The sequence below is a fragment of the Dipodomys spectabilis genome, unplaced genomic scaffold (genome assembly GCF_019054845.1).
Source record: "Dipodomys spectabilis isolate Male_0828 unplaced genomic scaffold, ASM1905484v1 ptg000548l, whole genome shotgun sequence".
NCBI classification, from domain to species: Eukaryota; Metazoa; Chordata; class Mammalia; order Rodentia; family Heteromyidae; genus Dipodomys; species Dipodomys spectabilis.
Genome location: NW_024871225.1, coordinates 80426 through 218723, shown reverse-complemented (window position 1 = coordinate 218723; position 138298 = coordinate 80426). Strand labels below are relative to the sequence as shown.

General features: G+C 56.3%; 4 protein-coding genes across 8 annotated transcripts in view; 3 read left to right on the top strand and 1 right to left on the bottom strand.

Moving 5' to 3' along the window:
* Positions 1–16842: 16842 nt before the first annotated feature.
* On the top strand, positions 16843–47260 carry Muc6 (mucin 6, oligomeric mucus/gel-forming). The gene is made up of 38 exons (XM_042670397.1): positions 16843–16900; positions 17677–17799; positions 19772–19834; positions 20422–20662; positions 20746–20872; positions 21185–21275; positions 21362–21471; positions 22006–22213; positions 22322–22444; positions 22802–22922; positions 23045–23183; positions 23270–23374; positions 23461–23533; positions 23684–23821; positions 24039–24200; positions 24283–24377; positions 24524–24656; positions 24787–25036; positions 25113–25165; positions 25267–25376; positions 25769–25920; positions 26123–26264; positions 26874–26984; positions 27290–27475; positions 27943–28182; positions 29861–30017; positions 30684–30824; positions 31499–31561; positions 31857–31889; positions 32277–32462; positions 32925–33146; positions 33538–43059; positions 43143–43392; positions 43542–43737; positions 43951–44011; positions 44753–44855; positions 45113–45258; positions 47049–47260. Exons 1-38 carry the CDS (start codon positions 16843–16845, stop codon positions 47258–47260), a joined length of 14646 nt encoding a protein of 4881 aa, XP_042526331.1.
* On the bottom strand, positions 46803–120866 carry Ap2a2 (adaptor related protein complex 2 subunit alpha 2). 3 transcript variants are annotated; one of them, XM_042670393.1, is made up of 23 exons: positions 120697–120866; positions 95342–95410; positions 90997–91139; positions 84096–84289; positions 80799–80928; positions 78702–78803; positions 76070–76178; positions 70893–71043; positions 70330–70498; positions 67244–67381; positions 65075–65257; positions 64483–64580; positions 64038–64269; positions 63765–63938; positions 60052–60218; positions 57000–57082; positions 51639–51728; positions 50363–50486; positions 49558–49674; positions 49389–49458; positions 49168–49302; positions 48371–48481; positions 46803–48294 (listed from the first exon to the last, which is right to left on the bottom strand). In XM_042670393.1, the coding sequence occupies exons 1-22, from the start codon at positions 120761–120763 to the stop codon at positions 48404–48406; spliced, it is 2823 nt and encodes a 940-aa protein (XP_042526327.1). In that variant the 5' UTR covers positions 120764–120866; the 3' UTR covers positions 46803–48294; positions 48371–48403. The 3 variants fall into 3 exon arrangements, with proteins under 3 accessions (XP_042526327.1, XP_042526326.1, XP_042526328.1); XM_042670392.1 differs by having other exon boundaries at positions 46803–48481; positions 120697–120863; XM_042670394.1 differs by having other exon boundaries at positions 46803–48481; positions 70893–71040; positions 120697–120861.
* LOC122099951 (extensin-like) lies at positions 84410–85653 on the top strand. Of its 2 annotated transcripts, none has more exons than XM_042670395.1 (2): positions 84410–85395; positions 85459–85653. In XM_042670395.1, exons 1-2 carry the CDS (start codon positions 84878–84880, stop codon positions 85610–85612), a joined length of 672 nt encoding a protein of 223 aa, XP_042526329.1. In that variant the 5' UTR covers positions 84410–84877; the 3' UTR covers positions 85613–85653. The 2 variants fall into 2 exon arrangements, with proteins under 2 accessions (XP_042526329.1, XP_042526330.1); XM_042670396.1 differs by having other exon boundaries at positions 84413–85388; positions 85421–85653.
* Positions 120867–133737: 12871 nt separating the features above from the next.
* The window catches only part of Chid1 (chitinase domain containing 1), a 62594-nt gene continuing 58033 nt past the window's right edge, over positions 133738–138298 (top strand). For both annotated transcript variants that reach the window (XM_042670400.1, XM_042670399.1), the window contains exon 1: positions 133738–133805. The gene's annotated coding sequence lies outside the window, so the exon portion shown is untranslated. The remainder of the gene's footprint in view (positions 133806–138298) is intronic.

Below are 138298 nucleotides of genomic sequence, written 5' to 3'. Positions count from 1 at the left end.
GCGGCCGCCACGGCTGCAAAGGAACGTCACCAGGACGGCGGCCCTGCAACAGAAGGGAGGAGAGGGGCCGTGCCTGCCCGGAGGGGGGCCCCGGGCGGTGCCGGCCCCGCGGGCGTGGGGGGGGGGGCCCCGGGCGGTGCCGGCCCCGCGGGCGTGGGGGGGGGGCCCCCGGGCGGTGCCGGCCCCGCGGGCGTGGGGGGGGGGGCCGGGCGGTGCCGGCCCCGCGGGCGTGGGGGGGGGGCGGTCCCGGGCGGTGCCGGCCCCGCGGGCGTGGGGGGGGGGGGTCCCGGGCGGTGCCGGCCCCGCGGGCGTCGGGGGGGGGGGGGGGGGGGTCCCGGGCGGTGCCGGCCCCGCGGGCATCAGGGCCCGTCCACGCGCCTGCCTTGTGTGGGCCCTTCAGTGCGTGCCCACAGCTCACATCCTGGTCGCCTTGCCCACGCCTGGCCTCGGTTGTGGATGCTGCTCCCCTGTAAATAAAGCTGGAAAGAGCCGGGCGCGGTGGCTCCAGCCTGCCATTCCAGCTACTCAGGAGGCTGAGAGCCGAGGATCCGCAGCTTGAAGCCATGCTGGGCAGGAAAGTCCACGAGACTCTCATCTCCAATAAACCACCAGAAAGCCGGAAGTGGCGCTGTGGCTCAAGCGGTAGAGCACCAGCCTTGAGCTGAAGAGCTGAGGGACAGCGCCCAGGCCCAGAGTTCAAGACCCACAACTGACAAGTTACAGTAATAATGATAATAATAATAATAAAGGTGGAAAGGTTCAGGCCTGGCTCAGGGGTCACCCAAGGCCAAGACTTCCACTTCCCACCCCTCTGCCTCATTGAGGGAAGTCAAACGGCACAGTGAAGGGAGAGGACCATGAAAATGGACATGTCTGTCTGGAGGTCTGACCACGGGTGGAGGTTCGGCTCCCTGAGTCCTGGAAGCCCCAGCTCCCGCTGGGGAAGAGCAGGGACTTGACCTAAGTCCCTACCAGGTCTCTAGGCTGCACTGGGTCTTGGCTTAGAGACAGGCCCTGGTGCTCTGGGAGCTCACAGGAGATCTGGGAGCCTGTAGAGAGGCCAACTCTGGACAGCTGGGCAAGGTGGCTCACGTGTGTAGTCTCAGCAAATCAAGAGGTAGAGACTGGGAAGATCGCAGTTTGAGCCCCATATCAACCGTGAAAAGGCTGGGTGCATAGGCACATGCCTGTCACTCCACCTACCCAGGAAACAAATGGGAGGACCATGGTACAGCTGTCCCCAGAAAAAGCACTATTTGGAAAAGAAAGTAAGGAGGGAGGGAGGGAGGGGGGGAGGGAGGGAGGGAGGGGGGAGGGAGGGAGGGAGAGAGGGAAAAGCTGGGAGAAAACAGGTGAAGGGCTGACACTGTTCAAAAGGAAATATGCTCATTGCCTGCCATGTAACTGTAACCTCTCCGCGCTGTAACAATAAACACATCTTTGAAATGAAAGCAAAAAGGCTGGTGGTATGGCTCAAGAGGTAGAGCACCAACCTAGCAAATTCAAGACCCTGAGTTCAAGCCTTGTTATGGCAGTAAGTCCCTGGACAGGAGCCGCTCAGACCTCCTCCTGCCCTGACCGGACGAGAGCTGGGGGCAGGCCATGGGGGCAGGGCCGCCGGCGGGGGCAGCGCACAGCCGGCACACGCCCCCCTGGGCTCACGGGCACCCGCGCCAGGCTCCGGGCCCACCGAGGAGGCCTCGAAACCACAAGGCCATGGCCACACCCGCTAGGCCGCCTAGCACCAAAACCTAGACACTACCAAGTGGCCTGGAGGACACAGAAAGGGGAAGGGTGGACTGAAAGGGTGCAGCCGCGGGGGAAGCAGCGCGGCTCTCCAGAACGGGCACGAGGGACTGCCACATTCTGTGGCCCGACCCATGCACACCTTCATTGCATGCTCCAGCTCATCAAAACCAGAGATGCGAACAGTATCTGCACGCCTGTGTCCACAGCAGCATTATTCACAGCTGCCAAAGGAGTCCGTGGACTGATGGACGGACAGAGGGGCAGGCGGCCACCCAGCCACCGGTAGAATACTGGTCAGCCATGCACAGGCCATTCTGGCACTCACTACAGAACAAAGATGGCCTGTGAGGACCTATGCTGAGTGAAATAATCCACACAAGTAAGTCCCTCCTGAGTTCACCCATGGAGGCTCCGGAATCATCAGACCCACAGAGACAGAAAACAGGGCAGGGAGCCAGGGCTGGGGAGGGACAGGGCAGGCAGAGCTAAGGAGGACAGAGTCCAGTATGGAAAGGTGAGAGATGCAGAAGCAGACCGTGGTGACCACTACAGGACCATGGGAACCCTGACACTGTGCACTTAAAAATGGTAGCCAGGGCCTGGTACTGGTGAATCACACCTGTAAACCTAGCCACTCAGGATCTGAGGACTGTGGTTCAAAGACAGCCCAGGCAGGAAAGTCCATAACTCATCTCCAGTGAGCCACAAAAGCCAAAAGAACTGTGGCTCACATGGTAGAGTGCTAGCAGAATAAAGCTTAGGAACAGCACCCAGGCCCTGAGTTCAAGTCTCAGGACCAGCACCAGAAGCAAAAAAGGTAAACACGATAAAATTTATGTCATGATTCATCTATTTTCCTGATGTCAGGACACGTGAGACAAGGCTTCAGCCTGCGGCCAAGCTGACCCTCCTGTGTCGGCTTCCCAAGTGCTGGGAATGCAGAGAGAGACGATGAATGAATGAATGAATGAATGCAGCCACCGTGGCCAGCCTCCTGCCGTGACCACGGCGGAGCAGCTCTGCTGCAGAGGGCTGTGACGGGGGGCCTGTTCGCTCCCCAAGACGGGGCCCTCCAGAAGGGGCCCTGTGTGCCCAGGATGCCCGCGCCCCATGGCTGGCGAGCGGGGGTTCTCAAACTCCCCTGCCTCCGGCACGGCGACCCACTCAGGAGGACCGGCCCGGAGCGCGCGAGGGAGCTGGTGTTCCCGGGGGCGGCATCCGCACAATAGCGGCGCTCTTCTTCACTCTGAATAAAGTAAAGGAACCTGGGGCAGCATAGACAGCATCTCACAAAGCGAGGAAGTCGGTGAGCGGGGTGCTGTTACATGCCCCTCGAACCCTGCTCTGCCAGGCTGGCCCTGGGCCGCTGGCTTCCCCTCTCCCCAGCCTATGTGCCCCACGCCGCTCACCGGGCGTGTGTGGGGATCCGGCTCCCTGGGCCTCCTGAGAACGCCGCTCACTCATGTATGATCTCCTCACGTGGGCCGGGTGTGAATGCTCTTCACCGTGTGTGATCTCCCATGGGCCTGGTGTGAATGCTCTTCACCGTGTGTGATCTCCCATGGGCCTGGTGTGAATGCTCTTCACCGTGTGTGATCTCCCATGGGCCTGGTGTGAATGCTCTTCACCGTGTGTGATCTCATGTAGGCCAGGTGTGAATGCTCTTCACCGTGTGTGATCTCCCATGGGCCTGGTGTGAATGCTCTTCACTGTGTGTGATCTCATGTAGGCCAGGTGTGAATGCTCTTCACCGTGTGTGATCTCCCATGGGCCAGGTGTGAATGCTCTTCACCGTGTGTGATCTCCCATGGGCCAGGTGTGAATGCTCTTCACCGTGTGTGATCTCCCATGGGCCAGGTGTGAATGCCCTTCACCGTGTGTGATCTCATGTAGGCCAGGTGTGAATGCTCTTCACCGTGTGTGATCTCCCATGGGCCTGGTGTGAATGCTCTTCACCGTGTGTGATCTCCCATGGGCCTGGTGTGAATGCTCTTCACCGTGTGTGATCTCCCATGGGCCAGGTGTGAATGCTCTTCACCGTGTGTGATCTCCCATGGGCCTGGTGTGAATGCTCTTCACCGTGTGTGATCTCCCATGGGCCAGGTGTGAATGCTCTTCACCGTGTGTGAGTGGCTCTGTAGCACCTCACATTGGTGTCCTAGCATGCCTGTCCCTGGAGTCAGCCTGTCGGCCCTCTATACACACCCTGGGGTCGCTAAGGTCACACCAGATTGGCCAGAAGGGTCTCAGGTTGGGTCCTGCAGACATGGACAGCTCTAAGGCCCAGAATTTCATTTCCTTCACTAAAAGCAGCCCAACCTGCCAGGAGCTGTCTCTCTGTCCATCCTGGGAAAGCTGTCTGCCGTGCCCTGGTGCGCGTGAATGGCAGGTACAGCCAGCTGTGCAAGGCAGCCTTGCCCGCAGCAGGAGGTCTTTCCAACGATGGAGGGAAGCACCAGCGGCGTCCAGGATGGCCAGCCAGCTCTCCGCAGACAGCTCTCCACAGACAGCTCTCCACAGCCAGCCATCCAGGGCGCCAGGAGGGCAGGATCTGGCCCTCTTGTGCTCCAGACCAAAGCGAAGCACGTAAGCACCCTGCAGGGCCCGCCGCTGCCGCCCTCTTCCCATGCTTCCCCGAGCGGGGCCGGCCAGGGGCAGGTCCGGCCCCACCGGCTCCCAGATCTGGGCAAGAGGGAAAGAAGGTAGCCAGTGTGGGGCTCACAGCCTCCCCCAAACGGAACTTGGGGACTCGGGACACGGTGGCAGCTCCTGAGAGTGGCCAGGATTCTGTGCCCCTGAGAGATGACGTCCCGCGGAACCGACTCCTGGGTGAGGTCACAGCCAGGAGCGGTGGGCAGGAGCCGGAGGCAGGCCTGTGACCCCGCCCACGGCCCATCAGGGTACGTGGACCAGACACACCGTCGCCGGGCGCCTCGTGAGACACTCAGGAGGCTGACTTCCGAGGACCATGGTTCAAAGCCAGCCTGGGCAGGAAAGTCTGTGAGACTCTTACGTCAAATTAACTACCAAAAAGTCAGACGTAGCGCTGTGGCTCACATGGTGGAGCACTAAGAAAATCACCACACCAACAAAACCCGAGGGAGGGAAAGCAGGCTCCTGACCTCCCCAGACAGGCGGAGGGGGGCCCGGCAGAGGTGGCACCAGGCCGGTCTCAGGTCTGGCGGCTCCTTCACAACCATCCTACATCGTCTGCACCCCAGGCCCTGCCTGTGCCTGCCACCAGGGACAGGGTGGACGGGACCCCAAGTAGGCTCCGGAGAGGGTGGACGGGACCCAGGCAGGCTCCGGAGAGGGTGGACGAGACACCAGGCCAGGCTCCGGAGAGGGTGGACAGGACCCCAGGCCAGGCTCTGGAGAGGGTGGACGGGACCCCAGGCCAGGCTCTGGAGAGGGTGGACGGGACCCAGGCCCACACGGGCCGGCGGCCAGACTCTGGTGGATAATGCCACGGGCTCTGTCAAGGAACAAACAAGGAGCCTGTTCCTGGGACGGGCTGACAGCTGCAGGCCAGGCCGGAGGAGAGTCCTCGGGGATCAGAGTCCTGCCCCCCCACTGCCTCGCCCACAGCGTTTATGGCCAGGTCCTGTTGCGGGCATGGGGCCAGCGCGCCGCCCTTCCTACCACAGCATCTTCCAGGAACGGGCGGGGCGCAGCGCGGGGCTGCAGCACGGGCTTGCCGGGCTGGGCACTGGCTTCCCCGGAGACCTCAGAGCCGGAGTGGCACACGGAAAACAGGGCCACTGCACGTCTGCCTGCGGTCTCAACTGCTCAGCCATCAACACATGAGGGAGGATGGGGGGGCTAGACCCACTGTGTGCCGCGTGTGAGGGAGGATAGGGGGGCTAGACCCACTGTGTGCCGCGTGTGAGGGAGGACGGGGGGGCTAGACCCACTGTGTGCCGCGTGTGAGGGAGGATAGGGGGGCTAGACCCACTGTGTGCCGCGTGTGAGGGAGGACGGGGGGGCTAGACCCACTGTGTGCCGCGTGTGAGGGAGGACGGGGGGGCTAGACCCACTGTGTGCCGCGTGTGAGGGAGGACGGGGGGCCTAGACCCACTGCGTACCGCGTGTGAGGGAGGACGGGGGGGCTAGACCCACTGTGTGCCGCGTGTGAGGGAGGACGGGGGGCTAGACCCACTGTGTGCCGCGTGTGAGGGAGGATGGGGGACTAGACCCACTGTGTGCCGCATGTGAGGGAGGACGGGGGGGCTAGACCCACTGTGTGCCGCATGTGAGGGAGGACGGGGGGGGCTAGACCCACTGTGTGCCACGTGTGAGGGAGGACGGGGGGACTAGACCCACTGTGTGCCGCGTGTGAGGGAGGACGGGGGGGTAGACCCACTGTGTGCCGCGTGTGAGGGAGGACGGGGGGGCTAGACCCACTGAGTGCCACGTGTGAGGGAGGACGGGGGGGCTAGACCCACTGTGTGCCCCGTGTGAGGGAGGACGGGGGGGGCTAGACCCACTGTGTGCCGCGTGTGAGGGAGGACGGGGGGGCTAGACCCACTGTGTGCCACATGTGAGGGAGGACGGGGGGACTAGACCCACTGTGTGCCGCGTGTGAGGGAGGACGGGGGGGTAGACCCACTGTGTGCTGCGTGTGAGGGAGGACGGGGGCTAGACCCACTGTGTGCCACATGTGAGGGAGGACGGGGGGACTAGACCCACTGTGTGCCGCGTGTGAGGGAGGACGGGGGGGTAGACCCACTGTGTGCCGCGTGTGAGGGAGGACGGGGGGGCTAGACCCACTGTGTGCCACGTGTGAGGGAGGACGGGGGGGCTAGACCCACTGTGTGCCCCGTGTGAGGGAGGACGGGGAGACTAGACCCACTGTGTGCCGCATGTGAGGGAGGACGGGGGGGCTAGACCCACTGTGTGCCGCATGTGAGGGAGGACGGGGGGGCTAGACCCACTGTGTGCCGCGTGTGAGGGAGGACGGGCGGGCTAGACCCACTGTGTGCCGCGTGTGAGGGAGGGCGGGGGGGACTAGACCCACTGTGTGCCTCGTGTGAGGGAGGACGGGCGGGCTAGACCCACTGTGTGCCGCGTGTGAGGGAGGACAGGGGGACTAGACCCACTGTGTGCCGCGTGTGAGGGAGGACGGGGGGGGCTAGACCCACTGTGTGCCGCGTGTGAGGGAGGACGGGCAGGGGGGCTAGACCCACTGTGTGCCGCGTGTGAGGGAGGACGGGCAGGGGGGCTAGACCCACTGTGTGCCGCGTGTGAGGGAGGGCGGGGGGGCTAGACCCACTGTGTGCCGCGTGTGAGGGAGGACGGGGGGGGCTAGACCCAGTGTGTGCCGCGTGTGAGGGAGGACGGGCGGGCTAGACCCACTGTGTGCCGCGTGTGAGGGAGGACGGGGGGGCTAGACCCACTGTGTGCCGCGTGTGAGGGAGGACGGGCGGGCTAGACCCACTGTGTGCCCCGTGTGAGGGAGGACGGGGGGGCTAGACCCACTGTGTGCCGCGTGTGAGGGAGGACGGGGGGGCTAGACCCACTGTGTGCCGCGTGTGAGGGAGGACGGGCGGGCTAGACCCACTGTGTGCCCCGTGTGAGGGAGGATGGGGGGGCTAGACCCACTGTGTGCCACATGTGAGGGAGGACGGGGGGGCTAGACCCACTGTGTGCCACATGTGAGGGAGGACGGGGGGACTAGACCCACTGTGTGCCACGTGTGAGGGAAGGCGGGGGGGCTAGACCCACTGTGTGCCCCGTGTGAGGGAGGGCGTGGGGGCTAGACCCACTGTGTGCCGCGTGTGAGGGAGGGCGGGGGGCTAGACCCACTGTGTGCCGCGTGTGAGGGAGGATGGAGACTAGACCCACTGTGTGCCGCATGTGAGGGAGGACGGGGGGGCTAGACCCACTGTGTGCCCCGGGTGAGGGAGGATGGGCAGGGGGGCTAGACCCACTATGTGCCTGTATATGAGTAGGGGAAGCAGGGGTGAGGTGTGGGGGGAGGAAGGAGGTGCGGGACCAGGGGTGAGGTGTGGGGGGAGGAAGGAGGTGCGGGACCAGGGGTGAGGTGTGGGATTAGGGGTGAGGTGTAGGGGGAGGGGGAAGGTGTGGAGGCAGGGGTGAGGCCCCGCTGGCCAGCCGACAACCCCCTTCTGGGCACCCAGGGTCTCCGGGGAGGGAGGCCGCCCTGGGGCCCGCGGGAGCCTGGTGGGCACCAGTGGGGCCCTGGCAGTGGGTTTCCTGGGCAGAGGTTGGGAGCTGTGGGCTCCTCTGGGGGCCCCTCCCAGGAGAGCCGCCTCCCCTCGCCTGCCCGCCCTGTCCCCTGCAGCCCCCCTGCAGCAGCCCAGGGAAAGGAGGGGTGCTCCTGGGGAGGGCGGGTGCCCTCCAGCTCCCCTCCCCCTCAGGTGTGGCCGGAGGACACCGCACGGCCCACACTAGCCTCGCCACCGGCACCAGCCGCAGCCTGGGCTCAGAGCCTGGGGTCTGCAACCTCGGGTCCCACCCCTGCTGCCCAGTGACCAGGGAGCCACCGCCAGGTGCCAGGGAGCTGGCCTAAGACAGGCCAGGAGCACAGGCAGGAGCCACGAGTCACAGAGGACACACGGCGGGGACGGCGTGTCACAGCACACGGGCGGGGACGGCGTGTCACAGAGGACACACGGGCGGGGACGGCGTGTCACACGGCACACGGGCGGGGATGGCGTGTCACACGGCACACGGGCGGGGACGGCGTGTCACGGCACACGGGCGGGGACGGCGTGTCACGGCACACGGGCGGGGACGGCGTGTCACGGCACACGGGCGGGGACGGCGTGTCACGGCACACGGGCGGGGACGGCGTGTCACGGCACACGGGTGGGGATGGCATGTCACACGGCACACGGGCGGGGGACGGCGTGTGACAGCACACGGGCGGGGATGGCGTGTCACAGCACACGGGCGGGGATGGCGTGTCACACGGCACACGGGCGGGGATGGCGTGTCACACGGCACACGGGCGGGGATGGCGTGTCACACGGCACACGGGCGGGGATGGCGTGTCACGGCACACGGGCGGGGATGGCGTGTCACGGCACACGGGCGGGGATGGCGTGTCACGGCACACGGGCGGGGATGGCGTGTCACGGCACACGGGCGGGGATGGCGTGTCACACGGCACACAGGCGGGGATGGCATGTCACACGGCACACGGGCGGGGATGGCATGTCACGGCACATGGGTGGGGATGGCGTGTCACAGAGGGAGCCCTGGTCAGGGTGGCTGGGCACCTTCCACCTGGGAGCTCAGGGGGTCCCAGGAAAACGTCCTGTCCAGTCCTGTCCTGTCCTGTGCTGTCCTGTCCTGTGCTGTCCTGTCCTGTCCAGTCCTGTCCAGCTCCCACAAGGCAGTCAGATGGTAATGGGCTTGGCACCCCCGCCCCCAGTCTCCTCACCCTCCAGCCTGTTTACTCCCAAATTCCCTGCCCCACCCACGCCAGCTCCAGCCAACAGGGAAGCCGCTGGCAGAAGGGCCAGGGAAGGTTCTGGAGGATGACACACAAGATGCCAAGGCCCGCCAGCAGGTGGCATCTGGTCCCCACACCGCCGTCTAGCCCGGTGCAGAACTGTGGTGCGTCTGTCACTTGGGGGGCGCTGTGGGACAGGTGGATCCGTTCAGGAAGCAGCTCTGAGCTGCGTGGCTGGCGGGGTGGGAGGGGTGCTCCGGCGAGCACAGACCCAGAGCGGCAGGCAGGCGGTGAACGCCCCTAATCCCAGCCACGAGGCCACTCTAGGAGGTGCAGGGGCCGGGCTCCCCGTCAAAGGAGCAGCAGAAGAGCACCCGCAGGCCCATGCCGGGCCTGGTTCAAACCCCAGCTCTGGGTGGAGGGCTCGGCACCCGGAGGGAGCGCAGCGCGCCAGGTTAGCGTCCACGGCCATGACGACGCCGAGACCCGCAGAGACGACTCCAAGAAGAAAGATTCCACTGGGCACAGAGTCACAGCACGGGGCCGCGTGTGCCCAGGCCCTCTGTCACCCACGGGTGGCCTGGCCTCCCGGGCACGGCTCCTCGGCGCTGGGGCCAGCGGCCCAGGGCCCCAGGGGACGGGGTGGGCGTGGGGAGGGGCGGCCCTGGGCCCCTCACAGGGCTGCCCGCCTCCACTCCCACCCTCCCGAAAGCCCCTCCAGCCCCAGGGGAAAACAAACACCAGTGACACACCAGTCACCCTAGAACCGGAGAGGGCCCAGGGAACCAGCCCTGCAGGAACACAGAGGGCAGGCAGCCGGGGAGGGGGGGGTTGGTCACAGAGGGGAGGGCAGCCGGGGGGGTCACAGAGGGGAGGGCAGCTCGGGGGGGGTCATAGAGGGGAGGGCAGCCAGGGGGGGTCACAGAGGGGAGGGCAGCCCGGGGGGGGTCACAGAGGGGAGGGCAGCCCGGGAGGGGGGGTCACAGAGGGGAGGGCAGCCCTGGGGGGGTCACAGAGGGGAGGGCAGCCGGGGGGGGTCATAGAGGGGAGGGCAGCCCGGGGGGGGTCACAGAGGGGAGGGCAGCCCGGGGGGGGTCACAGAGGGGAGGGCAGCCCGGGAGGGGGGGTCACAGAGGGGAGGGCAGCCCGGGGGGGTCACAGAGGGGAGGGCAGCCCGGGGGGGGGGTCACAGAGGGGAGGGTAGCCCGGGGGGGTCACAGAGGGGAGGGCAGCCCGGGGGGGGGGAGAGGTTGGTCACAGAGGGGAGGGCAGCCCGGGGGGGGGGGAGAGGTTGGTCACAGAGGGGAGGGCAGCTCGGGGGGGGTCACAGAGGGGAGGGCAGCCCAGGGGGGGGAGAGGTTGGTCACAGAGGGGAGGGCAGCCCGGGGGGGGAGAGGTTGGTCACAGAGGGGAGGGCAGCTCGGGGGGGGGGGTTGGTCACAGAGCGGTGGGCAGCCCGGGGCCGGCCCGAGTCTGTGCCAGGCTTATCTGTTTGCTTTTCACTCAACATCCGTCCGGGGGCCGGCAGCGGGTTGGGGTGTCGCGCTCTCCCGTCACATGCCGCTCCCCTCTGGCCTGGCGCAGGGAGGCCTTGGACTCGGGCCTGGATGCTGGACACAGACAGGCCCAACCCTCAGCCTGGACTATTGGGATTTGGTTGAGGGGGCTGCGGCCCTGAGCACCGGCCAGAGCAGCATTGGGGGTGTACAGATGAGATGTCTGCACTCAGGTTTGGGGTATCCAGATTGCTGGCACCTCCACTCAGAGTCTGGGGTGTGCAGATGAGCCCTGAGGTCTCCACGCACTGTGAATCAGAGGTGCCTGGTCTGGGGGTGACACACAGCGGCCCCCTGGGCCTTTCCTGGGACACCTGCCCCAGCAATCCCTGGGGAGATGGGCACAGTGTCCCTCCTCTGCCCGCTTGGTGGCACTGGGCCTGACCCCTCTCCAGAGCTGCCTGGTAGTGGGTGGCGCCCGGGTCCACCTGCCCAGGATGCTGACCCCCGACCCCATACTTCTAGGCACAAAGCACAGCTCAGGCCGGCTTACCCGTCCCCTCCCCACCGGGCCATTGCCAGCCCCGTGCAGGGCGTGGTGGAGAGGCCCACGGACCCTTGGCCTGGGAGAACCGGGCCAACGCGAGGCCTTCAGGTCCATTCTGGAGGACAGATCGCCCCCCCGGGCAGAGCCCTCACCCCCCCACCCCCCGCACGCAGCCCTCGCCCGCTGCGGCTGAGCGGCCGGAGCCTAAGTAAAGACATCTCAGCCACCGAACGGGCAGGGGCGGCAGGGCGCGTGGGGGCCTAGCAGGCGCCGAGGGAGGGGTGGAGGTGCCGTCCCAGCCGGGCCCGCCTGGCACACGGCACCACCTGACGGCTTGAGGTTGGGTCCACGGGGCTGGTCGAGCGCCATCAGCACCTCGGTGGGGCAGAGGTGGGCAGGATCTGACGCACCAGGGGGCACCGGGCACACACCGGTGGGCCCAGTGGGCAGGGGTCCCGGCGGGGAGGACCCACGGACAGAGGGGTGCAGGCCGGGGGCAAGCTGTCCAGGAGGCGGGGGAGGGCTAGCTCGCTGGGGGGAGGGAGACAGGGTCCCCGCTGGACGGGCAACGATGCCCTGACCCTGCTGGGTAGCAGGGCTCAAGGCTGGACTGGGGACACTGCTCCCCCTCTGCACCTGAGGCCCCTCCACCGCTCCTGGTCCGAGGTCGGCTGGTGTCCACCTTCGCTCCCAGCCCAGTGCTGCCCTGACACTCCCTGGTCTCCAGGGCTTCGGCCAGGTGACCTCAACACCACACCAGGGCAGACAGAGGCATGAGTTCCACTCCAACCACAGAAAGCCTTCAACCGGCCACACCGGCCAGTCACAAAGGGGACACCACCGCAGGGAGCCCCGAGGGTACCGCTCAAACACAGCGGGGTCTGCCTGCACCCGCCAAGCCATCCCACGTGCTCCCCAAAGCCAGGTCCGTGCCTCTATCTGAGGGTGACCGGCGGCCGAGCTCAGGGGCAGCTACCCGGGTGCCAGGCCAGCCAGGCAGAGCCCCGGGGCAGGGACGAGCAGACAAGACAGGGGGTCCTAGATGGAGAAGAGGCGCCAGGTCCCGGGCTCGAGGCTTCCACCTGTGGTGGGAGGCAGATCCCGAGCCTGCTCTGCAGCCTTCGGGGAGCCCCGGCCGGGGCTGGTATGAGGGCACTGTCAGAATGTCCACCTGAGCAGTCTGCCCACTGCTGCCTCCCAGTGAGCCCAAGCCGTCTCTGCCGATTTGGGGCAAGCCTCTCTGGGCCTCAGGACCCCCTCCAAACCCTGTCTCACAGCCCGGCCGGGGCCCCGGGTGAGCGCTGCCGAGGGCCCGGACACAGACGGACACAAAGGGCCAGGTGTGAGCCCGTGTGGAAGTGGACAATCGCCCCTTGTGCACCTGCCGGCGCAGCGCTGCCAGGCCGGCAGCGGGCCGTCTTATCGCTGTGATTGCAGGAACAATGGTCCACTCAGTCTTATCTCAGAGGCAGAGCCCTTCCACAGGGCGCTCAGGCGCTCCAAGGCAAGGGACAAAACCGCCATTCAGCAGTGATTCCCGCCAAGCCGGCATCTGCAGGAAAGGGGCCGGAGCCTCCCCAGGCCCTGACAGCAAAGCTCACCAGAACCATCTGCTCCCACAGGCACACAGCCGAGCCCAGCCCAGATGCACAGCTTCAGGAAACCCAAGCTACGTCTCACTCCAGGGTGTGCACGTGCACACATGCACACACACAGGTTCATATTCACAAATGCAAACACACATGCACACTCGAACTGCAGACAAGCACCAGACATGCACACGCATGTACACATGCATATCCACAGGTGTGTGTACGTGTCCACATACACACCCATGTGTGTACGTGTACACATTCACACATACAGCATGTGCACTGTGGACGTGCATGTGTGCCCATGTATGACATAGATGCACACGCATGCAGACATATAAACAGATGGTCAGACAAGCCCAGTCATCAGGTACCGAGGTCCTGGCCACCTGGGGTCACACACTGCTGCCCAGGGGCTGTCCTCCACAGGCCCCACCCAGGGCCCAGGTCCTTGCTACCCACCTGGGGCCTGCTTAGAGGTGCAGCTGTGGTACGCAGGCCCCGGTGTCCCTGCACTACTGGGCTGTCATGGGGTGAAGGCCTCTCTGATTCTCAGCTTCACACCTGAGCAGGTGCTGCTGAGCCTGTTGACAATGACTGCAAACAGGACACCCAGAAAGAGGAGCCAGAGCAGCGGATAACCACCTGCACAATTACAGAGGGTCACCTCAGAGTTATTCCTCTTATGCTATTCTTGGTGCTGGGGATCAAACCCAGGGCCTGGCACACACTGGGAATGTGCTCCACAGAGCCACGCCGGACCCAGGGTCCTGCAGTGCTGAAGTTCTCTAGGGTGACACAGCACCCCTAGCTCTGCCTCAGCATCTCCAGACCTTCCAAGGACAGGGAGAGTGGCCCTGAGGACCCGGGCCTGCAAGACGGGGGTCACAGAGGCCAGAAGAGAACTGGTGGCTCAGATAGTCTGTGGATGAGAGGCTGGTGTGTGGGATGGGGTCTGGTGTGGGGGATGGGGTCTGGTGTGTGGGATGGGGTCTGGTGTGTGGGATGGGGTCTGGTGTGGGGGATGGGGTCTGGTGTGTGGGATGGTGTGTGGGATGGGGTCTGGTGTGTGGGATGGTATGGGGGATGGGGTCTGGTGTGGGGAATAGGGTCTGGTGTGGGGGATAGGGTCTGGTGTGGGGGATGGGGTCTGGTGTGTGGGATGGTGTGTGGGATGGGGGATGGGGTCTGGTGTGTGGGATGGTGTGTGGGATGGGGGATGGGGTCTGGTGTGTGGGATGGTGTGTGGGATGGGGTCTGGTGTGGGGGATGGGGTCTGGTGTGTGGGATGGGGTCTGGTGTGGGGGATGGGGTCTGGTGTGTGGGATGGTGTGTGGGATGGGGTCTGGTGTGTGGGATGGTATGGGGGATGGGGTCTGGTGTGGGGAATAGGGTCTGGTGTGGGGGATAGGGTCTGGTGTGGGGGATGGGGTCTGGTGTGTGGGATGGGGGCTGGTGTGGGGGATGGGGTCTGGTGTGTGGGATGGTGTGTGGGATGGGGGATGGGGTCTGGTGTGTGGGATGATGTGTGGGATGGGGTCTGGTGTGTGGGATGGGGTCTGGTGTGTGGGATGGGGTCTGGTGTGGGGGATGGGGTCTGGTGTGTGGGATGGTGTGTGGGATGGGGTCTGGTGTGTGGGATGGTATGGGGGATGGGGTCTGGTGTGGGGAATAGGATCTGGTGTGGGGGATGGGGTCTGGTGTGTGGGATGGGGTCTGGTGTGGGGGATGGGGTCTGGTGTGTGGGATGGGGTCTGGTGTGGGGGATGGGGTCTGGTGTGGGGGATAGGGTCTGGTGTGGGGGATGGGGTCTGGTGTGGGGGATGGGGTCTGGTGTGTGGGATGGGGTCTGGTGTGTGGGATGGTGTGTGGGATGGGGTCTGGTGTGGGGGATGGGGTCTGGTGTGTGGGATGGGGTCTGGTGTGGGGGATGGGGTCTGGTGTGGGGGATGGGGGCTGGTGTGGGGGATGGGGTGTGGGATGGGGTCTGGTGTGTGGGATGGTGTGTGGGATGGGGGATGGGGTCTGGTGTGTGGGATGGTGTGTGGGATGGGGTCTGGTGTGGGGGATGGGGTATTGTGTGTGGGATGGGGTCTGGTGTGGGGGATGGGGTCTGGTGTGTGGGATGGGGTCTGGTGTGTGGGATGGTGTGTGGGATGGGGTCTGGTGTGTGGGATGGGGTCTGGTGTATGGGATGGTGTGGGGGATGGGGTCTGGTGTGGGGGATGGGGTCTGGTGTGGGGGATGGGGTCTGGTGTGTGGGATGGTGTGTGGGATGGGGTCTGGTGTGTGGGATGGTATGGGGGATGGGGTCTGGTGTGGGGAATAGGGTCTGGTGTGGGGGATAGGGTCTGGTGTGGGGGATGGGGTCTGGTGTGTGGGATGGGGGCTGGTGTGGGGGATGGGGTCTGGTGTGGGGGATGGGGTCTGGTGTGTGGGATGGGGGCTGGTGTGTGGGATGGGGGCTGGTGTGGGGATTGGGGTCTGGTGTGGGGGATGGGGTCTGGTGTGGGGGATGGGGTCTGGTGTGGGGGATGGTGTGGGGGATAGGGTCTGGTGTGGGGGATGGGGTCTGGTGTGTGGGATGGTGTGGGGGATGGGGTCTGGTGTGTGGGATGGGGTCTGGTGTGGGGGATGGGGGCTGGTGTGTGGGATGGGGGCTGGTGTGTGGGATGGGGTCTGGTGTGTGGGATGGGGTCTGGTGTGGGGGATGGGGTCTGGTGTGGGGATTGGGGTCTGGTGTGGGGGATGGGGTCTGGTGTGGGGGATGGGGTCTGGTGTGGGGGATGGGGTCTGGTGTGGGGGATGGGGTCTGGTCTGTGGGACCAGGGTGCATCTCCATGGTGGTAGCTGGGGGCTAGGAGAGACCAGAAGGCCTTGGGATCTGGGCTCAGGAGGGCTGAGGCTCCTGCCAAGGCTCTGTGGAGGCGGCTGTGCAGGGGTCGGCGGGACCCCGATACTGCAGCTGTGGGGACCATGAGAGCAGCCCGGGGGAGGGAGGGCCTGCGCCCCAGCCCCCGGGACGCCGGCCTGGCCTCCTGTGGCGGGGTCTCCGTGGAGACCCTCACCCCGCGCCCGTACACCCACCGACTGCTCAAAGCCTATCCCACGCCATGTCCCTTGGGGCTGGCCTGCGGTGCCCTTCAGGGGTGGGAGTGCACCCCGGGATCTACCGTGTCCCCACACAGCCCACAGGTACTCCAGAGACTCTCCCGGGCCCCACAACAGAGCTGCTTGGAGCTCAGAGAGCTCCATGCCCGCTCCCGGAGCGGGCTACGGAGGCCCAGCGAGGGGCTCTCGGGAAGCCCGTCCTCCAGCCCCGGGCTGCAGGCCCCGGCAGCACCTCCAGCAGACCTCCTGGGCCAGCCCCAAGCCTGCGGCCAGCAGCGCCGAGACCCCAGCATGCTCGGACCCGCCAGGCCCTCCCCACATGGGCTTCCTGTGGGGAAAGGGAAGGAGCCCTGCAGCTGGGCAGGTGGGAGTCCTAGGGTCCACGGAGGGGCGTGGCTGGCTCAGGAGCTGTCTGCCACCCTGAACTACCCAGCAGAGGTGGGGGGGGAGCCAGGCCCCTCGGCCCTCCCTGGATGAGCCCCACCCCTGGCCATCCAGGCCTGTGCGGCCAGTGTCCACAATAGGGAGAGGGGTGGGGCAGGGCGGGGGGGGGGGTGGCGGGCAGGGGCATAGCAGGGTCTGTCCCGGCCCCCAGGACGCCACACGCAGGACTGCTCGTGGCCCTCCGGGAGCTGCGTCAACCCCCCTGGAACGGTGATAATGGGGCCACGGTCAATGCAGATTTTCCAAAGAAGTCAGTCCTGATAAGGCAGCCTCTGAGATCCTGTTTGGCCTCCGTTCTGCCTGGAGGTAGTGGCGACTGCAGGGCTGGGGCAGGGGCCAGGGCGGGTGAGGCAGGGGCAGGGCCTGCTGCCCTATATAAGGTGCTGGGGGCTGGCCGCTCAAGCCGCCACGGCAGCAGCAGTGAGACTGCCCGGACGCGGGAGGCCAGGGCTGGTGGCCACCCCCGTCCCCCAGCCGCGCACCATGCTCGCGCCTCGGCTGCTCTTGCTGCTGTCCTGCGCAGGACCGCTGCTTGTCACTGGTAAGTGGGCATCTGCCCGGCCACACCAAAGGCTCCGCATCCCGACCCTGCACAGAGCCCCCTCCCCGTCTTCTCGCCTCGCCCGCTCTGCCTGGGGCAGGCTGACCAGAGGCCTCCAAGAGTGGGAGGCAGGAGGGGCCAGGCTGGAGCACTGCGCTGGCCCTCGGCCGCCACCCCGCCCTCGCCCTGTCCACCTCCCAGTGAGCTAGGACAATGCCAGGAGGAAGCGCATTCGCGGGGAGCCGTCAGCCAGGACCCTAGCTGAACAGGCTCAGCAGGACACTAGCTGACGACAGGACAGACCGGCTCCCCTCTTGGGGTCTGATCCTTGGAGGAGAGGCAGAGACACCTCCTGACAGAGGAACAGCTCCCTCCAGCCAGGAGGGGCCAAAGCCCCCTGCTGGGACCAGGCTCCCTGCCCCGACTACACAGAACTCCCCACCACGGCTGCGTTTCCCGCTCTGTACATGTGGGGAAAGTCCACAGTCCCCATCAGCTACGGGAGCCCTGGGTGGGTCGACGGCCGACCGGTCCCTCTCCAGGGCCCACCTGGCCTCTGTACCCGCCCTGCCGTGCTTCCATGCCATGGAGTCGTGGCTCTGAGCACTTCCCATCGCCCTCCGGGGGCCTCAGCCAGGCCTTTCCCCCACACACGGCGGGAAGTCATGGGCCACCCCGTGGGAGTGCTAGATCCAAGCGGGGGAGCGGGCGTGGAGGGCATGCCGGGCCACAGCCCTGGGAGAGCATATTCCCATGACCATTTCTGCACGGCCTAGAGGGGGGCCTGTGGGGCCTGGAAGAGGGCCTGTGGGGCCTGGAGGGGGCCCTGCGGGGCCTGCGGGGCCTGGAGGGGGACCTGCGGGGTCTGCAGGGCCTGCGGGGGGCCAGACGGCTGAGCAGTTAGTTGGAGGAAGTGCCTGAGCCAGCTGGCTCAACCCAGGACAGACAGGGGGACAGAACGGCAGCGCAGGTCACCTGGCGGCTGGTCTGAGGTGGAGAGGACAGTCCCACTGGAGTCCCTGGGGACTGTGGGGACAGACACCTCTCAGGGCCAACAGAGGCTGACCTGAGCCTGTGCTAGTGGGGTAGACCCATCAGATCAGAAAGGCAGAGAAACTGAGTCACAGAAGGCCGTGCCGGGGGAGGCTGGCCAAGGCTCTGCACCTCCCAGAAGTGTGGGCCCGGGAGCACATACTGCCCTCTCCCCTGACATCACTCCCGGAGGGAGGGCCGGGGCTGGGGCCACACGGCCCACTGGGCCCCAAGGATGGAGATGGATGGGGTGAGGGGACAGCAGACACCCGGCCCCAGTGCTACAAAGTCTGGGGTCTACACAGTACAAGCTGGGTGCATGGGTATGGTCCACGCCCAGCCAAGCAGACACAACCTTGGGGTCAAAGGGCATCACAGGATGAAGCACCCCCACACACACACACACACACACACAGGCTCGCTTAATCCAGCCACTCCCATTGCCCAGCCCCAGTCAGCAGGAGCGAGACTGTGGCTGAGCTCCTCTTCACCCAGACGCTGTGCCTGCCCACTGCCGGCCCTCTGCCCCTGTTCTGGGGTCCTCCAGAGACGATCTGGCCCCAGGAGACAGGCCAGGAGCCCTCGGCACTGCGTTAAGGGTTGGCCAACAGGGTGGGAGCAGCCCCCAGAGGAGTCAGGACACCTGTCTGGCCAGCATGTGGACACCTGTGGACCTACAGCAGCCACAGAAAAAGTCCCAACGTGGGGGTACATATCTCCAGCTAAGGAGAGGAGGTGGAGAGGGAGGAAGCCCCCACGGCCAGAAGACGCTTCCCCACACAGCTCCGGCCAGAAGACGCTTCCCCACACAGCTCCGGCAGCCAGGCAGGGCCATCTTCTGCCTGCCCTGCCCCACCCTGCCTGGGCTGCCAAAAGGTCACTGTGACCTTGTTATTTAGGCATCTCTCTAGCAACCATCACCACAGTCCCAATACCCACTGTTGTGGAGGCTGCCAGAGAGAAAGGAGGTGAAGCCTCCAGACAGCCGGGCTCTACTGGCCCAGACCTCTCCCCTTCCCCACCCCGCCCCCAGCCCACCCCATGCCCATCCCCTGCTGAGCTCACACAGAGGTGAGTTCAGCCCAGCTCTGCACACCGGCTCCTGCCCTGGGCACGGACGCCCAGTCCCCTACACACCTGTGTGTCCTGTGCTCAGTTCTCCCTCTGCTGGGTGCATGTCCCGACTTGTGTGAGCAGTAATCCTGACAGACAGACAAGCAGGTGCTTCCCCCAGAGGGTACCATGGCTGGGAGCCTGGCATGCTCTGGCAGAGCACATCTGCTCCATCCCTCGCTGCCGGCCCGCAGGCGGTGGGTCCTCCAGCAGGCCCACCCAGCCCAGGAGAGCACACTCCAGGCCATCACCTCCCCAGAGCGGCCACCATCCCTGCAGGTGCAGTCTCTCCTGCAGACTGCTTTTCCTAGGGGACCTTGTCATGGCCAGGAGTGTGCATACACATGTGTGTGCACATGTGTATGTGTGCGTGTGAATGTGTGTGCACCCGCTTCTCACTCCCCCCCGGGACACACTGTGGGCGCAGCCCTGGTACCACATGCCACAGCTCCCCCCGCCCCCAGCAAGCAGCACTGAGCAATCACTCTGTGCAGACAAGCTGAGCCGGTGAATGAATGGAGAAACAAGTCATAAAATCAGGAAAAGGAGGCAGAGCTGAGGGATGCAGGGCTCAGCCTGCTAACCCGGCTACCTTGCTGCCCAGAGGGGGGTGCTGCAATCTGCAGGCAGCCCAGCACCTCCACGGACTGGGTGGAGCGCCTCGGGCAAGGCGCTCGGGGCCATGGGGTGACAATGGCACACTCACCACCAGCCCTGTCTATGCAGGTCTGCACACTACCTCCTTCACCAGCCCAGGATCCCAGGACCCAACGGACTCTCTACAGACAGGTGAGGGCTCAAGCCCCTGTGGGTGCTTCCAGAGAACCGAGAGCCTGGGCCAGGTGCAGAAGGGAGCGGCTCCCACACCAGGCCATGCTGGGACACACTCGTGCACACCAATGCAATGTGCTTCCAACTACACAAGCGCATGCACTATTACGCTAGATGCAGCGGTCCAGGGTTCCCATGAGAAACCCAGAAACAAGACCACTATCCAGGCAGCAGCCAAGGGCACACGCAGGAGTGTCATTGGGGAAGCTGGGCACTCAGGGACAGTGGCCTCTCATTGCGGCCCTGCCCCGCCCTGCCTAGAGCTGCCACAGGTCCCCTGCTGATAGGAGGCCCATTGGTGTCTTCCTGTCTTAAGAGATGCCACAGCTAGATGCCACCAGCCCTGACACCAAGGGCAGCCTGCAGGGCTGCAAGGCTGGGAGGCAGGCCCCAGGCCAGAGCCCAGTGGGCACAGGGAGCCAGGCCCACGTCCGTCCCTCCCAGCGTGGGCTGCCTGGGCCCCAGCGCATGGGCCAGGCGTCCTAGACCTGCCCTTCTCCATCAGCAGGGACCTAGACCTTGAGACTTCCCCCGTCTCTCCACAGCCCCTGGCAAGGGCCAGTGCTCCACCTGGGGAACCAGCCACTTCTCCACCTTTGATGGCCGTGCGTACGAGTTCTCCGGAACATGCAACTATGTGCTGGCGGCCACCTGCAGGGAGGCCTCGCCCACCTTCAGTGTCCAGCTGCGGCGAGGGGCGCACGGAAGTGTCTCCCGCATCATTGTGGAGCTGGGGGCCACTGCCGTCACAGTGAGCAAGGGCTCCATCTCTGTCAAGGACGTCGGGTAGGGCACGGGGCTGGGCTGGCCAGCTGAGCAGAGAGGCAGCCAGGGGACAGCTGCTGACCGCTGACCTCTCCTACCCATAGCGTGGTCAGCCTGCCCTACACCCGCAATGGACTCCAGATCACACCGCATGGCCACAGCGTGCAGCTGGTGGCCAAGCAGCTGGAGCTGGAGCTGGTGGTCACATGGGGCCCAGACAGCCACCTCATGGTGAGTGCAGCAGGGTCCCTACAGGCCATGGCCAGATAATCAGGGCTGGGGGGTCCCAACACGCCTCCTCCACCAGTACAACCCACTTCCTGCAAAGCAGCCCAGGTCCCCGGCCAACAACCACAGAGGACCTGGGTTTGGTGGGTATCCAGCTTCCCCTTTTGAAAAGTGGGGGGAGACAGCCAGGAGCCGAGCTTCAGGAGGTGTGGCATCGGGAAGAGGGAGACCAGGCCCTGAGCACAGGTGCCATGCCCCCCCCCAGCTTGGGGAGGACTCTCCTGTACCCTTGGGCCTAGCAGTGTGCACCCACAGGTCCTGGTGGAGAGGAAGTACATGGGCCAGATGTGCGGGCTGTGCGGGAACTTCGACGGGAAGGCCAACAACGAGTTTCTGAGTGAGGATGGTAGGTGTGGCAGAACGGTGGGGCTACAGGCACCCAGGCACCTCTGCAGCCAGATCTACCTCCCATCCTCTGCCCCACACTCCCAGGCAAACTCCTGGAACCCCACAAGTATGCCATACTCCAGAAACTGGATGACCCCAATGAGATCTGCTCCCACGAAGCCATCCCAAGAGTCTCCATCCCACAGAACGCACATGTACGTGAGAGAGCAGGGCCAACCCCAGAGGACCCGTGGGGGGGTCTCAGCTGGGGGGCCATGCGGGAACAGGGCCGACCCCGGGGAACTGCGGGGCCTCAGCTGGGGGGCTCATGCGGGAACAGGGCCGACCCCGGGGGACTGCGGGGCCTCAGCTGGGGGCCCACGTGGGAGCAGGGCCGACCCCGGGGGACTGCGGGGCCTCAGCTGGGGCCCACGCGGGAGCAGGGCCAACCCCGGGGGGGCTTCGGGGGTCTCAGCTGGGGGTCCCAGCTGGGGGCCCACGTGGGAGCAGGGCCAACCCCGGGGTACTGCAGGGACTCAGCTGGGGCCTCAGCTGGGGGCCCACGCGGGAGCAGGGCCAACCCCGGGGAACTGCGGGGTCTCAGTCAAGGGCCCACATGGGAGCAGGGCTGACCCCAGGGGACCTACTGGGTCTCAGAGGCCAATGATTTTCCCGTACCCCACCTTGCAAGCCCAGTATGACACAGGACATGGCCTTGCCAATCTGACCCCAAGTGGCTCCCTGCCCAGGCCAGAATCTGTGCCCAGCTGCTGGACCTGGTGTCCCCTGAGTGCAACGTGCCCAAGGAGCCACTGTTGCTGAGCTGCCAGGCAGACATGGCTGAGTGCGACTGGCCAGGCCAGCGGAACTGCAGCTGTGCCACACTGTCCGAGTACTCCCGCCGGTGCCGCATGGCGGGCCAGCCGGTCAACCGCTGGCGGAGTCCTGGCTTCTGCTGTGAGTCCCTGGGAGTGCCAGGCCGGGTGGGGTGGCAGGTATGACAGAAGGACCGGGCCACAGAAGGGTGGAGGGAAGCCATGCTCTCACCTAAGCCCCTGCCTGCAGCCCTGGGCCAGTGCCCAGCCAACCAGATATACCAAGAGTGTGGCACGCCCTGCATCGGGACCTGCTCCAACCCACAGCACAGCTGCTCCAGCACCTGCACCTCCGGCTGCTTCTGCCCCGACGGTACCGACACACCAGCACCCGCTGCCCCAGGGACCCCCAGAAACAAACCTAGAGAGGAGACATGCAAGGCCCTACCCCTGGCTGGGCCCAGACATTCTGCCATCTGAGTCCCAAGGCCCCTCTGCGCTGGGCCTCACCCATGGGTGAGCAGAGCCTATGGGGGGGGCGAGGAGTAGGAGCTTGCAGATCCAGGCAGGCTGTTAAGAGATGGGCCATACTCAAAGCTGCTGTAGGGCTGTTCAAGATGTCCCATTCAGACATCTCCCCAGGCCTGGGGGTGGGGGTGATAGCAGAGCCTTTGCCCTCTGGGCACGGGAAATGTCAGCCCCACCAAGCTCCAGAACCTCGTTGTTGAAGGTATGGTGCTGAATGATCTCACCACAAGCCACACCTGCGTGCCCATCAGCCAGTGCCCCTGCACACTCGGAGGGGCGCTCTACCAACCAGGACAGGCCACCAGGGCTGCCTGCCACACCTGGTGAGTACAGGGGACAGCGGGGCTGCACCCATGGGGGCCGAGCGCCCCTGGCTCAGAACAGCCGGTGGGCACCGCCCCTGCCAGGGCCCCGGCCTCCACGGTTACCCCCATGCCACCCACAGCCAGTGTTCCATGGGGCGCTGGGCATGCACGGAGAAGCCTTGCCCTGGCCACTGCGCCCTGGAAGGCGGCTCCTTCGTCACCACGTTCGACGCCAGGCCCTACCGCTTCCACGGAACCTGCACCTACATTCTTCTCCAGGTGGGAGGCAGTCTCGGGGGTGGGGAGAGGGGGGGCCCCTCCCAGCCCAAGCCGCCCACCCCAAGCCACCCACCCCGTCTCTCCAGAGCCCCTGGCTTCCTGATGAGGGAACTCTCATGGCTGTGTACGACAAGTCGGGCTATTCGCACTCAGAGACCTCCCTGGTGGCCGTCATCTACCTGTCCAGGAAGGTAAGGCTGCCTGCCCTCCACCCCAGGGCCCCAGCCCCCCCTGCCTCTCAGCCCGCCCCTCCTGACTCAGGACACCTTTCCTCCAGGACAAAATCATGATCTCTGAGGATGAAACCATCACAAACCATGGAGACACCAAGTGGTTGCCATACAAGACTCGTAGGTCCTCCACAGGCGAGCAGCAGGCGGGCAGCACCTGGGATCCATCGGACAGAGACGCACCTTAGGGGAGGGGCAGAGCGAGGGGAGGTGCTGGGGGGGACGGAGTGGCACGTGGACAGACAGCCCCTCAGTACTCTGTCCTTGCAGACAACATCACCATCTTCAGACAGACATCCACCCACCTCCAGATGGCCACCAGCTTTGGGCTAGAGCTGGTGATCCAGATGCAGCCGGTCTTCCAGTTGTACATCACCGTCAGTCCCCAATTCAGAGGCCAAACCAGAGGTGAGCCCCTACCCACCGGCCTCTCCCAGGGCCGGCCGGGCCACCTCCATCCACCATGAGCAGGTGGGGAAAGGCCCTTCACCTACCGGACCCCGGAAGAGCTGCTCCTCCAGGCCAGGAACAGCCTCTGACCGGGGCCCAGCGAGGCAGAGGGAGTCTGAGACCGAGGGGGATACGGGAGGACGGGGGGCTCAATCCTACGGCCCGGCTGGCTCAGGTCTCTGCGGCAACTTCAATGGGGACACGACAGACGACTTCACCACCAGCGCGGGCCTGGACGAAGGCACTGCCTCTCTCTTTGTGGACTCCTGGCGAGCAGGGAACTGTCCGACCGCCCTGGAGCGCGAGACGGACCCCTGTTCCATGAGCCAGCTCAACAGTGAGTGCCACGCTGCCCCTCGCCGCGCAGGCCCCGAGTGCAGAGCGGACAGGAGACCCAGAGCTGGCCCTGTCGCCCACAGAGGTGTGTGCGGAGACCCACTGCTCTGTGCTGCTGAGGAAGGGGAGCGTGTTCGAGAAGTGCCACACGGCGGTGAACCCCCAGCCCTTCTATAAGGTGGGGCTCGCAGGCATCGGCCGGGGTGGGGCGGGGGGCGCTCCACACCTGGGTCCCCGGCCGCTGGGACGCCACCAGGGCGGGCGGGAGCCCCCGGCTCCCATGGCCCAAGGACGGCAGGTGTCCACGGCCGGCTTCTCCTGCAGAGGTGCGTGTACCAGGCTTGCAACTACGAGGAAACCTTTCCGCACATCTGCGCCGCCCTGGGGGCCTACGCCCAGGCCTGCTCCTCCCGAGGGGCCCTGCTCTGGGGCTGGAGACACAGCGTGGACAACTGCAGTGAGTGCCAGGCACGGCGGGGAGGGCGGAGGGACGCGGGGCTCGGGCGACAGGGCCAGCCAGGAGGCAGCGCGGCGCCACGCTCCCGCCCTCCGACTGCTTGTCCGAGGCCCACCCTCCTTTCCCACAGCTGTCTCTTGCTCCGGGAACCGCACCTTCAGCTACAACAGCACGGCATGTGACCGTACCTGCCTGTCTCTGTCCGACCGCACGGCAGAGTGCCACGCCAGCTCCGTGTCGGTGGACGGCTGTAACTGCCCCGAAGGCACCTACCTGAACCACAAGGCTGAGTGTGTCCGCAAGGCCCAGTGCCCCTGCCTGCTGGACGGCTCCAAGTTTGTCCTGGCTGACCAGTCTACCATCATCAATGGGGCCACCTGGTGAGGCTGGGCACCGGGCACGCCGGGCAGGGCAGGGGTGCCGCCCGCAGGTGGCTCACAGGCTTCTCCCTCACAGCTACTGCACCAACGGACGGCTGAGCTGTCCACGGCAGCAGGAGATGTTCTTGGGTATGTACCCACGTGGCCTGTCCACGGCCCGCGCGGGCTGGCCGGCGGGCCCCATACCTCAGACTTCTCCAGCTCTCCATTCTCCCTCTCCCTCCCCACAGCATCCTGCATGGCCCCCAAGACCTTCCAGTCCTGCAGCCAGTCCTCAGAGGACAAGTTTGGGGCAGCCTGTGCCCCCACGTGCCAGATGCTGGCCACGGGCAGCACATGTGTAAGGGGCAAGAGGGACTGGCTTTCTGGGCACCACATGGCCTCCAAAAACACACGGGGCTGGCACTGCTCCCTTCCCTCCGCCAGCCTGTCTGTCCCAGCGGCTGGCACCAGGTGGGAGGTCAAAAGGTCCACAGTGGCTCCGGGACTGGGCTGCTGTCCGTGGGGCTCTGAGGGACATGGCTGGCCTCTGGCCTGAGCAGTACCGCCGTCCATGCGGAGGTCCAGCCAGGCATGCGCCCTTCCCTGAGGGGGGTGGCTTTGCTGCCCCGAGGCTGAGAGCAGGCTAGACAGAGGGACCGGGCCTCAGTACTGTGGGTCTCTGAGCCCAGGGTTGGGCAGCCACAGGCCGAGCCACCCCCCAGGAGCCCCTGAGCCTACCTCTCCCCACAGGTGCCAACCAAGTGCGAACCCGGCTGCGTCTGTGCCAAGGGTCTCTATGAGAACCCCCAGGGGCAGTGTGTACCCCCGGAAGAGTGCCCGTGTGAATACGCAGGGACCTCCTATCCCGGGGGAGCCGAGCTCCACACGGACTGCAAGACCTGGTAAGGACTCGCTCCCCCGAGGCCTGGGGCCTGGGGCTGCCTGGGCGGGGCACTTGGAGGTGGGTGGGGTGTCTGGAGGTGGAGAATAGGCCCCCAGGAACTTAGGACAAACCTCACGTATCTCTCTCTCTCTCTCTCTCTCTCTCACACACACACACACACACACACACACACACACACACACGCCCGTACCCTCTCCCAGCACCTGCTCACAGGGGAAGTGGACCTGTCAGCAAAATGCCCACTGCTCGGCCACCTGCGTCCTCTACGGCGAGGGTCACATGATCACTTTTGATGGACAGCGATTCGTGTTTGATGGCAACTGCGAGTACATCCTGACCACAGTAAGTGCCAGTCCAGGAGAGAGGCCAGGATCATGATACCACAACCAGTGCCAGGAGAGAGGCCGGGGGTCATGGCACCAGTCAGTGCCAGGAGAGAGGCCGGGAGTCATGGCACCAGTCAGTGCCAGGAGAGAGGCCGGGGGTCATGGCACCACAGTCAGTGCCAGGAGAGAGGCCGGGGGTCATGGCACCACAGTCAGTGCCAGGAGAGAGGCCGGGGGTCATGGTACCAGCCAGTCCAGGAGAGAGGCCGAGGTCATGGCACCACAGTGTCAGGAGAGAGGGCGGGGGTCATGGCACCACAGTGTCAGGAGAGAGGCCGGGGGTCATGGCACCACAGTGTCAGGAGAGAGGCCGGGGGTCATGGCACCAGCCAGTCCAGGAGAGAGGCCGAGGTCATGGCACCACAGTGTCAGGAGAGAGGCCAAGGGTCATGGCACCACAGTGTCAGGAGAGAGGCCGGAGGTCATGGCACCACAGTGTCAGGAGAGAGGCCGGGGGTCATGGCACCAGCCAGTCCAGGAGAGAGGGCGGAGGTCATGGCACCTCCAGTGCCAGGAGAGAGGCCGGGGGTTACAGTGGGTCTCAAGGCTGCTCAATGCCCCGCAGGATGGCTGTGGTGCCAACAGCTCGCAGCCCACCCTCAAGATCCTGACAGAGAACGTCATCTGTGGGAACTCAGGCGTCACCTGCTCTCGGGCCATCAAGATCTCCGTGGGCGTGAGCAGCGGGCCTCGGGCAGCAGGGCGGAGTCTGGGCCAGCCCCCCTTCACCGTGGCCCTTTCCGCAAGCCCCCCCTTCCTCTGTATGAAGGGGCAGGAGGCGGGGTGCCAGACACCACCCAGCTCCTCCGCAGGAGGCCATGCCCTGTCCACACCCTCAGAACCCCAGTCAGCGCTGCCCCGGCGGCCCCGCATCCCTGCCTTGCCGGGCAGGGCTTCCTTAGGCACTGGGCACGGGGCAGGGGCCGGCCGTAGGGCAGCGCCCGGCCCTGCGGGAGGCTGACTGGGGCCCTGCTCCCACAGGGCCTGTCCATCACCATGGCAGACAGGAATTTCTCGGTCAGCGGACGGGAGCCCGCCGTGCACTTCCAGGTGAAGCCCAGCAACCTGAACCTCATTCTGGACCTGGGGGTGCCTGGGAGGTTCAACCTGACCCTCATCTGGAACAAGCACATGAGCGTCTCCATCAAGATGCATCGCATCTCCCAGGTACCCGCCGCTTCCCCCCACCCCACCCCACCCCACCCCCGCCACCTCCCAGGCACCCCCACCACCACCCGCGCCGCTCCCTCCCCCCACCCCACCCCACCCCCGCCACCTCCCAGGCACCCGCGCCGCTCCCTCCCCCCACTCCACCCCACCCCCGCCACCTCCCAGGCACCTGCGCTGCTTCCCCTCACCCCACCCCCGCCACCTCCCAGGCACCTGCACCGCTCCCTCCCCCCACCCCACCCCCGCCACCTCCCAGGCACCCGCGCCGCTCCCTCCCCCCACCCCACCCCCGCCACCTCCCAGGCACCCGCGCCGCTCCCTCCCCCCACCCACCACCTCCCAGGCACCCGCGCCGCTCCCTCCCCCCACCCGCCACCTCCGAGGTGTGCCCCAGCCATCCCATTCATCTCTGGGGAAGGACACAATGCGCAAAGGTGCACCCCCCACCTGACGTCCCCCCACAGGACCCGCTCTGCGGCTTGTGTGGCAACTACAACGGAAACATGAAGGACGACTTTGAGACGCGCACCCAGTACGTGGCGCCCAGCGAGCTGGAGTTTGTGAACTCGTGGAAGGAGAACCCGCTGTGCGGGGACGCCAGCTTCGTGGTGGACCCTTGCAGCATCAACACCTTCCGCCGCTCCTGGGCAGAACGCAAGTGCAGCATCATCAACAGCCAGAGCTTTGCTGCCTGCCACAGCAAGGTGGGCCCCGGAGCCCAGGCCCAAGCCCGGGGTGCCTGACCCCCCCGGAGCCCAGGCCTAAGCCCGGAGGTGTCTCATCCCCCCTGAGCCCAGGCCCAAGCCCGGGGTGCCTGACCCCCCCTGAGCCCAGGCCCAAGCCCGGAGATGCCTCATCCCCCCTGAGCCCAGGCCCAAGCCCGGGGGTGCCTGATCCCCCCTGAGCCCAGGCCCAAGCCCCGGGGTGCCTCATCCCCCCTGAGCCCAGGCCCAAGCCCCGGGGTGCCTGACCCCCCTGAGCCCAGGCCCAAGCCCCAGGGTGCCTGACCCCCCCTGAGCCCAGGCCCAAGCCCCGGGGTGCCTCATCCCCCCTGAGCCCAGGCCCAAGCCCCGGGGTGCCTGACCCCCCTGAGCCCAGGCCCAAGCCCCGGGGTGCCTGACCCCCCCGGAGCCCAGGCCCAAGCCCGGAGATGCCTCATCCCCCCTGAGCCCAGGCCCAAGCCCTGGGGTGCCTGATCCCCCCTGAGCCCAGGCCCAAGCCCCGGGGTGCCTCATCCCCCCTGAGCCCAGGCCCAAGCCCGGGGTGCCTGACCCCCCCTGAGCCCAGGCCCAAGCCCTGGGGTGCCTGATCCCCCCTGAGCCCAGGCCCAAACCCAGAGGTGCCTCATCCCCCCTGAGCCCAGGCCCAAGCCCGGAGGTGCCTCATCCCCCCTGAGCCCAGGCCCAAGCCCCGGGGTGCCTGACCCCCCCTGAGCCCAGGCCCAAGCCCGGGGGTGCCTGACCCCCCCTGAGCCCAGGCCCAAGCCCCGGGGTGCCTGATCCCCCCTGAGCCCAGGCCCAAACCCAGAGGTGCCTGATCCCCCCTGTGCCCAGGCTCAAGCCCGGAGGTGCCTCATCCCCCCTGAGCCCAGGCCCAAGCCCCGGGGTGCCTGACCCCCCCTGAGCCCAGGCCCAAGCCCGGGGGTGCCAGCCCCCCCCATCCACACACCCAAGCCTGGCAGTGTCAGGCCCTATCCTCCCATGGGAACAGGGTGGAGTCCTCTCCTGTGGAGCCTGGGAGCGGGCAGGGAACAGGGGTGGATGGCAGGCCCCACGGCTAGGCGAGGGGTCCCCACAAGCAGTGGTGTGGGCAGCAGTACCAGGGTTCCACCCCCCGGAAGCTGTAGCAGCTCCCAGACAGCGCGGAGTAGTGGGGGCCGGGGTCTGCAGAACTGCCAGGCAGAGCCCCTGCTTCGGCGTGTACGGTCAGCAAGGAGCCACTCTAAGGTAGGAGACCCATCCTGACCCAGAGGTGAGCCTCCTGGACTCAGGGGCTCCTAGGAGAGCCCTTGACGCTTGGTCTCAGTAAAACTAGGAGAAGCGTGCCCCATGAAGCACAAAGGCCGGAAGCTGGGACTAGCCTGGTGCATTCAGAGGCCATGTGAGCGAGCACCGTGGCGTGGGACAGGGTCAGGGGAGGGGAATGGACACGGCGGGGGTGCAGCAGAGGCCACGGGGCGGGGCTCTGCTGGGCCCATCCTGGCTCCAGGGGGAGGCCTCTGGGAACAGGAGCACTGACCGGGTCCCCCAGGGTGGAGCTGGCTGAGCACCAACATCACCATGTGGCGTTGGCTGAGGGCTGAACGGCTGCTGGGCCAGGCCCCACGCGCAGCCAAGCCCGGCCCGGCTGCACCGCCAGACACCGACAGGCCACCCCCCGCAGGTGTACCACCTGCCCTACTACGAGGCCTGTGTGCGGGACACGTGCGGGTGTGACACGGGGGGCGACTGCGAGTGTCTGTGCGACGCGGTGGCCGCCTACGCCAAGGCCTGCCTGGACAAGGGCATGTGCGTGGACTGGAGGACCCCGAGCTTCTGCCGTGAGTGCCCGCCCCTCCCCCACGCCTGCCCGGCCCAGAGACCTGCCGTGGGAACCGGGAACCCCTCCCTAGGCAGGCGCCAGGCCACCTGCAGGGCTGCGTAGGGCTGCCAGCCTCTGCCCACCTCCCTCAGAGCCTCCTCCAACGGAACCCAGGCCGCCGGGCCTGGCCACAACCTGCAGGGCTGCGTAGGGCTGCCAGCCTCTGCCCATGTCCCTCAGAGCCTCCTCCAACGGAACCTGGGCCGCCGGGCCTGGCCACAACCTGCAGGGCTGCGTAGGGCTGCCAGCCTCTGCCCACCTCCCTCAGAGCCTCCTCCAACGGAACCCAGGCCGCCAGGCCTGGCCACAACCTGCAGGGCTGCGTAGGGCTGCCAGCCTCTGCCCATGTCCCTCAGAGCCTCCTCCAACGGAACCTGGGCCGCCGGGCCTGGCCACAACCTGCAGGGCTGCGTAGGGCTGCCAGCCTCTGCCCACCTCCCTCAGAGCCTCCTCCAACGGAACCCAGGCCGCCAGGCCTGGCCACAACCTGCAGGGCTGCGTAGGGCTGCCAGCCTCTGCCCATGTCCCTCAGAGCCTCCTCCAACGGAACCCGGGCCACCGGACCGCGGGGCCGCCGCGCCTGGGCTCAGGACTGGCTGCCCTGACCACACACCTTCCCTCACAGCCATCTACTGCGACTTCTACAACACGCACAAGCACGTCGGCAATGAGTACCAGTACACACCGACGGCCAACTGCACGTGGCACTACCAGCCCTGCCTGTGCCCCGGCCGTCTGGAGAGCTTCCCGGACACCAACATCGAAGGTACCGGGCCCAGGGATTGACGTCTGGTCACCCACACACACCATCACTCACCCACCCAAATATCCACTGACTCGCCTACACTTCCAATCACCAATGCATTCATCCACTCGCACAGCTCATTTGCACTTCACATTCACTCACCTCCACACCAGGATACACTCACACACACCTTTTCACCAGCACATCCATCCACTAGTCCACACGCTCATTCACAAAGGCACTCACCTGCACACACCAGTGAACGCGTCCTCAGAGCCAGCCGCGGCTCTGGGCTGGGACGTGGCCCCACAAAACAGCCCTGTCCTGCAGGAGCTTCTCTCCTGGCCAGGAGAGATTCTGGAAAACCAAAATAAGGAGGCAAAAATCTGTGGGATGACGCACATGCTCCAATAGAAAGATGGGTGCCCGGCCACCACGGCTGGCTGGACCGGGCAGGACCTGATTCGGGACAGGGAGGGTCAGGTTCACGTGTGGCTGAGCCAGGCCCGGTCTGGGGAGAGCTGGGAGGGCTGGGTCCACAGCCGCCAAGGGCCACAACAAGCACTGCCGGCCACGCAGGAGGCGGCCCCGGGCCCAACACGGAGTTTCAGAGACCGGAGGGAAGAGGGGAATGAGGGGCTGGCAGAAGGGGTGGCCAGGACAGGGGTGCTGAGCCTTGCTCTGCTCTGCCCCAGGCTGCTATAACTGCTCCCAGGACGAGTACTTCAACCACCAGGAGGGGATCTGTGTGCCATGCAGTAAGTCCAGGCTCTGCCTGAGGCCTTGGGGAGACCCCCTGTCCTTGGGCCACACGTGCAGGGTGCCTGTGTGCGGGGACTGGAGTCTGGCCCGTGTGTGCGCGGGGAGTGGTGTCTGCTGTTCAGCCCTCCACTGTGGGTCCTGAGCCACGGCCCTGCCAGTGGGGAAAAGCTGGCTCAGCTTTAGGATGGCTCGTGGACGGGGTGGAGGGCTGGGGAGAGGGGTGGGAAGGTGGAGGGGAGGGCAGGGAAGGGGGGGAAGGCAGCAGTCCCTGACGGCCCCTTTCTCTTGCAGCGCTGCTGCCCACCACACCACCAACCACCACAGGTGATTGCGGCCATTGGATGCCATGGGGTCCCTGGCTTTCTTCCTGGCTCTGGACACGGACACATACGTGTACACACACACACACACACACACACACACACACACCTCAGCCTTGGTTCCAGGAATGGACAGGAAACACACGCTAGTCTGGGGTGAGAGGGGAAGGGCCTGTGGCGCATAGCTCCTGGCTGGTCACCGACCCTGACCACTCTGCCTTGGCTGGACCTGACACTGGGCACAAAGCTGGGCCTCCGCAGGTGAGTCCTCCAGAAGGCCCCTGAGGAGGCCCTGGAAGGACCACAGCCAGGGGCTGCAGGGAGAAAGGGCCTCTTCCCACAGCACCGGGTTGGGCTCTGCTCACCCTGAGGCCACAACTGCTCTCCACAGGCCCACGGCCCACGGAGGTCCTGCCCACCACCCCCGGGGTCAGCTCGGGCCCCCCAGCTCTGCCCACAGGCCCCGTGCAGACCGCAAGCCCGGCCACCACACCCTCGGCTCCACCCTCTTCCCCTTCCTCCCCGGAGGGAGGGACAACTGTGACCACACCCAGGAAATCCACCGTGTCCTCTGGAGGTAAGAGCAGCTCCCCGGTGCCCAGGAGCCTCTGCCTTCCACTAAGGTAGTCCCAATGAGCAGATTCTCAGGCTAGAGCTATGCATCTTCTGAAAACTGCTTACAACTCAAACTGGCCGCTCGCCGTGGCTGTTGCAGGCTGTCTGAACCGGAACTAGTAGGACATGCCAGGCACGCACAGCAGCCCAATCTGCCCCCACACACAGCAGCAAAGCCCTCTGCTGCCCGGGACTGCGTGGGGGGCACGGGTAGCCATGGGAAGGCTGATGACCCACACCAGCCTGCACTCCCCACCCCTGCCACAAGGCCAGCTCAGCCAGATGACTCTTCAGGACCTAAGAGCCAGGCAGGAAAGGCAAAGGCTGCTGCTCCGAGGAGGAGGAACAGAAACTGGCAGGAGATCTTGGGGTCATGGGCCTGGGGAAGCCACGGGGGACGGAGATGCCCTCTCATCCTCCACAGACTCATCACACACCACCATGGCGGTATCTGCTCGGTCAACGTCGCCTGTGACCCCGACTGCCACGGCAAGCTCCACAGTCACGGGGCTCACGGTGACCCAGGCCACCTCCGAGCCCACGGCATCCTCCCCTGGCCCAGCCACCACGTCCACAGCTCAGTACACAGCACGCACCACGGAGAGACCACCAACATCAGCGGGGCCTGCCGTGTCTCCTAGCCACAGTGAGTCACAGCCCACAGGTGCCCGTGGCCCAGACCCCTGGCCCGGCTCCCAGCCCAACAAGCAGGAGAGCAGGAACAAGACCCTGGGGGCCCATGGGGAAGTCGGATGCCAAGCCCACAAGCACATAGGTCATGGGCGGGGGCACCCACTGGGCCATGGCCAGGAAAACAAAGTGACAGGATGCAGACAGAGTCAGGTGAGGCAAGATAGGCTCCCAGGTTACCCTGGTTACAAGACAGCCAATGAAAACATGGAACCAGAGACTATGAAGGCAGGTGGCCCGTAACCCCAGGGAAACAGCCACCAGCCCTCAGGCGGAGGAGCACAGAACCACACGTGCGGGAGGTCTGAAATCACGCGGCGAACGCTAACAGCTACCACGATCCACAGCCACCACGGCTCAGGAGCAAGGACCAAGCACAGGGACAGGGCACACCAGACCACCGCCGTCCGATCAGATCATCCTCACCACCCAGCAGCACCGCACGGAGCCCACAACACCCCACGCCCAGGACACCACCACCCACGCCTGGTCCACCCTTACCTCCCACAACTCTCAGCCCTCATCAGTCCTGGCTGCCTCCACCGAGGCCCCCACCACCGAGGCCCCCCAAGGAACGTCGCCACACGCTACCACCACCTCCCAAACACCGTCCGGCCCCCAAAACCCCTTGCCCTCTCTGCTCCCCAGCTCGTCCTCCGCCTCCACTCCCAGTTCACATGCAGCCACCATCACAACCAGTCCACACCTGGGCCCTTCAGCCTCTACCACCCAAACCACAGCGGTCCTGCCCATTACCACAGTGAAGACCACAGGACCCACGCTCACAGCACAGACCCAGGCCTCCGGCACCACCGCCACCACCGGGTCCCACAGCTCACGCACCCCCAAGACCACCTCGGCCCACCTCCTCTCTGAGCCTTCCACACTGCATCCCGCCACATCCACGGAGAGCCCCACGACCAGAGCAACAGAGAGGCCACCAGCCAACACCAGCTCTGCCTCACCCAGCACACACTCCCCACCCACCATGTCTGTCTCCACCACAGCACACTCCACAGGTCCCCCAACAGCAACTCCCCTGCAGACCACCAGCACCCTCTACACCCCTGCCACACCCCAGACCTCTCTGCTGCCAACATCCTCCTCCTCCTCCACTAAGATACCAACCTCCCACACCACCACAGGCCCAAGCAGCCCTCACCCACTCTCTACCACTTCTATCCCGGGGACCACGGGCACCGTACTGCCAACCTCCACCACCCAGAACACAGCCCCAACACAGACCGCCAGCACCACAGCCTACAGCTCACCCAGCACAGACAGAACCTCATCTTCCCTCACCTCCCACCCTCCCTCCACACCACACAATCCGACTGCATCCACAGACACCACGACCACAACCAACCACGCCAACACAGGAAGTACAACGCCAGTGACACGGACCACCACAGCGCACAGCTCACCCAGCACACACTCCCCACCCACCATGTCTGTCTACAGCACAGCACACTCCACAGGTCCCCCAACAGCAACTCCCCTGCAGACCACCAGCACCCTCTACACCCCATCCACACCCCAGACCTCTCTGCTGCCAACATCCTCCTCCTCCTCCTCCACTAAGATACCAACCTCCCACACCACCACAGGCCCAAGCAGCCCTCACCCACTCTCTACCACTTCTACCTCAGGGACCACGGGCACCATACTGCCAACCTCCACCACCCAGAACACAGCCCCAACACAGACCGCCAGCACCACAGCCCACAGCTCACCCAGCACAGACAGAACCTCATCTTCCCTCACCTACCACCCTCCCTCCACACCACACAATCCGACTGCATCCACAGACACCACGACCACAACCAACACAGGAAGTACAACGCCAATGACACGGACCACCTTGGCCACAGCCAGCACAGCGCACAGCTCACCCAGCACACACTCACCACCCACCATGTCTGTCTACACCACAGTACACTCCACAGGTCCCCCAACAGCAACTCCCCTGCAGACCACCAGCACCCTCTATACCCCATCCATACCCCAGACCTCTCTGGTCCCAACATCCTCCTCCTCCTCCTCCAGAACACCAAACTCCCAAACCACCACATCCTCAAGCAGCCCTCACCCACTCCCTACCACTTCTACCTCAGGGACCACGGGCACCATACTGCCAACCTCCACCACCCAGAACACAGAACCAACACAGACCTCCAGCACCACAGCCTACAGCTCACCCAGCACACACTCACTACCCACCATGTCTGTCTACACCACAGTACACTCCACAGGTCCCCCAACAGCAACTCCCCTGCAGACCACCAGCACCCTCTACACCCCATCCATACCCCTGACCTCTCTGGTCCCAACATCCTCCTCCTCCTCCTCCAGAACACCAAACTCCCACACCACCACAGCCCCAAGCAGCCCTCACCCACTCTCTACCACTTCTACCTCAGGGACCACAGGCACCATACTGCCAACCTCCACCACCCAGAAAACAGCCCCAACACAGACCTACAGCACCACAGTCTACAGCTCACCCAGCACAGATAGAACCTCATCTTCCCTCACCTCCCATCCTCCCTCCACACCACACAATCCGACTGCATCTGCAGACACCACAACCACAACCAACCATGCCACCACAGGAAGTACAACGCCAGTGACACGGACCACCTTGGCCACAGCCAGCACAGCGCACAGCTCACCCAGCACACACTCACCACCCACCATGTCTGTCTACACCACAGCACACTCCACAGGTCCCCCAACAGCAACTCCCCTGCAGACCACCAGCACCCTCTACACCCCTGCCACACCCCAGACGTCTCCGCTCCCAACATCCTATTCCTCTTCCTCCTCCACTAAGATACCAACCTCCCACACCACCACAGGCCCAAGCAGCCCTCACCCACTCTCCACCACTTCTACCCCAGGAACCACGGGCACCATACTGCCAACCTCCACCACCCAGAACACAGCCCCAACACAGACCTCCAGCACCACAGCCTACAGCTCACCCAGCACAGACAGAACCTCATCTTCCCTCACCTCCCACCCTCCCTCCACACCACACAATCCGACTGTATCCACAGACACCACGACCACAACCAACACAGGAAGTACAACGCCAGTGACACGGACCACCTTGGCCACAGCCAGCACAGCGCACAGCTTACCCAGCACACACTCACCACCCACCATGTCTGTCTACACCACAGTACACTCCACAGGTCCCCCAACAGCAACTCCCCTGCAGACCACCAGCACCCTCTACACCCCATCCACACCCCAGACCTCTCTGCTCCCAACATCCTCCTCCTCCTCCTCCAGAACACCAAACTCCCACACCACCACATCCTCAAGCAGCCCTCACCCACTCTCTACCACTTCTATCCCAGGGACCACGGGCACCATACTGCCAACCTCCACCACCCAGAACACAGCCCCAACACAGACCTCCAGCACCACAGTCTACAGCTCACCCAGCACAGATAGAACCTCATCTTCCCTCACCTCCCACCCTCCCTCCACACCACACAATCCGACTGCATCTACAGACACCACGACCACAACCAACCACGCCAACACAGAAAGTACAACGCCAGTGACACGGACCACCACAGCGCACAGCTCACCCAGCACACACTCCCCACCCACCATGTCTGTCTACACCACAGTACACTCCACAGGTCCCCCAACAGCAACTCCCCTGCAGACCACCAGCACCCTCTACACCCCATCCACACCCCAGACCTCTCTGCTCCCAACATCCTCCTCCTCCTCCACTAAGATACCAACCTCCCACACCACCACATCCTCAAGCAGCCCTCACCCACTCCCTACCACTTCTACCTCAGGGACCACGGGCACCATACTGCCAACCTCCACCACCCAGAACACAGCCCCAACACAGACCTCCAGCACCACAGCCTACAGCTCACCCAGCACACACCCACCACCCACCATATCTGTCTCTACCACAGTACACTCCACAGGTCCCCCAACAGCAACTCCCCTGCAGACCACCAGCACCCCCTACACCCCTGCCACACCCCAGACCTCTCTGCTCCCAACATCCTCTTCTTCCTCCACTAAGGTACCAACCTCCCACACCACCACAGCCCCAAGCAGCCCTCACCCACTCTCTACCACTTCTATCCCGGGGACCACGGGCACCGTACTGCCAACCTCCACCACCCAGAACACAGCCCCAACAGAGACCTCCAGCACCACAGCCTACAGCTCACCCAGCACACACTCACCACCCACCATGTCTGTCTCTACCACAGTACACTCCACAGGTCCCCCAACAGCAACTCCCCTGCAGACCACCAGCACCCTCTACACCCCATCCATACCCCTGACCTCTCTGCTCCCAACATCCTATTCCTCCTCCTCCAGAACACCAAACTCCCACACCACCACACCCTCAAGCAGCCCTCACCCACTCTCTACCACTTCTACCCCAGGGACCACTGGCACCGTACTGGCAACCTCCACCACCCAGAACACAGCCCCAACACAGACCGCCAGCACCACAGCCTACAGCTCACCCAGCACAGACAGAACCTCATCTTCCCTCACCTCCCACCCTCCCTCCACACCACACAATCCGACTGCATCTGCAGACACCACTACCACAACCAACCATGCCACCACAGGAAGTACAACGCCAGTGACGCGGACCACCTTGGCCACAGCCAGCACAGCGCACAGCTCACCCAGCACACACTCCCCACCCACCATGTCTGTCTACACCACAGCACACTCCACAGGTCCCCCAACAGCAACTCCCCTGCAGACCACCAGCACCCTCTACACCCCATCCACACCCCAGACCTCTCTGCTCCCAACATCCTCCTCCTCCTCCTCCAGAACACCAAACTCCCACACCACCACATCCTCAAGCAGCCCTCACCCACTCTCTACCACTTCTATCCCAGGGACCACGGGCACCATACTGCCAACCTCCACCACCCAGAACACAGCCCCAACACAGACCTCCAGCACCACAGTCTACAGCTCACCCAGCACAGATAGAACCTCATCTTCCCTCACCTCCCACCCTCCCTCCACACCACACAATCCGACTGCATCTACAGACACCACGACCACAACCAACCACGCCAACACAGAAAGTACAACGCCAGTGACACGGACCACCACAGCGCACAGCTCACCCAGCACACACTCCCCACCCACCATATCTGTCTCTACCACAGTACACTCCACAGGTCCCCCAACAGCAACTCCCCTGCAGACCACCAGCACCCTCTACACCCCATCCACACCCCAGACCTCTCTGCTCCCAACATCCTCCTCCGCCTCCACTAAGATACCAACCTCCCACACCACCACATCCTCAAGCAGCCCTCACCCACTCCCTACCACTTCTACCTCAGGGACCACGGGCACCATACTGCCAACCTCCACCACCCAGAACACAGCCCCAACACAGACCTCCAGCACCACAGCCTATAGCTCACCCAGCACACACCCACCACCCACCATATCTGTCTCTACCACAGTACACTCCACAGGTCCCCCAACAGCAACTCCCCTGCAGACCACCAGCACCCCCTACACCCCTGCCACACCCCAGACCTCTCTGCTCCCAACATCCTCTTCTTCCTCCACTAAGGTACCAACCTCCCACACCACCACAGCCCCAAGCAGCCCTCACCCACTCTCTACCACTTCTATCCCGGGGACCACGGGCACCGTACTGCCAACCTCCACCACCCAGAACACAGCCCCAACAGAGACCTCCAGCACCACAGCCTACAGCTCACCCAGCACACACTCACCACCCACCATGTCTGTCTCTACCACAGTACACTCCACAGGTCCCCCAACAGCAACTCCCCTGCAGACCACCAGCACCCTCTACACCCCATCCATACCCCTGACCTCTCTGCTCCCAACATCCTATTCCTCCTCCTCCAGAACACCAAACTCCCACACCACCACACCCTCAAGCAGCCCTCACCCACTCTCTACCACTTCTACCCCAGGGACCACTGGCACCGTACTGGCAACCTCCACCACCCAGAACACAGCCCCAACACAGACCGCCAGCACCACAGCCTACAGCTCACCCAGCACAGACAGAACCTCATCTTCCCTCACCTCCCACCCTCCCTCCACACCACACAATCCGACTGCATCTGCAGACACCACTACCACAACCAACCATGCCACCACAGGAAGTACAACGCCAGTGACGCGGACCACCTTGGCCACAGCCAGCACAGCGCACAGCTCACCCAGCACACACTCACCACCCACCATGTCTGTCTACACCACAGCACACTCCACAGGTCCCCCAACAGCAACTCCCCTGCAGACCACCAGCACCCTCTACACCCCATCCACACCCCAGACCTCTCTGCTCCCAACATCCTATTCCTCTTCCTCCTCCACTAAGATACCAACCTCCCACACCACCACAGGCCCAAGCAGCCCTCACCCACTCTCCACCACTTCTACCCCAGGAACCACGGGCACCATACTGCCAACCTCCACCACCCAGAACACAGCCCCAACACAGACCTCCAGCACCACAGCCTACAGCTCACCCAGCACAGACAGAACCTCATCTTCCCTCACCTCCCACCCTCCCTCCACACCACACAATCCGACTGTATCCACAGACACCACGACCACAACCAACACAGGAAGTACAACGCCAGTGACACGGACCACCTTGGCCACAGCCAGCAAAGCGCACAGCTTACCCAGCACACACTCACCACCCACCATGTCTGTCTACACCACAGTACACTCCACAGGTCCCCCAACAGCAACTCCCCTGCAGACCACCAGCACCCTCTACACCCCATCCACACCCCAGACCTCTCTGCTCCCAACATCCTCCTCCTCCTCCTCCAGAACACCAAACTCCCACACCACCACATCCTCAAGCAGCCCTCACCCACTCTCTACCACTTCTATCCCAGGGACCACGGGCACCATACTGCCAACCTCCACCACCCAGAACACAGCCCCAACACAGACCTCCAGCACCACAGTCTACAGCTCACCCAGCACAGATAGAACCTCATCTTCCCTCACCTCCCACCCTCCCTCCACACCACACAATCCGACTGCATCTACAGACACCACGACCACAACCAACCACGCCAACACAGGAAGTACAACGCCAGTGACACGGACCACCACAGCGCACAGCTCACCCAGCACACACTCCCCACCCACCATGTCTGTCTACACCACAGCACACTCCACAGGTCCCCCAACAGCAACTCCCCTGCAGACCACCAGCACCCTCTACACCCCATCCATACCCCTGACCTCTCTGCTCCCAACATCCTCCTCCTCCTCCTCCAGAACACCAAACTCCCACACCACCACACCTTCAAGGAGCCCTCACCCACTCTCTACCACTTCTACCCCAGGGACCACTGGCACCATACTGCCAACCTCCACCACCCAGAACACAGCCCCAACACAGACCGCCAGCACCACAGCCTACAGCTCACCCAGCACAGACAGAACCTCATCTTCCCTCACCTCCCACCCTCCCTCCACACCACACAATCCGACTGCATCTGCAGACACCACTACCACAACCAACCATGCCACCACAGGAAGTACAACGCCAGTGACGCGGACCACCTTGGCCACAGCCAGCACAGCGCACAGCTCACCCAGCACACACTCCCCACCCACCATGTCTGTCTACACCACAGTACACTCCACAGGTCCCCGAACAGCAACTCCCCTGCAGACCACCAGCACCCTCTACACCCCATCCATACCCCAGATCTCTCTGCTCCCAACATCCTATTCCTCCTCCTCCTCCACTAAGATACCAACCTCCCACACCACCACAGGCCCAAGCAGCCCTCACCCACTCTCCACCACTTCTACCCCAGGAACCACGGGCACCATACTGCCAACCTCCACCACCCAGAACACAGCCCCAACACAGACCTCCAGCACCACAGCCTACAGCTCACCCAGCACAGACAGAACCTCATCTTCCCTCACCTCCCACCCTCCCTCCACACCACACAATCCGACTGCATCCACAGACACCACGACCACAACCAACACAGGAAGTACAACGCCAGTGACACGGACCACCTCGGCCACAGCCAGCACAGCGCACAGCTCACCCAGCACACACTCCCCACCCACCATGTCTGTCTACACCACAGTACACTCCACAGGTCCCCCAACAGCAACTCCCCTGCAGACCACCAGCACCCTCTACACCCCATCCACACCCCAGACCTCTCTGCTCCCAACATCCTCCTCCTCCTCCACTAAGATACCAACCTCCCACACCACCACATCCTCAAGCAGCCCTCACCCACTCCCTACCACTTCTACCTCAGGGACCACGGGCACCATACTGCCAACCTCCACCACCCAGAACACAGCCCCAACACAGACCTCCAGCACCACAGCCTACAGCTCACCCAGCACAGACAGAACTTCATCTTCCCTCACCTCCCACCCTCCCTCCACACCACACAATCCGACTGCATCCACAGACACCACGACCACAACCAACCACGCCAACACAGAAAGTACAACGCCAGTGACAAGGACCACCTCGGCCACAGCCAGCACAGCGCACAGCTCACCCAGCACACACTCCCCACCCACCATGTCTGTCTACACCACAGTACACTCCACAGGTCCCCCAACAGCAACTCCCCTGCAGACCACCAGCACCCTCTACACCCCATCCACACCCCAGACCTCTCTGCTCCCAACATCCTCCTCCTCCTCCACTAAGATACCAACCTCCCACACCACCACATCCTCAAGCAGCCCTCACCCACTCCCTACCACTTCTACCTCAGGGACCACGGGCACCATACTGCCAACCTCCACCACCCAGAACACAGCCCCAACACAGACCTCCAGCACTACAGCCTACAGCTCACCCAGCACAGACAGAACCTCATCTTCCCTCACCTCCCACCCTCCCTCCACACCACACAATCCGACTGCATCCACAGACACCACGACCACAACCAACCACGCCAACACAGAAAGTACAATGCCAGTGACAAGGACCACCTCGGCCACAGCCAGCACAGCGCACAGCTCACCCAGCACACACTCACCACCCACCATGTCTGTCTACACCACAGCACACTCCACAGGTCCCCCAACAGCAACTCCCCTGCAGACCACCAGCACCCTCTACACCCCATCCACACCCCAGACCTCTTTGCTGCCAACATCCTCCTCCTCTTCCTCGTTCTCCTCCGGGGCTCCAAGCTCCCACAGGACTCTCACCCCCATTGTTTCCCAGGTGGTCTCCAGCACCTCTACGTCAGGGCCCACTGGCACCCTCCTTCCAGCCAGCCCCGTGTCGGGCACAGGGCCGGCACCCACAACTCCACCTCTGACTCCCAGCACGGCGGCTCCCTCCGCGCCCCACAGCTCACTCAGCACAGACAGAACTTCTATGCCCACCCGGGGCCCGCTGTCTTCTCCTGGCAGCCCTGCGCTCAGCCCTCCACCCTCTTCCCTGACTACTCTGCACCCACTCCCGAGCCTGGCCCCCTCTCCTCCTCCCGCGAGCTTTCCTCCTTCCTCCACGGTTTGGCCCAGGACATCGCCCTCTCTTCCCACCCCTGCCATCTCGACCACGCTCCTTGCTTCCTCCACCGCCCCGCCCGCTTCTTCCCCCCCTCCCTCCCTCCCGTCCACTTCTCGGTACACCCCCACCCCCTCCTCCGTGCCCCCTTCCTCTGTTCCCCGGCCCACCACGCTGCCGCCCTCTTCCTCTCCTACAGCAGCCTCTACTGTGCTCAACACCCCGCTCTTGCCTTTGGCCTCTTCTCCTTCCCCCCCTCAGCTGCACCCCTCGCCCACCACGCACGTGCTTCCCGCCTCCACTCCCAGCTTGCTCCCTAGTGCCAGCCCTCTGTCTACACGGAGGACCACACTCCACATTCCCACATTCTCTGCCTCTGCCTCTCAATCCTCCACCGCCCAGGTGACCTCTCTTACCACCCACACCCCCTCCGCGGGCCCCCTGCCGTCCACCTTGTCCACGACGACCTACCCGGGCGCCACAGTCACCATCCTGACGAGCAGGCCTCCTGGGGCCACCCACCTGCCTACCTCTATGTTCCCGGCCGCCTCACGCCCTCCCGCTGGAAGCCCTTCCGCGTCTACCCCGCAGCCTCCAGCCCCTACCAGCCCCTGGGGCTCCTCAGCCGTGACCTCTCCACCCAGGCCATCTGGTGAGTAGTTTGCTCCCTCCCGGGCCTCTGGTGCCCGTCCTCCCCTTCCTGCCCCTCTCTGGACAGCACTCTGGATACACCCCTTCCGACCTCCGCCTTCCCCCACCTCCTGGAACCTTCATGCTGGACAGATTCTTGGCCCTCCCCAGGCCTGTCTGCATCTCACTGGAGCATCTGTCCTTCTCCAAAGCAGCCCTCTCTCCGTGCAAGCAGGCCCTTGCATGGTATTCCCCGCACCCATGCCCCGTCGTCTTGGCCTTCCTTCTGGCTGACACCTACAGCGGCCTCCACCCCACCCCCGACTGTAGAGCCACAGAGGACAGCCCCAGAAGGCACCTCCTCCTGGTGACCTGCAGGAGGCCAGGGGCAGGCAGCCAGGGCTGCCTTCCATCGGGCACTGGTTGCCAGCCAGTGCTCACGTCCTCCTGCCCACACACATCCAGGACTCCCCGCAGATGGAGCCCTGCCCCTCTGCACACCCCTGGAGACACCCCTCCTTCCCATGGTATCCCGTGGGGTGAGCCCTAGGCCTCCCATGGGCAGCACGTGCCACACTAGGCCTCCTACGGGCAGCACGTGTCCACGCTGATGCACGTGTGGCAGCTGGTCACTGAGCCAGGTGCTCGCAGGCTCTCAGGAGGCCCGGGGAGGGCAGGACGTAGGACTCCAGGCCCGCTACAGAACAGCCCGAGTGGAGAAGCTAGGCAGGCTTGGGCCAGGAAGGAGTCAGCACAGGGCAGGAAGACGCATGGGGCAGAATTCCAGGTTTTGCCCAGGATTTTTTTAAGCTTTTTAACCCAGTTCCACATTGGTAGTTTTTCTCCTTTATTTTGTTGGTGGTGTTTGTTCATTTTTTGGAACAGTCTCACAGCATCACCCAGATTGGTCTTGAGCTCATGACTCTCTTGCTTCAGTCTCTCAAGTGCTGGCAGCGCAGACGTACACTGCCAAGCCCAGCTGGCACTGGCAGCTCCTGATGCCACCGGGGTGCCCTGCCCGCCTCCTGCACACCACGGCCTGTCATGAGGCATGCCGGCCCCACTTCCAGAAAACCCGCTTTGCTGTCCCTCCTATGTGCGGGAACTGAAAGGGGAGATGCCTCTCCTTGGACACAGTCTCCTTGGCCTTGGGCACCCGCAGACTCAAGGCACCTAGTTAACCGGAAGCACAGCTCATCCCCGCTCATTTTCAGGCTCTTTAAGTACAAGAATGCCAGGCTTTTGTCCTGGGCAAAGCTGTGGTCTGAGCTCTAGGGGGCTGTGCAGGCCAGACATGCTATAAGGCAAGGGGGGAGTCGGGAAGGGCCCACACCCCGAGCCTGGTCTGCAGGGTCTCACCACAGCGCCCCCCTCTGGTCCAGGGCCCTGTGGCCTGTTGGAGCAGGAGCGGCAGATCACCTACCAGGGGTGCGAGGTGAATGTGACCCTGACTCACTGCGAGGGCCTGTGCTCCTCTTCGGTCAGGTGAGCCACTGGCGGGCGCCCTCCTCCCAGCGGGGCCCAGCCGCCCCAGCCACACGCTCCCGGCGCCCCCGGCACCAGCCTGTCTGACCAGGCTGAGTGGCTGGCTCCGTGCCTGGGCCCATGCCACATACCTGCGTCTGCACGTGGCTGGCCACACCGAGGGCCCGGCCTGCACGCCTGGTGACAGGGTGCCCTGCTCTGGGGTGGCCTGCGGAGGGGACGGCATCCTGACCTGACTGGCCTCTGCTCCTTGCCAGCTTCAACACCGACACGCTGCAGGTGGGCACCCACTGCAGCTGCTGCGACCCGCTCGGCACCTATGAGCAGCAGGTCCTGCTGCCCTGCCCAGACCCCAGCGCACCAGGCCGGCAGCTCACACTCACCCTACAGCTGTTCAGCGGCTGTGCGTGCCGCCCGTGGAACTGCAGACACTGAAAAGGCCTTCCTGTTCTCCTGGGAGTGAAGTCACAGATTAAAATACAACATACTTTTTTTTTTGGTCAATTGTGGGTCTTGAACTCTGGGCCTGGGCGCTGTCCCTGCACTCTTCAGCTCGAGGAGAGCACTCTACCATTTGAGCCACAGTGCCACTTCCAGTTTTCTGGTGGTTTACTGGAAATAAGAGTCCCACAGACTTTCAGATCTCAGCCTCCTGAGTAGCTAGGATGACAGGCATGAGCCACCAGGGCCCAGCTTAAAACACCACTGTGACATCTTCTCTGGGTCTATTTAGCAGACCTTTCCCTGGCCATGGCCCGGCCTCAAAGTACCCTTTGACGTGGCTCACGTAAGCACCAGTAAGGAATGGTGAACTGAAGAGCCTGCTCTGACACGCAGGGAGGTCACTTCCTGTCTGCACCATCCATCTGCATGCCACACTATAGTCCCACCACCCTGACAGGAGCAGACACCAGAGAAGGGGCAGCTCCACCCGGGTCCTCAGGAGATGCAGAACTGCTCGGATGGTGGCCCAAGGGTGTGGGCAATGGGCAGGAGACAAGTGGGACTAAAGATAAGGAAGGCACTAAAGCTGGAGGAGGGGATTCCTAATGAGCCAGGGAGGGGCAGAGGGGGAGGAGGGCAACAGTAGCACGCAGGAGGAGAGGAAGCTGCTTCCGACTCGTCTTCAGAGAGGTCTATCACCTGCCAAAAAGCTGATTCCAACTAAAATGATTCTTGTCAGACAAAGGCTGCTCCTTGGGCATTTGGTTACAAATCAAGACCCTCAGGGATCAAATTCCTACACACATCTGTACAGGTCAGGCCACCGTAGTTCTACCCCAATCATGCACACTTGCTTAAGTGGCATCACCAGAGTTCTGTTCTACTCCCCAACACACCTGCACACCAGGACACCGGAATCCTCCGATCACACCCACACAGAAAGGGACGCCAGTACCCCGTCACAGCTGCACGGCAGACCTGTATGGGTTGGGCCACCAGGAGGCCCAAGGGGCTGAGCAAGACCTGTGTCCCCAGCTGGCTGGAGTGAGGACACCACCCCTCCCCTCGAGGCCCTCCCCTCGGGACGTTTCAAGTCCATGGTGGAGCGAGCCCACAGTGCTCTGGGTCCCCCCCCCCATCTGTACCCACCGCAGAGGGCTCCCCAGGCAGGGGCCATCCTGCCCAGGTCCAGAACGCTGGGTCCACACGAGGTGAGGGAGCCCTGTGCCTGCTCCTCTTCTAGGCCTACAACACAGGCCTTCAAGAGTCAGGACCCCAGAGGAGCCACAGCGCAGCTCTACTGTGCACAGATTAGGCTCAGCCACACCTGAACCCACTGGGCAGGAGACAGCCCTGCTCCAACACTGCTGCGCGTGGAGCGGCAAGTGACAGGACCCAAGGTCCTTGATGCTCAGCTCCCCACAATGCCCACAAGGGACTGAGGGCTATGTACGATGCTCACCCCGCCCCCTCCCCCCCACAAAGACCACACATGGGCATGGGTCACACTCCAGAATTTATTTTTCTCTGAGAAGGAGCACACCGGACTGACAGGGGCTCTTGATGCAGAGCAAAGGCTTGTGCTCCAGCAGCCACCCTTCCTATGTCCCAGACACCACCACCAGGGAGCACTCAAGCCGTAGCCACACAGGCACATGGCCATCCACACGGTGGAAAGAGACTCTGTCCGGCCACTAGAGAAAGGACACGGAAGCTTGCTCCCGCCACAGCCACACCATCCACCCGCAGCACAAGCCTTGGCAGTTGGGCATCAGACTCTGCGGCCAGACCACGGACTCCACGGGACACAAGGACCAGTACACGAGGTTGTCTGTTCTGAAACCAACACAAAGGCTGTGCGCGTGGGGCTGCCAGGGACCCCCGGAGCTGTCACGAGAGGCTGCGGCCTGAGGCTGGCTGAAGGACCTTATGTGCAGCTGACTGGTGCCCCTGTGAACTAGAGGGACCTGACAGCTGGGGCACGTGCTCAGATGGAACCTGCCCCTCCTGACGGTGTCCACATGTGGGGGCGGAGTGCAGGGCTTCCCGTGGCTCCAAAGGCCTCTGCCCTGGACTGGGCTCCTGACTGGGCCTGCAGGGCCCACCTAACCTGCGCAAGACCCGTGCTGGACAGCAGCACACCAGCCAGAGAGCCCCGTACAGCCTCGCACAGCACAGGCCAGCTGCCCTCCTTGTCCCTGGCCTCTTCATTCCCTGACCAACCAGGCCTCCCTCCTCCACCCCGCCTCACGCAAGGGCTGGACAGGTGCAGGTCTGCAGCACCCAGGCCTCAACAGGAAAACCACGAGCCAGGAAAATAAAGCACAGCCTTGCTCCGCCACTCCACGCTTGTGACACCCCCGTCCCAGAACGCACCCAGGACAATGCACCCATTTAAAACAAAAGGAGCCAGGTCTGGTACATCCCCCAGCGCCACTGGGAACTCCTTCCCACCATGCTGCAAATCCACAGTTTCAAACAAGTAGAATGAATGTCTCTAATGTCCCTTCAAGAAAAATGGGGCTGTGAAAAGAATGGCCACAGAGGTGAGCATGGCACGTCGCTTTGCCAACAGTCAATAAAGCAAGTTAAAAATCCTACCCCAGAAACCATCAGGGGTGCTACAGCAACCCGTATGAACACGTTTCCCAGCCTGCTGCGTCAGCCACACACATCAAGCCATTTGTGTCACTCCCAGCATGGCCAGAGCCCAGAGTCATTGCTACAAGCAGAGAGAGCTGTTCCCAGGGTCTGAGATTAGGCCAGCCGCCCTACGGCAGCACTTCAATAAAATTTCAACAAAATTTCCACTTTCATTCAAACTTCTAATTTCCCTTTTAATGTGCCAGGCCGACCCCCAGGGCTGTCTTGATTCCCAGGTCCAGGCTCCCTCCTCTGACGGGGCAGGCCGGCTGCAGCCCTTCTGGAACCGCGTTCTGTGTCCCATCCACACCCACGGAGCCGTCTGGAGGTGCAGGGCTGCAGACGCCTTGTGCTGTGGGGTTCAGACAAGGGGTGTTTATTTGCAGTACGGTAACGAAGACAAATGGTAGAGACGAAGAGAAACGCACAAACACATGAGCCTGATCTTCCATCCTTGAGGATCAGAACTGCTCCGACAGCAATTCACATAATCTCTGAGACACGGTGTCTTTGCTTGTGCGCAGTGTGAGTCGGTACATCTGAAACAGAAAGCGACGGTCAGTGGGCACGGGCGCTGGCAAGCCTCAGCCAGGGCCTTTCAGCCCGGGGTATGCCATACCCAGGGGCTGCGCGAGCTCTCCCCGGCTCCCCCATTCTGGAAGCCGGCTCTCACCGCAGTGGACACAGAGCAGAGGCTGGGGAGAGTGGGTGGGTGCCTGCCAGGCACTCTGACAAGACGTTTGGCAGCTTCTCACAAAGCCAGCTGCGGATCTACCCTGTGAGCCAGCCAGGCTCTCCTGGGACCAGCCATGTGAACTGACTGAACACCAGTACCCAACCAACAAGAACCAGACCCAGAGCAGAACTAAGAGCAGACACAGCGCAGGCACTAGGACACAAAGGTTTCCACTCAGCTTGGTGAGGAGAACGCTGCTCAAGCTGCCACAGAGCAGCAGGGTGGAGCTCAGCAAGAGCTCGAAGCTAAAGCAGGCATTGCCTCGGGAGCTGAGCGCAACACAACCACAAGGGGCATCAGGGCAGCAGCCAGGGTCATTTGTGGGTAGAGGGAGACAGCACACTCACTGACCGGGGGCAGCTATGGGAGAGGAGTAAGCCTCTGTCAGCATGACCCACTGGACTTGGGGTCCCTGTAACCCTCTCTGCACATAAACTGAGCTGGGCCTAACAATCTGGGCACACCCGCCTGCCTCCCTGGAGGCCTGACCTGGGCTTGCAGATTCGGCTCCAGACGCAACAAGCACCCAATCTGGGTAGTTTTGGTGTGTATGATGCCAGCACCCACAAAATTTGCAGGATTGGGGTCAACTTCCTCAAGGAGTGCAGAACCAAATCCAATAATCTGCTCAGAAGAAGAGAAGGGGTCAGGACGCTGGCTGGCACTGGACCACAGGCCCCCTGCCTGGAGGACCTTCCCGCACCCTTTACCTTCGCTTTAGTGATCTCCGTATCCATGGGATGCTTTGCTTTGAAAATGTTTTGCACTTCTTGTTGTGGACTGTGAGAAACAGCACCCAGGGTGAGTACGGGGGCCAAGCGAGAGGCACACGGACTGTCCTATACAGAGGCCCTGCTCCTCCCCACCCTGCCCTCTCACTTGCTCAACTGCTTCCAGCGCTGAAAGAAATCCTGAGAAGCCATTTCTGTGGGCTGGAAAAACTTGTTGAGTGTGATGGGCAGCTTAACGGAGACATTCTGGAATGTGCCGCCATACCTGCAAGCACAGAGAATAACTGGAGACCCAGAAATTCAGTTGGAAAATCGTCGGGGCACCAGGACGGGCCAAGGTACCCCACCGCATGCCATACAGGGCGCCCTCAGCACTGTGTCCCCAGAGCTAAGCCTCCACCCAACGCACCAAGGACAGTCTGTGTCCGGTGACATGCACAGACCAGCAAAGCTGGGGCCGCCACTCATCTGAGTCCGGAGGCCAAGCTCCGCTCTCAGCCCAGCTCCTTGAGCAAACGAAGACCTGGACAGGCCCTACACCACCACCTCCACCCACCCCGCTCTGCTTTTCCCCAGGTGTGCAAGACGAGCCTTCCTCTCCTAGGCCAGTGTCAGGAAAAAGTCAGTCACCACCACCCCTGCAGCCGTCCTTTGGAGCTAGCCCCAGCAGACCCCCGAGGACTAGCTGCCCAGCCCAGAGCGGGGAGTGAATGCCCTCAAGTCGGAAACGCCCTCGCCTGCAAGCCTCCCAGGAGCAGGAAGACCCCACAGGCAAGGTGGTACCGCACCAGGGTCACAGGCCAGCTTCCACCCCCCTCCAGCCACAGGCAACTGGAGCTTGCTGTGTGGGTTCGCCGAGATGCAGCGACACGCTCTCAGTAAAGACACAGAACTGACAGAGCCAGGCAGTGCCCACAGGCTCTGCGCACCGAGGACGTGCGCGCAGCTCTCACCTGAACTGGAGGTTGAGGACCGGCGCCTCCGTGAAGTCAGACAGGCACTCGATGTTGACTGCCTGCTGCACCTGCGCACCCCCGTCCACAGTGGGGTCCACAGGCTTGGTCTGCAGCTTCAGATGTGAGCTGTTAAGGGGTCCAGATCACGCGGGGTGCCCACTGCCCCTGCCTCCCACCAACACTGCTGACCAAGGCTCAGGACCACAGCCAGCCCTGCCAGAACAGAGCCGGCACGGCACCCGGCCAGCTTACACACGGACTGCTGGCCTTGTCTTGGCTCTGTGCCCACTGGCTCTGGCACTTACACATGGATTGCTGTTGCTCTCGGGAGAAACCAGAGCTTGTTTACTATAAGGGCTGGGAGAACCCCTGGGTTCTGCGTGAATCAGAGTCTGCCTTGCTCCGAGTATGGTGCTTGAAAGCAGCCAACACAAGACTCTTAGTGATGTCCCTGCAAACAAGACACAGGAGACCTTTCCTGGATACATCCTATGCCATCAGCCACACACTGCCAGGCTCTGCACCACCCCTGTCCCACAGAGTCCAGTGATTCCCAGAGAAGAGGACACACAGAAAGTGGCTGTGTGTGCAGGAACGTACATAGCCAGTCCTGCATGCGTGTGTGTTTCCACTGTGCCTGTGCTGGGGGGACAAGCTCTCTATCACTGAGCTACGGACATGGCCCCCCTACAGTTTCAATCATCCGCACTGAATGAACAGGGAGCTGCCCCTTACAGAGCCTACTGTTTCACTCTTCTGGGGTCATGAGCCCAAGGGGGAGCATCCCTCTCGGCTGAGCTGCACTGGAGGAAGACATCACTGGGAGGAAGTGCAGCGGACTCCAGCTGTCTCCTTCAACTGAAGCCTTCTCCTGGTATTCCTAAGGACCTCCAAGGGATCAGTCTTCGGTGTAAACAAAGGGTTGCTAGAGTGAACAGAAGCCCAGAAGCCCAGGTTTGTCACCAGATGCTCACGCTGCTCACCTGAGGGGCTTCACACAGGGGGCCAGAGCTCATCACAGAACAACAAAACAAGCTAGAAAGCAAATGACTCCATAGGCTAGATAAAAGCAGACATACATACACAAATGATGTTCAATGTATCATCCAAAGTCAATTCTCAAGCACAAACGTGTACATGATTTTACTGACCACCTAGAAATAACTTTCTATTTTGACCAAGAACAACTCTCTTCAAAGCCTCCTCTAAATCCTATTTGCTGCCTATCTATGTGTCTGTGTCAGTCTGGGCCTGGGGAGAGAGCCAAGGATATTAGCCTGAAGGTCGTCTGCACAGATCAGTGTTGGAGTGAAGTTTAAGAACTGCGTGGAGGTCTTGTTACCATAAAATATGAACATCCGCCCTAGAAAAAAAACAAAAACAAAAGCAGTTTATCTCACCATGTCTCCATAGTATATCCCCTGAAGCCTCCAAGTAAGTTGAGTTCTTATGATGCATACCTGTTTTTAAAACTAAGAACTTCTCATTACCTGACTTAGAAAACAGACCCTTAGTAATAACAATAAATTATTTTCAAATACACATATATATATGAACAATTTTTTTAGCTTTAAAAATAGCAGGCCAGTTGGCATCTACCCTGAGCAACAGGAACCAGGATACAAGGACACATGCACCTCCATGTTCACTAGAGCACTGTTCACAATAGCCAAGATATAGAAACAACCCAGATGCCCCGCTACAGATGAATGGATCCAAAAATTGTGGTACCTATACACAATGGAATATTATGCAGCCATTAGAAAGGACAAAATAATGGCATTCGCAGAGAAACGGATGGCACTAGAACAAATCATGTTGAGTGAGGTAAGTCAAGAGCCAAACGGCACATGGTCTCCCTGATATATGGATGTTAAATCCAAAATGCAAGGAGATACAACAAAGTAAACAGGACTTGAGAAACAAAGGTCATTGCTAAATGACTCCATGCTGCTGACCATACATACGGCTGGGGGCGGGGGGGGGGGGGGGGTGTCTGTGTGTGCATGTGTGCTTGCGTCTGCGCACACACACACACCTCTAGGGAAGCTAGGGGGAGGCACAGAATCAGAAGGAAACAGAGAAAATTACAACAGAGGGGCCCATCAGCTGCACTGGACATGGATGAAAGAACTGAGCAACTCAAGGGCGGCGATGGGAGGGAGGGAAGGAGAGGGAAAGAGGGAGCTGTTGACGCTAAGCAAAAGTGAAGAAATGTGCACACCACCCGATGTGGAAGAAATTATATTATATTGTCAAAGCTCATACAATTCACAAACTGTATAGACCACAATAATGACAATTTGCCTTGTGAAGGTTAAAATGTGTGACTTTAACTGAGCATCACTATCTCACAATACTGTGAAATTTGTGAAATGTATGTAATCACTTAAGCACAATAAAAAATTATTTTTTAAAAAAATAGCATGCCAGCTGGGCACCGGTGGCTCACGCCTGTAATCCTAGCCTCCTCTCAGGAGGATTGTGGTTCAAAGCCATCCCGGGCAAGAAAGTCTGTGAGACTCTTATCTCCAATAAACCACTAGAAAACCAGAAGAGGCCCTGTGGCTCAAGCGGTAGAGCACTGGCCTTGAGCTGAAGAGCTGAGGGACAGAGCCCAGGCCCAGAGTTCAAGCCCCACGACCGACAAACATAAAAATAAAAATAGCATGACAGCTGGAAACAGGAAGTTGTCTCTCCAGCCTCCAGGTGCCTATCTCCAAGCCGCCCATGCTCTCACAGAGCAGGGAGAGGCAGGGAGAGCTACAAATGACAAGCTTGGAGGGCCAGCTGACACTGGCAGATCTGCTTCCAGGGATCTTCTCAGGACCACAGTCACACCTGTCTTCCCTATACCAGCAACAGCGAGACCACCCACATACCTCTCCAAGGGAGGCCTGGCTGAACCACATTCACAGCCAGCCTGGTACTGATGCTGCCCAGGCAGGCCAGTCCCACACGCACGGACCCTTCACTGTGGCCATCAGCCCTCCACAAGGCCATGTTCAATGCCTCACTGTTCTAGCTAACCAGGCAGTGATGCCTTCACCCAGGTCTTAGTGGATACTTTTATCCTTTAAGTTCAGAAAGGAAACTAAGCTGAGCATTGGTGGCTCATGCCTGTAATCCTAGATACTCAGGAGGCTGAGATCTGAGGATCAAAGTTTGAAGCTAGACTGGGCAGAAAAGTCCCCGTGAGACTCTTTTATCTCCAATTAACCACTCAAAAAAGACTGCTGTGGCTCAAAGTAGTAGAGTACTAGCCCTGGGTGAAAGAGCTCAGGGACAGTGCCCAGATTCTGAATTCAAACCCTACAACTCAGAAGGAAAGAAGGGGATGGAAGGAGAGGGAAGAGGGGAGGAGAGAGAGGGAGGGGGCAGGAGGAAGGGAGGGAGGGAGGCAGGCAGGCAGGGAGGGAGGGAGGGAGGCAGGCAGGCAGGCAGGCTGGCTGGCTTGTGGGAATGGCTCAAGGTTTAGTTTTTTTCTCTATAAAAAGGTAAAGCAGGGCTGGGAAGTTGGTTCAGTGGTAGAGCACTTGCCTCGCATGAATGAGGCCCTGGAAGTGGTGCTGTGGCTCAAGTGGTAGGACACTAGCCTTGAGCTGACGAGCTGAGGGACAGCGCCCAGGCCCAGAGTTCAGGCCCCACGACCAGCCAAAAAAAAAAAAAGAAAGAAAGAAAGAAAGATAAAGGCAAAGCAGTCTGATGTCATTGCTTTAGCACAGCTGGGTAAAGCCATGGACAGAGATGAAGCCTCAGCCAGACAGGTGTAGGACGGCTGGAATCTGGCTCTTGGACTTGCAAGTCTCTGGAACCCTCTGGTGCAAGTGACTTTGAGTGCTGACACCAGGTGGGACTGCCAAGTTCATCTGGCCACATGCTGGGAAAGGCGCCTGAAAGCCAACAAGTCCTCCTGAAATACCCGACGGCAGTGGTGATAGCGTGAGGACCTGAGCGCCATGCTAGGGAGACAGGAACGAAAGCAACCGCTCCTCCCTTTATGGATGACGCACACCTTTACGCAGAGAATACTGCACATCAGAAGCCACAAAGACGTCACAAGAAGATTATAGCTGAGAGAGGAGAGAAAAATAATATATAGAGGAAGCTAGGTAACAACTCTCCAGCCTTTCAAAATGAAAGAAAAAGGATGAATACAGCCCTACTAAGTCTTCGAGCATGCCAGTTATGAACCAGTGTGCTACACCACAGGAGCGCGAGAGCCCAGCCTCACACTGGAGGAGGAGGAAAGTGTGGCGATGAATGTGGCTAGAAATGAAAAGGAGGAAGACCACGGCAGCACTAGGCAAGAACTTGCAGGCAGGAGCCAGATGGCGCAAGCTTGTAACTTATCCTTCGAGAGGCTAAGTTAGGAGGACAGAGTTTGAGGCCAGCCTGGATGCACAAGGAGAGACACTGTCTCAAAATAAAAGTGAAAAGGAGGCCAGGCCAGGCAATCTCAGGAGTTACATTTAAAGGACTTGTTTCACTATGTCGTGTTGCATCTCTACAGAAAAGCCATGCAAGATTTTTTTCAATTTCTATATTATATTTATTCTAACAGTTTTATCAAACTGGTATTAGGAAGAAATGGCAAGCATTTACTTTGATATGAAAAGCTTCAAAATATAGGAAAATGACCAAGAAACTATATATAGAAATACACTTAATAACGGTATATAATTATTAATGATCTTGAGGGAAAGAGCATTATCAAAATGAACCATGTATACTAGGTATGGATCTTCAGCTGTTATCTTGGAGCTTTTATCTTTTTTCTAAGAGTACTGGTACTGAAAAACTTAGAACATAAAACATAGCTTATCAACTGTTTATGACATCCAAATCTGTAGCAGAATGCTTTAAATATGTGTTGAGTATTTTAAAGCATTTTATAGTTTATAATATGAAATAATATATAAAACTAGCGTCTTTACTACATGTGGCTATGTTCCAATCCAGAGGCTCATTTTTTTTGTTTTTTTTTTGTTTGTTTCTGTGTTGGTTCCGGGGCTTGAACTCCGGGCTTGGGTGCTGTCCCTGAGCTTTTGTGCTCAAAGCCAGCACTCTACCACCTAAACCATAGCTCCATTTCTAGCTTTTTGGTGGTTCACTGGAGAAAAGAGTCTCACCAATTTTCCTATCCAAGCTGGCTTCAAACCATGAGCCTCAGATCTTCAGGCTCCTAAGTAGCTTAGGATTAAAGATCGGAGCCACCAGCACCCAGTGAGACTCAGGGCTTGTTGCTTTAAACTGAGAAGTTTCATTGTATATTCAAGATCATGGGCTTGTATGTACCTTCATTTATAAAACATCTGTAACACGACTCTGCGTTTTAAAGTATTTGGTAGTGCTTTACTGCTTAAGCAAAGGAATGAGTGCAGTGGGCTCTGGTCTCTTGAGACAACTGCATGTGGTTGATAACCCAAATTAGAACATTCAGTCGTGTTTAAAGGCACAGCGCATGGGCATTAGCACACTGGCATCTTGCAACCATCCCACCACCCACCTCCAGAACGTTCTCATCTTCCCAACTGAAAGTGTCCCCACTAAACACTGATTCTTTAGCCCCTGGCACCATCCTACCCTTCGTGGAGTGCTCTGGGGACCTCGTGAGTGGAATGATGCAGTACTTTGACTTTTGAGTCTGGCTTATCTCCCTTAATGCCATCCCCATAGTAGGTTCTGTCAACATCTCCAACCCCGGTGCACATCTGTCATATCGCTCGAGCTTTCATCCTTTCCCTCCTCATTTGGCTGCTTCGAGTACACACATCTCTCTCTTCAAGACCCTGCTTTCCTTTCTGTGCCTACTCCCACAAGTGAGACTGTGGATCCTATATTCAAGTCTACAGGACCTCACCCTGACTCCACTGCAGGCCTGCCAGCTCACAGCTCCGGTAGCAACGTGCACGATGCCACCTTTCTGCACTTGTCTGTGTGACACGGCCGTCCTCACCTGTGAGGCAGCAGCTTTTTGTAGTTTGGGTTTGTGTTTCCCTAACAACCAGGGAAGAATAGCTTCTGGTATGTTTCCTGATCATTTGCTCATCTCTTTGGGAAAGTGCCTACGCCATTTTATAAAGTAGGTTGTTCATTTTCCAGTGGGTGTATAAAGGAGCATCTTACACATTCTGGATATAAATGCTCTGTCAGTGTATGACTTGTAAACATTTTTCATAATTCTCCCACTCTCTTTTCATTTGTTTCAGGTTTTGGGGTTTTGTTTTTTGGGGGCCGGTTGTGGGGCTTGAACTCTGGGCCTGGGTGCTATCCCTGAGCTTTTCAAGTTCAAGGCAAGAGCTCTACCACTCAAGCCACAGCTCCACTTCTGGTTTTCTGGTGGTTAACTGGAGATAAGAGTCTCACAGATGTCACTGCCTGGACTGGCTTTGAACCATGATCCTCAGATCTCAGCCTCCTGAGTAGCTAGGATTATAGGCGTGAGCCACCAGAGCCTGGCTGTTTGCTTTTAAGACAGGGTTTCACCATATGACAGAAGCTGGCCTAGAACTTGCAATCCTCCTGCTTCAGCTTCCCGAATGCCAGGATTATTACAAGCATGGACAATCATTCCACACCAGTAGTTTCCCATAGTTTGTAGACACTTTTATTAAGAAATTAAAACACATACCTAAGTTCTGCCGAAATTCAGACTTAAGTCCAATTTGAAGCAGCTGGTTTTCAAACAACACACCATTATTTTTACAAACAAACCTAGGAGAAAAGGACAGAATGTATGTCACTCAAATTGCCCATTTGAAATACAAGAATTTGTTTTGCAAAAGAGTTTAAGTACATGAGATCTTAGCTGGAGACAGCTCTAGCAGTAGAGCTCCTGCCCTGGCAAACACAAGGCCCTGAACTCAAACCCCACCGTTGCCAACAACGTAAAAAATAAAGGAGAAAATACCCAAGACCAGAACACCTCTGTGGCTGGAAGACAGGAGAGAACAAAGAAACAGCGAGATCTCACTGAGAGGGACACAGAGACTGAGTGGGCGGCAGCAGGACTCCTCCGGCAGCAGCCCCCAGGAGAGAGAGATGTCACTCATCATGACAGAGGCAAGGTCAAGGTGAGGAGGCTGGCAGCAGAGGGTGCACCTGTGGCCCATGCTGTGCCTGAGAAACAGTCCCCAGTGGCAGACGCCTGGAAGTTTCCACCTGCACCTGCGCCTGCATAGACTCCATGATCAAGTTACTCTTTGCCAGAGACCACAGCAGCAGCAGACTTCCCTGGGTCCGCAACCCTGAGACATGCGGTCAGAATGTTGTGTGGGGCCTCAGCAAGGGCCTCAGGGGCTCGGCTGGTCCCACTCAACCTGCTGTGCCCACAGGACGCAGAGGCAGCAGCCCTCCCCCCCCACCCACACACACAAACACATGACTATAACTCAGCAGGTGTCTACGCAGCTCTGGCCACAGTAAGAAGACTCAAGCCAAGTACTGCCTATTCAACTGCAGCCCAACCTTCACAACACTGCTGAGAGTATATGCAAGCACATGTAGTCTGGAGTTGCTCACAACAGCTGTCCTGCAGCTGGGAGCAGCGGCAACCAATCTGCTGCCTGAGGGAGAGCAGGGGCAGCTCCTCCATGCCCAGCTCAGACGCCATTCAAGGTGCTAGAGCCAACACCATCCATGGGCCCACATACTTGGTTCTAGATGAAGTCACCTTAAACTCAAGAATGCCAAACCGCCACCCACAAGACTGCAGAGAAGCCCCTGGTGCCCTCATCTGTTTGCTGGTTGCTTTCCAAAGGGTCTGCACCTTGACCTTGCAATGTAGGGACAAAGAGAATCCATGTCAGAATGGTACAAAGTCCAGCCTCCTGCAGGCACGCTGTGCCCCACAACCCACTCCTGTTCCATCTTGTGCCACAGGCCAAACAATGACCTTAGGGGTCCCCAGGCAAAGCTACCATAAACACCAGCACAGGCTGCAGTCCCAAAGAACTAGGCCTAGTGCCCCAATAGCCAGGTTAACAGGAGTAGGGCCAGCCAGGGTACCAGACCTACAGAGTGGCCTCTGGAGACCTGGAGGCGGGGGGGGGGGGGGGGGGGGGGTGCGGCGGGCGGCAGCAGCAGAAGCTTCAGGCCACCGACACCACCACCCACTCGCTCTCCTCCACCACCCTGCTCCCAACAGAACAGCAGCTGCTCTGGGTCACCTAGGATACTACAAACGCTACCTTGTGAGCCCAGTTAACCAGCAACTGACAGCACTCAGCCCGCCACAAGCAGATTCTCAAAACCCCGACAGTGAGGTAACACCACAGCAAGGCCAAGACCACTCACTGGAGCCCTCAGTCACCATGCAGCCATGCAGCCCTCAGCCAAGACAGGAGAGTTAGAGGCTTCCCCTCCCCAACCCAGCCAGGAGGTGGCAGCCCCAGCCCCGCCCCGCCCCGCCCCACCCCGCCCCGCCCCGCCCCGCCCAGCCCAGCCCAGCCCAGCCCAGCCCAGCCCCAGCCCCAGCCCCAGCCCCAGCCCCGCCCAGCCCAGCCCAGCCCAGCCCAGCCCAGCCCAGCCGGGAGGTGGCTTCCCCAGCCCAGCCCAGCCCAGGTCAGAACAGGCAGTGGCTTCCCCCTTAGCAGCTATGGACCTGGGTTTTCTGTGGTGCCTTCAAATCCCAAACTCAGCAGTTCTAAAGTGCTAAGAATCTGTTTTCAGCCAGAGAAGCAACTTACACCAAGACCACATTCTAAACCCATCTTCCCTAAAAGGACGTAAGAATCAGTGTGCAAAATGAACACAAGGAAATAAAAATATCTAAAACAACAAGTCCCACCAACATCTGCAAGAGAAAGGACCAAGGACCACTCCCGAAGCTCCCTCATCTACACTCAGGACAGAACCCAGGCCACCACTGTAGAGGTGCAGGAGCTTCACATCACCTGCACACTGACACAGCAGAGCCAAGACAGTACCGAGGGAATCTGCTGCAGCAAAAGGAAAGAGCAGGTGCTGGGAGAGAAGTCTGACAGCTCCCTTTTGAAAATGGGAGACAGCGGGGAGGAAGGAACTGAACAAGGGGCACACACAGGAATCCAGGCACAGACACCTGCAGAGTCAGGAGGACAGAGCCAGAGGCAGGAACCTCTGAGCTTGGCCAGCAGGAACAGGGCAGGAAGTCACCGGCAGAGTCCAATGGAATAGCTCCGCTAAACAACTAATGGACTGCTTAACAAAAGTGGCACGGGTGGGGAGGGCCGGGGAGGTGGGGGGATACCAATGGAGCAGGAAAGGTGCGCAAATGCAGTCACATATTCAATACACATATGTAAAAACTGAACTAAGCCACTTGAGGATAAGGATGGGAAAGGAGAGCTGGGGGAGGGCAACCAAAGTCGTGACACCTATCAACCGCACAACGCTTATATCATCATCATCATCATCACAGCACGTAGCTAGAAGGCAAACAAAGGCACAGTGAAGAGTTCAAAACACCAGACAAGAGGACAGGAGAAAGGCAAAAAAAAAGCGCCAGCATCGTTGATGAAGCACCCTAACAACAAGGAACAAAGGAGACAACATAATTACATCCTCAGGTACAAGCAAGGCAGACCATGTGGTCTACCATCCCACACAGCACCCAACACCAACCACCTCCATCAAACAGTGACCAGACCCAGCTCTGCACAGCTGACCCTGGCCAGTCTTTGGGACCGAGGGAACCTGGCTACCTGGCAAAGTTGTCTTCCGAGCCTGGAGCAAGCGGTGCGACCGCAGAAGCTGAGTCTGAAAACACGTCCACCAGCAGCCCGCCACCACCAGCAGAGGCAGGGGGCACGGCAGGAGCCGGGGGAGCGGCCCCCAGACCCAGCAAGTCTGCCGACGGAGAAGGCGTGGACTGGAAAAGAAGGAAGGAGAGGGTCAGCCGTGCATCTGGAACATGAGCAAACTCAGAACCCACCTGTGTGCAACACCTCTGAGCCCACCCCTCCCCCACATCCACTGGAGGACAGTGAGCAGCAGCCCGTGAGGTGGACAGCCTCTGGTCAGATGCAAACACACCTCAACTCAAGAGTCAAGCTGAGACAATCCCAAGATTCACAATTCAATCTCAACTTCACACCACTAGCAAACAGCCTGTATTTTTCCACAAATATTTGAATAAGAAAAATCTGAAAATATATTCGCCATCAATGAAAATCAAACTCTAGTCCCGGAGAAGTCTGTAAGATAAAATAACCAGCAAAAGAAAAACCAGGCTAGAGGCATGGCTCAAGTGGCAGAGTACCAACCGAGCAGGCAAGCCCAGCAAGCACACACCAGCTCCCAGAAGTCTTCAAATGCCTTTTGTCCTATTAAACCTAAACTTCAGTTACACAAGCCACCGAAGCAAGGCACTGGCAGGAGAAGCCAGCAGACCTCCCGCCTTACTGCCTCCCTGGGTGTGGGGAGACCTCCCCACAGCACACCCCTGTGCGACTGGACACTCAAGCTACACATCTGCCCCCGACAGGAACAATGGCAAGAAGTAAATTAAAAGCTTCTTGTACACAAGCTCAGGCCAGGCCAGCCTCTGAGAGCCGGCTGGCCACCAGGGAAACGGGCAGTTACCAGGTAAGCCTGCAGCCTGGGGACCACAGGCCTCTCCAGAGCTCACCCACCAAGGAGAGACTTGCACAAAGAAAACAACAAAGGGTCTAATATCTACTATCACCCTGTTCTTAACTAAAAGACTTTGGCCAATGTCATTCCAGACAGACAGTCGTGAAGCCCAGACACTTGATGCTACTGGGAGCAGCCCCGCTCCTTCTTCCCCACCCCCCACTGGAGGCGGTCTCCCTCTGGACCCGGTCTGGCCTCTCTGACACCCTAGTTTTCAGGCAGATGGGAGGATGCGTGCCCACCACTACAGACACTGACAGCGCTCAGCATCCACCTGCAGGCCCCTTGCAGTCAGGAAGGACGCGCGCAGCCTACAGGTGGGAAAACTGCTGAACTGACCCTGGGAAGGCATCAAGAACCGGTCTTATCTAGATGCTGTCCCCAGGGGCAGCCCTCATCACATCCTGAGAGCCTGCTGAGCCGCAATGCCGGTGTGTCAGCCTGTCCCTGCTTGTAGAAAGCTGAGCCCCGGACATGGCGGTCATACTGTACTGTTCCTGGCCACTGTGGAAGTGCAAAACCCAGTACGAGCCAGACAGAGAACAAGGACAGCAGTTACAGTGGCTCCCAAGGACCCTGTCTGTGCTTCAAGGAAGGCCAGGAATGCCCAGCACCGTAAGGAAACACATCATGGTTCCCAAAGCACTTCCTAGTAACCTGCCGTCGCTACCAGCCAGCCTCCTGCCTACACAGCATGTTAGACATCAGCTCATTTGCCTACACCTGTGGGCTCAGCTAGACACAGCTGCTGCCCATTCCCTGGCACAGGCTCTAAAAGATGAGCCACAGCCCCACCCCACCCCCACCAGTGGGAAGCCTAAGCTAGCACAGCAGAAACACCCACACGTGCACTCCCTCCAGAAGCCCGTGCCACCTCACCCGTCCACCCCAGCTACAGCCCTCCAGGGCTTGGGGCTGGTGACTTCTTCACTGGAGTGTCAGTCACCTGGAAGAGCAGGAGGCGGGACAGGAAGCCCATATCTTGTGCCTGGTACCAGTCCCGAGGGACAAGTGCACAAATAAAGGGTCCCAGCTCTACAGAGGAAGCGCCAGCAGAGGCTGAGCATAACCATGAACTACTTGTGCACCAAGAGAAAGACCACACCTGGACAGAAAACACACACCTCTCACTGACCCCAAATTAACTAGTCATTAAATTTAAGTGGTCAGAAGTCACCACAAAGGCAGAAGAAGGCAGAGTGGTGCAGCAGGAAAGTCTTGAGGAAGGGAAGCGCAGGACCGGAAGGGGCACAGTTGCTAACAAACCTGAGCTGAGGGAAAAAAGGACAGAAGCTACCTGAGGAGACTTCAGGCCAGCGTTACTATGAGGGGTGGGGGATTCTCATTTGTAGACTGCAGGAGTTCTTCACCAAGCAGTCAAAAACAATCCAGTAAAACAAAAGCTTGTAAGTTCCTACACATGTACGCAGCTCAGGTGATACAGCTAAGTACAATCAATCCCGTATTGTCATCAGTTGTGTTGAAACTGTATGATCTGCTGAGTGTTTCCCAACCTTAATTCTGGGAAAACATACTTCCTAAAAAGCAAATCGTGCCCAAAAAAGCAAGACAAAAGGTAATGTATTTAACTGAAGGGATAAAGTGAACACATTACATTGTTGAAAGGCAAAACATCTTTCAGTAGATGCTGAGCAGCACCGTGGGTAAAAAAAGAACACACACCCACAGTGCACCACCAAACTCTCCATCTGTACATACTGTCTTTCTACAGCAGTGAGAACTGTATCCCAGCAGACACCCAAAGTCGATGACAGGTCTCACCACAGGCCAGCACTCCCGGCCTGAGGGCCGAGCCACCGGCAGGCAACTCACAAGGAGACCCCAGGGAGGGACAGCAGGGCTCAGACATAAACATACTCTTGACAAGCAAACCACCAAGGCTACGTCTTTCCTGTTCCTATCACCGCACCAGCATGGCTAGGGAGGCAAAGCTCCCTAGCATTTCCCCCTCCCTTTTTTTTTTCTTTATTTGTGCCAGTAGCAGGGCTTAAACACTAGGCATTGTGCTCTCAATCGGATTTTTACTCACAGATGGCAATCTACCACTTGAGACGCATCTCTTCTTCTGCCTTTTTGTTGATTAATTGGAGATAAGGCTCTTGGACTTTTCTGCTTGGGATGGCTTTCAACCTCAGTTCTCAGATCTCAGCCTCCTGAGTAGCTAGCACAGGCATGAGCCACTGGTGCCCGGCTCCCCGCAGCCCCCACTCTCCTAGGGAGCAGAGAGCAGTTCATAGGACATAGCCGCTATGAAAAGTAACAATGCCATGGCAGCAAACACTGCGTCTCAGAAAACACAAATACAGCTCTCAAAACAGTATTTTCTATCCACTAAACACCAAAGGTCCTATTTTCATCTATGTGCATAATCTCATCACGTCACACAAAGGAGAAATTTGTTCTACTCCAACTCACTACAGAAACCCTCCAAGATTTAGCAAGGCCAAGTCCATTCTAAAGCAACAAGGAGCACTCAAGAAACAAGTGGCACAGCCTCCAAACAAAGCACCACAGACAGAATCGAGCTGGGCTGGCCTCGAGAAGCTGGCGTCACAAAGACGCGATCAGCCGCCCACAGCCTCCTGGGACCAGAGGCCTCGGAAGGCCTGGGTGCGGGAGCGCAGACCCTGAGAAGAGGCAGACACCAAACTCCTGACTCGGGCAGAGTAAACAAAACTTCTCTCCAACTGGACATGCTTTGCAATCACCAGCTCAGAGCGTGGGAACTGGTGGAGCTGGGGGCCTGGTGGCAAGGACCCACCACAGCACTGGTACTGGCCGGGGCAGGCTCGGGGCCCCCGTTCACATCGATGCTCCGGTCCCGCTTGGTCTCTTCCAGGTCAGTCACGGTGCTTGGGCCCTTCTTCTTCTTGAGCTTGGCCAGGATGGAGGACTCACGCTCCGGGAAGGGAGGCATTTCCTCCAGGACAGTTGCCTATTGCAAAGAACAAAGGGTCAGAGCTGGGCCAAGCCCCAGTGCCCATCACCGACCTAGAGGCTGCAGTGCCAACAAGCCCAGCCAGGCGGTCCACACCAGAATATCAGTGCTGGCCACAGTGCTCAGCCGCAGGTACTCCACGGCCCGCTGCTGCAGCTCCACATCTGCATTCTTCAGCTGGCTGTCACTGCGCAGCACATCCTGGATGGTGGCCTTCACTTCCGGAAAAAGGTTCACGAACTTGATGTAGGTAGACAGCAGGAGTGCCCGGGTAGGGACGCTGCACAGGTGGAACTTGGAGTGAAGCAGGTTGAACTGGATCAGAGGACTTGGGGGGGACAGAGAGCACAGGTGAGGACCGGTTACCTCACCCTCCTGCACCCTGCAGCCTAGCATCTGCGGTGGTGAGCAGCAAGACTGTGGGCTAAAGCAGAAGCTCCCCATGGGCACACGTCCATCTGTCTGACGCCAGATGCCAGCTAGGGGTGGGAACAGGACAGCCAGTGCAGAGTGCCCTGCGCTGCTTCCTGGTCTCTCTTACCTAGAGCGTGGGTCCCCAGCTATCAAGTTTCCAAACTCGCCCAGGATGTAGCCGCCTACTTTGACCAGATTCTCATGGCATGCTGGAGCCTGCAGAGCCTGGAAAACCATGGACACAATGAGCCAGGGCCCGGAGAAGCACTGCAGCAAAGGATCTAGAGACGGGCTCGGCGTAATGATGAGCCAAAGCCAGGCCTGCACGGCCTGCGTGGGGGCTTCCCCGGAGTTCAAGACTACTAAGTGCCCCTCGTGCCCAAGCCTCTCCGCAGAGCAGCCCGAGCAAGGTCAGCAGCGGCTCCCCAAAGGCTCCCTGGGAACAGCCAGACCCCTTCCCATCCCTCACACACAGGCAGATTCAAGGGCAGCCCCAGGCAGCGATTTCAGGAAGCTCTTCAGGAGCCGGTGTCTCACCCAGGATGCATTTTGGAAATTAGGGTGAGAGGAAAGTGGTGGTGGGTGTGGGGCACTAGCAGTGGAAGGGAAGGATTCCAAAGAATAGCTGAGGGGAGCAGCTGAGACTCCCACGTTCACCTGAGCTTGGCACAGGGCCGGAGAGGACACCCACCCTCCTGCGCTGGAGACCCAGGCTGTACCTCAAACACTGTCTTGGCGGCATAGCCCTGCACGTCGTCACGGTTGATGACGATCTGAATCACGCGATACCACACCTCTTCGCTCACGTAGTCTCCAGCGATGCGAATCAGGTTCAGGATGGTGTCCACATACCAGGTGTAGTCCACTGCATATTTCTCAGCTAAGATGGCGACTTTCAGCACCTATAGGGTGGACAGGCTGGTCAGGCAGGTGCCACACAAGCTCTCAGCAACACCAAGGACCAGCCAGCATCAAAGCCCGTGAGAGGCTTCAAAAGGACCTAAAACTTGAGGTGTGTGAGAAGATTCACCAGATCTCAGAGGAACAAAGGAAGCCAGTGGACCTCCAAGGACAGATGCAATGACCAAGCTGGGGGTTCGAAAGGCTGCACAGCTACATCCAAGCCACCGCTCTGCTCCTCACCATCACCCCACTGAGGTCCGTCCTGCACCTTGTCCCCCGGCCACAACCAAGCTGCTGCCAACCCACATCCAGAGCTCCTTTCTCCTAGCAGGTCTTCGTCATCATCCACCCTCCTCAGCCCCACAGGTCCCCCTTTTCTTCATGGGAAACCCACCTGATCACCACCCTATCCTGCCCCCAAGGAGCCACCAGGCTTATGCCCACAGAGACAACTACTGCCTAGGCAGCTCTGCCTCACTTCCAAACTGGGCTCAATTCCAAGTCTCCTTCTGGCACTGCCCCCCAAGAGTGTCTGCTGGCACCACCACACGCTCCTCAAGTGGCTGACCTGTCACACACAACTCTGCCATTCTCCCTGCTATCCTCTCCCAGGAACTCCAGGCAAAATGGGCTTCCAGAGCCCCAGCCTAGAGCCTGGACTGGATGTCTACTTGCTCTACCACCTCCCGCCCTTACACGGACCCCATGACACCCTTAGAACATCTTCAAAACACACGGCCTAGGCTGGGAAAGCAGATCAGTGATGAAGCATTTGCCTAGCATGCCTAAGGTCCTTGTTCCATCCCTACCTCCTAGTATCTTGGTTCCATCTCTAGAAAAAGCTAGAACAGCTGGACTTGCAGCCCCATGCTGACCATGCAGCCATGTGCTCAGCCACAATCCCAGCTACTCTCAGACCCGGGACGGAAGCTCCCACCTTCTTCAGGAAGTCTGTGAGGCCCCAGAACATGGGGTCAGCCTCCGCAGGTGCCACCCCGTGCACATGCAGACCCGTGTTCGGCCCTCCATCTGCCTCCCAGGGCAGAGGCTCCCTGCAGGCCCCAAAGCAGCGCTTGTGCAGAGACAGAGGGGCACGTGACTAGGGCTAGCAGGACCGTCACCCACCACACAAAAAGACACTGGGTGGACTCCAGCCCCCACACACAGACGTGCTGACCGTGCTCCACTGTGTGCTGGGCACACCCAGAGCAGCATGGCTGCTGGCCCCAGGCCAGCCCCACCCAACTTGGGCCACACTGCCCAGGCTGAATCGGAAGTAGACCTTGGAGGAAGCTGGTGAGTCACTTAGTGACACCCAGATATGGCCCACCAGCCCTCCTCTACACAGAACACTCCCTCCCCACATCATCTACTGCAGCTGGGTCTGGAACCTCCCCAAGTCCTAAGCAATGGAGACCTGCTCTCCAGGGCAGAAGATGCCAAGGTCACTTGGCATGTCCTTGAGAGGGCTGTAGGGCCACGGGCTGCCATCTCTTCCTCTGCCTATCTATGATGTGAAATTTAACCCACCACACACTCCCCACACAACACAGAGAAAGGATGAGCACATGCAGTCACTGTATTCAGTGTACCTTATGTAAAAAACTGAACTATGTATCTTGATAGTAGAGAGGGGAAGGGAAAAATGGATGTGAACAATGGAAGATGCATTGTACTCATAACCTGACTTATGAAACTGTAACCTCTCTATACAACTGCTTAATAAAAAAATAGCGTAACAATTCTTGTCTACTACATCCTCATTCAGACCCCGAGCAGCCAGATACTGAGAGGAGAAGAAGGGAAAGCCTGCTCGTGGGTTTCACATGTTTCAGCACTGAGAGGGAAGTTGATGCAGAAACAAACCTCTCATCAGTCCACTATAGACACCGGCAGGGCCTCCCAGACAGAACTGCTGAACACTGGTGAGACAGTCCCGCTGGGCTTTCATCCACAGCAGGCAAGGATTGGGGCTGAGAACTCACAATCTCCTCTCGGATGGAGTAGTCAGCCGTCTCCAGGTAGCTCAGCATCTCCGCCACAATCTGCTGGGCGTTGCTGCGGTCACACATGGCATAGAGCAGGTCCACGGCCCGCTGCCGCACACTCACGTCTCGCTCCGTCTGGGAAGCAAAGAAGACCGTTAACCCCACATACAAGTACAGGCTGGAGGCACTCGCTGTCTACAACAGTATGTGGCCCCCGTGGCCCCGCTTTCCCCAGCCCTGTCGGCGGCCCCTCCTCTGCCCCACACCATGCAGGGAGGGCCTCACTCACCATCTGTACCAGGGCCCAACACTGCAGGTCAGAAGCCCTCTCCCTTGACTCACACCCCCTCTGCTCTCTGTACTTGGAACAAATGGTCTGGACAAGCTAGATTCACTGCCACTGTCCCACTGGCCAGCTTCTCTGAGGAATGTGCTCAGGGCCAAGTGGGTGGGTCACTGAAGTCTCTCTATTGTGTGGTCATAGTCTAGCACCTTCCAAATTATGTCACCAAGGAACTCCATACAAGGCGGGTCTTTGGACCCCACCCCAGTGGCATCAGAAAAAGACCCTAGAAAAGCTTCACGGCACAGCAACATCTGAGAATACAGTAAAGGTCCAGGCACCTACAGTGGTAGAAAATGGGGGAGCCCAGCACAGGATAGAGGGCCTCCAGCAAGGGCCGGAGCAGAGTGAGACAAGGATTGTCTCTGACACAGGGAAGAACTAGAAGACACACAATCAGGACCAGGAAGAACTCGGCCTCAAATTCACAGCAAACACTGAATGTAAGTTCCATGCCACACTCGGCATCCCCAGACACTGCCCAAGACTAGGCCGAGTCAAGGGCTCTAGGTTCCCTCCTTACACACAAGCAAAGCAAGAATGGGCAGACAGTGTGTGACACTAGCAAGATCACCTTGAGTGAGATTCACAGGTAAGCCCCGGAACACATACCTTGACTAGGCTCTTTCAACTCTGTAATTTTTTTTTCTTTTTTTGCCAGTCTTGGGGCTTGAACTCAAGGCCTGGGCACATCCCTGAGCTTCTTTTTGCTCAAGGCCACAACCTGAGCCACAGTGCCACTTAGGGCTAAAGATTCTTACAGACTTTCCTGCCCCATCTGGCTTCAAACCTCAGATCTCAGCCTCCTGAGTAGCTAGGACTACAAGTGTGAGCCAACTTCACCCACCACAATTCTGGAATTTTGATCTTTTAAAAAATATGAGGGGCTGGGAAGGTGGCTCAGTGGTAAAGCACTTGCCTTGCATGCATGAGGCCCTGGGTTCAATTCCTCAATACCACATAAGCAAAAAGAAAAAAGCCAGAAGTGGCGCTGTGGCTCAATGGTAGAGCGCTAGCCTTGAGCTGAAGAGCTGAGGGACAGCACCCAGGCCCAGAGTTCAGGCCTCACGATCGGACCCAAAAATAAAAAATAAATAAAAATAAAATTAAAAATCTGAGAAATACCAGGTGCCAGTGGCTCACACCTGTAATCATAACTACTCAGGAGGCTGAGATCTGAGGATCACGGTTCAAAGCCAGCCGGTTCAAAGCCAGACCGGGCAGGAAAGCCTTTAAGACTCTTATCTCCAATAAACCAGCAGAAAACCAGAAGTGGCGCTATGGCTTCAGTGGTAGAGTGCTTGCCCTGGGCTGAAGAACTGCGGGACAGCACCCAGGCCCAGTTCAAGACCCACGACTGACCAAAAAAAAAAAAAAAAAATCTGAGAAGCAGCCAGGTGCTGCTGGCTGGCACCTGTAATCCTATCTACTCTGGAGGCCGAGATCTGAGGACCCTGGTTGGAAGCCAGATGGGACAGCAAACTCATGAGACCCTTATCTCCAATTAACCACTCAAAAGCCAGAAGTGGTGCTGTGGCTCAAAGTGGTAAAGTACTGCTCTTGAGCAAAGGATCTCAGAGACAGCACCCAAGCCCTGAGTTCAAGCCCCAGGACTAACAAAAGAAGAAAAAAAATTGAGAAGCTAGGCACAATAGCTCTACCTGTAATCCTAGATATTTAGACAGCAGAGGCTGAAGTTGCGGTGCAAGGCTAGCCGATGTAAAGAATACTAGAGAGGCTGTCTTAACCAGTGTCTTGGCACAGTACGTATGCCTGTCATCTTAAGCTATGGGGAAAGCACAAATAGGATGTTTGCAGTCCCAATCAGCCCAGGTATAAAGTGAGACCTGTTTAACCCCTCTGTACATCAGCTTTACAATAAAAATAAATTAAAAAAAAAGAAAAGTAGGGCTGAGAAGGTGGCTCAGTGGTAGAGCGCTTGCCTTGCATGCATGAGACCCTGGGTTCGATTCCTCAGCACCACATAAGAAAAAAGAAAGCCGGAAGTGGCGCTGTGGCTTAAGTGGTAGAGCGCCAGCCTTGAGCTGAAGAGCTGAGGGACAGTGCCCAGACCCAGAGTTCAGGTCCCACGACCGGACCCAAAAAAGAAAAAGTAACCAATGCAGAAGAGGTGGTGGAGTCCCTCATGTGGCAGAGTGACTGCCTAGCAAGCACTAGATACTGGAAAAATAAGCCTAGGGGCGTGGTTCAAGAGGTAGAACACCTGCCTAGAAAGCATGAAGCCCTGAGTTCAAACCCATTACTACCAAAAAAAAAAAAAAATTTTTTTTGGATCGGTCGTGGGGCTTGAACTCTGGGCCTGGGCTCTGTCAGCTCTTCAGCTCAAAGCTAACGCTCTACCACTTGAGCCACAGTGCCCCTTCCAAAATAAAAAATTCTTGACAGTCAATTTTGCTTTACAAAGCATGAGGTTTCCCGGAAGTAATAACAAATATTTCATCTTTCTACCCAAAGCAGAACTTTACTGAAGAATGCCACATGAGGCTGTCACATAATGACATGCTCGGCCCCAAGGCCAGGACTGACTGGGGGGGGCAGGGTTGGCTACTGGGGTCTCACTGCAAGAACCAAGCAACACGGCCTCACTCCCAAAGGTAAGTCCACCCTATACTACAGCAGGGGACCAGAGCCGGGCCATCTGCTGAGGGACAGGAAGACCACGGAGCTGGGCCATCTGCCGAGAGACGGGAGGCACCACGCTAATCTAGTGCCTGCACACCTTGAGGGCGTTGATGACAGTCTCGATGTGGGTCTTGACAGCCTCATGGGAGAACTCAGAGCTAGCCAGCGTGCACATGCTCTCCAGGGCCAGGTAGCGCAGGTTGGTCTCCCGGTGCTGAAGAAACTGGCCCAGCTGGTTGCAGGCGCGGACAAGCAGGTTTGGCTCACTACAAGATGAGGGGGACATGGTAAAAAGGGTCACGGTGAGGAGCCACGTGCTGAGGAGGGGGCACCTTGCACCCCTCTGCTGGAGAGGGACACAGCCATGTCCACAGCCCCAGGGGACCGCAAGCCATTTAGAGTGTAGCTCCATTCTAAGCAAAGCCAACAGTTCACCCGAGCCCTGGCTCCCTCTGTGTAGGCAGACAAGAGAAATCACCCAGAAACAAGGAGGCTGGAGGAGGTGCTCTGGATGAGGGTGAGCCAGCAGAGCCGGGGGGGGGGGGGGGGGATGTGGGGGGAACGCTCTGAGGGCAAAGAGGGCTGGAGAAGGGAGAGGAAGAGACCAAGAGCTAGAAAGGAGCAACACCTGAACAGATGCCAGTGGCCCCTGTGGCTCACCTGTCATGGTGGATGATGAGGCTGATGGCCTCAAACAGCACAGCGTTCTTTGCATTCGAGTGCTGGACTTTTTTGGACTTGGGTGGTTCCTGGGCCTTGTTCAGGATGGTTTCCAAGCACTCAGTCAGGCGGCCTCGCACTGCAGGATCTTCTGGGCAAGACAGGATTGTTAGCTGGGCTCCTGGCCCTAAATCTACCCAGCCCTGGCCCCTAGGAAAGAGCCCCCCCCCCCCACCACTAGCTGTACATGTCGTGGGCACTGCAGATACAATCGTGCTCAGCGCCGTACGTGGCTGGGAACACTTGAAGAACCAAGTGAGACAAAAATGAGCAAGCCTCACTGTTCTATGAGTGGAATAAACATCAGAATTAAAAGGTCCAGCAGCTATGGAAGCGACACCTCATTTTAATGCAACTGGCAGAGCACTTCTGCTGAGATTAAGAGATTAGTCATGAGAAAACAAAATCCAACAGATGTGAGCAAGGCATGATTACAAAGCTCAAGGGGAAAGCTTGATAGAGCTCTCCTGCTCTGATGAACAAAAGAAAATACTGTAAACCCCAGGACACATAGAAGAAACCCTCTATACAACACAGTAATCACAAAACTATTTTTAAAAATGAAGAGAAAGAAAAAATATAATTCAATTAAAAGCCACAAAACAAATAAAAGACAAAAGGGCAGTGGCTCATCCCTGTAATCCCAGTCGGGAAACTGAGATCAAATATATATAAATTACTTGATATAGCCGGGCGCTTGTGGCTCACACCTGTAATCCTAGCTACTCAGGAGGCTGAGATCTGAGGATCACAGTTCAAAGCCAGTCCAGGCAGGAAAGTCCGTGAGACTCTTATCTCCAATAAACCACTAGAAAACCAGAAGTGGTGCTGTGGCTCAAGAGGTAGAGCGCTCTCCTTGAGCTCAAGAGGTGAGGGACAGCACCCAGACCCAGAGTTCAAGCCCCACGACTGACCAGTATTTTTAAATCAGCAGTACATTCAGCCTATTACAAAACAGGCCTTTGGCAACAGCGCACCGAGGAGCCCCTGAAAATGGCACTGTGGAAACTGGGATCTGAGTGTCCGGGCATGCGGGAAAGGGCAGAGCTCCCGCCAACCAGTTAGTCAGAAAACGCTGAGGCAGAACTAAAAGCCTCAGACAGGGATGTCGAGGCCAACATTCACTGAGAGGCTAAGGGGAAGGAGGGGCCGCATCTGTGTCCCCAGCCTCAGTGAAGGGCCAGCCTGTCCAAGAACTGCTGGGGCCAGACAGGGGCAAATACCTTTGCCCTTGAAGTGAGTACAACCCCATAGGAACAAGGTTCACTCAGTGTAAACAGGGAATTCAGCACAAGGTACAATGCCTACGTGCATCTGATCATATAAAATAATGTTTATCAAAATGAACTCCAGAAAAGGGAAATGCTGCTGCTTTTGTGTTTTCTTTGTGCCTTGTTTTATTTATCTGTCTTTGGGAGGGTAAGTGGAGGCACAGAACGGAGGGACAAAGGGTGAACAAACAATAATACTAGACACAATGTTGAAAATAACCTACATGACTTGTGGGTGGGGATGGAAGGGAAAAACAGAACAAGGGAAAGGGGTGACACTGTCCAAAAAGAAATGTACTCATTATCTCATTTATGTAACTCTAGCCCCTCTGTGTACATCACTTACAATAATAATTTTAATTTTTTCAAAGGTATTCAGCAGAGAAAGTTACCTGACATTAGCAACAAAAGTCTCCCACACAAATATAAATAGGTTATAATATAAGATTGAGTCAGGCAAAAGGGCTCAGGGGACAAAGACAGAAGGAGACAGAAGGAAACGGAAGGTAGGAGGCCACGTGAGCAAAAGCAAGTAAGACCCTATCTTAAGGTCAGGAAGTAGCTGTGGCTCATGTGGTAGAGTGCTAGCCTTGAGCAAAATCACTCAAGGATAGCACCCAGGCCCCCAGTTCAAGCCTTACCACGGGGGCCGGGGGTGGGGGGAATAGGGGGTACAACACAAGGTAGGCAAGATAATTCCTAATTAAATAATTGAAAGCAAAAAAGGCGAGGGGATAGACTCAAGCCATAGAGCACTTGCCTAGAAAGTAGGAGGCTCTGAATTTAAAAACCAAACATGCCAGGCACCAGTGGCTCACGCCTGTAATCCTAGCTACTCAGGAGGCTGAGATCTGAGGATCACAGTTCAAAGCCCGCCTGGGCAGAAAAGTCCATGAGACTCCGATCTCCAATAAACCACTAGAAAACCAGAAGTGGCGCTGTGGTTCAAAAGGTAGAGCGCTCGCCTTGAGCTGAAGAGTGCAGGGACAGCACCCAGACCCAGAGTTCAAGCCCCAGGACCGACAAAAAATAAAAATGATAAAAATAAATATAAAAAATCCAAACACTATACCCAAAAATTGAGAGGAAGGAGTTTGAACAGAATAATCAGCCAGGCACCAGTGGCTCACACCTGTCATACCAGCTACTCAGGAGGCTGAGATCTGAGGACTGGGTTCAAAGCCAGCCCAGGCAGAAAGGTCCAAGAGATTCTTATCTCCAATTAATCACCAGAAAATCAGAAGTGGCAACTGTGGCTTAAGCAGTAGAGGGCTAGCCTTGAGCTGAAGAGCTCAGGGACAGCACCCAGGCCCAGAGTTCAAGCCCATGACTGACAAAAAAAAAAAAAGCAAAAAAAGGGTATTAAAGTTTGAACTTAGGGTCTTGAGTTTGCTAGGGAGGTATCCCACCATTTAAGCTGTCTCTACTTTTTTATTCCCTCCCTCCCTCCCTCCTTTTTGTTGGTAACAGGTCTTGAACTCAGGGTCTCACACTTTCAGCTGGCTTGTTTGCTCAAAGCTGGCACTCTATACCTTGTTTGGGTGGTTAATTGGAGATAAGAATCTCACAGACTTTCCTGCCCCCGCTGACTTTGAACCATGATCCTCAGATCTCAGCTTCCTGAGTAGCTAGGATTGCCGGCACAAGCCACAATGCCCAGCTTTGCTCTCTTTTTTTTTTTTTTGGGTCCGGTCGTGGGGCCTGAACTCTGGGCCTGGGCACTGTCCCTCAGCTCTTCAGCTCAAGGCTAGCGCCCTACCCTTTGAGCCACAGCGCCACTTCCAGCTTTTTTCTTTTTGCTTATGTGGTGCTGAGGAATCGAACCCAGGGCCTCAGGCATGCAAGGCAAGCGCTCTACCACTGAGCCACCTTCCCAGCCCCTCTCATTATTAATAGTCTCATGTTTTTGCCTGATATAACCTGAACCTTGATCCTCCTATTTACACTTTCTATATAGCTAGAATGACCGGCATGTTCAACCATGCCCAGCTTTTTTATTTGACGAAACCAGATCTCATGGATTTTTTGGCCAGGCTAGCCTTGAACTTCGATCTTCCTAATGTCCACTTCCCAAGTAGCTAGGATTTCAGAGGTAAGCCACTGTGCTCAGCTAACAAAAATTTTAATTCACATTCTTCAAGTGATTCTATATCTAGATTCTTCCCTTAGAAGTCAAATGTATCTTGGATGAAACAGAAACATAAAAATATCAAACTATTAAAACTTTAAAACTCGAATTTTCTAATTTCAAAGTTTTAGTTAAAAAGGCTATCTTCAGCCGGGCGCTGGTGGCTCACGCCTGTAATCCTAGCTACTCAGGAGGCTGAGATCTGAGGATTGCAGTTCAAAGCCAGCCCGGGCAGGAGAGACCGTGAGACTCCTATCTCCAATAAACCACCAGAAAACCAGAAGTGGCGCTGTAGCTCAAGTGGTAGAGCGCTCGCCTTGAGCTGAAGAGCTGAGGGACAGTGCCCAGGCCCAGAGTTCAAGCCCCACGACCGATCAAAAAAAAAAGGCTATCTTCAGAGTTCTAACTTCATGATTTCATGTAACTTTAGTTTCTTATTTCAAATACAGCTACACTAGAGGTAAGTACTTCATCATTTTGGGGCATTTGGGGGAGACACAAGTCTATCCTTTGCATCCTCAGCTAAATTACTTGTACTGTAGTAAGTTTCTCATATAATCATTAAAATACTACATCTGCTAAATTATTTTTTTTTTAACTCTCATCTAGCAGTAGTGACTCAGATACTCAAGGGGCTGAGATCGGGAGACAAGCTCTCAAGACCCTTCTCAACCAATAAAAAGACGGGTGTGGTAGTGCATGCCATCCTCCCAGCCACACAAGGGGCTATGGTCCAGACCAGCCAGGCAAAAAGCCAGACCCTACTTTAAAACTAGAAACAAAAAAGGGGTTAGGGTTGTGACTCAAACAGCAGAACATCTGCCTAGCAAACTCAAGACCCCGAATTCAAACCCTAGTAGAACCAAAAAAAATTTAACTATACAGATCTATACTGTATAAAAGTACAGAAGAAGCTGGGCACCGGTGGCTCACGCCTGTCATCCTGGCTACTCAGGAGGCTGAGATCTGAGGATCATTGTTCAAAGCCAGCCCAGGCAGGAAAGTCTGTGAGACCCCTATCTCCAATTAACTACCAGAAAACCAGAAGTGGCACTGTGGCTCAAGTGGTAGAGTGCTTGCCTTGAGCTGAAGAGCTAAGGGACAGCACAGCACCTAGGCCTAGAGTTCAAGTCCCATGACTGACATACATACATACATAAATAGATGTACAGAGAAGCCAGACACTGTTGGCTATAATCCTAGCTAGTCAGGAGGCTAAGATCTGAAGATCACAGTTCAAAGACTGCCCAGGCAAGAAAGTCCATGAGACACTTATCTCCAATTAACTGTCAAAAAAACAAAAGCCAAAAGTTGAGCTGTGGTTCAAAGTGGTAGAATAACAGTCTTGAGCAAAAACATTCAGTGTCCAGGCCCTAAGTTCAAGCCCCAGGACCAGCACTAAAAAAATAATACAAAGAAAGAAACTCATGACTTAGCAGGACTGTGTTGTGATAACAGCTTCATGAAAACAGGATGTAGGGCAGTATCAATCCAGGGACAAGACATTGTATACTAACGAACTGGAGACTCTGAGCTAAGCTCTTCCAGTGAGCGCTGGTGAGGGACCTCCTGGGAGGGGCCTGGGCACATCTCTAGGAAGAGGGTTTACAGGAACCAGCACCTGGGGAGGGGGGTGGAATTCATGGGAACACCTGGATGAAGGGGAACATTGTCTGGGGGAGGGGAAATGAGAACACCCAGGGGATAGGGAACATTACCTGGGGGTGGGTAACACTGCAACAACCTCAGAAGTTTGACTGACAGCCAGGGAGCAGGGACAAAGTAGTAAGTATAATCCTGAAGATCTGTTGACGCAGATGTCACAATCTGTAAGACAATCCACAGGGTGAGACGACCACTTCCTGCTGGCTCCTTGGGCCATGCCTTCCTGAACACCAGCTGGTGGCTAGAATCAGCTGTATGAGCACTGTTTCCTATCTCCCAGAGAGAGACACTATGGCCACCCTCCTGCGGCCTAACAGTGGACAGTGCTCAGCTGCTGGGCGTCACCACGAACGCCACTCTTCAGCACCCTGCCACAGATGCTCCAGACAACAGCAAACACTCCACCTTTCCTTTGTGGGCTAGGAAACTAGTCAGACACCAGAGAGGGCCTTCTAGTCCTTCAGAGGGGGAGGAAATGCCCAGGACGCCAGCATGCTGGTTATTCCACAACCTACAGCCCCCAGGACGAGACCCAGCGTCCTGGCTCCTGGCTCCACTCAGTGCAGCAGACCCTGAGCCAATATTCTGACAAGTAGCTCATTCTACAAGCACACAGCACACTTCCTGCTCCAAGGGCTCACAGCGCTTTCCCACCCTCACTACAAAGTGCACGTGTGTAACATTGTTTGGCATCCATAAGCCCAGCCCTAGGCCGCAAAACATAGCCTGAACTCAGGTGTGGTCACACCTGTAGGTGGCAGACCTCAACACTGTCTGCCAAAGAAAGGACTTAACAGGACAAATATAGCAAGTAGTCAAACAGCATACAGCCAGACGAAGCAGAAAAACAAGTACACGTTTCAGTGTAACACAATGACAGAGCTAATATAGGCTGTCTTAAAAACATATTATGAAGCTGAAGCCATGGCTTATTTTCCCTGTCTCTACATTAGGAAGGAAGGAAGGGAAAGAAGAAGAAAGGGAGGGAGAGAGGGAGGGAGGGAGAGGGAAGGAAAACATCAGAGAAGACCAATAAAATGAAAAACTAATTCTTCGCAAAGAAATTACATGGTTGAAGGCGGCTCAGTGGTAGAGTGCTTGCCTCACATGCATGAGGCCCTGGGTTCGATTCCTCAGCACCACATAATCAGAAAAGGCCAGAAGTGGCACTATGGCTCAAGTGGTAGAGTGCTAGCCTCAAGCTAAAGAGCTCAGAGATAGTGCCCAGGCCTAGAATTCAAATCCCACAACCAAAAAAAGAAAAAAAAAAAGTACCATGGTTTTGGGACTGGTAATGTGGCTTAGTGGTAGAGTGTTTGCCTAACATGCATGTGGCCCTGCGCCCGATTCCTTCATAGCACATAAACAAAAAACGCCAGCATATGCTGTGGCTCAAGTAGTGGAGTGCTAGCCTTGAGCAAAAGAAGCTCAGAGACAGTGCCCAGGCCCTGAATTCAAGTCCCGGGCCTGTCAAGAAAAAAAAAAAAAGTTGGGACCACGGGCATGATTCAAGTGGCAGAGTACCAGCTGTGAGCAAAAAAGCCAGGGAGCATGTGACTCTAGTTAAAGCCCCCCCCCTACACACACACCAAAATGTATGGTTTTTTGTTTTTTTTTTTCAATTTCATGCTGGGTGCCAATGGGTTCTATCTATGGTCCTAGCTATTCAGGAGGCCAAGATAAGACGATCCTAGTTTGAAGCCAGCCTGGGCAGAAAGTTCCAAGAGAATCTATATCCAATTAACTAGCACAAAGCCAGAACTGGCAACATGGCTCAAGTGGTGGAGTGCTAGCTATGAGCAGAAAAGCCAAGCAGGAGTCTAGGCCCCAGTATCAGCACAAACCAATAAAAAGAAGAGATGCCACGTTCATAAAGGCATGTTCAAGCTGGGCACCAGTTCACACCTGTAAACCTAGCTACTCAAGAAGCTGAGATCCAAGGATCACATTTTGACACCAGCCTGGGCAGTAAAGGCCATAAGACTCATTGCCAATTAACCACCAAAAAAATCAGAAGTGGAGCTACGGCTCAAGTGGTAGAGTATCAGCCTTGAGCACAAAAGCTCAGAGACAGCGCCCAATCCCTGAGGTCAAACCCCAAAACTAGCACACAAAAACAAAAACAAAAAGGCAAGGTGACTCAAGACCCAGCAGGACCGTAAGGCGCCAAGGCTGCTCGGCAGGACATCACGGCTCTGGGCCGAGCTCCAGAAGCCAGGAGGCCAGTGTGGGTGGGAGCGGGACGCAGTGCCTCATCTGGGAGGGGGGTGCCCCACAGGTCCAGTGTGGTCCCAGGATAGAAGATGCCACTGGAAAGCAGACACCTCACAGGCAGACAGCGTGCCAGCTGTGGCCAGCCTGAGGGAGCCCTCAGAAGAGCAGGAACCTCAGAGGGAAGATGTGCACATCTGACCACATCAGCTGACGCTCTCACGGGCTCGGTGAGGACAGTGGAACAGCGAGGCTCAGCGGCACACACCTGTACCGATAAGCTCTCGGGTGGCTGACCCCCCACCTGCCCACAGAGTGGAAGAGGAGGCTACTCAACGGAAGTTTAAAGAAACCTAAGGACTGGCCATGACAGTTTCCACTCCTGAATTTACCAAGTGGTCACATAGCCTACATCCTAAAAAAGTAAACTAATAGACAAGCCCCACCCTGCCGGCCATCCCTGCCAGTACTCACTCTGCTCAACCTGGAGACAGCCAGGGAAACGGAGGTCTTAAACTCCTCAGGATTCTTCTGGGCCAGTGTGGTGATGAGGCTGGTGGCTGCGGTCACCACTCCCTTAAAAACAGACAGCAGGAGGCAGTGTGAGTCCAGCCAGGGTACTGGAGCTCCAAGGCTGCCCGACAGCACACACCGGCGGGGAAGGGGAAGCCCAGGCCGTACACAGCTACAGATGGAGCAGGAGGCCTGCCCCCGGCCAGCCTCTGCGACCACCTGCTGGGACCAGCTCTGACTTGTCATTCTGTCCACTATGGAGGTGCTCCTGTCACAGCCCTGCCTCCTCTCACCCGGAGCCCAGAAGCACTGAAGTGTGAACGCGTGCCCATGCCAGATGGGACAGCTTCCCTGCAGGGTCCTCCCAGACCACTGGGGTCAAGTAAGAGCAGCTCACACCCCAAGGAAGCACAGTGGTCTCGCAGGAGGCGTGAAGGTCGCCATCCCAGGACAGCCAACCATTGTTCCCAGTAACTGCTCTTGAACTACTTTGGTTAAGAAAAGAAATTCACTACATCAATTCTTAGGTGAGCATGTTGACACACACCTGTAATCCCCATACTCAGGAAACTAGGGCAGGAAGACTGCAAATTCAAGACCAGCTACAGCTACATGAGGAAAATACTGTCTCTAAATAAATAAGGCCAGGTGCCGGTGGCTCACGCCTGTCATCCAAGCTAGTCAGGAGGCTGAGATCTGAGGATCACGGTTCAAAGCCAGCCCGGGCAGAAAAGTCCGTGAGACTCTTATCTCCAATAAACCACTAGAAAACCAGAAGTGGCTCAAGAGCACTGGCCTTGAGCTGAAGAGCGCAGGGACAGCGTCCAAGCCCAGAGTTCAAGCCCCACAACCGACCAAAAAAAAAAAAAAAGAAAGAAAGAAAACCCACAAGCAAACTACCTGCCAGGCACCAGTGGCTCACACCTATAATCCTAGCTACCAGCCTGGCAGAATAGACAAACCTGACAAACTCACTGCCAATAACCAGCAAAAAGGCGGAGTTAGAGATGAGGTTCAAAGCGGAGAGTGCCGGTTGTAAGCAAAAAAGCATCGTTCTGGTCCCCAGTGCACATACATACTCTGTCTGTCTCCCTCTGTCCCTCTCTCTCTCTCCCCTGACTCCCCTCTCTCCATGTAGCTGTGGCCCCAGAATCACAGGATCCGTTGAGAGGGTCCTTCGGGCACCTTAGGCCAGGCCCTGCCACTCAGAAAAACACTGTGCTGTGGCCATGCACCTGTGAGGCCGATGCCACGCGCCAGAGCTGCAGGACCGCAGTCCTCCACAGAAAGTGCTGTGGGCAGTCCTCACAGCTCTGCCTCACTGCACACTTCGGTGAGGCCTGAGCCTGAGATCCCCTAGGACCCACTGAGGCCCTCTGAAGACCCAGCATGGTTTCAGAGGCTAGACTCGGCTCAAGTCCACCTGGCAACGGCCTCCAGCAGTGAGTCTCCCCCGCCCCCGGCACCCAGCCTGCAGAGGCTACTCTCCCCCACCTAGCACTCGGCTCCCATCTGAGGGGCCCTGGCTGGTGGGCCTCTCCCACACCGCAGGCGCAGGGCTGTGGTGGGGCAGGCCCGGAGGCCGCACTCCACAGCACAGCACCCACCACACCCCACGTGCTTCCCTCGGAGCTCACATGCAATCACATGTACTTCTAGCATCTGGAGATTTCTCCTGGGGAATAAGGCAGTAACAAACTAACACTCTCCCCTGCCAGTGGGCCAGACCCACTGACATGTCTGCTCAGGACAAGCCGTAAGGTGCACTGTCCACCGCCCGCTGCCACCAGCCTGGTCAGCCTCGCCCTGTGACAGCGGGCGCAGACCTCCTGTCCCTTCTATAAAGCAGGATGCCAGCCCTAACAGGAGGGGCGTTGGCAGGAAGCCCAGCGCCCCACATCAGCAGCTGGCTGAGGAACTGGGATCGTCCACACAGATGGTGTCCCTGGGGTGGTCTGGGCCGGTGCCCAGCCACACGGGGGGGGGGGGGGTCACACCAGCACCATCACAGCTGCCCCTCGCAGTCACACCGGGCCCTTCTTCAGCAACAGGACTCACCAAATGCTGGTCGTTGAGGAGGTGCACCACTCGCGAAGTCCAGTCCCCCATTGGCACAAGGTCAGGTGATGTCCGGTAGAGGCGCAGCAGGCACAAGGCCGCGCTCTGCTTCACGCTGTCCATGGTGTCCCTAGAAGACAGAGGTGAGCAGTCACTGCGGCTTGCATGCCGAGCCCCGCACGGTAGAGCCCCCCTCTCTGGGAGAGCATGCCAGGATCACCACAAAGGCTGGACATCAATGTGCTACTGTACAGGTCTCACTGAAGGACACAGTTCAGGTGGCCCAGCAGCCCTGCAGGCTCACCTCAAATAGCATCAACTTTCACACCTTTCCTGGCCGTGCAGGCTCTGCATGTTAGACCCATCGCGTTTTTGGCTATGGGTCTGACACACACATTCTCACACCAGGAACATGCCAGGGGCCTCCACCCACAAATCCAGGAGGCCCTTCTCACCTCCAGAATGCCATCGCGCTTCCACGCCCCCACACCTCACCCTGCCCTCCAGGCTGAGGAAGCAGGGCCGGAAGGGGTTGGGGGCAGACTCACACACAGACAGCATCTGCCCACTCCTGATATCCAAGATGGAGGAAGGGTTTTAACTTGTACCTAACAGCTGAACTGAGACAAGTGGGAGTGGGAATAGATTTTTGTTTTGTTTTGCTTTGTTATGGAAATACTAAGAACAAAACCCAAGACTTGGCCAGGCACTGGTGGCTCACGCCTATAATCCCAGCTACACAGGAGGCTGAGATCTGAGGATCGCAGTTCAAAGCCAGCCCAGGCAGGAAAGACCATGAGACTCTTATCTCCAATAAAACCACCAGAAAACCGGAAGTGGCGCTGTAGCGTAGCTCAAGTGGCACAGTGCTAGTCTTGAGCTGAAGAGCTGAGGGACAGCACCCAAGCCCAGAGCTCAAGCCCCACAACACATAATAAAAAAAAAAACAAAAAACAAGACTTTGCTAAGTGCTAGATTTCTAGCCCTTGGGGTATGAGTGGTTTGTTTGTTGCAGTGGAGGAGTCTTGGGGTCTGAACTTAGGGCCTTGTATTTGCTAGGTAGGTGTTCTACCAATTGGGCCATGCCTCCAACCCTTTTTGATCCTTATTATTTATTTTTCAAATGGGATTTCATGTTTTTGTTTTTGTTTTTTGTCAGTCCTGGGGCTTGAACTCTGGGCCTGGGCGCTGTCCCTCAGCTCTTCAGCTCAAGGCGAGTGCTCTACCACTTGAGCCACAGCACCACTTCCAGTTTTCTGGTGTTTACTGAAGAGTCTCACGGACTTTCCTGCCCAGGCTGGCTTTGAACCGCGATCCTCAGATCTCAGCCTCCTGAGCAGCTAGGATGATGACAGGCGTGAGCCACTGAAGCCCGCTCCCGTCTTTTTTTATTTATGAACAGCTGGGATACAGATGTGCTCCGCCACGCCCAGCTGTTGGTTGATATAGGATTACATGACATTTTTTGCCCAAGGCCCTGTTTAAGTCATGGCCTCATTATATATAGCCCAAGCTGGCTACAAACTCACAATCCTCTGCCTCCACTCCCAAAAGCTGGGATCCTAAGTGTGTACCACCACACCCGCTCTCATCAGAAAGCTTAAAGAAAAAGCAGTTTGCACAAATGTGTCACTTCTGTGACACAGGCTAGGGCTTGGCCTCAGCCTGTCAGGCCCAGTATGAGACGGCCCTGCTTCCTTCCCCCACTGCCCCTTCCAGTCCCACGGCTGGAGAGCCCAGGCCAACATCGAGCCTCAGGAAGCACACTGCCGCCTCTCTCCTCTCCTCTCTTGTCTCCCTCCAGGGTAACCCAAAGGCCAGAAGCACAATGGCTGCAGGTCTGAGGAGACACTAGGCCAGGCAAGGGTCAGCTGGCTTCTGATCGGCCCAGTGTGGAGAGCAAGGGGGCCCCTCCCTCTCCCCCCCTAGCCAGGAGGCTGCAAGCCCACCAGGAAGACCCTGTAGAGGCTGTCAGAATACACCTGGGAGATTGAGCCCCTGTCCTCACAGTACTTCAGGTAAGGACTGCTGTTCCACAGAGAGGGAAGAAGAGAGATGGAGCTCCTTCCCATTTACTTCTTGGTTACTGATATTTATTCCTAAACAAGCAAAACCAATAGGAAAAACTCTCCATTCTCTTCCATGATTTTCCCAAAGAAAAGGTACTTGTGTGTGTGTGCATTTGCATGTGTACATGCATTTGTGTGTATGCGTGTGGTGCTGGGGAAGGAACCAGGGCTTCATGCGTGCTGGGCAAGTGCTCTGCCACTAACTGCATCTCCAGCTCAAAAACGTTTTATATACAAACACCCAGGAAAAGCAGCAGGCCCGTGCCCCTCCTGGCTCCCTTCTAGCCTGAGGACCCTCTGCTGAGCAGGCACCTCACTGTGGGCACCGCAGCCCCGGTCTCCAGGTCCCCTTGGGGCAACGTGACCTGGAGGAGAAGGCTGGCACACACTGCACCTTCTCCCCAGCCTTGGCCACGAGTGAGAGAGCTGCATCCCTCGTGGCCTTGGCACCTGCCCAGTTCCTGAGCCATCCTGCGCCCCTCTGAATCCTGCTGGAGGCATAGCCAAGCGTATCAAAGGGTCAGATGTCCAACTCAACAAAACACCCTGAGCAGGCAGGGAAGCAAGCTAGGGCTATTTCAAACACTTCCATAGCCAGCCACAGCCCCACTCAGCTGCTCTCCAAATGAAGGGACAGGTGATGCAAATCCTCAGGGTCTGGGGCTTGGCCTTCTCTCCAAGGCTTATGGGAAAGGCAGGACAGAGCTTAACCACACTGAAAAGCAACTACGCTTCTTCCTTTGGTGCCATACAGGCCCTCCTGGGTCTGGTGTGGCTGGTGAGAGTCAGGGTTTTCTTCTCTTCCTTAAATCTCAGTGGTCAGCCAGACACTGTAGTTCACATCTGTAATCTCAGCTACTTAGGAGGATCATGAATCAAGGCTAGTCCAGGCAAAAAATGAGCAAGATCCCATCTGAACAGAAAAGCTGGTCGTGATGACATGTGCCTGTAATTCCAGCCACATGGTAACTCCGAAAGTAGAAGGATCTCAGCCTGAGGCAAGCCTCAGACAAAAACCTGGATGCTACTGAAAAATAACTAGAGCAAAAAGCGTTGGGAATGTGGCGAGTCAGAGAGTCAGAGAGGAAAATCCTAACTGGGAACGTGAACTCCTCTACCACTGCACATCCTGTTGCATAAAACAGACAAGCGAGATGGGGCCTGAGTCGGCCATTACACAACTGACTCGTCGACCCAGAGCACACTGTCCGCAGCACCAGATACGTACCCCGCTACCAGGGTCTTGGGGATCTCTCCAGCGAACGCCTCAGCCATCTCCCTGCTGCCCACGCTGGCGATGCAGTGCAGGGCCAGTCCCATGAAGGTTGGGTTGCGGCTGGCCAGGTCGTTTTTGATGGCGTTGTTTATTAAGCGGATCAACTCACTGTTAGAATTCACCAACACGGAGATGAACAGGTAGCCCTGTGTTCCAAGAAGGCAGGAGACAAAGAGCTTATCACAACTGACTGGGACATAACACACGATGCACAGACAAGCAAACCTTTGAAAACCTCTGTCACCATCCCCACAGAGCAAGTGAGACCTCCATCACCATCCCCACAGTACACAGAGACCTCCATCACCATCCCCACAGAACATGGTGAGACCTCCATCACCATCCCCACAGAGCAAGTGAGACCTCCATCACCATCCCCACAGAACACAGAGACCTCCATCACCATCCCCACAGAGCAGGTGAGACCTCCATCACCATCCCCACAGAACACAGAGACCTCCATCACCATCCCCACAGAGCAGGTGAGACCTCCATCACCATCCCCACAGAGCAGGTGAGACCTCCATCACCATCCCCACAGAACACAGAGACCTCCATCACCATCCCCACAGAACATGGTGAGACCTCCATCACCATCCCCACAGAGCAGGTGAGACCTCCATCACCATCCCCACAGTACACAGAGACCTCCATCACCATCCCCACAGAGCAGGTGAGACCTCCATCACCATCCCCACAGTACACAGAGACCTCCATCACCATCCCCACAGAACATGGTGAGACCTCCATCACCATCCCCACAGAACATGGTGAGACCTCCATCACCATCCCCACAGAACATGGTGAGACCTCCATCACCATCCCCACAGAACATGGTGAGACCTCCATCACCATCCCCACAGAGCACAGAGACCTCCATCACCATCCCCACAGAGCAGGTGAGACCTCCATCACCATCCCCACAGAACACAGAGACCTCCATCACCATCCCCACAGAGCAGGTGAGACCTCCATCACCATCCCCACAGAACACAGAGACCTCCATCACCATCCCCACAGTACACAGAGACCTCCATCACCATCCCCACAGAGCAGGTGAGACCTCCATCACCATCCCCACAGAGCAGGTGAGACCTCCATCACCATCCCCACAGTACACAGAGACCTCCATCACCATCCCCACAGAACAGGTGAGACCTCCATCACCATCCCCACAGTACACAGAGACCTCCATCACCATCCCCACAGTACACAGAGACCTCCATCACCATCCCCACAGAGCAGGTGAGACCTCCATCACCATCCCCACAGAACAGGTGAGACCTCCATCACCATCCCCACAGTACACAGAGACCTCCATCACCATCCCCACAGTACACAGAGACCTCCATCACCATCCCCACAGAGCAGGTGAGACCTCCATCACCATCCCCACAGAACACAGAGACCTCCATCACTATCCCCACAGTACACAGAGACCTCCATCACCATCCCCACAGAGCAGGTGAGACCTCCATCACCATCCCCACAGAGCAAGTGAGACCTCCATCACCATCCCCACAGAGCAGGTGAGACCTCCATCACCATCCCCACAGTACACAGAGACCTCCATCACCATCCCCACAGAGCAGGTGAGACCTCCATCACCATCCCCACAGAACACAGAGACCTCCATCACCATCCCCACAGTACACAGAGACCTCCATCACCATCCCCACAGAACATGGTGAGACCTCCATCACCATCCCCACAGAGCAGGTGAGACCTCCATCACCATCCCCACAGAGCAGGTGAGACCTCCATCACCATCCCCACAGTACACAGAGACCTCCATCACCATCCCCACAGAACACAGAGACCTCCATCACCATCCCCACAGTACACAGAGACCTCCATCACCATCCCCACAGAGCAGGTGAGACCTCCATCACCATCCCCACAGTACACAGAGACCTCCATCACCATCCCCACAGAGCAGGTGAGACCTCCATCACCATCCCCACAGAACACAGAGACCTCCATCACCATCCCCACAGTACACAGAGACCTCCATCACCATCCCCACAGAGCAGGTGAGACCTCCATCACCATCCCCACAGAGCAGGTGAGACCTCCATCACCATCCCCACAGTACACAGAGACCTCCATCACCATCCCCACAGAACATGGTGAGACCTCCATCACCATCCCCACAGAGCAGGTGAGACCTCCATCACCATCCCCACAGAGCAGGTGAGACCTCCATCACCATCCCCACAGTACACAGAGACCTCCATCACCATCCCCACAGAGCAGGTGAGACCTCCATCACCATCCCCACAGTACACAGAGACCTCCATCACCATCCCCACAGAACATGGTGAGACCTCCATCACCATCCCCACAGAGCAGGTGAGACCTCCATCACCATCCCCACAGAACATGGTGAGACCTCCATCACCATCCCCACAGAGCAGGTGAGACCTCCATCACCATCCCCACAGAGCAGGTGAGACCTCCATCACCATCCCCACAGTACACAGAGACCTCCATCACCATCCCCACAGAACATGGTGAGACCTCCATCACCATCCCCACAGAGCAGGTGAGACCTCCATCACCATCCCCACAGTACACAGAGACCTCCATCACTGTCCCCACAGAACAGGTGAGACTTGTCCCAAAAGCTCACTCTTCACTCTCAGGAGCACACAAGCTACATGGCTGCTACATGGTTGCTACCACCCTGCCCTGCCTCAGCATTCCTTCTAGGGTATAGTCCAATCCTCATGCATCTGAGTGTCTGGAGGCCACACATCTTTAAATCAGGGAGAAAGGGGCCATGGCCCAGAGGACCAACCTTGGCAGCACTCATTAATAAACAGACTATTCAGAAACTCAGCTGACCACCATCCACTGCTCGCTCTCAACCTGTGTCCCAGTCACACCTCTACCTAACCAAATCCCAGCCCAATGTCACCATTCTGTCACCTCCTCCTCTTCACACACAACCACAAGAGTCACTCACACCTTTCCTTCACGGGACACAGCAATCTTCTCAAGATATCTCTGACCACACACTTCCCAATTAAATCACAGCCCATTTCCATGGCTCCCAAGGTAAAGGTCCTAGGGAGCCCCCCACCCCCACCCCGCTCCCCTCAGCCTCAGCTGCCTCCCAGTGTGTACACCAAGCCCCGCTCCTCCACTGCCCCTTCTCCACACACCTGCACCCCTCCTTCACAGAGCCAATATAGGGCCCTGGCCTCGGCAGCACTGTGTGTGTGTGTGTGTGTGTGTGTGTGTGTGTGTGTGTTCGGCAGCACTGTGTGTGTGTGTGTGTGTGTGTGTGTTCGGCAGCACTGTGTGTGTGTGTGTGTGTGTGTGTGTGTGTGTTCGGCAGCACTGTGTGTGTGTGTGTGTGTGTGTGTGTGTGTTGTGTGGTTGTCTGTGTCTGTCTGTCCTGAAGCTTAAACCAATACAGAACCCTTGCATCGGCCACACTGTGTGTGTGTGTGTGTGTGTGTGTGTGTGTTGTGTGGTTGTCTGTGTCTGTGTGTCTATCTGTCCTGAAGCTTAAACCAATACAGAACCCTTGCATCGGCCACACTGTGTGTGTGTGTGTGTGTGTGTGTGTGTGTGTGTGTGTGTGTGTTGTGTGGTTGTCTGTGTCTGTGTGTCTATCTGTCCTGAAGCTTAAACCAATACAGAACCCTTGCATCGGCCACACTATGTGTGTGTCTGTGTGTTTGTGTTTATGTGTTTGTATGTATGTCTGTCTGTCTGTCTGTCCCAGAGCTTAAACTCAGGGCCTGGGTACTGTCCCTGAGGGGTTGTTTTGCTCAGAGCTACCACTCGATCCCCAGCTCCACTTCCAGCTTTTTGATGGTTAATTGGCGGTAAGAGTCTCATGGACCTTCCTGCCTGGGCTGACTTTAAACCAGGATGCAGATCTCAGCCTCCTGAGAAGCTAGATTTACAGACATGAGCCATCAGAGGCCGGCCACAACTGGGCTTTTTTGTGTGTGATTGAACTCAGGGCCTGGGTGCTATCCCTGAGCTCTTCTTGCTCAGGGCTAGTACTTGAGCCACAGCTCTACTTTTAACTTTTTTAGGTGATTAATTGGAGATAACGGTCTCACAGACTTTCCCACTCGGGTAGCCTTCAAATCAGGATGCTCAGATCTCAGCCTCCTGAGTAGCTAGGATGACAGACGTGAGCCACCAGCGCCCGGCCACCATTGGCTGCTGCTGGTTTTTACTGGACTATCTGGTTCCCGTCACCTCACTGGGCAGCAGCAAGCCTACATCTGCTCTTAGTCACTGTTCTCCAGGGTCTTCCAGCACACTGCTTAGTACAGGACAGACACTAAACTCATTTTTTTATTTTTGTCCTTCCTTGTTTCCTTCCCTTCCCATCTTTCCTTTTCTTCCTTTCTTTAATGCGGTACTAGGAAATGAACCCAGGACTTCTTGTTTGCTAAACAAGTGCTCTACCACTTACCACTTGAACCATAAATATCGGGGGCACGTTTGAATCATGGTTCACACTTGCATAGTATTTTTTAAATATTCTCATTAACTTTGTGAAGGCTGGGCTAGAACTCACAATCCTACTGCCTCTGGCTTCCATGTAGCTGGGATTACAGGCATGTGCCACATCCCCTGGCTCACTCCACATTTTTTGAGGGGTAGGGGGTGGTCGTGGGGTTTGAACTCTGAGCCTGGGTGACGTCCCTAAGCTCTTCAGCTCAAGCACTCTACCACTTGAGCCACCACGTCGCTTCCAGTTTTCTGGTGGTTAATTGGAGATTAACAGTCTCATGGGGGCTGGGAATGTGGCTTAGTGGCAGAGTGCTTACCTAGCATGCATGAAGCCCTGGGTTCAATTCCTTAGTTCCACATAAACAGAAAAGGCCAGAATTGGTGCTGTGGCTCAAGTGGTAGAGTGCTAGCCATGAACAAAAGAAGTTCAGAGTCAGTGCCCAGGTCCTAGTTGAAGCCCCAGGACAGAAAAGAAAAGAAAAGAAAAGGGAGGGGGAGGGGGAGGGGGGGAGGGGGAGGGGGAAAGAGAGAGGAAGAGAGAAGGAAGGGAAGGGAAGGGAAGGGAAGGGAAGGGAAGGGAAGGGAAGGGAAGGGAAGGGAAGGGAAGGGAAGGGAAGGGAAGGGAAGGGAAGGGAAGGGAAGGGAAGGGAAGGGAAGGGAAGGGAAGGGAAGGGAAGGGAAGGGAGGAGAAAGAGAGAAAGAAAGAGAGGGGGAAAGAAGGGAAGGAGGGGGAGAGAAAGTCTGTCTCATGGACTTTCCTGCCTGGGCTGGCTTTGAACTGTGATCCTCAGATCTCAGCCTCCAGAGTACTAGGATTATAGGGTTGAGCCACTGGCACCTGGTCCATAAATTTTTATTAAGAAAAGATCTGGGGCTGGGAAGGTGGCTCAGTGGTAGAGTGCTTGCCTTGCATGCCTGAGGCCCTGGGTTTGATTCCTCAGCACCACATAAGCAAAAAGAAAAAAGCCGGAAGTGGCGCTGTGGTTCAAGTGGTAGACTGCTAGCCTTGAGCTGAAGAGCTGAGGGACAGCGCCCAGGCCCAGAGTTCAGGCCCCACGACCGGACCCAAAAAAAAGAAAAAGAAAAAGTAAAGATCTGGGTGTGCTCAGGGCACTGGTCCAGGACCCCACGACGCTCATGTACCTGTCTACCATGGTAGACATCCTCAGGGCACTGAGACTACCAAACGCCACAGGTGCTCGAATGCCTGTCTGCCCCAGTGCAGTGTGTATGGGAGGACTGTCCCCTCTGCGTTCCACCTCCTGGCCCCGTCAGTGCCGTACGTCCTTCAGACACAGAGCCACAGGGCAAACCTACCTGCCACTGCTGTCATTAACAAGACTGGGAACGGAGAGGCTGAAGATGGCCATGTGGGCAGCGACAGGCACAAAGGAAGGGTCAGAGTGTGCACCAAAGACAAAAGGGGTCGAAGGAGAAGGTGCATGCCTGTATTCTAGCCATCAGAATGGCAGGGCAGGGGGTGACAGTTCTAGTCCAGTCTGCTGAGGGTAAAACTTAGTCTCAAAAACAAATAACAATAGCTGGGTGCCAGTGGCTTACTCCGGGCCTCATAGCTACTCAGGAGGCTAAGATCTGAGGATCGTGGTTCAAAGCCAGCCCAGGCAGGAAAAGTCTGGGAGACTCTTATCTCCAATAAACCACTAGAAAACCAGAAGCAGTGATGTGGCTCAAATAGTAGAGCACTCGCCTTGAGCTGAGGGACAGCGCCCAGGCGGGGGGAGGGAATAGGAAAGAATGGGGGAACAGATGACACTGTGCAAAAGGAAATGTACTTACTACCTGACATATGTAAATATAACCTGGCTGTGTATCACCCAACAACAATAAAGCAAATTAAAATTAAAAAAAAAAAAAGCTGCGGACATGGCTCAAAAGGTAGTATATTTACTTAGCATGCACACATGGCCCAAAAGATAGTATACTTACCTAGCATGCACAAGGCCCCATGTTAAATCCCCAATACTGGGGGGAAAAGCAACAGTGGAAGAAAGGGCACCCCCTCAGAACTCCACGCAAACAAAGACCCTCCTTAGAGCTGATTTAAGACAAACCTCCAGGGGCTGGGAAGGTGGCTCAGTGGTAGAGCGCTTGCCTTGCATGCATGAAGCCCTGGGTTCGATTCCTCAGCACCACATAAGCAAAAAGAAAAAAGCCGGAAGTGGCGCTGTGGCTCAAGTGGTAGAGCGCTAGCCTTGAGCTGAAGAGCTGAGGGACAGCGCCCAGGCCCAAAAAAAAGGACAGACCTCCACTGTCCCAGCCAACGAGGCTGGTGCCAGCATGGAACAGGAGGGAGGAGAGTCTGAGAGCAGTCCACTAGGCACACAGCCCTCCCTGTGACCATACTCACAATCTGCTTTTCCGTGTATCTGTTTGAACTCAGCAGGTTCACAGCCTCCATGTGTCCAAAGTCAATGTCGTGACCAAGGAGAAAGATGAAGAGCAACTTGCACACGTACTTTTTTTTACTATAGCCATCCAGAGCTTTGTCACCTATACAAAAGGTGAAGAAAGGGTTAATCCCAGGTGGTCAGGGTAGGTAAGGCAGAGAAATGAGCCATAACCAACAGCAAGCAACAGCAAGGCATGAGGGGCCTCCCATGGGGCCTGGGCCTGGGCCAGAGCTAGATTGGAGTAGAACAAGAAAAGCGCTTCTCACTACGTGGTATACACCAGAATCCAGAAATATACCGTTTCACTCTTCACTTCTTTATTTTTTATTTATTTTTTTTGGGTCCGGTCGTGAGGCCTGAACTCTGGGCCTGGGCGCTGTCTCTCAGCTCTTCAGCTCAAGGCGAGCGCTCTACCACTTGAGCCACAGCACCACTTCCGGCTTTTTTTCTTTTTGCTTATATGGTGCTAAGGAATCGAACCTAGGGCCTCAGGCATACAAGGCAAGCGCTCTACCACTGAGCCATCTTCCCAGCCCCTCACTCTTCACTTCTTTAGACCCAAGACCAGGACTCAAACTTGGCACTTGATACTATTACTCACTGGCTGTCACTCTACCAACCAAGCCATGCTTCCAACCCCAGGGTTGGTTAGCTTTTTTTTTTTGAGGCTTGACTCTTGACAGTGGAACCAGAGCATCTGACATCAAGAACTCTGCCCCCCAGTTCAACCCAGCAGCAAACCCCAGCGGGGTCTGCAGGGCTTCCCTCGAGTGCTACAATCCTAAAGTCACAGGAGCCAGAGAAGCTGGAAGCCTCACCTTGACCCATCAAGTTAATCTTATTTAAGATCAGTAATTTAGGCAGGCGTACACACTCCAAATTATCTTTTACCTCAGAACACTTTGATGACAAATCACCAAGTCATAAAAACCACACACACACCAACACCCTAGGACTTGTATCTTTACTGTAATTGCAACATGACTGAACATCTCCCTCAAGGTTACCACAAAGAAGCTCCAAACAGTAATCAGCAGAATACAAAACCCCACGAGTCAGCAAGAGCCACTCGGGGCTGCCTGGGAGGCGCAGGAGCCCTCCTGAGCCCACCGAGCTGTATTCTGGGGTGGGAGGGCGACCTGTGACATCCCACCCTTCACAATGATGGGAGCAGCAGGCCTCCCAATCACACGGCTTTCCAGAACATCCCAGGGCCTGGCTTTAAAGTATCAAGACCTGCCGGGCGCTGGTGGCTCACACCTGTCATCCTAGCTACTCAGGAGGCTGAGATCTGAGGATCTCAGTTCAAAGCCAGCCCAGGCAGGAAAGTCCATGAAACTCTATCTCCAATAAACCACCAGAAAACCGGAAGTCGCGCTGTGGCTCAAGAGGTAGAGCACTAGCCTTGAGCTGAAAAGCTGAGGGACAGCGCCCAGGCCCAGAATTCAAGGCCCACGACCCACAAAAATAAATAAATAAATAAAGTATCAAGACTTAAGGGCTGGGAAGGGGGCTCAGCGGCAGAGTGCTAGCATGCATGAAGCCCTGGGTTCAATGCCTCAGCACCACGTACACAGAAAAGGCCAGAAGTAGTGCTGTGCCTCAAGTGGTCAAGCGCTCGCAAAAGCAGCTCAGGGACAGTGCCCAGGCCCTGAGTTCAAGTGCCAGGACAGACAATAAATACACACATACACACACACATACATATGTAAATAAATAAAATATCAAGCCAGTGCCGGTGGCTCATGCCTGTAATCCTAGCTACTCAGGAGACTGAGATCTGAGGATCGCGGTTCAAAGCCAGCCCAGGCAGGAAAGACCATGAGACTCCTATCTCCAATAAGCCACCAGAAAACCGGTGGTGCTGTAGCTCAAGTGGTAGAGCGCTCACCTTGAGCTGAAGAGCTGAGGGACAGCGCCCAGACCCAAAGGTCAAGCCCACAACTGACAAAAAAATAAAATAAAATAAAATGAAATGAAATAAAATATCAAGACTTAACACTACCCCTAGGGTTCAACAGGTGCTATGCCAACTAGTAACAACTCAACTCCACTTTCTGCAACAGCTGCTCATACAAGATATTCACTCGAGGGGCTGGGAAAGTGGCTCAGTGGTAGAGCGCTTGCCTTGCAAGCCAGAGGCCCTGGGTTTGATTCCTCAGCACCACATAAGGAAAAAAAAAAAAGCCGGAGGTGGCGCTGTGGCTCAAGTGGTAGAGTGCTAGCCTTGAGCTGAAGAGCTGAGGGGCAGCGCCCAGGCCCAGAGTTCAGGCCTCACGACCAGACCCCCCCCCCAAAGATATTCACTCGAAAGTGCAGTAGTAGAGCTCACTGGACACTAATGAACGTGACCTACACAACTTGTGGGTGGAGATGGGAGGGAGGGACTGGGACAGAGTAAAGGAATGGAAGACACTGTATGAAAGGAAATGTACTCATTACTTGACTTATGCCATTGTGATCCCTCTGTACATCACCTTTATAATTACAAATAATAATTTAAATAAATAAAACTTATAAACAAGTTTAAAAAATTCATTCAAGCCCCCCAAAAAGCACCCATTTTGGAAGACTCTAGGAGTCCGCAGGGCAGACTGGTGCAGACCCCACACCTGCTCAGGGTCCAATGCCAGACCCTCTTGGACTCATGGTTTCTGGCCAATTGCAGGTACTCTCTGGGCTAAAGTATACCCAGGAGCTTGAGCCAGGTCCCAAACCTGCAAAAATACACCAAAATCTGAAGAGCATAAAGGAGTGATTGGGCTTTCCCAAACGTGCTGAAGACTAGAAACTAAACCCGTGCTGTACAATTCTTCAAAGTGAGCATGCTCAGGGAAGAGGCGGCCACCAGGAGAAGGTAGGACTGGCAGAGCCGGAAACACCTGACATCCCTGGAAGTGCTGTAATTCCTTCCTAACACTTCAAACATCTAATGGCCTCAGGCAGGGCATTCCAAATATTTAACATCCACCTACCTCTGCAAGCTGCTGAGCAGCTTGGTTCCAATCCAAGGGAAGACCAAGACCTATGCCAGGACATACACAGGGACATGCATGTGCGTGTGTGTGTACACATAAACCATAAACATATTGTCTAAAGCATGGTGCACACAAGGGAGGTTTACAATAGTTTAACTCACTGAACAACTCATAGCTTAACAAAATAAAGCTGAAACGTGAGGTCATCAGGAGTGGGGAAGGTCCAGAGGAGGGCGCAGACAAGAGAAAGGGTGGGTGAACATAGTTAAATGTTCAGTGTACATATGTGAAAATGGAACTAAGTAACTTGAGAGAATGGGTAGGGTTGGGAGAGACAGGGAGGGAGGGATGGGGAGACATTGTTCAAGAAATACTGTACTCATAAATTAATATTTTGAATTAAAATCCCTCTGTACAACTACTTTAAGATAATAATAATAGGACTGGGAATGTGGCTCAGTGGTAGAGCCCTTGCCTAGCATGCATGAAGCCCTGGGTTTGACTCCTCAATATTATATAAATAGAAAAAGCCAGAAGTGGCACTGTGGCTCAAGTGGTAGAGTGCTAGCCTTGCGCAAAAGAAGCTCAGGGACAGTGCCCAGGCCCTGAGTTCAAGGCCCAGAACAGGTACCAAAAAAAAAAAAAATATGTGTGTGTGTGTACATATATATATATGTATATGTACACACACATATAATATACATATATGTAATATACATAATATAAATGGAAGGTGACAAGAAAGCCATTAAAGAAAGCAGAAAGAAAAAAATTAACAGACTCTCCAAATAGGGAAAAGATTTCCCTGTCACCCCATGAGGAAAAATCCCAAAGAAAAGAAGTTCTTGTGTGTGCAAGTCCTGGGCCCTGCGCTTTTGTGCTCAAGCCTAGTGCTCCACTCCAGGCTTTTTATGGTTAATTGGAGAAAAGAGTCTCATATACTTTCCTGCCCAGGCTAGCTTTGAACCACCATCCTCAGAACTCAGCCTCCTAGGTGGCTAGGATTACAGGTATGAGCCACATGCACCCATCTCCAAAGGGGGGAAAATTAAGCGGAGGAAAAAGCAACAACAACAAACAAACAGGACCTATGCCAGGAGACACACCATCCAAACTTGGCATGAGCTATACCCACAACCCAGGAATGCCAGTGGACTGACTCTTCACAGGCTTTAATTACTGACAGCCATGATAGTAACTGTACTGAGAACTCGATTTGGTGGGGAGGTGGCAGCGGCGGGGTGGGAGGAAGATGGGATCAAAAGATCCGATCCTTCCTGCAAAATTAAAAACAGGACCCACCATGGGAAACCCAAACACTTACCCTTAAATTTTGACCTAATATTTGCCAGTTCTTTGTTTATCCTCTTTATTTCTGCTTCTTTACTTTTGCCTGAAAAAGAGAGAAAAAACCAAAAATGTTATTTAACTGACTCCAAAAAGCACCTGTGCCACGGTACAGCCTACACGGAGAAATGACCACCAGAATCCTAGCTAAGGAGAAGTGAAGTCCTATAGTCTCTGCTCAGCCGCGTGTTTTAATGCAGGAAGAAAGACCAAAGACAGAAGGACAGACACAAGCAGCCCCTGGCCTCGCGCCACCCAGGAGCCTGGTGCCTGTGGCGGCAGTGTGCTCGCACGGCTGTGTTACCATCTTAAAACTCTACCTTTGTCCCACTGCTCTGAGACTGGAAAACACTAAAACACCTGCTAAAGGTGTTCCATAACAAGCCAACAGCAGCAACAGTTTACTCCTGAGACTGACAGTGAGAGCACAATAGCCGCCACGCAGCTCCAGCTCTCTTCCTTATGAAACCCACCAACATAAAAAATCCTGATAAGGCTGGGAAGGTGGCTCAGTGGCAGAGCGCTGGCCTTGCATGCCTGAGGCCCTGGGTTCCATTCCTCAGCACCACATAAGCAAAAAGAAAAAAGCCGGAAGTGGCGCTGTGGCTCAAGTGGTAGAGCGCTGGCCTTGAGCTGAAGAGCTGAGGGACAGCGCCCAGGCCCCGAGTTCAGGCCCCACGACCGGACCCAAAAAAAAAAGTAATAAAAAAAAAATTCTGGTAAGTCCACTTATGTAACACACAACGAAGTTCCAGATCTCTCTACCGTGCTAAGATCAGACAGAAGAATTGCCAGTTACACAACTGCCAAACCTTCACTAAGTAGAACCTCGGTTTCTGCTAAACTTCCAGCCCTTCCCCAAGGCCTGCAGGGGCACCTTGTGTGAGTTCTCAGACAAAATGACCTGTTGTGCCACTCCACCTGGACTGGCATGCCGCTGGGCCTACAGCACACAAGTGAGCTTAGGACTGTGTGCACAGGGGAGTCTGTGACTGTGTGCAGGTCACTTGTTGAAAGCTCCAGTGAGGTGGACATTGAGGCTTTCTCTCAAGCGAGTTACACGTGTGGGGGTACACTGGCAGCTCCCCCAGCATCAGAAGCCGCCCTCCAGGCCCCCTGCTGCAGAGCCCCAAACACTGGCCCTGCCTGTATCCTCGGCTTCACAGGGCCCTCCCAGCTTATCTGCCTGCCAGCAGCACGTCCCCCTCAGGACACTCCCCGAGTATCATTTATCTCCTGCTGCACACCTGCTGGTGTAACAGCACTCAGAATTTGCTGGATTAGGAAGCACTCCAGGGCCAGGACCACTCCAGCAAGCTCCAGGCACACAGGTGGATGAGACTGAACATGGAACCTTGCTAGAAGTCCCACAGCTGGTGTTCAAGCCTTTGCTTTGGCCACATGGGAACCTGTTCAGTTTCTAACAGTTCAGGAACATTAATCTGATATTAAAACAAACTATAAGGGCTGGGAAGGTGGCTCAGTGGTAGAGCACTTGCCTTGCATGCCTGAGGCCCTGGGTTCGATTCCTCAGCACCACATTAAGCAAAAAGCCAGAAGTGGCGCTGTGGCTCAAGTGGTAGAGCACTAGCCTTGAGCTGAAGAGCTGAGGGACAGCGCCCAGGCCCAGAGTTCAGGCCCCACGACTGGACCCAAAAAAACAAATAAAAAAAAAAAAAATATATATATATATATATATATATATATATAAGATGTGCTGAGAGGTGGCTCAGAACAGAGCACTTGCCATGCAAGGCCCTGGGCTCCCTTCCTACTACAATAATATAACAAGAAATAGGAAAATATCGAGGTTCAATTCCACACAAAGAGACTATAAGTAAGGAGTCATCAAGACTACATGCTGGTAAGCTCAGATGCTCAGGAGGCAGACATAGGAGAATCTAGGTCGGGGGCCCTACAAAGAAAGGTTTCAGACAACTTAGCACAATTCCATGGGACAGCTCCATCCTAGGTGTGGGGACATCGGCGGTCAGTGACACACCATGGGATGACAAGGACAACAAGCCAGGCTTCTGTCTCCACAGCTCTCCCTCGCTAAAACCACACTCCATTCCCAGCCAGGCTTTACCTTGCAGGCAAAGATCTTACGGGAAGGAAGGGAGGAAGGGAGGGAGGGAGGGAGGGAAAGAGAGAGGGAGGGAGGGAGGGAGGGAAAGAGAGAGGGAGGGAGGGAGGGAGGGAAAGAGAAAGGAAGGAAGGAAGGAAGGAAGGAAGGAAGGAAGGAAGGAAGGAAGGAAGGAAGGAAGGAAGGAAGGAAGGAAAGGAGGGAGGGAAGGAGGGAGGAATGGAGGGAGGAATGGAGGGAGGAATGGAGGGAGGGAGGGAGAGAGGAAGGGAGGGAGGGAAAGAGAGAGGGAGGGAGGGAGGGAGGGAAAGAGAGAGGGAGGGAGGGAGGGAGGGAAAGAGAAAGGAAGGAAGGAAGGAAGGAAGGAAGGAAGGAAGGAAGGAAGGAAGGAAGGAAGGAAGGAAGGAAGGAAGGAAAGGAGGGAGGGAAGGAGGGAGGAATGGAGGGAGGAATGGAGGGAGGAATGGAGGGAGGGAGGGAGAGAGGAAGGGAGGGAGGGAAGAGAAAGAAAGAAAGAAAGAAAGAAAGAAAGAAAGAAAGAAAGAAAGAAAGAAAGAAAGAAAGAAAGAAAGAAAGAAAGAAAGAAAGAAAGAAAGAAAGAAAGAAAGAAAGAAAGAAAGAAAGAAAGAAAGGAGGGGTGGCTGGGAAGGTGGCTCAGTGGTAGAGTGCTTGCCTTGCATGCCTAAGGCCCTGGGTTCGATTCCTCGGCACCACATAAGCAAAAATGAAAAAAAGCCAGAAGTGGCGCTTCCCAGCCCTTATAGTTTGTTTTAATATCAGATTAATGTTCCTGAACTGTTAGAAACTGAACAGGTTCCCATGTGGCCAAAGCAAAGAGCTGAGGGACAGCACCCAGGCCCAGAGTTCAGGCTCAACGACCGGACCCCAAAAAGAGAGGGGGGGAGGGGGGTGGGGGGTGGGGGGTGGGGGGAGGCTAGGAACCTGGCTTAATGGTAGAGTGTTCGCCTAGCATGCATGAAGCCCTGGGTTCAATTCCTCAGTACTACATAAACAGAAAAAGTCAGAAGTGGCACTGGGGTAGAGTGTGGTAGGGGGCTAGCCTTGAGCAAAAGAAGCTCAGGGACAGTGCCCAGACCTTGAGTTCAAGCCCCAGGACTAACCCAAAAAAAATAAGATTAGCTTTAGGCATCTTGATGTTAGAAATAAATATGTAAAAGGGTAACATGCCAGCCAGAAAAACTGGCCTGCCAGTCTGACTTTGGCCCTAGCTACCCTGTGCTGTCCACATTTGAAATCCAGCAGATACTTCCTACACGGACTTTGGAGCGGTATGGCTAACTAGTGACCCATTGCTGAGACCAAAGCATGTTGTGATTTGCCTCCATAAGTCAAAGGAACACACCGTGGGACAGGCACGGACTGAGCTTCTGGGTTCAAGCTAATTCCTCAGCAACAGGCTGGTTAATCATTTCTTCTGCAAGCTGAACTCATCACCTACAGTATTGGTATGCCAGAACAGCTCAACTTCCAACATATAAGACAGGAATCAACAACAGGTTCACTAGAAAATACCACCCTAGGACCGTAGCGCGGTGCTGCATTTAGGAGGGTAGGCAGGAAGGAGGACTGTGAATCTGTAGCCAGGCCAGGCAGTATGGGCAGTTCATTATGTAGCACACACACCCTTGGGGTGCTCGGTGCGGTTTCCATTTGTTTTCTTGTTGGAACTTTTCTTTCTTCCTTTTTTTCCCTTCCTTTGTCAGTCATGAGGCTTGGACTCCAGGCCTGGGTGCTGTCCCTGAGCCACAGATCTACTTTCCAGTGGTTCATTAGAGGTAAGAGTCTCACAGGGCTGGGAAAGTGGCTCAGTGGTAGAGTGCTTGCCTTGCATGCATGAGGCCCTAGGTTCGATTCCTCAGCACCACATAAGCAAAAAGAAAAAAGCTGGAAGTAGCGCTGTGGCTCAAGTGGTAGAGCGCTAGCCTTGAGCTGAAGAGCTGAGGGACAGTGCCCAGGCCCAGAGTTCAAACCCCACGATGGACTACCCCCCCCCCCAAAAAAAAAAAAGTCTCACAAATTTTCCTGCCTGGGCTTCAAGCCACAGGATCCTCAGATCTCAGCCTCCTGTGTAGCTAGGATGATAGGCATGAGCTCTTGATGGATTTTTTTTTTTTTTTTTCTGGTCGTGGGACTTGAACTCTGGGCCTGGGCGCTGTCCCTGTGCTCTTCAGCTCAGGGCTAGCACTCTACCACTAGAGCCACAGCGCCATTTCCGGTTTTCTAGTGGTTTATTGGAGATAAGAGTCTCACAGACTTTCCTGCCTGGGCTGGCTTTGAACTGAAATCCTCAGATCTCAGCCTCCTGAGTAACTAGGGTTACAGAGGTAAGCCACCGGCGCCTGGCTCTCTTGATGGATTTTAATGTGCTTGCAGAATATTTGGAAGAGTGTATATTCAAACACTGTATCTTAATTTTTTTTTCTCTTTTTGCAGTTCTAGAGATTGAACCCAAGGCCTTATGCACTCCAGTCAAGTGCTTAAACCTAAATTATACTCAAGCCCTAGAAAAAAAATTTGAGCCAGGGTCTCAGTGTGGCCCAGAGTGTGGCCTCAGCCTCCTCAAAACACTGATACAAGTTTGTACCACCTCACCTGACTTATTATTATTATTATTTTTGGTTGTGGGTCTTGAACTCTGAGCCTGGGCGCTGTCCCTCAGCTCTTCAGCTCAAGGTTATAGCTCTACCACTTGAACCACAGGTCACTTCCAGCTTTTTCTGCTTATGTGGTGCTGAGGAATTGAAACCAGGGCTTCATGCATGCAAGACAAGCACTCTACCACTGAGCCACCTTCCCAGCCCCTTTTTTTTGGGGGGGGGAGGGAGCCCGGTCGTGGGGCCTGAACCCTGAGCCTTGGCACTGTCCCTCAGCTCTTCAGCTCAAGGCTAGTACTCTGCCACTTGAGCCACAGCGCCACTTCCGGTTTTTTTTTTCTGCTTATCAAACCCAGGGCCTCATGCATGCAAGGCAAGCGCTCTACCACTGAGCCACCTTCCCAGCCCGATTTTCAGAGATTTTTATCTCATTCTTGGGTTGTTTCTTTACCTTATTAAGACTTAGAAGTACATATTTTTACTTAATGATGCCCACTTTATCTTCTGATTTTTTATCACAAATAACTTTACTGTCATATCTAAGAAAACATTTCAGCCAGGCACCAATGGCTTACACCTGTAGTCCTAATTACTCTGGAGGCTACGTGACATCTGATCACAACCCAAAACCAGCCTGGGCAGGAATGTCCTTGAGATTCTCATCTCCAATTAACCACCTGAAAACTGTTTTTGTTTTTTTTTGCCAGTCCTGGGGCTTGAACTCAGGGCCTTGAGCTCTTTAGCTCAAGGCTAGTGCTCTACCACTTGAGCCACAGTGCCATTTCCAGCTTTTCCTGTTTATGTGGTCTGAGGAATTGAACCCAGGGCCTCATGCATGCAAGGCAAGCACTCTACTATCTGAAAACTGTAAGTGGCGCTGAGGCTCAAAATGGTAGAGTCTTGAACAAAAAAGCTCAGGAACAGCTCCCAGATCATGAGTTCAAGCCCCACAACCGACCAAAAAAAAACATTTCACAAAGTCACTAAGATTTGTGTGTGTGTATACACACATGTATATATATACACACATGTATATATACACATACGTGCATATTTTACACAGATGCGTACACACACATACATATACAGAGAGGGGGAGAGAGCGCGCGTGCGCACGCGGTTACTGTTGTCATGACTGTTGCTTCGGCAGAGCATGCGAGTGGGAATTCAGGATGCTCTATTACCTGAGCCAGGACCCCAGCCCTCTTTGGTAAGATTCTCATAGCTTTAGCGCTTAAATTGGTACTGATAATCCCTTTGGGGGTAATTTGCATGTATGCTGTGAGGTAGGAGAGCCAGCACATTCTTCTGCACATAGCCCTAATGACCGCAGCCCCACATGTGACACTGATACTGTCTGGGCACTCTTGTCACAAACTGGTTTACCAGATGCTGAGCTGGTGGCTCAATGGCAGAGCTCGTTCCTGGCACCTTCTAGGCTCTGTCCTCAGCACTGTAAATAATAAGTAAATAAACAAGCCATGTAAGAGCTTACTTCCGTACTTCAGAATCATTCCACTGATCTACATATCTGTCCTCCCGCCGGTACCACACCTCTGCAACTCTAAGTCTGGGAATCCAAAAGTGAGCCCTCCAGCATTTGCCCTTTCACTACGTGATACCACCAGCTGTGGTGATGGTGCGCTTTCCCCTTTATTGTATTAACATGCTAATTTCACTATTTCCAGATGTTAAGCAAGCTTGCCTTGCTTGGACAACTCTCACTTAGAACTAGACCACAATCTTTTTAATGTGTTGCTGGATTCAGGGGGCTACTATATGGTTGAGAATTTCTGCTCCTACATTTATGATTAATATAATAACATATATTGTTAAATATATTTAACAAATTATTCATGATACTGTCCTGTTGTCTTGTGATATCTTCTCTGGTTTGGTAACATTGATAGTCCTATAGTTTTCTTGTGATGTATTCTCTGGTTTTGGTAACACTGATTGTCCTGTAGTTTTCTTGTGATGTTTTCTCTGGTTTTGGTAACACTGACCTCATAGAAAAAACTGGGAACTATTCCTTCCATCTCTGTTTTTCCAAAAAGTTTACAAAAAAATTAGCATTAATATTTTAAGTGTCTGGTAGAATTCATCGGTAAAGTCACTGGTCCAGGGCTTGTTCTTTTTTTTGGGTCCGATCGTGGGGCCTGAACTGAACTCTGGGCCTGGGTGCTGTCCCTCAGCTCTTCAGCTCAAGGCTAGCACTCTACCACTTGAGCCACAGCGCCACTTCCGGCTTTTTTCTTTTTGCTTATGTGGTGCTGAGGAATCGAACCCAGGGCCTCATGCATGCAAGGCAAGCACTCTACCACTGAGCCAACTTCCCAGCCCCCAGGGCTTGTTCTTATAGTAAGACTTTAAATTATTAATTTAGATTTTGTGAATTTTTTAATTACTAATTTAGATTAGTAATTTACATATTCTTCTACAGCCAGTTTCATTAGTTGTATTTCTAGAAATTTGCTAATTTCATCTAAAATACCTAACGTTTTGGTGCCCAATTATCCATAGTATTCACTTAAGGTCTTTTTCATTTCTGAAGGTCAGTAATAAAGTCTTCTTTCACATCTTCTCCAGCAGAACAATCAATCTTTTCTTAAATACCTATATACATGCCTAGTCTGAAAAAACATTCTCTCAGCTAGGCTGGTAGCTCCTGCCTGTAATCTTAGCTAACCAGGAGGCTGATCTGAGGAACAAAGTTTAAAGCCAGCCAGGACAAACTGGAGAGATTCTTATCCCAATAACCAGAAAATGTCAGAAGTGGAGTTGTGTTTCTAGTGGTACAGCATCTACCACAAGCAAAAAGACCAAGCAAGCCAGGTACCCGTAATCCTAGCTACTCAGGAGGCTGAGATCTAAGGATGGTGGTTCAAGGCCAGCTCAGGCAGGAAAGTCCATGATACTCTTATCTTCAATAAACTACTCAGAAAACTGGAATTGGCACTGTATCTCAAGTAGTAGAGCAATATGAGCAAAAGACACTAAAGGACAGTACCCAGGCCTTGCGTTCAAGTCCCATGACTGACAAAAAAAAAAAAAAAAAGGAAAAGACCCTGAGTTCAAATCCCACTAACAGCACACGTGCACACACACCCATGCACTTGCGAGCGCACACACGCATGCACACACACACACTTCTCTACATCTAAAATAACTTCACTAATAAATACAGCCATTCAAGCTGGGCGTCTGTGGCTCTCGCCTATAATCCCAGCTACTCAGGAGGCTGAAATCTGAAGATCACGGTTCAAAGCCAGCCCAGGCAGGAAAGTCCCTGAGACTCTTATCTCCAATAAACCACTCAGAAAACCAGAAGTGATGCTGTGGCTCAAGTGGCAGAACCCTCACCTTGAACAGAAGAGCTGAGGGACAGCGCCTAGGCCCAGAGTTCAAGCCCCACAGCCAAAAAACAAACAAATAAATACAGCCAATCAGCCTGCCTGAAAGGCCCCAAAGCCCACATCTCACAATGGAGTGCCTCAACCTGGTTCTGGCTTTCCCCATCTGCTTCTCCCCTGGCTCTGCCCATGCACACCAGGCACTAGTCACGCTGAAATCATGAAGGACCTATGTTCACCATGGCTGCTGGTGTCCCTCGGCTTGGCACACGGCACCGTTTCCTGGATCACCCCACACCACATCAGCCCTGTCAGAACTGGCTGAGATCCACCCCATACTCCCTGCCTGGCGTTCTACTATGCTGCCCATCGCCATGGCTTACCTGTACCCTTTGCTTCGTACCACCACCCCCTCAATGGGCCTCGAGCTACTCAAAGATGCTCAGGGTTAACTTAACCATACGTCTTCTCCAGGCCTGCTCTCATACTTACAATGCCAGGTGAGCCTCTGGAGGCTTCCTCCAACCCCAGGCACTCTCCCCACATAGCCCTGAGCTTGCTGCTCCTTCCCCAGCTTCTGCTGGCCCAGTGTGTCACGCAACTCAAGTCTCTGCTCAACTGTCACCCTCACAGCAAGACAACTCTGATCACCCTGCTTAAAAATGAACATCTGTGATAGCCCATGCGCGAATCAGGAGCTTGAGATATGGAAGATCGTGATTTAAAGCCAGCCCAGCTAGAAAAGTCCATGAGACTTCATTTCCAAAATAACCAGTAAAGAGCTGGCTAAAGCCAGGTGTCTGTTCATATCTGTAATCCCTGCTATTCAGGAGGCTGAGATCTGAGGATCACAATTCAATTTGAAGCTAGACTGAGTAGGAAAGTCCTTGAGACTACTCTTATCTGCAATTAGCCTCCGAAGAGCTGGAAGTAGACCTGTTGCACAAGTGCTAGGGAGCTAGCCTTGAGCAAAAATAGCTCAGGGACAGACCCAGACCCTGAGTAAAAACCCCAAGACCAGCACCAAAAAAAAGGCTGGCAAAGGCATGGTTTGAATGGTAGAGCACCAGCTAAATAAGTAAGCTGAGCAGGCAGGAGGCTTGAGTTCAAACTCAAGTACTGGAAAAAATAACAATAAGGGCTGGGAAGATGGCTCAGTGGTAGAGTGCTGGCCCAGTACTCATGAAGCCCTGGGTTCGATTCCTCAGTACCACATAAACAGAAAAGGCTGGAAGTAGCACCATGGCGCAAGTGGTCAAGTGCCAGTCTTGAGCAAAAGAAGCTCAGGGACAGTGCCCAGGCCCTGAGTTCAAAGCCCTCCTGACCCTGCAGATATGTAGAATGTCCCCAGAGACTTCACCTCCCTGTTCTGCTACCGGCTCCTATGTGCTTCCTTACAGGCAGAAAGAACCCTGCAGGAGAGATGCTGCACACGCCAAATGGAGAAACAGGAGTCCTGCTGGACCCAAGGGTGTGTGAAGGGGGAAGGAGCCAGAAGGCCAAGCCAGGGCCAATGGAAGAAACAAGGAGGAATTCAGGCAGGCTCTGCGGCCAAAGAACATTCTGGGCTAAGAAGGCAAGGAGGAGACCTGAGCTCTGCCACGAAGGATCTGTGTTCAGCTGTGGCCTGATTAAGTGACAAAGAAGACTCACCATGCAAGTCCTGCAGACACCTCTCTCCACCCCAGCCAGAGACCCCCGTGGAGGAGCTGTGACTCACACTGCACCTGCACTTGTGACTGCACAGGACGGGCAGATGAGTTAGACCTGTCCTGAGGTCAGCACCCCAAGCTTGCTGCTCACAGCAAGGCCCTCCAGGGGCCCAAGCCAGCTGTCCCCCAGGGACACGGTCAGGCTCCCTGGCGGTGCTTCTCCTGGGGCCAAGTCCCCACTCCCCAGCCGCTCAGCGCAGAACGCCTGCGGTCTGGACAGCTTGTGCCCGGGCAGTGTGTGGCTGGTCTGCCTGCCAGGCCTCGGTGCTCAGGAGCTTCACTGGCCTCAGATCTCCGCCCGCGGGGTGGGGAGAGAGAGCCTGCTGCCGGCTGTACCCCAGAGACAGTGAGTGCCATCTGTGCCTGCGCCTGCATCTTCTCACCTTGCTCAGTGAACCCTAGGCCCCAGCATCACCTTTACAGAGCCCCATCTCCCTCAATTTCCTAACTGCAGTTCAACATCTCTCCCCAAAATCTACAGGCCCTAACCAGGGGCCAGATATTCCTTCTCCCTTCAGACAGCTGAGAACCCACACACAGACCAAAATACCGCAGCGCCCTGCCTGCCTGAGAGAAGGGTCTCTGGCCTGGGTCTCCTTGAACTGAGGACTGAGGGGCAGAAGGCTGGGTGGAACGGGGGGGGGGGGGGGGGGGGGGGCCACCAGATGCTAACCTTCCCAGGAACAAGAAAGCCTGTCAGACTGAGGGAAGAGGGTCCCAGCTTCACCAAGCGTTCCTAGAAAGGAACAGAGCAGTGGCAGTGACAGGTCTCCATGAGCACAAGCATGGAGCTGCAGCTTACCACCCTCAAGAGCCTGTGTGGCCAGTGTCCTCTCGGGGAGTGGAGAGGAGCCCTCCCACACACCCCAGCTCTGAAACCCTCCCAGCCCACCCATGAGCAACGTCTACCTAGCCATCCCCCGTCCCAGGGCTGTAACTTAGGGCAATGTCCCTGGGTCTATGTGTCCTCAGGCTAGCGCTCTACCTCATGAGACACAGCGCCACTTCCGGTTTTCTAGTGGTTAATTGAAGATAAGAGTCTCACAGACTTTCCTGCCAGGGCTGGCTTTGAACCGTGATCCTCAGATCTCAGCCTCCTGAGTAGCTAGGATGACAGGCGTGAGCCACCAGCACCCGACACTTTTTTTTTTTTAAGGAAAAAAAAACTCTTGGGAAGGTGGCTCAGTGGTAGAGTGCTTGCCTACCATGCAGGAAGCCCTGGGTTTGATTCCTCAGTACCACATACACAGAAAAAGCTGGAAGTAGTGCTGTGGCTCAAGTGGTTTGAGCAAAAAAAAAAAAGCTCAGGGACAGTTCCCAGGCCCTGAGTTCAAGCCCCAGGACTGGCAAAAGAAAAAACAAAAAAAAAGAAAACCCTCTTAATTCCATTTCCTAGAGCTCGTTTCAGTAAATCTTTTTTTTTTTTTTTTTTTTGTCGGCCGTGGGGCTTGAACTCTGGGCCTGGGCGCTGACCCTCAGCTCTTCAGCTCAAGGCGAGCGCTCTACCACTTGAGCTACAGTGCCACTTCCGGTTTTCTGGTGGTTTAAGGTCTCTCCTGCCCGGGCTGGCTTTGAACCTCGATCCTCAGATCTCAGCCTCCTGAGTAGCTAGGATTACAGGCGTGAGCCACCAGCGCCCGGCCATTTCAGTAAATCTTATGTTATATGACCAACACATAGGCACTGAGCCTTTGTTTCCGCCTCCCTTGATCTTACGGTGTATTATTCCATCTGAATGAAACCACCAACAGTGAACATATACAAGAGATTGAAATCTCAACAAACTCAGAACACAGATTCATAAATCCCAGAGAAAAATCACGAAAATCATGAACAAACAGAGCAACCTGTCTCCCTCAAAAAAAAAAAAGCTACAATGAAGAAATTAAGTGATAGTGAAAAGAGAAAAAGTTCAAATAATGAGATCAGTAAAACAATGGTACAGTTAGTTAATGGCATAAAGGAACAGATATTTAAAAACCTGGATAAATTCAAAAAAAATTCAAACAAATAAGATGTATTGGACAAACTACAAGAAAAATCATACAACAAGAAAATATACACAGCTGAATAAACTAAAGAAGGCAATGTAGGATATTCAATAAAGAGAAATTCAATAAAGAGATAGAAACCTTGAAAAAAAATCAAATTGAAATTCTGGAAATGGAGAGCACAACTGAAAAAAAAAACAAAAAACTCAATCAAAAGCCTAGGTGATAAGCCGGGCGCCAGTGGCTCACGCCTGTAATCCTAGCTACTCAGGAGGCTGAGGTCTGAGGATCACGGTTCAAAGCCAGCCCAGGCAGGAAACTCCGTGAGACTCTCCAATAAACCACTAGAAAACCAGAAGTGGTGCTGTGGCTCAAGCGGTAGAGTGCTCGCCTTGAGCTGAAGAGTACAAGGACAGCGCCCAGGCCAGAGTTCAAGCCCACAACCGACAAAAAAAAAAAAAAAAAGCCTAGGCAATAGAATAGAAAGAGTCAAGAAGAGGATATCAGAGGTTGAAAATAAAGCAGAGGAATGAGATCAAACAGACCAAACATCAAAGACACTGAAAAAAAAAAAAAAAAGCCAGAAAAGGGGCTGGGAAGGTGGCTCCAGTGGTAGAGCGCTAGCCTTGAGCTGAAGAGCTGAGGGACAGTGCCCAGGCCCAGAGTTCAGGCCCCGTGACTGGCAAAAAAAAAAAAAGGCCAGAAAATACTGTCAAATGATCAAACCTTTGATAGACCAGGAAGAAATAAAAACTAAAGGCTTAAAGACCCTATTCACCAGGCTTCAGTGCTCATGCCTGTAATCCTAGCTACTCAGGAGGCTGAGATCTGACAATCGAGGTTCAAAGCCAGCCTGGGGAAGGAAACTCTGTGAGACTCATCTCCTATAAACCACTCAGAAAACTGGAAGTAGCGCTGTGGCTCAAGTGGTAGAGCGCTAGCCTTGAGCTGAAGAGTTGAGAGACAGTGCCTAGGACCAGAGTTCAAGCTCCATGACTGACAAAAAAAAAAAATCCTACTCAACAAAATTATGGCAAAAAAAAAAAAAACACCTTTCCCAACCTCAAAAAAAAAAGCATCAGTCATGTTACTGAGGCTCCAAACAGGCAAGATCAGACAAGAAACACCCCTAGACACATTATAGTAAAAACACTAATCACGCAGAATGAAGAAAGACTACTGAGAGCTGAAAAGAAAACAGACAAGTACAATGTCAACCCATTAGAGTAACAGCGCATTTCCTGACATACACATTAAAGCAAGGAGGGCACAGAAAGACTAAACCAACAATTATGAGTTACGAGACAGCTGCCAGACTATTGTATCCAGCAAAATTGACAGCAAAATAAAAACCTTCCATGCTAAACAAATACTAAAGGAATTAATGACTATTAAACTAGTGCTGCAAAAAAATACTTAAGGGGCTGGGAATGTAGCTCAGTGGTACAGCGCTTGCCTCGCATGTGTGAAGGCTTGGGTTCGTTTCCTCAGTACCACATAAACAGAAAAGCCAGAAGTAGCGCTGTGGCTCAAGTGATAGAGAGTTCACCTTGAGCTGAAGAGCTGAGGGACAGTGCCTAGGCTCAGAGTTCAAGCCCCATGACCGACGAAAAAAAAAAAAAAGAAGAAGAAAATAAAAAACAGAAAAACACAAGAAATAAGCCCTACTAGAATAGTAGATTCACAAAGCAGGAAGAGTAGAGAAGTAAGTATCACAAAAATAACAAAGTGATCAGAAATATGACATACTTCAATATTAACATTCACTTTTTCTTCTTTTTGGTCGGTCATGGGGCTTGAACTCTGGGCCTGGGCATTGTCTCTGAGCTCTTCAGCTTAAGGTGAGCACTCTACCACTTGAACCACAGCGCCACTTGCAGTTTTCTGGTGGTTTATTGGAAATAAGAATCTCCTGCAGAGCTTCTGCATGGCAAAAGACATAGCTCCCAAGATCAATAGAAAGCCCAGGATCGGGAGAAGATCTTCACTAGCCATACAGCGGACAAGGGTCTCATATCTAAAATATACCTGGAACTTAAAAAATTAAATCCCCCAAAAACAAACCTTCAAAGAAACAACTGCCCAATAAATAAGTGGGCTAAAGACTTAACGAGAAACTTCTCTGAAGAGAAAAGAAGGATGGCCAATAGACACATGAAATGTTTAACCTCTCTAGCCATAAAAGAAATGCAAATCAAAACAACATTGAAATACCACCTCATCCCAGTTAGAATGGCAAAAATCAAGAACTCTATGGGCTGGGAAGGTGGCTCAGTGGTAGAGTGCTTACCTTGCATGCCTGAGGCCCTGGGTTCGATTCCTCAGCACCACATAAGCAAAAAGAAAAAAAGCCAGAAGTGGCGCTGTGGCTCAAGTGGTAGAGCGCTAACTTTGAGCTGAAGAGCTAAGGGACAGCACCCAGGCCCAGAGTTCAGGCCCCACGACCGGACCCCAAAAAAAAAAAAAAAAAGAACTCCAATAACAACAGATGCTGGAGGGGATGTGCACAGAAGGGAACCTTACTGCATTGTTGGTGGGAGTGTAAACTTGTTCAACCACTTTGGAAAGCAGTATGGAGGTTCCTCCAAAGACTCCACATAGAGCTCTCCAATTACCCAGCAATCCCACTTTTGGGCATTTACCCAAATGTTTACAAACAAGACCACACTAAAGCTACCAGCACGACTATGTTTATTGCAGCATTATTTACCATAGCTAAGATAGGGAACCAACCCAGATGCCCCTCAGTAGATGAATGGATCAAGAAAATGTGGTATATATACACAATGGAATTCTATGCCTCCATCAGAAAGAATGACATTGCCCCATTTGTTAGGAAATGGAAAGACTTGGAAAAAATTCTATTAAGTGAAGTAAGCCAGGCCCAAAGAAACATAGGTCCCATGGTTTCCCTTATATGCAATAACTAGTATATGTCTGAGTCAAGCAGAAAAGGTCAGATAAGTTGATGTTAAGGGAATGAACCCCAAGATAAGTATTCAAATTTTTTTTGTTTTTTTTTCCTTTCATGCAATTGTTTCTAACATATTTATAAGATGATTTCTTTGTTGCTTTGTATATCCCTTCCCCACAGTATAACTCATGATTTTACTGTATTTGATGTTGTTATAATTTCTGGAGGGGAAGGGAAAAAACAAATCGTTTAACTAGGGATACAGGTGGAGCCATTGCAACAATGAGATGTACAAGTCATTATGTCGAAAAACGAACTTTACAACTTTGGTGGGGGATGGGGGGAGGATTGGGGAGGGAGTATGGGAAGGGATGGGAAAGGGAAACAAAGAGGAGACAACAATGCTTGATAAAAAATGTACTCATTATCTTGCCCATGTAATTGTAACTCCTCAGTACGGTATTCTCACAATTAAAAAAAAAAAAAAAAGAATCTTCTGGGCCCAGTGCTGGTGGCTCACGCCTGTAATCCTAGCTACTCAGGAGGCTGAAATCTGAGGATCACGGTTCAAAGCCAGCCCCGGCAGGAAAGTCCGTGAGACTTTTTGTTTTTTGTTTTTTTTTTGGGGGGGGGTCTGGTCATGGGGCCTGAACTCTGGGCCTGGGCACTGTCCCTCAGCTCTTCAGTTCAAGGCTAGCACTCTACCACTTGAGCCACAGCACCACTTCCAGCTTTTTTCTTTTTGCTTATGTGGTGCTGAGGAATTGAACCCAAGGCCTCAGGCATGCAAGGCAAGCGTTCTACCACTAAGCCACCTTCCCAGCCTCCCCCCCTCGCCCCGTGAGACTCTTATCTCCAATAAACCCCCAGATAACTGGAAGTGGCCCTGTAGCTCAAGTGGTGGAGCGCTAGCCTTGAGCTGAAGAGCTGAGGGACAGCGCTCAGGCCCAGAGTTTAAGCCCCACAACTGGCCAAAAAAAAAGAGTCTCATGGACTTTCCCGCCCGGGCTGGCTTTGAACTGTGATCCTCAGATCTCAGCCTCTTGGCATGAGCCACCGGCACCCAATTCCATGAGACTCTTATCTCTAATTAAGCACCAAAATTCAGAAATGGAACTGTGGCTCAGGTGGTAGAGCACTAGCCTTGAGCACAAAAGCTCAGTGACAACACCCTAAGTCCTGAGTTCAAGCCCTAGGACAGTACAAAAAAAAAACAAAACAAAAAAACCTTGCAAACAAAATTCAACAACACATCAAAAAACTGCAAAATATGATCAAGTTGGTTTCATCCCAGGGCTGAAAGTATGATTCAACATATTCATATCAATAAATACAATACTTCATAGAAACAAAACCAAGAACAAAAATCACATGATTATCTCAATTAATACAGAAAAATCCTTTGACAAATACAACATCCTTTCATGATAGAAGCTCTAAAAAAGCTAGGAATCAAAGGGATATACCTGAACTTCATAAAGATTATCTATGACAAAATAATAGATAATACCATATTAAATGGAAAAAAACAAGCCATTTCCTCCAAAGTCAGGGAAGAGACAAGAATGTCCACTTTCCCCATTCTCACTCAATACAGTACTAGAATTCCTAGCCAGAGCAATAAAGCAGGAGAAAGAAATAAAAGTGATTACAACAGGGAAAGAAGAAATCAAATTATCCCTATTTACTGATGTTATGATCCTGTATGTAACAGAACTACAGATTTGACCAAAAGTACTTCTAGAACTGGTAAGTACCTTGGAAAGATAGCAGGGTACAAAAGCAATACTGCTTTTCTATATACCAACAATGAACGGGGTAAAAAAGAAATCAAGCCGGGCACTAGTGGCTCACACCAGTAATCCTAGCTACACAGGAAGATCACAGTTCAAAGCCAGCCCAGGCAAAGTCCATGAGACTCATCTCCAATAAACGACCAGAAAACCGGAAGTGGCCCTGTGGCTCCAGTGGTAGACCGCTCGCTTTGAGCTGAAGAGCTGAGGGACAGACAGCGCCCAGGCCCAGAGTTCAAGCCCCATGACCGACCAAAAAAAAAGAAATCAGGAAAACACTCACTTACATGAACATTCAAAACAATAAGATGCCTAGACACTGACTTAATCAAAGCAGTGAAAGACCTCTACAATGAAAACTATAAAACTTTGAAGATCCAGGCACTGGTGGCTCATGCCTGTGATCCTAGCTATTCATGAGGCTGAGATCTGAGGATCACAGTTCGGAGCCAGCCCAGGCAGAAAAATCTCCCTGAGATTCTTATCTCCAATTAACCACTCAAAAACTAGAAATGGTACTTTGGCCCAAGTGGCAGACCACTAGCCTTGAACACAAAGCGGGTCAGTCCAGGCCATGAGTTCAAACACCCAACCAACTAAATAAATAAAACCTTGAAGACATCAGAAGATTGAAGGACATTCTCACATTCATGGATTAGAATTAAAACCATGAAAAATGCCCATATTGACAAAAGCAACCTAGAGATTCAATGCAATAACCATTAAATCTCAGTATTATTCCTCACAAAATTACAGAAATAAAGCCAAAACCTCATATGAAGGTATAAGAGACCCCGAATAGCAAAAAGAACATCATTGGAAGTATCACAAGACTTCAACTATTCTACAAAGCCATAGTCATTAAAAGATTTGTACTGAGATTTTTTTTTAAAAAAAAAAAAGGACCTGAAGAGCAATAAAACAACACAGAAGACCCAGGAAAATACCTACACACCTATAGTCAACTTTCTAGTTCCCAAACCTGTAGCTTTAACATCAAACCCTGGTGTGTTTACATCAGGTTAAGCACTTACACAGATGACCACTGAGAAAGGGGTGAGGGCAGCATTCCTACTTGTTTTGCACTCGTTTTATCTTCCTGAAGTTAGGGACTGCATCAGACACTTTCACAGAAAAAGAACGTGGACTCAACAAGGGCATACACAAACAAAAGGCATTCCTGAGTTTAACTTGGAGTGGGCTTTTGTGCTCTCCTCTCCTGTTCTACTCTGCTGTCCCCTGGGCCAACCCTCCTCCAGAGAAGTCCCTCAGAGCTGGGGCCATGTCCTCTAGTCCCATGTCCTGAGGCCCCCATGCACCTAGTTTTGAGTGCAGAAGGTATTCTAGACAGAGGACACTGGGGAAACCGGACCGGGCACCTCAGGGAACTAGAGATGTGCTCTGCCTCTTGGAAGCCTGTAAGCATTTCCCCAACAGGCCCAGACTGCCCATGCCCTTTCTGAAATCTGAGACCAAAGCCTCTCTCTATGAGGATGCCAGCACATGGCATGTGTAATACCTGGCCTCCACTCTGGGTCAGTTTCCTGTAATGACTGGAAGCGTGTGTGTCTGTGTGTGCATGCACGCATGCACCTCATAATAAGGCTTGAACCCAGGGCTAGGGTATTCTACCTTACTTTTTTTTTTTTTTTTTGGTCCATCGTGGGCCTAAACTCTGGGCCTGGGTGCTGTCCCTCAGCTCTTCAGCTCAAAGCGAGCTCTCTATCACTTGAGCCACAGCACCACTTCTGGCCTTTTTCTGCTTATGTGGTGCTGAGGAATCGAACCCAGGGCCTCACGCATGCAAGGCAAGCACTCTACTACTGAGCCACCTTCCCAGCTCCTCTACCTTACCTTTTTTGCTCAAGGCTAGCACTCTACCACTTGAGCCAAACCACCACTTTCAGCTTTTTGATTAGAGAGAAGAGTTTCAAACACTTTTCTGCCGCAGTTGGCTTCAAACTTTGATCCTCAGATCTCAGCCTCCTGAGTGTAGGTAGGATTACAGGCACGAGGCACTGGAGTCCAGCAGTATTTTTGTTTTTTGATATTGTATTTTTATTTGTGTTTTGTTTTGTTGGTTTTGACAGGGTCTTGTTATGTAGCCCAGGCTGGCTTTGAACTCCTCTCCCCCCCCCCCACCCCCACCCCCGGCCCCGCTGCCTCTTCAGGTCTGGTGTTTTTGCAAAGTAAATCTATTACAAACTTAAGACTTATTTTGGAACCTTATTAATTCTGAAGTTTGTGCTTAGGGAGGTTGGTCTCACACTCAAGAGCCTGCAGCAGACATGTTTGGTTCTAAGGGACTCAAGGCCTTCCTTGCTAGTTCATACTACACAATAATCTCTACTCATAATAGTGCAAGGCCTTTTCAAAATACTGTTTTCTGTATCATGCTTCTAATTATCCCTTCTGAACTGACTCATCTGATTTTTGAAGAACCAAAGAAACATCATCTAATCCAATAAACGCCCTTTCCAAGAACCATGACTACAACCTCCCATGCATACTGTTGCCAAAAGTATCAGAGTAGAAACCATTCTAAGAGGAAAGAGAAGCCATGCTAAGTACCTGACTAATTACCTGACGCTGGAATATGCTACCACAGGGAAGTCTGACTTGACACCAAAGAAACCGAGACCCCACGCTTTGGGGGAGTGGGGAAAGCTGAATACTGGAGCACTTCTGGGAAGCTGCCACCACGGGCCAGCTGAGGGAGCAACTGGAGCACAGACTTCCTTCCTCATCCTTCTCCTTGCTCTGCCCACACACTTCCCAAATCAGATTCTAAGAAACATGAATTACGCAGAAGAGTGCAAAAGGAAATATGCAAGAAGAGCATTCTTTTCTTAAAGTCAGCACTTTTTAAACGGACAGTCAGAAAAGACAAAATGGACCTTTAACTTTGAACAATTGCTATTTTAAAAATCCAATACTGGGGACACAGATCAAGGGATAGTTTGTCTAACAAGCATGAGGCCCTGAGTTCAATCCCTAGTACCAGCACACACACGTGTGCGCACCCACACACACACACATGCGCACCCACACACACACACACAGCAAAGGAAAAAAACTTCAAATTTTAAAGTAGGGCTTCTGGGGCTGGAAAGGTGGCTCAGTGATAAGAGTGTTTGCCTTATATGCATGAGGCCCTGGGTTCCATTCCTCAGCACCACATAAATTGAAAAAGCCAGAAGTGGGTGCTGTGGCTGAAGTGGTAAAGTGCTAGCCTTGATCTGAAGAGCTCAAGAGTCCACAGCCTCATGGCCACCAAAAAAAAAAAGTAAAATAAAATAAAAAATAGGGCTGGGAAGGTGGCTCAGTGGTAGAGCGCTTGCCTTGTACGCATGAAGCCCTGGGTTCGATTCCTGAGCACCACATAAGCAAAAAGAAAAAAGCCGGAAGTGGGGCTGTGGCTCAAGTGGTAGAGCACTAGCCTTGAGCTGAAGAGCTGAGGGACAGCGCCCAGGCCCAGAGTTCAGGCCCCATGACCGGACCCAAAAAAAAAACAAAAAAGGAGGGCTTCTACCAAAAGCATGTAACTTTCATGCAAGAAAACAATTAAGCTAGGTACCAGTGGATCAGGCCTGTAATACTAACTACTCAGGAGGCTGAGATCTGAGGATCACAGTTCATTTTTTAGTTTGTTTGTTTGTTTGTTTTTTGCCAGTCATGGTGCCTGAACTCTGGGCCTGGGTGCTGTCCCTCAGCTCTTCAGCTCAAGGCTAGCGCTCTACCACTTGAGCCACAGCACCACTTCCAGCTTTTTCTGCGTATGTGGTGCTGAGGAATCGAATCTAGGGCCACATGCATGCAAAGGCAAGCGCTCTACCACTGAGCCACCTTCCCAGCCCTTTTTTTAGTTTTTTTAGGGTTTTTTTTTTTTTTTTTTTGGTCCCGTCATGGGGCATGAACTCTGGGTCTGGGCACTGTCCTTCAGCTCTTCAGTTTAAGGCTAGTGCTCTGCCACTTGAGCCACAGCGCCACTTCTGGCTTTTTTCTTTTTGCCTATGTGGTGCTGAGGAATCGAACCCAGGGCCCCAGGCATGTGAAGCAAGTGCTCTACCACTGAGCCACCTTCCCAGCCCCTGAGGATCACAGTTTGAAGCTAACCCAGGCATGAGACTTTCATGTCCAATTAACCACTCAAAAGCTGGAAATGGCACTGTGGGTCTAGCCTTGAGCACAAAGACTCAGGGACAGCACCCAGGCCCTGAGTTCAAGCCTGCCAGTGGAAAAAATAAAAATTAAGCCAAACTATCAAAGTCGGAAATCATCTATATACAGTACTCCCATCCATGGAGTCTAGTGCTGATAAGACAACAGCAACAGCCGGGCGCTGGTGGCTCACGCCTGTCATCCTAGCTACTCAGGAGGCTGAGATCTGAGGATCGCGGTTCAAAGCCAGCCCGGGCAGGAGAGACCATGAGACTCTTATCTCCAATAAACCACCAGAAAACCGGAAGTGGCGCTGTAGCTCAAGTGGTAGAGCGCTTGCCTTGAGCTGAAGAGCTGAGGGACAGCGCCCAGGCCCAGAGTTCAAGCCCCACGACCGACAAAAAAAAAAAAAAAAAGACAACAGCAACGCAGGAAGACAGAGGGTAAGAAGGCTGAGGGTATGGCCCAGAGTTAGCGCTCTATGTGACTCTCCTTCCATACGCCCCCTGTGTAAAGGCAAACAAAAGTTCCAAAATAACTAAATAATAAACAATAGTTATTTTCCAATATCAACAATGCTTTTATTTCTTTAAATCCGTTGCTTGTTGAATACAATGCCAATTAACACAACAGCCTATATGAATCTCACCGGACCACCAAGAAAACAGCCAGTCTCCAGAGGTCATGTACACATCCATTTACACAACAACCCTGAGATGACAAAATTACAGAACTGGAAAACACATTAGTGGCTGCCAAAATGGGGGCAGCACATGTGGCTCCAAGGGCTGGCAGGAAGAAGCTTTTGAGACGATGTGACAGCTGTGTATCTCTCTATGGTGCAATCACACACATGCACACACATGTGAGTAGATGTAGATCTAGGGCCTGGGGACGTGGCTTTAGAGCACTTTCCTAGCATGATCCAAGTACCATAAAAAAGGTAAAGAGGTAAAATATATTTTTTTAATGATTTCACCCCTCTACCCTGCCCTTTTAGACACAACTCTCTACAGGCCCCTTCTTGGGGCCCAGGAGAGAAACTTGGCTACCTGACAGTTTCTAGATGTGTGGTGCTTGCCCTGTGAACTTTACAGCACATGATTCTACTTGTGGTTTCTAACCCTCCTCATCCTCCCCCCAAAAAACCCTAAACTGTACAAGGGTTTACAAACATATTAACGTTCTCTGCTGGAGATAACACTTGAGGGGAGCTGTCCCCACAGACAGCACGTGCCTGGGGTTTGTTTGGGGCCCACCACTAGCTTCTTTGGCACCTCAAGGTTCAACCGCTAGTCTGACTTCGGCTGTGCCCACAGTAGTGGCCCTGGTGCCCGGCATTGCTCCGGCTCGAACTCATGCTGGAAGGGACCCCTCCTCTTGTGGGCAGACCAGTCCCTCTGTGGCCCCAGGAGCCACCAGGCCACCTGGCAAAGCCTCCAGATGCTGAACTCCTGATGCTGCTTCTCAGTTACTGTGCAAGGAGGATAATGCCACTCACATCAGGTGCAGCAATTCCCCTCTACCACATCCCCACGTCAGGACAGGGAATTGCTCCTCTGTGGGGTCTGTGGGACTGCAAGCCCATCGAAGTGCTTGCTGCCCCATTTGCCGGAGGTCTCTTTGGCTTTGGGTGGCAGCCTCAGGGTACCAGCTGCAGGCCATCTGAGATGCACCACTTGGAAACCCAGAAACCCCAGTGCCACTCCCACAGCAGCTCACCGAGGAACCTGCATGACCCCCCTGCCTCAATTTTTGTCAAAGGCATATGCTAATTATCTTAGCACCATTGCCATCAGCCTCCACCTCCACTCAAGCCTGGAAAGAGTAGCTCTCCACCAGGGGGTGTCTTGCTCATCTATCAGCATGTGCTCTGTCTTCCCTCAGGAGGCCTGATTTGAAGCTGGCCATGGCCAGACCTGCACTCTTGACCACCCAGCAGTGACACTCTCTCAGGAAGCACCTAGCCAGCCCAGACCAGGCCAGGCCAGAGCAGGTTGGGCCCTGGGCAGAGGAGGCTGGTAGGCTCAGGCCACCCGGCACCTGCTGGACCTGCCATGCGCCACCCTAAATAATGAAATCTAAACAGCCAGTGATCTGCACCGGTGACAGTTTACCCCGCTGAAAGTAAGAGGTCTACAGCAGGAGGGGTTGTGTGAAGGATACCAGGAAATTCCCTATGTATTTTGTTGTTGTTGGTTGTGGGCCTAGGCGCTGTACCTCAGCTCTTCAGCTCAAGGCAAGCGCTACACCACTTGAGCCACAGCACCACTTCCCGTTTTTTGAGTGGTTTATTGGAGATAAGAGTTTCTCGGACTTTCCTGCCCAGGCTGGCTTTGAACCGCAATCCTCAGATTTCAGCCTCCTGACTCGCTAGGATGACAGGCATGAGCCACCGACACCCGGCTTCCCTATGTATTTCTTCACAACTTCCTGTAACTATTTCAAAATAAAACACCTAAAATCAGTCAAAATAATATATAGTTGCTGGATACTAGTGGCTCACACATATAACTCTAGCTACCCAGAAGACTGAGAGCTGAAAGATCCAGGCTTGAAGACAACCTGGGCAGAAAAGTCCAGAAAGCTTCATCTTCTACTAACCAGTAAAAAGCCAGGCTGGAGGCATAGCTCAAGTGGTACAGCACCAGTCTTGAGCAAGAGGACCAAAACAAAGTACTGAATGTTTCCAACTTCAAGCCCTAACAGTGGAAGGAAAAAAAAAGGATATTATAAAAGGGTATGGGGGAGGAGGGAGAATGGTGTCTGGGGTGACTGATCAAAATGCATTTATTCATAATTGGGACACATTAAAACAAAACCCCTGAACAGCTGACGTTAACAAAAATAAAAGCAGCTTAGGAGAAAAAAATAGTACTTAATAAAAAGGGCTAGAATTTTTTTAATGACAGCTCAAAGAACTAGTTTATTAACTCCCATACACTTAACTACCCAGCTCACTGGTCTCAGTTGATTGGGAAGCTGACGGGGAAGAAGTTCATTTTATGAGCTTATCTGCTGCCTAAGCCACAACACAGCGGTGCCTCTTCAACCCTGGAGCAGGTTCATGGCTGCTGATGCCAAGAGCAGACTACTAACCCGACTACAAGCCGATGCCAGGCAGCAGGGCTCACGTGTTCATCTGCCCTTTACCTGATGCCCACCATGCTTAAAACAGGTCTTCATGAAAGAAGGGAGCTACAAGGCAGAGGTGAAATAGACCTGGGACGGCACTTCAGCTGAATCCCACCCATCAACACTTAGGCTCAGTTACCGGTGGCTTCTGGTCACAGGACTGGTAGAAGAGCCAGGCTGACCCAGCACTTTGGGGTCAGGATCAAGGACCCTCAGCTCTGGGGACCTGAGGATTCCTACCATCCACTGTTACAATGGGAATCCAGAAAGCACAAGGACCCTTTTACCTCCACCCGGAGTCAAGCCCAGGCTCTGTCTGGCTCGTCACTCAGGGCTTCTGAGGGTCACTCAGGGCTGATCTCTCACACAGAGTGCGTGCCTGAGGATGCTAAGAGCGAGATTCACAAGCGCCCACTTACAGGGCTTACCGTGCAGGGCCCCCCCAGCCCTAGCGGAGAAGGCTCCACCCAAGGAGGCACCACAGGGACGGGAGATGGGAACAGCAAGGCGGGGTCGCCTGCTGCCGACCGCGCACTGGCCCCGCGCGGGTGCTCAGCCAGCCAGAGCCAACTCTGCCTCCTCGCAGTGTCCAGCGCTGCGAAGCATCCTCGAGCCGGACGGGCCATCCCGACGGCCCGGCTGGGCGCAGGCCTGTCCCCCCCCCCCCCCCCGGCCATCCCGACGGCCCGGCCGGGCGCAGGCCTGTCCCCCCCCCCCCCCGGCCATCCCGACGGCCCGGCTGGGCGCAGGCCTGTCCCCCCCCCCCCCCGGCCATCCCGACGGCCAAGCCTGTCCCCCCGGCCATCCCGACGGCCCGGCCGGGCGCAGGCCTGTCCCCCCCACCCCCCGGCCATCCCGACGACCCGGCCGGGCGCAGGCCTGTCCCCCCCCCCCGGCCATCCCGACGGCCAAGCCTGTCCCCCCGGCCATCCCGACGACCCGGCCGGGCGCAGGCCTGTCCCCCCCCACCCCCCGGCCATCCCGACGGCCCGGCCGGGCGCAGGCCTGTCCCCCCCACCCCCCGGCCATCCCGACGGCCCGGCCGGGCGCAGGCCTGTCCCCCCCCCCGGCCATCCCGACGGCCCGGCCGGGCGCAGGCCTGTCCCCCCGGCCATCCCGACGGCCCAGCCGGTCGCAGGCCTGTCCCCCCGGCCATCCCGACGGCCCGGCCGGGCGCAGGCCTGTCCGGGGCGCCGGGGGCTCGCGGGCCGGGTACCCAGCCGGGCTCCGCCATCCGCCGGGCCGCCTCTTCCCCACAGAGCCGGCCGAGCTGGCGGTCGGTGCAGAGCTGCGCCGTCGCGAGGGGCTCCCGGCCAGGCCCGGCCTCGCAGGTCCCTCACGCGACTCCCTCCCCCGGAGGCCGGCGCGGGCCCGGAACTCCTCCACACACCCTCGGCCCGGCGTCCGGGCGGCCGGCCGAGAACCCGGGCGCGGAGGGTCGGTGACGTCAGCGGGGGCGGGGGCCGGAAGCCCCTCGGCGGGGCGGCGGGCCGGACCCCGCGCCCCGCGGCGGCCCCGCGCCCGGGCGCCCACCCCCGCCCCGCCGGGCCCCGCCGCGCGCCGGACACTCACAGTTGCGGATGTCGGAGATGAAGACCGCCAGGCCCCGCATCCCGTCCCCCTTGGACACGGCCGGCATTCTCGCGAGCCCGGGGCGGCCTCGGCGGCAGGCGCGGGGAAGGCGGGCGCCGGCGGGCGGCGTCGAGCGCGGGGCGGGCGGCCGCGGGCCGACTCGGAGCAGCCCCGGAGCGCGGAGCCGCCTCACCACAGCCGCCGCGGGGCCCGAGCGCCGCTCTCCGGCCGCGCGCGCGCACGCACGACGCACGCTAGCCCTCGCGCGGGGGGGGGGGCCGGCGTGCGGCGTGCGCGCGCACGCGCCGAGAACCTCGCTCCCGGAGGCCGCCCCGCGGGTCCGCGTCCCCGGGGGAAGGCGGGGACGGGGCGGGGCGCGGCTCCCCGTTATCGCCGCGCCCGGCCGCGGGGAGGGCGGGCCGCGCCCCCGGGCCGCCCGGCCCTCGCCGGGCCCCGCGCCCCAGCTCGGCGGCCCGCCGTGTCCGAGCCCGGCCCGCGACGCTGCGAGGTCCCTGGGGGAACGGCTCCCGGTGCGCAGGCCTCCCACTAAAACCAGTTTTTAGTCCGGAGTTCCTCTGTGGGTGATCTCCGAAGGTTTTTGGCTGTGCTCTGTAAGATGATTAAAGAAAAGCATTCCCCGGGCACTAGTGGCGCACGCCTGTCCTCCCAGCCTCCCAGGAGGCTGAGATCTGAGGATCACAGTCCAAAGCCAGATGAGACTCTCACCTCCAATGAACCACCAGAAAATCCGAAGTGGCGCTGGGTCTCAAAATGGTAGAGCACTGCTAGCTTTGAGCAAAAGAGCCCCGAGACAGCTCCCAGGCCCTGAGTTCAAGCCCCACAGCTGACAACAAAAATAACAGGCACTGCCCAAGTCTGTAATCCTAGCAAGGGGGAGGCTGAGATCTGAGGATTGCAGTTCAAAGTCAGCTCAAGGAAAGTCCGTGAGCGTTAGCTGCAGTTAACCACCAGAAGTGGAGCAGTGGCTCAAATAATAGAACAAGCCTTGCACACAAAAAGCTCAGGAACAGGGGCTGGGAATGTGGCTAAGTGGGAGAGTGCTTGCTTACCTAGCATGCATGAAGCCCTGGGTTTGATTCCTCAGTGCCACATACACAGAAAAAGCCAGAGGTAGTGCTGTGGCTCAAGTGGGTCTGAGGGCAGTTGGCCTTCTGCCACAAGGTGTTTATTGGTGAATCCTGCTTTACAGGGAGCCCAAAGTGATTGTAAAGTGGCACAGATCAAAGAGCACAGATGCAAGGTGTGGGGGGGGGTTTGTGTCCAACTTTTAGTTAATTCACAGGCCCAGTAAAAGCACCTTTTGGGTCACCTCTCAGACCACATCCTTGAAGAGACCCTCCTGGACACTGCCTCCGAGCCCCACAGTCATCCTGTCACACAAGTGTGCCATGAGGTCCTATAGAGCCCAACAAATGACCACAGGAAAGACACATCCTGCCATCAGCTGCTCCCCAAGCCCTGTGACCCCTCCCTGCCCCTCCCATCTGGAGTAGGAGCCTGCGGTCTTTGCTGACCACAGTTACTGTCAGCAAGGAAGAGGCCATCTTCATAACATGCAGTGCTTGGAAACACTTCAATTTCCCTGCATGTCACGTCCGTTGCAAAATTGCTGCAATGAATAAACAGACTCCCAGATGTCCTCCAGTGGTGCTGCACACTGGACAGGCCACCTTGAGGCCAAGGGAGCTGGCCTGGGGTAAATGGGGGAAGTAAAGGCCCCGTCCTCACTTCCAGCAGCCTCCTCCTCATCCCCTAACCCTGGGGACCTAGATGTCAAGTCCCAAAATCACACACCCTGAGGGGGAAGACATGGGCCTCGTGGACCTCAGGAAGTTGAGCTCACTGACAAAACTGTACAGTTTGTAGGTGAATGCAGACAGTAGGCCCAGAGAACGGCCCTTTGCCAGTCACGCACCAGCAATCGCGCACCCCTCCCTCTTCTTGCCTCTGGTGTCAAAACATAGTTAAGATGTCAGAAATTCTAGAACCATAAATTCAGAGAGGGGAATTTGCTAGCTTCAAAGCTTGATCCTGCCTGGCCATCCCCAAGGGGACCCCTCCCAGCAAAGCCTTGGAACTGTGTAAGTTACAAAAGGAATTCAGGGGCTGGGAAGGTGGCTCAGTGGTAGAGTGCTTGCCTTGCATGCCTGAGGCCCTGGGTTCGATTCCTCAGCACCACATAAGCAAAAAGAAAAAAGCCGGAAGTGGCGCTGTGGCTCTAGTGGTAGAGCGCTAACCTTGAGCTGAAGAGCTGAGGAACAGCACCCAGGCCCAGAGTTCAGGCCCCACTCCAGGACCCAAAAAAAGAAAAAAATGTACAAAAGGAATTCAGATGGGACCTGTTCAAGGAATCCTAGAGGTGGCCCTTTTGCTCCTCTTGGTCAAGAAAACTCAAGGCCAGGGCATGGCTCAGGTGGTACTTTACTACCTGGCCAGCACAAAGCCGCGAGTTCAAAAATCAGAACACGGGAACTAGGTGGGTGCCAGTGGCTCACACCTGTAATCCCAACTACTCAGGAGGCTGAGATCTGAGGACCGCTGTTCGAAGCCAGCCCAGGCAGAAAAGTCCCCATGAGACTTACCTCCAATTAACCACTCCCAAAACAAGAGGTGCTGTGGCTCAAGTAGTAGCACGCTAGCCTTGAGCACAAAGAGGCTCAGGGACAGCACACAGACCCTGAGTAACTGACAAAAACAAATTTAAAAAACACCAAATGGCTGGGAATGTGGCTTAGAGGTAGAGTGCTTGCCTAGAATGTGTGAAGCCCTGGATTGATTCCTCAGTACCACATACACAGAAAAAGCCAGAGGTAGTGCTATGGCTTAAGTGGTAGAGTGCTAGTCTTGAGCAAAAGAAGCTCAAGGACCGTACCCAGGCCCTGAGTTCAAGCACTAGGACTGGAAAACAAACAAACAAACCACCAGAACCACCAAAAAGAAATGAGTAGGGGCAAAGGAAGGAAGGAAAGAGAAGAAAGGAAGGAAGGAGGGAAGGAAAGTAGGTTGGTTCCAGGCCTAGTCAACTTCACTTGATTTGATTTTAAGAGGCAAGTTGGGACCAAAAGCCAGTATCCCAATGAACATGTTAGGCCTCGAAAGAACATAACCCTATCTTCCAAGGCCTACTTCCTGATGATTTGGCAAAACTAGGGAAAGAAACACCCATCCCCTGGTCAGGGTTTACTGAATGTTGGGTTGGATACATTGATTCCTAGAACTCTAGTTGCTATCAGTTAACTGCTCAGAGGGTTGGCTTAGGGGCAAAGGGTCACCAAGCTAAACTCCAGCTAGGCCTGAGTCTGTCATCACTAGATTTAGTGGTTAAACTATTCACTGTGATTCTAGCCACTACGCCTGTAATCCTAGCTACTCAGGAGGCTGAGATCTGAGGATCTGGTTTGAAATCAGCCTCAGCAGGCAAGTCTGTGATATTCTTCTCTCCAATTAAGTCTAGAAGTCTAGAAGTGGGGCTGTGGCTCAAGTGGTAGAGCGATAGCCTTGAGCAAAAAAGCTAAGGGGCAGCTCTCAGGCCTCAAGCTGAGGCACGAGAACCTCAATTTCAAGGCCAGTCTTCACTACATATCTAGATGCTGCTTCCCCACTGGGGAAAAAGAAAGGTAAGAATTGAAGAATATAGAAAGAACGGAGAAACTAGAAACAGTGATTGGCCAGTGCCACAGTAAATATGCAGAGAATGCCAGGAACTCTGATCTTTTGGCCTGTTGCTCACAGAAGCAGTACACCTGGAAAAGTCCCTTCAGGGTCACACAAGAACGCTCTAAAGGCCGCTCAGCAATGGCTTAATTCCTGAGGACTTTGGTCATTGCATCATCTGGGTCATTACACTGCTAAGCAGGAAGTAGCACATACCCTGGAGCCTTGGGGAGATGCAGGCCCTCTAATGGCACAGATTGCTGGCCAATTCCTCTTTCTGAAGCTGTTCCTTCTTACGGAATCTCCACTCCTTCAGTAACTGAACTTTTGATTCAGTAGGCACCATGCAGAATAAAGACTATTTCTAGTCTGTATCACCAGGCACCACCAGCTAACCACAGAACATGGAGGGAGGATGTGTGAATTACTAGAGGCTACCAGAACAAATGCACAATCACACACAGCCGACACTCACTCTCTCACTGTCCTGAAATCTGGGAGTTTGTGTTTAAGGTGTTAGAGATGGCTTCACCCGAGGCCTCTCCCTGACTTCCAAAGGACACTTTCTCCCCGTGTCCTCCCTCATCCAGTTGTCTACGGGATGTGTCTGTCCTAATCATTTTTTCTTTTCTTTTTTTCTTTGTTTGTTTGTTTGTTTTTGTGGATCATGGGGCCTGAACTCTGGGCCTGGGTGCTGTCCCTCAGCTCTTCAGCTCAAGGCTAGCGCTCTACCACTTGAGCCACAGCGCCACTTCTGGTTTTCTGAGTGGTTTATTGGAGATAGGAGTCTCATGGACTTTTCCTGCCCGGGCTGGCTTTGAACCGAGATCCTCAGATCTCAGCCTGCTGAGTGGCTAGGATGACAGGCGTGAGCTAATCACTATTTTTAATGGGCCTCCGACTTGCCAAGGCAGGCACCCTGCTACACTGCTACTGGAGCCATTCCATCAGTCCTTGTTGGCCACACACACACCCCCTCACCGGCCCCCACTTCTACTGTGCCAATACTGAAGCTTGAACTCAGGGCCTGGATGCTGTCCCTTACCTTTTTTTTTTGGTCAATTGTAGGGCTTAAACTCTGGGCCTGGGCGCCGTCCCTCAGCTCTTCAGCTCAAGGCTAGCGCTCTACCACTTGAGCCACAGCGCCACTTCAAGTTTTCTGAGGAATGGAACCCAGGCTTCATGCATGCTAGGCAAGCACTCTACCACCAAGCCACATTCCCAAGCCCCTGTCCCTTAGCTTTTTGCTCAAGGCTAGCACTCTACCACTTGAGCCACAGCTGCACTTCCAGGTTTTTGCTGGTTACTTAGAGATAAGAGTCTCTCAGGGGCTGGGAGGGTAGCTCAGTGGTAGAGTGCTTTGCCTCGCATGCATGAGGCCCTGGGTTTGATTCTCACCACCACATAAGCAGAAAAAGCCGAAAGTGGCACTGTGGCTCAAGTGGTAGAGCGCTAGCCTTGAGCTAAAAAGCTAAGGGACAGTGCCCAGGCCCAGTGTTCAAGACTCATCACACACACACACACACACACACACACACACACACACACACACACACACACATCCATCCCCTCCCCCATGAAGCTCCTCTTTGCCCTCACATCAGGAACCCATAACCTCTGACCTCCTGAGATATCTGTCAAGAAATACTCCCATGGACCTTCCCCATCAGGCCTGCCAGTGGGCTGGCTGCATGGGCTGGATTTTACAGCAAATGGTCTGTCCAGACCAGACCCACCCCTCAGGCATTAAGCCCTGGCTCCTTTTCCTACAGGCCCAACCAGCATGAATTGAAACAGCTTTAGGAAAGAAAACACACTGAGACAATCACAAGGTTCTTTCCACACCACAGTATGGTTTCCCTAGGACTGCTCTGATATTTGAACCTGACCCAAGGCACGCCTGCAATCCTAACTGTTCAAGAGGCTGAGGTCTGAGGATTGCAGTTCGAAGCCAGCCAGGGCAGGTAAGTTTGTGAGACTCTTGTCTCCAATTAACCACCAGAAGCACAACTGTGGCTGAAAGTAATAGAGTGCTAGCCTTGATTGAAAAAAGCTCAGGGGCAGTACCTCGGATGAGTTCCTGCCCCAAGACGGATGAATAAAAAGAAGCAAAAAACAAAACAAAACAAAAGAACAGGAACTTATTTCTTCACAATTTTAGAGGCCAGAAGTCCAAAATCAAGGTATCAGCCGGGTAGGGTTCATCTAGAGGTCCTGAGATGGAGTCTCCAGGTGCTAGTGATCCTGGGCTTACAGCTATGGCCCCTTTCCTGTTCCCACTTGCACATGGCCTTCTTACGTCTCTGTCTCAAAGCTCATTCTCCTTGTCTCTGTTCCAGTGACAGGGCTTGATCTCAGGGCTTCAGCTCTCCTGTTCACCCAGGACTGACACTTACGACTTGACCCACATCTCCACTTCCAGCTTTTTACTGGTTAACTAGAGATAAGAGTCTCAGGGCTTTTCTGCCTAGGCTACCTTCAAACCTGGATCCTTAAATATCAGCTTTCTGAGTAGCTAGGATTATAGCGGGAGCCACTAAAGCCCAGCGTCTCCTTCCCCTCATAAGGACCTGAGTCACTGGATTTAGGGCTCACCCCAATCCAAACTCCATAACTTGATGACATTTGCAGAGACCCTTGTGTCCAAGTAAGGCCACACTCTCTCAATCTTTTTGGAGAGAGTGCACTAGAAAACCCACAACAGCCACCAAGCAATGCTGCTTCAACGTCCTTATCAACGCCACACCCAGACCTCTGCCCTTTGTCTTCAGGCATTTTGAATCGTTTAAGAGATTCAGAGTAGCAGAGAAACCCCTGATAGAGGCCTGGAGGCATATAGCCCCTTGCAAATTCCAAATGCACAAAGCATGCCATCACGTGACAAGACAGATGCCTGCCCAGCTGCTGACCAAATGTCTGTACCCAGCTATCACCCTTGCCAAGGCCAGCAAGGCCCACATGTGGAATACAGACAGAATCTGCTGTGTTGGCCCTGGAGCTCCATCTGGAAGCTTCTGCTGCATGTGACTGAACCTGCTTCCTCCTTCCCTCTTGCCTGGATTTGCTTATCCCAGCACTCAGAAAGGATATCTTTGCAGCAGGGCTTGCTGGTGTGTGTCCCCACTCCGGGACTCCCAGCCCCCACAATGGGATATCTGCAGGCCCAGGAACGACAGGATGTTGTCCACACTGAACCTGCCCTCCGGGTCACCGAGGCCAGGGTTCTGGATGGAACAGGAAGCAGTCACGGGCTACACTGTCGGGAAGGACCTAGCCTATGCTGACTCGGCAAATGAGGACTGGCCTAGGGCCACCAGCAAGGCGGGCCTTCACCCTGGCTTCCTATCCAGGGCCACTGGCCAGATGAAAGCCTCACCTGAGGCTCCACAGCCACGGGCCATCTCCAGCGACCGGAGGCCCTGGGTGGTCAAGGTGTGGGCCACACGCTGGACTCGCAGTCACACCGGAGAGTTCCCCCAGACTGTCCCCAAGAAGTAGTCTCAGTGAGGTGCGCCAGGGCTAGTCCCAGGGCAGGAGTGAGGGGTCTGCGGAGAGCAGAAAGGCCCCTTGGTCCACAGTGCCTGCCTCTGCTCGCTCTTCTCCACTGCCAACTGCTCCTAGGCTGGAGCAAGCAGGTCAGTCTCCACGGGGCCAGCGCCAGGCTCAACCTCAGGGTTTGGCCTTCAGCCGGGAAGAGCACCCCACACTGACCTGGTAGGAAGAGCTAGGAAACTGGATTGAGGGCTGGGCAAAGGGGAGGGAGTATACACAGAGTTAAATGCTTAGGATTCAATTCACTTTGTTGAATCCCAGTGCTGGGTTTACAGGTAGGCCCCACCACACCAGGCTTGTTTGTTTTTGTCTTTGTTTTTTCTTTTTTTGTTTTTTTGGTCATTGGCCTTGAACTCAGGGCCTGGACACTGTCTCTGAGCTTCTTTTGCTCAAGGCTAGCACTCTACCACTTGAGCCACAGTGCCGCTTTGGGTTTTTTCTGTGTATGTGGTACTGAGGAATAAAACCCAGGCTTCCTGCTTGCTAGGCAAGCCCTCTACCATTAAGCCACATTCCCAGCCCCCCACTAGGCTTGTTTGAACTTAGGGTCCCAAACTTGCTAGGCAAGCCCTCTTTCTGCCAGTTTAGCCACACCTCCAGGCCTTTTTGCTTCAGGTTATTTTTCAGCTACGGTTGTGCTTTTCCCTACAATCCTCCTGTGTCTCTTGTGTAGCGGGGGTTATATGTATCACCACAGCTTGGCTATAGACACTATTAGAGCCTCTGCATGATGTTTAGAACCACCTACAAATCCAGTTAATTAAGGATTTTCAACATTTCAAGCTGAATTTATAAATTTATAAATGAAATATTCTTTTTTAGTGTGATATGGTGGAGGATGTAAAGATGGAATATGATAGTTGACGTGGATTGTGTAAAATGGATAATGAATGATTTTAAGATATAAATGTAGGGCTGGGAAGTTGGCTCAGTGGTAGAGTGCTTGCCTTGCACACATGAGGCTCTGGGTTCGATTCCTCAGCACCACATAAGCAAAAAAGAAAAAAGCTGGAAGTGGTGCTGTGGTAGAGCGCTAGCCTTGAGCTGAAGAGCTGAGGGACAGAGCCCAGGCCCAGAGTTCAGGTCCCACGACCAGACAAAAAAAAAAAAAGATATAAATGTAAGTGTGCTGTGGATAAGACTTCCCTGGTAGGGGCTGGGAAGGTGGCTCAGTGGTAGAGCGCTTGCCTTGCATGCTCGAGGCCCTGGGTTCGATTCCTCAGCACCACATAAGCAAAAAGAAAAAAGCCGGAAGTGGCACTGTGGCTCAAGTGGTAGAGCGCTAGCCTTGAGCTGAAGAGCTGAGGGACAGCGCCCAGGCCCAGAGTTCAGGCCCCATGACCGGACCCCAAAAAAAAAAAAAAAAAAAGACTTCCCTGGTAACTCATTACTTTAGCTAGTAACTGTAATTGTAACTCTGTAACTCTGCTTCTGCTGTTTTCAGAGCAATGGGAGCCCTAACCAGCAGACCATCACCACCCTTTGTTCTATTCACCGGCTTTCCACCAGCAAAACCTAGGCGGGAAATTTAAACTCAAGGCGTGCATTTCTTGTAACAATCATTGGCTAAAACCAACACCCAGCCCTCCCCCGCCCCCTTTCCCCTGCCCTAACCCAAAATGCTTAAAAGCCCAAGTGGGCTAGCCCTCCGGCCTTTTCCTGGGATCCCAACTCCAGGTGTGGTCCTGGCGTGTCAGTACTTTTCTTTTCTTTTTTTTGGGCGGGGGTCCGGTCATGGGGCCTGAACTGTTGGCCTGGGTGCTGTCCCTCAGCTCTTCAGCTCAAGGCTAGCGCTCTACCACTTGAGCCACAGCTACTTCTGGCTTTTTTTCTTTTTGCTTATGTGGTGCCGAGGAATCCCAGGGCCTCATGCATGCAAGGCTAGTGCTCTACTGAGCCACCCTCCTAGCCCCGCATTAGTACTTTAACTCAATAAAATCTTGTACATTTTCACTGAGGACTGAGTGGCCTCACTGCCCCTCCCCACAACAAGTGCTTTAGGTTCTCTACATTGACAACACAATCTCAGAAATCTAAAGCATGCAACGAATTCTAAATGTAGTAGGTGCCGAGTTAGCTTAGATGTCCCAGAAACTTTTCTTGCCAGCTTGGGAGCTTGAGCTCAGGGCCTCTCACTGTCCTGTGACTGTTCATGGCTGGCACTCTATCACTTTAAACACAAAGTATGTTCAGGTTTCACTTAATATAGGAATGCTAATGCCTTATCCTCATTCTCCTAGACCCTTCTTTGCTTCTTTCTACATCTCCCAATGGGTAAAGATGGATGACCATTTCAAAAAGTCCCTTTGGTAATGGGGATATAGCTCAGCATTAGAGAGGCCCTGGGTTTGATTCCCAGCACCACAAAGCATGATTTTTTTGTGTGTATGTGTATGCTGGTCCTAGGGCTTGAACTCAGGGCCTGGGTCTGAACTGTTTTGCTCAAGGCTAGCACTTTACCACTTGAGCCACAGCGCTACTTCCCACTTTTTGGTAGTTAATTGGAGAAAAGAGTCTCATGGACTTTCCTGCCTAAGCTGGCTTTGAACTGCAGTCTTCAGATCTGAGCCTACTGAGTAGCTAGGTGTGAGCCACCAGCACCTCACTATAAAAAGTGATTTTTAAGCCATTTTTACTGTAGATCTAGAGCATCTTGGTGCTGTCTGGGCAGCTGGGGGACTGACTCCTGTGTACCTACAACTAAACAGACCCATTGGGCACTGGTGGCTCACACCCGTCATCCTAGCTATTCAGGAGGCTGAGATCTGAGGATCTTGGTTCAAAGCCAGTCGGAGTAGGAAAGTCCATGAGATTCTTATCTCCAATGAACCACTAGAAAACTGGAAGTGGCTCTGTGGCGCAAGCAGTGGGGCACTAGCTAAAAAGCTGCAGAGCTGCAGAGCTGAGGGACAGCGCCCAGGCCCAGAGTTCAAGACCTAGGACCGACAAAAAAAAAAAAAAAAATCAACTAAACAGGCCCCTGAGAGATGTGTACAGCTGGGCACTGGGAAGAGTTCCCTGCCTTCTGTTCTAGGCTACTGAACAGCACCCAAGCACAGTGAACCCTTCATGATTTTGCAGACCTCTGACCCTACTGGGATCCTGTCCTAAGGAGCTTTGGCCTCTTTAGTACTGCCAGGACTACACCACTCCCAAAATTCCCTACATAGCTCTGGGGCCTTGTTCAGAGCTCTGCTGGATCTGGGGGTCAGCATCTGGATCACCTGGTCACGGTGGGTGGCCTGTGGGACTGGATGTCAGGAAAGCAGAGAGCAGTGGGTGGTGTGCCTCTGCACACCCTCCTGTAGCCCTCGGGAGACGTGGACAGGAGGCGTGGCGCGCCGTGCACACCCCTCGCGAGACGTGGACAGGAGGCGTGGCGCGCCGTGCACACCCCCGCGAGATGTGGAGCGGAGACGTGGCGCGCCGTGCACACCCCTCGTGAGACGTGGACAGGAGGCGTGGCGTGCCGTGCACACCCCTCGGGAGACGTGGACAGGAGGCGTGGCGCGCCGTGCACACCCCTCGCGAGACGTGGAGCGGAGACGTGGCGCGCCGTGCACACCCCTTGTGAGCCGTGGAGCGGAGGCGTGGCGCGCCGTGCACACCCCTTGTGAGCCGTGGAGCGGAGACGTGGCGCGCCGTGCACACCCCTCGCGAGACGTGGAGAGGAGACGTGGCGCGCCGTGCACACCCCTCGCGAGACGTGGACAGGAGGCGTGGCGCGCCGTGCACACCCCCGCGAGATGGGAGAGGAGACGTGGCGCGCCGTGCACACCCCTCGCGAGACGTGGACAGGAGGCGTGGCGTGCACACCCCTCGCGAGACGTGGACAGGAGGCGTGGCGCGCCGTGCACACCCCCGCGAGATGTGGAGAGGAGACGTGGCGCGCCGTGCACACCCCTCACGAGACGTGGAGAGGAGACGTGGCGCGCCGTGCACACCCCTCGCGAGACGTGGACAGGAGGCGTGGCGCGCCGTGCACACCCCTCGCGAGACGTGGACAGGAGGCGTGGCGTGCACACCCCTCGCGAGACGTGGACAGTAGGCGTGGCGCGCCGTGCACACCCCTCGCGAGACGTGGACAGGAGGCGTGGCGTGCACACCCCTCGTGAGACGTGGACAGGAGGCGTGGCGCGCCGTGCACACCCCTCGCGAGACGTGGACAGGAGGCGTGGCGTGCACACCCCTCGTGAGACGTGGACAGGAGGCGTGGCGCGCTGTGCACACACCTCGTGAGATGTGGAGAGGAGACGTGGCGCGCCGTGCACACACCTCGCGAGATATGGACAGGAGACGTGGTACGCAGTGCACACCCCTCGCGAGACGTGGACAGTAGGCGTGGCGCGCCGTGCACACCCCTCACGAGACGTGGACAGTAGGCGTGGCGCGCCGTGCACACCCCTCGCGAGACGTGGACAGTAGGCGTGGCGCGCCGTGCACACACCTCGCGAGATATGGACAGGAGACGTGGCGCGCCGTGCACACCCCTCGCGAGACGTGGACAGGAGGCGTGGCGCGCCGTGCACACACCTCGCGAGATATGGACAGGAGACGTGGCGCGCCGTGCACACCCCTCGCGAGACGTGGACAGTAGGCGTGGCGCGCCGTGCACACACCTCGCGAGATATGGACAGGAGACGTGGCGCGCCGTGCACACCCCTCGCGAGACGTGGACAGTAGGCGTGGCGCGCCGTGCACACCCCTCACGAGACGTGGACAGTAGGCGTGGCGCGCCGTGCACACCCCTCGCGAGACGTGGACAGTAGGCGTGGCGCGCCGTGCACACACCTCGCGAGATATGGACAGGAGACGTGGCGCGCCGTGCACACCCCTCGCGAGACGTGGACAGGAGGCGTGGCGTGCACACCCCTCGTGAGACGTGGACAGGAGGCGTGGCGTGCACACCCCTCGTGAGACGTGGACAGGAGGCGTGGCGTGCACACCCCTCATGAGACGTGGCAGGAGGCGTGGCGTGCACACTCCTCATGAGACGTGGACAGGAGGCGTGGCGTGCACACCCCTCGTGAGACGTGGACAGGAGGCGTGGCGTGCACACCCCTCGTGAGACGTGGACAGGAGGCGTGGCGTGCACACCCCTCGTGAGACGTGGACAGGAGGCGTGGCGTGCACACCCCTCATGAGACGTGGCAGGAGGCGTGGCGTGCACACTCCTCATGAGACGTGGACAGGAGGCGTGGCGTGCACACCCCTCGTGAGACGTGGAGAGGAGGCGTGGCGGGCCGCGCGCGCCCCCGTGGACGCGGAGGCGTGGCGGCCGTGCAGGGAAGCAGGAGACGGGACGGGAGGGGCGCGAGCCTGGGCTCAGTGGAAGTCGTCGCTGCGGCATAAATGGGGAGCAGCTCCACAGAAAGCTCCAGAAGCGGGCTGGGCTGGCGGCGCGGCAGGGCGGGGCCGGCTGCGTGGTTTTCCTGCCGGAGGCTGCGGGGACCGCGAGGGATGCGGGGGGGGGGGCGGGGGGGCGGACGGGGCCGGGCCGGGCCCTCCGAGCTGGGGCCCCGCCGAGGGGGCCGAGGACACGGGGGCCGGAGGAGGTGCTCAGCACTGGCGCCCTCGCGGGGCGCGACTGGCTCCGCCGCAGCCGTCCGCGCCCACCCCGCGCGCGGCTCCGGAACGGGCAGGAGACGCGCTGAGACGCGCGCGCACCGCGCGCCCGCCCACGTCCCCAGAGGCCCCGCCCAGAGGCCGCCCCGGAGCAGACCACGCCCATGGCCACAAAAGGCCCCGCCCCCACCCCAGCGTGCTGTGCGCGGGGGTCCAAGAGCTGGCGTGGCGCGGTGCGGCGGCGGCGGGCGGGACTTCCGGCGCGTTTGAGCGTCTTCCGGCCTTGCGCGAGCGGCTAGCCGGTTCCTGACATGAAGGTGAGCCCCGCGGCGGCAGAGGTTCCTGCTGCTCCTCTCCCTCCTCCTTCTCCTCCTCCTCCCCCCCCACAGCCTCCACTTCTCCGTAGTGACGTGGGCGCCAAGACCGAACGGACGGGCGGCCCGGGCGGCCGGGGTGTGCGCGAGACCGCGGGGGCGGCGGGGGGACGGTGCGGGCGGGAGGAGTGTGACCGTGCGGGAGGAGTGTGACGGTGCGGGAGGAGTGTGACCGTGCGGGAGGAGTGTGACGGTGCGGGAGGAGTGTGACCGTGCGGGAGGAGTGTGACGGTGCGGGAGGAGTGTGACCGTGCGGGAGGAGTGTGACGGTGCGGGAGGAGTGTGACGGTGCGGGAGGAGTGTGACCGTGCGGGAGGAGTGTGACGGTGCGCGAGGAGTGTGACCGTGCGGGAGGAGTGTGACGGTGCGGGAGGAGTGTGACGGTGCGGGAGGAGTGTGACGGTGCGGGAGGAGTGTGACGGTGCGGGAGGAGTGTGACGGTGCGGGCGGGAGGAGTGTGACGGTGCGGGAGGAGTGTGACGGTGCGGGAGGAGTGTGACGGTGCGGGAGGAGTGTGACGGTGCGGGAGGAGTGTGACGGTGCGGGAGGAGTGTGACGGTGCGGGCGGGAGGAGTGTGACCGTGCGGGAGGAGTGTGACGGTGCGGGAGGAGTGTGACGGTGCGGGAGGAGTGTGACGGTGCGGGAGGAGTGTGACCGTGCGGGAGGAGTGTGACGGTGCGGGAGGAGTGTGACGGTGCGGGAGGAGTGTGACGGTGCGGGAGGAGTGTGACGGTGCGGGAGGAGTGTGACCGTGCGGGAGGAGTGTGACGGTGCGGGAGGAGTGTGACGGTGCGGGAGGAGTGTGACCGTGCGGGAGGAGTGTGACGGTGCGGGAGGAGTGTGACGGTGCGGGAGGAGTGTGACGGTGCGGGAGGAGTGTGACGGTGCGCGGGCGGGAGGAGTGTGACGGTGCGGGAGGAGTGTGACGGTGCGGGAGGAGTGTGACCGTGCGGGAGGAGTGTGACGGTGCGGGAGGAGTGTGACCGTGCGGGAGGAGTGTGACCGTGCGCGCGGGCGGGAGGAGTGTGACGGTGCGGGAGGAGTGTGACGGTGCGGGAGGAGTGTGACGGTGCGGGAGGAGTGTGACGGTGCGGGAGGAGTGTGACCGTGCGGGAGGAGTGTGACGGTGCGGGAGGAGTGTGACCGTGCGGGAGGAGTGTGACGGTGCGGGAGGAGTGTGACGGTGCGGGAGGAGTGTGACCGTGCGGGAGGAGTGTGACGGTGCGGGAGGAGTGTGACGGTGCGGGAGGAGTGTGACGGTGCGGGAGGAGTGTGACGGTGCGGGAGGAGTGTGACGGTGCGGGAGGAGTGTGACGGTGCGGGAGGAGTGTGACGGTGCGGGAGGAGTGTGACGGTGCGGGAGGAGTGTGACGGTGCGGGAGGAGTGTGACCGTGCGGGAGGAGTGTGACGGTGCGGGAGGAGTGTGACCGTGCGGGAGGAGTGTGACCGTGCGGGAGGAGTGTGACGGTGCCGGAGGAGTGTGACGGTGCGGGAGGAGTGTGACCGTGCGGGAGGAGTGTGACGGTGCGGGAGGAGTGTGACCGTGCGGGAGGAGTGTGACCGTGCGGGAGGAGTGTGACCGTGCGCGGGCGGGAGGAGTGTGACGGTGCGGGAGGAGTGTGACGGTGCGGGAGGAGTGTGACGGGGCGGGAGGAGTGTGACCGTGCGCGAGGAGTGTGACCGTGCGGGAGGAGTGTGACGGTGCGGGAGGAGTGTGACCGTGCGGGAGGAGTGTGACGGTGCGGGAGGAGTGTGACGGTGCGGGAGGAGTGTGACCGTGCGGGAGGAGTGTGACGGTGCGGGAGGAGTGTGACGGTGCCGGAGGAGTGTGACGGTGCGGGAGGAGTGTGACCGTGCGGGAGGAGTGTGACGGTGCGGGAGGAGTGTGACCGTGCGGGAGGAGTGTGACCGTGCGGGAGGAGTGTGACCGTGCGCGGGCGGGAGGAGTGTGACGGTGCGGGAGGAGTGTGACCGTGCGGGAGGAGTGTGACCGTGCGCGGGCGGGAGGAGTGTGACGGTGCGGGAGGAGTGTGACGGTGCGGGAGGAGTGTGACCGTGCGGGAGGAGTGTGACGGTGCGGAAGGAGTGTGACGGTGCGGGAGGAGTGTGACGGTGCGGGAGGAGTGTGACGGTGCGGGAGGAGTGTGACGGTGCGGGAGGAGTGTGACGGTGCGGGAGGAGTGTGACGGTGCGGGAGGAGTGTGACCGTGCGGGAGGAGTGTGACGGTGCGCGCGGGCGGGAGGAGCGTGACCGTGCGGGAGGAGTGTGACGGTGCGGGAGGAGTGTGACGGTGCGGGAGGAGTGTGACGGTGCGGGAGGAGTGTGACGGTGCGGGAGGAGTGTGACGGTGCGGGAGGAGTGTGACCGTGCGCGGGCGGGAGGAGTGTGACGGTGCGGGAGGAGTGTGACCGTGCGGGAGGAGTGTGACGGTGCGGGAGGAGTGTGACGGTGCGGGAGGAGTGTGACGGTGCGCGCGGGCGCGAGGAGTGTGACGGTGCGGGAGGAGTGTGACCATGCGGGAGGAGTGTGACCGTGCGCGCGGGCAGTGCGGGCAGGAGGAGTGTGACCTTGCGGGAGGAGTGTGACCTTGCGGGAGGAGCATGACCGTGCGGGCGGGCGCGAGGAGTGTGACCATGCGGGAGGAGTGTGACCGTGCGCCGGCGGAGCCCTGCGGGAGGAGTGTGGCCATGCGCGCGGGCGGAGCGCTGCGGGAAGAGTGTGGCCATGCGCGCGGGCGGAGCGGGCGGGGGGGGGGGGGGGGGAGTGTGACCATGCGCACGGGCGGGAGGAGTGTCACCGTGCGGGAGGAGAGGAGTGTGACCGTGCGCGCGGGCGCGAGGAGTGTGACCGTGCAGGAGGAGTGTGACCGTGCGGGAGGAGTGTGACTGTGCACACGGGGTTGTGACAGCTGGAGGAGTGTGACTGTGCACACGGGGTTGTGACAGCTGGAGGAGTGTGACTGTGCACACGGGGTTGTCACAGCTGGAGGAGTGTGACTGTGCACACGGGGTTGTGACAGCTGGAGGAGTGTGACTGTGCACACGGGGTTGTCACAGCTGGAGGAGTGTGACAGCACACGGGGTTGTCACAGCTGGAGGAGTGTGACTGTGCACACAGGGTTGTGCCAGCTGGAGGAGTGTGACTGTGCACACGGGGTTGTGACAGCTGGAGGAGTGTGACTGCACACGGGGTTGTGACAGCTGGAGGAGTGTGACTGTGCACACGGGGTTGTCACAGCTGGAGGACTGTGACTGCACACGGGGTTGTGACAGCTGGAGGAGTGTGACTGTGCACACAGGGTTGTGACAGCTGGAGGAGTGTGACTGTGCACACGGGGTTGTCACAGCTGGAGGAGTGTGACTGCACACGGGGTTGTGACAGCTGGAGGAGTGTGACTACACACGGGGTTGTGACAGCTGGAGGACTGTGACTGCACACGGGGTTGTGACAGCTGGAGGACTGTGACTGTGCACACGGGGTTGTGACAGCTGGAGGAGTGTGACTGTGCACACAGGGTTGTGACAGCTGGAGGAGTGTGACTGCACACGGGGTTGTCACAGCTGGAGGAGTGTGACTGTGCACACGGGGTTGTGACAGCTGGAGGAGTGTGACTGTGCACACGGGGTTGTGCCAGCTGGAGGAGTGTGACTGTGCACACGGGGTTGTGACAGCTGGAGGAGTGTGACTGCACACGGGGTTGTGACAGCTGGAGGAGTGTGACTGTGCACACGGGGTTGTGACAGCTGGAGGAGTGTGACTGCACACGGGGTTGTCACAGCTGGAGGAGTGTGACTGTGCACACGGGGTTGTCACAGCTGGAGGAGTGTGACTGCACACGGGGTTGTGACAGCTGGAGGAGTGTGACTGCACACGGGGTTGTGACAGCTGGAGGACTGTGACTGCACACGGGGTTGTCACAGCTGGAGGAGTGTGACTGTGCACACGGGGTTGTCACAGCTGGAGGAGTGTGACTGTGCACACGGGGTTGTCACAGCTGGAGGAGTGTGACTGCACACGGGGTTGTGACAGCTGGAGGAGTGTGACTGTGCACACGGGGTTGTGACAGCTGGAGGAGTGTGACTGTGCACACGGGGTTGTGACAGCTGGAGGAGTGTGACTGTGCACACGGGGTTGTCACAGCTGGAGGAGTGTGACAGCACACGGGGTTGTCACAGCTGGAGGAGTGTGACTGCACACGGGGTTGTGACAGCTGGAGGAGTGTGACTGTGCACACGGGGTTGTGACAGCTGGAGGAGTGTGACTGTGCACACAGGGTTGTGACAGCTGGAGGAGTGTGACTGCACACGGGGTTGTCACAGCTGGAGGAGTGTGACTGTGCACACGGGGTTGTGACAGCTGGAGGAGTGTGACTGTGCACACGGGGTTGTGCCAGCTGGAGGAGTGTGACTGTGCACACGGGGTTGTGACAGCTG

Bases quoted from the DNA above. Each gene is read 5' to 3' on its own strand.
- Ap2a2 (XM_042670393.1), bottom strand. From the start codon at position 120,763: ATGCCGGCCGTGTCCAAGGGGGACGGGATGCGGGGCCTGGCGGTCTTC. The intron at 65,258-67,243 runs GTGAGTTCTCAG...TCCACCCTATAG, and splicing joins ACTCCATCCGAGAGGAGATT to GTGCTGAAAGTCGCCATCTT. The intron at 64,581-65,074 runs GTACAGCCTGGG...ATGGTTTTCCAG, and splicing joins CCGCCAAGACAGTGTTTGAG to GCTCTGCAGGCTCCAGCATG.
- Muc6 (XM_042670397.1), top strand. From the start codon at position 16,843: ATGCTCGCGCCTCGGCTGCTCTTGCTGCTGTCCTGCGCAGGACCGCTG. The intron at 31,890-32,276 runs GTGATTGCGGCC...TGCTCTCCACAG, and splicing joins CACACCACCAACCACCACAG to GCCCACGGCCCACGGAGGTC. The intron at 43,060-43,142 runs GTGCCAGCCCTC...TCCACCGCCCAG, and splicing joins CACTCCCAGCTTGCTCCCTA to GTGACCTCTCTTACCACCCA.
- LOC122099951 (XM_042670395.1), top strand. From the start codon at position 84,878: ATGGTGAGACCTCCATCACCATCCCCACAGAACATGGTGAGACCTCCA. The intron at 85,396-85,458 runs CTCCATCACCAT...GTACACAGAGAC, and splicing joins CCCCACAGAGCAGGTGAGAC to CTCCATCACCATCCCCACAG.